Source organism: Pelodiscus sinensis, chromosome 22 (assembly GCF_052426305.1).
Source record: "Pelodiscus sinensis isolate ZL-2025 chromosome 22, ASM5242630v1, whole genome shotgun sequence".
In the NCBI taxonomy this organism is placed as follows: Eukaryota; Metazoa; Chordata; order Testudines; family Trionychidae; genus Pelodiscus; species Pelodiscus sinensis.
Genome location: NC_143073.1, coordinates 6,520,056 through 6,655,615, shown reverse-complemented (window position 1 = coordinate 6,655,615; position 135,560 = coordinate 6,520,056). Strand labels below are relative to the sequence as shown.

Here is a 135,560-nt window from a genome sequence, read left to right as displayed (position 1 = left end):
TGGACTTGCAGGCAGACATGCTCGCAGACAGACAGACACACACTAAAATATATAGAAAGCGAGGAGTCTATTTGCTTTCAGTGAGCCGTAGATGACCCCTGTGTCTGAATCAATGCTTCTTTTCCTGTTTGGTGAGTTACACATTTAGAGAGGTTTACAATACAAACACTCAACCTAACTGTGCACCATGAACCACAGCGATTATAAGTGTAATCAACACATGCAACATCCTACAGGCATTCTGAACTCTAAACACACTCTTATCAACTTACCATCTACCACCTATTTTGATCATGTTAAAACACAAGCAAGTCTGGTTTCCAGCTATGCATTTGTAAGTGTTCGGTGTGGCCTGGAGCCACAGCATGAGCTGGCACTCAGTCTGCTGGCATTACAAGCTGCATGCTCCCAGTGAATTTTGCAAGCTTAGCGGGGAGGGGATGCTTTAAGTATTCAAATAAGAGACTTCCAAGAAGCACATAGGAAGTGGTTCACCACCTCCTTTTTGAGTAACTACTGAACAGATGACCTTGGTGGAGCAAGGTGCTGTGCTGTCGGAGGTACCGTTAATCAGAGGGGATGTAAAACTGAGGTACAAGTCACTTGTGTGGCCTATTGGACGGAGCACTGGACATGGGGCTCATGAGATGAAGGGTCTAGTCCTAGCTCACGCTACTAAGTAACCTTAAGTTAGGCAAGGTACAGCTCTGTGTCTCAGTTTCTCCATCTGTAAAATGGAGCTAAGGATTCTGACTTCTTTGGTAGTGTTGAGATCTATGGATAAAAAAAATCATACAAGAGCTAAATATAATTATTTTGGTCATTAAAACTAAAGATCAGAGGAGGGGGGAAGAGGGAAAAGTGAGGGCATCCAGATTCAGCAATTAAAATCTAGGGAGGGCATGTGAGCTATGTGTATTATTCTAACAGAAAGGACAATGAAAATAGAAATAATAATGGTTTATAGTTGCATCTATACCCATATATAGGCAAGGCTGCAACTAAAAACTAGTAATTTTTTTGTATGCAGAGGCCTCTCATGATCTGAGGCCCTAAACAAGGGTGGGAAATAATTTTTGAAGGGGGAGGGGACCACTTCAAAAATTTCCAAAGTGGTTGCAGGTTGCCCTGGAAAGGGCAAGGCCTTGGGCGAAAGGGTGGGACCTCGGGCGAAAGGGGTGGGGCTTTCAAATAGCAGGAGTTGCCTCCCCTGCGGCTCCCAGGCAATGCGTTAGCGGCAGGGATGGGAGCGGTGAGCCCTTTCAACTCCTGCTATTTAAAGGGCTCGGACTTTAGCAGCTGCCTGGAAGACTGGAGCCCTTTAAATAGAAGCAGTCAAAAGGGCTCACAGGTCACGGCTCCGCCACTACCGCATTGCCTGGCAGCCCTTTAAATAGCCCTTTAAACAGGGGGGGGCTAGCCGGGCAGCTGCCCGGGGCGCCAACCTATGGGGGGCACCTGATTGAAGTGGTAAGGGGTGCCGCATGTGCTGCGCGCCCGGGGTGGGGCCGCACATGCGCCTGCTGCCCGGGGTAGCGCATGCGCCATGCGCCTGCTGCCCAGGGCGAAGTATGGCTTGGTCCAGCACTGCCTTTAAATAGCAGGAGCTGAAAGGGCTCACGCCTCCCCAGCGGCTCCCAAGCAACACGTTAAAGGGCTGGGCCGAGAGCTGCTACGGGCTGGAGGAAAGGGCTAAGTGGGCCAGATCTGGCCCACTGACAGCTTCTTGTCCAGCCCTGCCATAAACTGTAGTTTACTTAGCTTGTACCTAAGTCCTAGGGGCTGCCTCAGCCTTAGCGAGGCCACATGCCTCCAGTAAACAGGAGAGACCAAAACAGACACATGATCCAAGACACCCGCTGCATGGACACATTCCACCGCCCCATCCAGAAAGAGCTTTGTCACTGAAACTCCCTTGCCCCAAATGTACCACAGAGCAACAAACTGGTGGGAAATGCCTCTGGTGCTGGAGACCCTGGCTGCTTTGGACCAACTCCCTTCAGGTACTGACTGCGAACACAGCTAGGTGCACTCCAAATCGTCCCAGAGCTGGGCAAAGACCGGGGACAATAGGACCACATGGAAGCAGAGTCCAAATGGAAAGGAGGAGGGGGGGGGCACACACTTGAACGCTACCTGACGCAGTGTGCACCCCCCGCCCCGTCAGCACCTGGCAGCACCCCGAGGAACTATTTGAGATAAGTGACACCCATCCACCCTGCTTAGGCTGCAGTTTTGGAGCGACAAGCTCTGCGTGGAATGTAAGATATTAGAATGATTCCAGCAGAGACACTAGCCAGGGACTGTCTGGTTGTACTGCACTCAGCTCTAGGGGGTCCTGCTCTGACCGGGGCAGCTGTGCAGGACGAGGACACAAATAATCATTATCTGAATGGCTAATGCATCTGGGGCTTGATTTGCACCTGCACTGGTTATTCACACACTGGCTTCTACTGTGGGGGCTTGGCACATTTCTAATCTGGCTCATATACACAGACACGGCAAGGTGGTTCCGTACTCCCCGCCAATCTTTCCGCCCCATTTGCAGTTTATAGCACAGCCATAGAGACCGTGGCATAGGGCGTTGCCTGGGCATTAACAAACAGCTGGGGTTCCTCCAATGATCCGCACAGCTAACCACCCTCCGGGATACGGCCTGGTCATCTATTGTTATTGCACATGCAGTGCGCCTGTTGTTGCACTCACAGCGGATCCAAACAGCCCCATTGGAAACAGTCCCACTCACCTCAGCACTGAGGAATTTTATCAGTAAACATTCCTGGAGCCAGTGGGGGGAAAATGTGGAAAACAACTTCAAAAAATACCCAAAGTACAGAGCAACTTGAGGCACAGTCTGCCTGGAAAGACAACACCTTAGAAAGAGGTGAGGAAGGGCAACTATTTTTCTTCCCCGCTAATATTCATAAGCTCTAATTGCCTGTTTCTCTTCTGCACCTGTTCATGCTGGGCCTGAACTCAGAGTTGAAAGCCACTGGGAACAGGACCTTGCCACAGGCAGGTCACCACCTGGAGGTGACACCAGCACCAGGTGGGGTGCAGGTCTGAGCAGCAGCTGTTGCTATTGTTTAAAGGGAGTGTTAACTAGGGGCCAGCTAGGGTGTAAATCTACAGCATTCTGGTGAGCTGCATGCTAATTAGCCATGTGGACTAGGGATGTCAACGTGTAGACGACTGCACGATTAACCGATAAGCCTGGGTTTATCGGTTAATCTTGTCGACTATATGCATTCCTCCCCCGTTGCTGCCTCTGTATCAGAGGCAGCAAGGGTGGAAAGGCAGGAGCCAGTGCCCATGGGGAGCGGCCTTAACAGATGGAATATGTCTGCAAAGTAAACTGCCTTAAATAAACACATGCATACAATGTGGGGCATGTCCCTGGGGAGTGCAAATGGACATCTGGGGACGGCAAGTCATGGCCTGGGCCACCCCCACTGCAGAGATGGTGAGGGAACACCACCCTGCCCCACTCCGATCCTAACTCTGCTTCAGTCCTACCAGTCCCCACCACAGCTCAGCCATGGCTCCCATTCCAGCACCTGCCCCATCCCAGCACTGCCCTCTCTAGCTATGGTCCCAGCTCTGCCCACAGCCTCTGCCCCCAGCTGGGGCTCTGCTCCCAGCCCTAGCCCTGTGCCCAGCTGTGGCCCCCTTATTCATGTCTGTGTCCCTCCCACCCTCACCGGAGGTGCAGCCCCAGCCTTGACCCCCTTAATCCTGTCTGTGTTCCCGTCCCTTCCCCTGCTACCCTCCCCCCCGCCAGAGTTGCAGACTCACTCCCGGCACTGTGATGGGGGGGGGGACCCTGAAAAGTTTCCAGTGGTGTAAGGGATGGGGAGAATTAGTGTGTTTTCCTGTGAGACAGGATAAGAGAGAGGGAAGGGCTGTGGCGCAGGGAGGACGGATGTGCTGGGTGTGTGCAGCAGAGAGACTGGAGTGTGTGTGTGTAGGTGTGTCTCTGCCAGTGAACAGACCTTTGTGGTGAGAGGCAGCTGACACATGTGGGGACACAGGAAACATATCGCTTCCTCATCCTGCCCTGGCTGCTGCCTAACAAACCCACTCAGCCCTTTCCTGAGCCGCACTGATCCCTCTAGCTGGGATACCAGGCCCACGCGGCCTGAGGGCTCCACATGGGCGCCCTCTCCTTCCTAGCTGCACAGAAAAGGCCAGGCCTTGGTGGGGTATAAGGGGGGGAGGGGGAGGGAGACAGTGGCAGAGGCAGGAGCCCCTGCAAAGCACCTTGGTCCACATAACAAAGATCATCACCCGCCCGAGAGCAAATCAGGCTCTGGCTACATGCACGCTGCTTCCGATGGCATGTGGAGCACATATACTGCCTGCCCCCTTGCCCAGCATAAGTAGCAGTGTAGACAGGGAGAGTACAGGCACTCCTGAACCATGGGGTATGGACCCTACACAACGCTCTATACTCACAGGGCCTGCCCTTCGACACTGATAACTCTGCAGTGTAGTGTCCCTGCTGCTCCCTGCCCCCCGCTAGTCTTTTCCACTTCTGTGCAGAGTGACAATCGGGTGCAGACAGTCTGTTTTTCACTACGGTGGAGAGCAACACATACCCTGCAAACCATCGGTAGCGTGCAGTGTGGACAAGCCTTCGGGCAGCTGATCCTTGGCCAGTCGTTGCCCTGCATCCACTGGATGAACAGAGGCCCCGTGGGGTCAGTGGGTGCCCCAGCAGTGCTAGGCTGCCCAGACTCTGCTAAGTAGTTCAATGTGCTTTGCCATGGCTCTGCGCGCGCAAGGCTGGGAAATTCAGCTCCCCACCTGCTATAAACAATACGGCATCTCATTCACCTGCAGGGATGACGTCACCTGGGGGGGCGGCCCACAACATTTTGCACCTGAGGCAGGGAGCTCCAATGATGCCTCCATTCCCCCTTGCTTGGGCCAAAACTTTGAAAGGTCTCAATTCTGCCCTCTTCCTGTTCTGCTACCTACATATGCACCAGCAGGAGACACAATTTTCTACACTCTGGGTCCTAGTGGTGCCCCCCCACAGTCTGGCATCTGAAGCGGCTGCCTCAGTTTGCTTCATGGTAAGGCCAGCCCTGGGGGGAGAGGAGGGAGGTGAAAGGAGGCAACTGCCCTAGGGCCTGGTGATTCAAGGGGGTCCAGGGCACTGGACTTTCCTGCTGCAGCAGCAGCAGCACCCACAGCCCCATAAATTGCCACTGGACTGTAGCAGCATGGTGCACTCTGGGTGGCTCTTAGAGCTGCAGGGGGAGCTAGGGAAACCACATCACACACTCCAGGCAGTGCTGGGGGAGGCACAGTAGACCAGGCAGCACAGAAGGCTGACTGCCCTTGGCCCCACCTCTTCCTCTCTAGGCATCATCCCCTTCTGGGAGCACGCAGCTGTCCCCCAACCCACTTTGCCCAGGGGCCTGGCATGGCTGTCCACTCCCCTGCCCCTGGGTTTTACATACACACACACACACTCAAATACACACATCCACTCGCTCCCCTGCCCCTGGGTTTTACATACACACACTCAAATACACACATCCACTCGCTCCCCTGCCCCTGGGTTTTACATACACACACACACACTCAAATACACACATCCACTCGCTCCCCTGCCCCTGGGTTTTACATACACACACTCAAATACACACATCCACTCGCTCCCCTGCCCCTGGGTTTTACATACACACACACTCAAATACACACATCCACATGCTCCCCTGCCCCTGGGTTTTACATACACACACTCAAATACACACATCCACATGCTCCCCTGCCCCTGGGTTTTACACACACACACTCAAATACACACATCCACTAGCTCCCCTGCCCCTGGGTTTTACATACACACACACACACTCAAATACACACATCCACTCGCTCCCCTGCCCCTGGGTTTTACATACACACACACACACTCAAATACACACATCCACACGCTCCCCTGCCCCTGGGTATTACATACACACACACACACACTCAAATACACACACCCACTCGCTCCCCTGCCCCTGGGTTTTACATACACACACAAACTCAAATACACACATCCACACGCTCCCCTGCCCCTGGGTTTTACATACACACACAAACTCAAATACACACATCCACTCGCTCCCCTGCCCCTGGGTTTTACATACACACACTCAAATATACACATCCACACTGGGTACCACTATGATTCTTCTTGATAGCAAGTTTGCTTATTGATGATGAAGCATGAACCATTCCTTCTGTGAACATAACCCAGGAGTCCTGACCTTCAGTCACCTGCTCTAAGTACGAGATCCCGGACACCCTTCCAGAGACAGACATAATACACATGGTACAGGAGCTTTAACTCCCAGTCCCCTGCTCCAACCACTACATCACACTCCCTTTACAGAGCTGGGAACAGAACCCTGCAGTCACCTTGCTCTATCACAGAAGTTCTCAATCCGACAGTGGTGGCCCATACAGGTAGTATATCTACTGTGTGAATGTGGCCCACATAACATACAGAACTGCATATGCAGTCCTCAGTGGTAAATAGGTTGAGAAACACTGCTCTGAAAGCACAGCCTCTTGCTTCTCTTAAGAATAACACTTCACATTCTTACAGCATTTCAGATCTAAGGCGCTCAAAGGACCTGATAATGGTGTGGTGACTTCCAGCTAGCTCATGAATACCACACGGATAATCTTACTTCCCTTATTTCTGCATCCAGACCCAAATGAAACCAGGTACTCCCACGAGAAATTTAAAACAAGTTAAGGGCAACTAAAATGATTAGGGGTTTGGAACAGGTCCCATATGAAGAGAGGTTAAAGCGACTGGGACTTTTCAGTTTAGAAAAGAGGAGACTAAGGGGGGATATGATAGAGGTATATAAAATCATGAGTGATGTGGAGAGGATGAATAAAGAAAAGTTATTTATTAGTTCCCATAATAGAAGAACTAGAGGACACCAAATGAAGTGAATGGGTAGCAAGTTTAAAATTAATATAAGAAAGTTCTTCTTCACACAGCACGTAGTCAACCTGTGGAACTCCTTGCCAGAGGAGGCTGTGAAGGCTAGGACCATAAGGGTATGGCTACACTAGCCACCCTAGTTCGAACTAGGGTGGCTAATGTAGTCATTCAAACTTGCAAATGAAGCCCGGAATTTAAATATCCCGGGCTTCATTTGCATGTTCCCGGGCGCCACCATTTTTAAATGCCCAGTAGCTCGAACTACCTGCCTGCGGCTACACGTGGCACAGGCTAGGTAGTTCAAATTAACACTCTTAATTCGGAGTACCATTACTCCTCATTGCAGCTCGAACTACCTGCTCGCGGCTACATGCGGCACGGGCTAGGTAGTTTGAATTAACACTCTTAATTCGAACTACCGTTACTCCTCATTGCAGGAGGAGTAACAGTAGTTCGAATTAAGAGTGTTAATTCGAACTACCTAGCCTGTGCCGCGTGTAGCCGTGGGCAGGTAGTTCGAGCTACCTGGCATTTAAAAATGGCGGCGCCCGGGAACATGCAAATGAAGCCCGGAATATTTAAATCCCGGGCTTCATTTGCAAGTTCGAATGACTACATTAGCCACCCTAGTTCGAACCCGGGTGGCTAGTGTAGCCATACCCTAACAGAGTTTAAAGAGAAGCTAGATAAATTCATGGAGGTTAGGTCCATAAAAGGCTCCAGGGGACAGAAATGGTGTCTGTGGCCTCTGTTTGTCAGAAGCTGGAGAAGGATGACAGGAGACAAATCGCTTGATCATTGTCTTTGGTCCATCCCTTCTGGGGCACCTGGTGCTGGCCATTGTCGGTAGACAGGCTACTGGATTAGATGGACCTTTGGTTTGACCCAGTATGGCCATTCTTACGTTCTTATATTATGTTCTTACACTAAAAAGGGTTTCCATTTTTTGAAACTGAATTTTGAAGATAAAATTAGAGAGGGGAGTTTTGGTCCAAAAAAGCAGAGTTGATTCTTTTATGATCCAAATTCCTTTGCTCCTCCCCATCCTTCTGGGCCCCACACAACAAGGATTTATATAGTAAACAACCTGTCTATATTTCTCCTCACTCATTGTTCTGTGCCTGCTTGAATCCAAGCCAGGAGCCTTTCAAAATATTCCCTGCTGCCTGATTGAGCTGGTACAGAATAAGTTCTTCTCTGTGTAACTGAAAACAGTGGCCAACAATAAACCTTACCCACACCCACTCACCACAAACTCCCCTTGCTGGTGTGATTCACCCCTACCACCTCCGTTCCAAATGTTTTGCCAAAATACTTAGCGTTGCTGTGGCAACAGGGTTGAAAATCCAGAGTCCTTAGCTTGGTGCGGTGGAAGATTTCTGGCATTGTTTCGCTGTTAGGATCTCGTTTCGAATTGTGAATCACTCCACATGGAGGAAGTGACTCCCCCATAAGCACTGACCCAGCCAGGCACCAGAGTGATAGCAAATAAAATGTGTGTGGCTTCTGACAATATCTTGTACAAAGTAGAAGCTGTTGGGAAGATAATGCAGGAAATAGTTCCCTCACTTTTTACCAGGGTGACATTTCTTATCGGGTTCAGAGGCAAACACAGATGTTCAGATATTAACATAGATATTGAAACTCGCTAATGATGCACAAAATAAAGGTCTCTTTTCAGACAGGCAGCTGCTCACAGTGCACTTATGTAAATTTCAAATATATTGGAGATTACACAGGAAGTCAATGGCAAAGCTAGAAAGAGAACCAAGAAGTCCTGGTTCACTGTTCCCCTATTTTAATCACCACTTTTTGGGTGTGTTTTTAGCCCTTGAACATTATTATTTTTTATTATCTGAGTCATGGTGGTGATTAGTACTCTGGCCTCACTTGTGCAAGATGCTATACAAACACATCATAAAAAGTTGTGGTCCCTGCCCAAAAAAGATTGCACTCCAAGAAAAAGATGAGACACAACAGGTCGATATAACCAGTACTTGTGAGGAGAGCCCAAGAATAGGATGAGATGAGTGATCTATGTGATAAGTGGCAATGACATTAAACCAGCTGTCACTCTGTTGGGACACAAAGGTCTGCCGAATTCTGGGCACTTTTGCAAATGTTGCCATTTAGGTGCCTACATGAGAGCAGAGCTCACTGGAAAATCTGGTCCCAATCATGAAGGCTTTTGAAAGTCAAGATGTAAGTGACATATTCACTAACCAAAGGGGAAAGGGATTTGTTTTTGCGGTCTAGAGTGTGCTGCTCCTACATAAAACAGCATGTACCTTCCTGGCAAGATTCACTTTCTCCAGCCAATTGCACCCCATGTGGCTGAATTGCAGGATGAGGAACCACCAGGTTCAGGTTCAACTCTCAGCTCTGTTACCACAGACCAGGATGCAGCTGAGAAACCCTAAGCCCTGTGAGTTTGTTTTGCCTGAGCATGCGCTAAGGAATTCCAAATAGACAGCAAAATAAATCTGAAATGTATCTGAATAAAATACAGATCTTTGAAATAATTTATTTTATACTGGATGTGAATTATTGTTTTGTTTGGCAACATTTGACAACAAAAGGAAAATTGTAAGGGAGGCCAGGACCTTGGAGGGGAAATTGTCAGCTCTGCAGCTGAGGTACTCCTTGAAATGGGTGTATTATGCATGTAAAATTTGGTCTACTCACTGAAATACGTCCCTCTGGGCTATAAGATTGTGCGTCTGTTGTATATAATGGGAACAACAAGATGAGAGAGAAAAAAAAATTGGAATACAAACTGGAGCTTTCACAGATATATTGGGTGGGCTACTGGCAGAGTTTTGTGTGTTGCTAACATAGTCATCCGAAACGGCTGTTACTGTCTAATAAACTACTCAGTATAGTTTGCTGAACAGCTGTAACCTGGCAACTGATTGCATCTGGTTAAAAAGCAAAGAAAAAAAATTCTTTCCTGTGAATAAGCTCCTGATTCATTCCTGCCAATAAACCACAAAGGGCTGCAGAGATGAAATCATGGCTCCATGCAGACAGCCAAGCTCTGAAGGAGGAGGGGAACTGGGTTTGCTCCAGAGTAGGTGGGGTTTTTGTCAGCCCTGCAGAACAGGGTTCTCTCCCTGATCTTCATCAGAATTGCTAGCCTGCAGGAAATGTAGCCAGATGGACTTTGACATAGTGGGCCAAATCCATCCCTAGAGTAAATCAGTGAAATCAGCAGTGTTACCTCTGTGATTAATCTGGCCCAGAGAACAGCCTTTGGGTGTGGTTGAAATAATTCTACAGCCTCTGCCTTCTCTTCCTCTTTAAGGGTGGATTCAGGCTGGGGCCAAGCAGGGGAGTCCAAAGGCAGATCCCCCTTGTGGATTAAGGCCAAAATACAGAGAGAGATTGGGCCTCTCTAGCTCTGGGAATTGAATTCCAGCCCTGGGTTGGGTGTGTACACTGACAACAAAAGATCGAGCAGGCATGTTCCACTCAAGCAGCTTCATGTTCAATCTCTGGAGCAAACTTTCCACTACTTCCCTGAGAATCCAGGCTACCCTTCCACCCCACCCAGTTTATTTTAGCCAAGTGCTATGCTGGCAGATTAAACGAGGTGTACACTGAAAATTCCAAGCATATTCCTAGATGAAAGTGGAAAAGAGGCAACACTAGGGAATCAGACCCTCTACTTTGGAATCCCAGCTCTCAAGATGGCCAGTCCTGGATACTAATGAAGACTTCCCTCCCCACCAGCCCTTCATGGTCCATTAGATTCATTGTACAGTGTTGTCCCTATGTGATGAAGTGGAAGGGTTCATTCACCTTGCTATGTTGCATGTAATTTCTACTATCTTAGAGTAACCTTGTGTGTGTGCCTCAGTTTCCCTGGGCACCAATACCTAGATGGTGATGGGAATTTCAGGTGTGACACTGTATGCAGTAGTGATTCCCTCTGTAACCTGAGCCCAGGAGGGGGTGCAACAAGGGCTCACCTTTTGCCTGGGGAAGCAGGGCAAAGGCTGGAGGAGGGGCCTGGTCGCAGGGGCTGAGACCAGGAGCTTGGAATGGGGCAGTCTTGGTAGGCAAGGGAAGCATGTGAAGGGTCAGCGACTTAGTTCTGGGGCTCCATCTCCCCAGAATAGATTGTACTGACTGCTTCTGGTTACTGTGCTGACAAGTCTGTATCCCTGTTGACTCATAAACCTTCTGTTCTACCTGCTGGCTCAAAGTCTCCTCTGACTGTGGATGGGGTGCAGGCCCTGGTGACTTTCCCCTACTTCAGTAATATCCTAATAGGGGGATTTTTTCCCTAGCCCCTGGAGATAGAGACCAGTTTATAGTTCTCTGCAGCTGAACATGTGATTTGAATCAATAATTTAGGCCCTGATCCTGCTGCCATGGAAGTCAATGGGAGTTTTTCAACTGACTTCCAAGGGAGATTGACGGAGTCCTTGTGGGTATCATTAGCTGCAAATGAAGTTAGCATAACAAATGTTATTAGTAGGCCATGTATCCGAGGCAGTACAGAAGCAATGAATGCAATAAGCATCCATATTCATTAAATGCATTGCTTCTAGTTTCATTTCCCTGTCCTGAGGGAGTATGGCCTGGCCTTAGGGTTACGGCACAGAATGAGCATCTATTCTTGACTCTGCAGCCCCGCGTGATAGGAGAATGTTCTTTTTATGTGGCAATCAGTCAAACGATCATTTTCTTTGCATTGACATCACTTAACGGTCATTCCGAAAGAAGAGCATATGGGGAAAGGAGGTCTGGGGACTATGAGTGCATAATGGGGAAATCACAAAATGTACAGGTTTTAGAAGAAACTGATATTAACAGAGTAGTGGCTGATTAGGAAGGCATTGTTTCAAAATTATTAAATTCGACTTAAGAACTCCTGATTTAACAAATTCGAACTAGCGTATCCTCACTACGGGGAAGCATCAAAATGAGTCTGAGGCAGGGTCCATTAATGTGGACGTGCTACCTCAGACTTAGAGCCCCAGGAAGCACTTTGGGGAGCTGCAGGAGGCTTCCTGGAAGCCAATCAGTTCGAATTAGCAGCACTGGAGTGTCCACACTAACGTTATTTTTAACGTTATTACTATTTCAGAATTAGTGTTACTCCTTGTGAAAAGCAGGAGTACAGAGTACGAATTCTGCTGCCCATTATTTCAAAATAACAGGCTTGGCAATGTGAATTCACCACCTATAAATTCAAACGGGGGGGAGGGGGCGTTATTTTGAAATACAGTCCTAGTGAAGACCAGGGCTAAAGTGCCACAGGTCTACTCATTACCTTTTTCCTGTTCACAGCTCCATAATCACAGAACTGCAAGTAAATGTCAATAGCAGGATGTTTTAATTATTCATCATCGGTGCATTACTGTATAGTGTTCAGTCATATTTTTAACTAATGGACACAGAGTGTGTTCTTGTCATTAGCAGAGGTAATAGTAACAGACATGATGCCAGAATCTGGATATACAGAGGATGCTGCTGTCTGTTCAGAAACCAAGATGTGTTTTGTCCTGGGACTCCCTCTTGTGTTAAAAAGCTTAACAACCAGAGATAATCCCCGCTCCTCTGCATTTCTATAGCAGTGGTTCCCAACTTTTTCACTAGTGCAGACCCCCAATCACCCCACCAAACCGTTCACAGATCCCCATCAAAGCAATTCTAGCCACTATGTACACTTCATTAAATGAAAAAGGAAACATGACGCATACTTGTTTCCGAAGTCATAACAATTCAATTGAACATCTCATCACAACAAATTACCACGATAGGGCCTACATAGCAACAAATAATAAACTTTTGGCTTACCTAATGATATCCCTGGTGTTGTTTCATTGACTTCAAAGACTGGATGTCAGGTTGGATGGATGACAGTCTCAGTCGTAGGTCTGATTCAACACAAAGCCTACTCCGGTATTTGGTCTTTATTGCCATGAGAGCCAAGAAAGCTGCTTCGCACATATATGTTGTGGCAAAGGGCATCATAAATTGTGTTATTTCAGACAGCTCTGGATACTGGCTACATGAAGCCAGTACTCAGCAAGGAACTTTTGTGAGAAGACCAGCTTGAAAGCGTGGTCACAAGACATTTTGATTAGGCTGTCTTGTTCTTTTGATGTTAAACTAGCAAGGGTGTCACTGTTAATGCATTCAAAGTGATTTCTAATCCAGTCGTTTTTGGTCTCTGGAACTGGAAAGTACTTTTACAGCTGTGTTTACAGGCTTTGCAGATGCTCCCTGATTGTATGTTTAACATCGTTAAGGAGCTGCATTTCTGATGTAATCAAAGAGTCAGAAAGATTGCTAAATGAGTTGCAGTTCGACTGATCGATTCGACTGGACCACAGTTCTAATTTCTTTATCATTGCTTCAATTTTGTCTTAAACTTGAAAATGTGTCTCTGCTTTTCCCTGCGGACTCAGGTTGAGACCATTAAGATGGCCAAAAACATCAGCTAAGTAAGCCAATTTATCCAACCAATTAAAATCATGAAAACAATGGGCAAGCTCAAACTTTTTGTCCATCAGAAAAATTCTCACTTCTCCTCGCAGCTCAAAAATATGCGTCAGGACTTTCCCTCTGGAGAGCTAGCGGACCTCCGTGTGCAGCAGCAGTTGACGGTGATCACTGCCCATCTCATCACATAAAACTGCAAACACTCTTGAATTAAGAGGACGGTCCTGGATATAGATAACAACTGTCACCGATTCATACAATATGCTCTTTAAGTCAACAGGGATTTTCTTCGTAGCTAGGGCCTCTGTGTGAATGCTGGTTGCATATGGAACGACTGATTTAATATGAGTGATAACTCCACAGTGTTGACCAGTCACGGCACAAGCCCCATCTGTGCCAACTCCAACACATTGTTTCCAGTCAATATTATTACCAACAATAAAACAGTTCAGCATATCAAAAATTGCCTCTGCAGTTGTGCATGTGGGTAGTGGTTTGCAAAAAAGTAAGTCCTCGTTTACTTCCCCACTGTGTTCATACCTGACAAAGACAAGAAGTTGTTCCAGGTTTGCGATGTCAGTTGTTTCATCCATTTGTTGTGCATAGAAGTGACTCTGGTGTACTCTATTCATCAACTGTTTCCTCACATTCTCGGCCATTTCCTCAGTTCTATGCTGAACTGTATTATTCGACAGTGGGATCAGATTTATTTGTTTGCATGCCCTCTCTCCAAGCATAGTATTTACAATTGTCTTGGCTGCTGGTAATATTAGCTCCTCACCGATTGCGTGTGGCTTTCCCGTCTTGGTTATTAGTTGAGCTACCCAGTTGGAGGCCTCCATTGCCCTTGTATTGTCACTACCCGTTACCGTCGTCATCATAATCTTTTCACTTTCCTTGAACTCAGTAAGCTTGTTTTGAAAAAAATCAAGAGGCTTGGACTCATATTTGCCATGTTTCTGTGTTAGGTAATGGCAAAAGTTGACTGGTTTTAGGCTTTCATTTGCTAACACCTTGTAGCAGAGACCACACATTGGTCACAGTTCATTCTGACTGCCGGACCAAGTAAATCCAAACTTGAAGTAGTCAGCGGAGTATTTTCTCACTTTTCATTTACTTGGGTCTGTTTGTTTAGACAGTCCACTTGTGGATGATTCACTCTGCACATCAGTCTCCTTTCTCTTCAGCGAGCCTGATTTCAGCCACAGATCCATGTTGAATGTATGGCTAACGTTTGTATGCTTCTAACTGTTGTGATCGTTTCATCACACAAAGGCACCACAACATAGATTTTTCAAACAGCAATAAATAACATTATGGGAAGATATTTAATTTAAAAATAATAATTGTTTGTAACTTTGCAATTTATTTAAAACTGATTTTCTATGATAATTTTTATATATCTTTTATTTTTTTCACGGACTCCCTGCAATATCCTCGTGGACCCCAGGTTGGGAACCACTGTTCTATAGCAGTTCTCTTCCTGAATCACTTATAAAGTTAAGCTGCAGTGAGATTAGACATAGGGAGCATTTTTCCTCTTACTGAGTTGCTTCCTGAGTAAAACATGGCAGCTATCCAACATCACAAAGTAATACCACATTAACATACCAAAACAAAAAAAAGAGGTGTATGTTGTTGAACATCATTTTGAACTGTTAAACAGCTGGGCTATGTCTACACTCGCGGCTTTTTGCGCGAGTAATATGCAAATGAGGCTAAGCATGGAATATTGCTGAGCCTCATTTGCATACCTAATGAGACACCATTTTTTTCAGAAGAGGCTCTTGCGCAAGAAGAAGCATCTACACTGCCCCTTCTTGCGCAAGAAAATCCCTCTTGCGCAATGCCGTTACATCTATTATTTTCAGGAAGAACATCATTGCGCAAGAAGGTTTTTCTTGGGCAAGAAGGGGCAGTGTAGACGCTCCTTCTTGCGCAAGAGCCTCTTCTGAAAAAAATGGTGGCTCATTAGGTATGCAAATGAGGCTCAGCGATATGCCACGCTTAGCCTCATTTGCATATTACTCGCGCAAGAAGCCGTGAGTGTAGACATAGCCCTGCTGAGTTCCAATGTAGAGATGGCTGCACTTCAGGAACACCAATTTGCCTGATGTGGAAATCTTACATTGAACTCAATGTCGGTCAAATTCTGAGACTTATATGTTATATTTAGTCTGTTTCTCCCATTTTTGCACTGATTTTAAGACAGTTTTAAAAATCCCTGGCTCTTGTGAGAGATGATATTTACAGTGTTACATTTCAACGGGGTTTCTTACTTTTCAGACGCCATCCTGCACAAAGTCATGGGAGGCCGTTTCACAGCACTTATGGGATGGCAACATCATCCTGACAAGCACTCTTCTGTGATGCGGTACTCAATAAAACGTCAGGGCAGTCCTGTACATCCTTCTATTTTCTTTGTTTCTTGTCCATGTAAATTGGTGAGAGTAATTACCAGAGCTCGCTTTTCCCCAGACGTTCACAAAGCTGAACCTTTGCTAGGTCTGTATGACCAAAACGTGACTTTCAAAGAAACCCTCCCCTCTCAAAGGAATTAAATAAAAATGCAGGCCTGCCACATAAAGAAAGCTTTGTGAAGTCATTTGGCAACAGTCACGTCATAGTCATAGGATCTCACATTCCTCATTGCTCATCCTATGTCCACTTCTGTGTCAGGACAGAGGTTTCAAGTATACAGTATGTAGGACCTCATCGGCTTTATGTCAGTGAGAGCTAGATGGCATAAAGGTATGGGGCTATGCATGTCAATGAGAGCTATATGAGGCTAGGTGGCTGCTGGGGACCATATAGGGCAACAGATAGCCCAGGGGATGTATAGGGACCAGGAAGGGATGTGTAGGGCTCTATAGGGCCTATATGGGTACATCCACACAGCAGGGCTAAATCCGAAATAAGCTAGGCAACTTGAGCTAGGCTAATTGCGTCGCTTATGTCGAAATGGCTTATTTCGAATTTGGACGCGTCTACACAGCACTTATTTCGAACCCGAGCCCTCTTCCTCCGCCTTCCCTTAACCCCCCTGCAAGGCGGGTTGCAGGCGCCGGAGTAAGACGTCCTCCGGCCGGACGTGGTTTGGGCATGACCAGGGCGCGCTACGAGCTCGCTGGCCCTGAGGGGGCCGTATGGGAGTCGAGGATAGTTATAGGGGCCTGACAGTATAGACTGGGGGAGGGGCTATAAGGTCCTCCACAGAGGCCCAGCCGGGACTGGATGACCCTATAGGAGTGTGGGGGGCTCTGTGGGGGCTATATGGGATCATTCTATAGGGTCTGCCTAAGCCCTGGGGGTGTCTCTTTCTATAGATCTATATAGGACCTATAGCTATAGGCGCGGGAAAACGGTCCCGCTCCAGCCTCCCCAGGTTCCCATGGCAACCGGGGACAGGGCGCCGGAAGGGGCGGGGCGGCAGCGCGCCGACCCTGTCACGTGTCCCGACGCGCGACGTCACTCCGTTGTAACGTCCAAGCCGGCTGCCCCTCCTGACCTGACGTTGGGTCGCCGGGGAAGCTCGGCGGCGGGGGCTGCGGCCGGGACCCACCCGCACCCTGAGCTCGCCTCAGAGGGCGCTGCCGCCTGCACTGGGGTCAAAGGTCAGCGGGAAGCCCCCCCCGCCCCTCCTCCCCCGGTCTGTGGGGGTGTCAGAGGTCAGCCCATAGCCACCCTAGGTCAAAGGTCACCGGGGCGCCCCGCATCCCTGCGGGGGCCAGGAGGTCGTTCCAGGGGTCAGAGGTCACTGTGGGTTCAAGGTCAAAACCCTCCCCCCACACACCGCTCTGGCAGCTGCTGCGGCCTGAGCCCTTGGGGGGGCCCTAAGCCCCCCCCCCTTCAGGTTAGTGACGTAGGCACAAGCCACAGAGCTGGTGCTGGTGTTAGAGCCTGGCTGAGGCTGGTCCGGCCCTTGCTGCGCAGCCCCTGGTCGGAGGGCCGGGGCTGGCCCCAAAATCCCCATCCCGCCTCAGCCTCCACCCAGCTCCGTGGAACCTCCCAAGCTGCCGCTCGCCAGCGACTGTGAAATCAGCCTCCGGTGGGCAGGTCCCCTCTGAAGCCGCTAAAAGCCCGAGCCAAAGTGATTCCCGTTTGTGGGACTAAGCTGCATCATCTGCCTTCTGTGCAACCGGGACAGCGCTGAAGGACTGCCTTGGCAGAGCAAGATTCAGTGTTTGCTGTCTCTGCAGAAGAAGCCATGTGGAGGAATTGTATTAGGCTGGCAAGGGGGCTCGGTCAAAGTGCAGTTCTCCGTCTGGACCCAAAAGTGCCATGCTGTGGTGGTGTTCGAGGGTTAAATCCAGGTGCCCCATGCAGTCCGCTCTGGAACTCTCTGGTGAGTATCAGTTCCCAGTTTGAGGGACAGGGAGCTGGAAGGCAAAAGGTTTTCAGTCTCAACTCATTCTCAGTTTCATTTGTGAGTCTTTAAAGTGTCACCGGACTCCTTGTTTCAATCTCAGCTCTGATGCTAGCTCTGTCAATGGCCTTGGATTTAAGCCTGGTCAAAAGTGGCCACTCGTCTGGGATGATGTGATTTATGGGTGCCCAATTTGGGGTCTGCTTTTCAGGGGTGCTGAACATCTCCCAATGTCTCTGCAGTAGTAGATGTTCAGGACCTATGAAAATTAAGCCACAGTGTCTCAGCTTTTGACTCACTGATGTTGAGGCATCTAAAATGAATAGTCAGTCTCAATTTCTCAACCTGTTTGCCTCCCAGTTTCCCCTCATTAGATGAGGGAGCGAAATCTCTTAGGGTAGGAAAGTTCTCTCTCCACCCCATCGTGAAAGCCTTTATATAATAGCCAAGTAATATTAGTGGGTGGTGACCTTCCTAATTAAATTATTTTCAAAAACAATTAAAAAAAAAAAGCTTTTGCCTTTCTTAAACGTAACAAATCAATGCCATCTGAATTTCATTTGCTATATTAAACTATTTTCTTGAGTATCTCAAAGATGTTCTCAGTGTCATCATGAATTATGCACCATCTTCACTTCTGTTCCTTAAAACAGACACAGAAGACTTTATGCTAATAAGATCACCTGAAGGCATACTTAATCCAATTCCTAGCTTGGAAATATTTCTAGCAGATAGTCCTAATGTGTTAATAATACTACCTGTATTACAAGCAGCAGTCTTATGAATAATAACACGTTATAGTATTTGGGCCAGAACTTGAGGTTTGAAGACCTAAGAGCAATAGAAAAGTTTCACAGGCTTTGGTGTTTTTTCTTCAAATGAAGAGTTATTTTTTAAAGCCAAACTGTGATCTGCTAGGGTTTGTAACCTGGAAGCAGAGATGCTAAAACTGAAATTAATTGTAATCAATTTTAATCAAAAGCAAAACTGACTTTTATTGATGTGAGATGTGGTCAATAAACGCAGCATCAATAATGATTGTAGATTGGTTTTGGAAACTTGTAAGATAAGTTTTAAAAAAAGATGTTTAACTATGTGTCTGTGTTCACAAAGTGATATCTTGCTACCTCATTAAAATATACTCTGCTTACTTGGAAGAAAAATTTATATATGCATACTTGATGCCATTTAGTAAGTGCATTCGGAGCAGGAGGAACTACTGCTTTCCTACCCTGGAAAGGATGTTCAGAATATTTGGCTAATGTTCTGTCTAGAGCTAGTTTCACTAGCTAGCAGTTGGTCAAGGTGGGGACCTAATAAGACTGAGTGCGGACCACATCCGTCTTTAAATATGTGACAGACTGTTATAAAGAGGAGAATGAGCAGTTGTTCTCTATGTCCCCTGAAAGTAGGACAAGAAGTAATTGGCTTAATCTGCAGCAAGGGAGACTTGGGTTAGGTATTGGAAAACCCTGCTGACTATAAGATTTGCTAACCATTGGAGTAAGTTGCCAAGGGAGGTTATGGAATCCCCATCATGGAGTTTTTAAGAATAGGTTAGACAAACTAATACTTAGTCCTGCCTTGGATGCGCAGGGGATTGGACTAGATCACCTCTCAAGGTCCCTTCCAGGCCTATGATTCTATGATTTTTATGAAACGCTTGTCAAGCATGGTGTTGTAAGTTTACTTGGTGGTTCCTCAGTGGACTAGAAGACTTCTCAAAGTCCCTTCAAACTCTACATATGTACCAGTTACACCTCTGTAAACCGGGACTCTTTCATCCGGCAACATCCATGGTCCAATAAGACCATGGATGTTCCAGGATGCGTGAGTTCCGGCACACTGCAGTGAGGGAGGGGCAGCCATGTGCAATGCAGCAGAGCGGGAGGAGAGCTGTGAACCCAGCACCACACGCCAAATGGGCTAACCAAGTCAGGAAGCTGCCAGGGGAGCCAGGAAGCCCAGCTTGTGGCTCATCTGGGTTGTTCTGGGGGCAGGTGCATAGAAGCCTGGTGCGCAGCTCAGCTGGGCTGCCAGAGGGGCTAGGAGTGGGGAAGCCCAGCATGTGGCCTAGCTGGGCTGTACGGGAGAGCAGCTAGTAAGCTGGTGTCAGCAGGGCGAGGGGGAGCAGTGGCAGGGGGACCAGAAATGACCTCCTCTGGTCCCGCAAAATCCCTCCAAATGGCTGGCTGCTAGCCTGTGGCTCTCTACTCCAGGCAGCAGGAGGGGAGGAGGAAGCTTCTCATATACCTCCCCCTCCCCCCAGCAAAATCTCTCCGCTCCCATTGGCTGTCTGGTTTTCATAGTTCTTTGAAGACTCAACATGCTATATGAATGCTCATCAGGGTTATTAGGAAATGGTCACCATCTTCATGGTATTTCAACCATTTCTTTTCAGGCCTGGCTCTCTCAGTCCAAACGGTCAAAGGATTACGCCCTCCCCAACTCCAGCTGGAGCCAGGACATGATGGATTTGTATAGCAGGTTCCTGGAAATGTGTAAAGATGGGACATGGAAAAGGATTCCTTCCTACAGCGATACTGCTGATCATGTACCAGGCAAGGCTTGTGTGCATGTGCGTGTGTGTGTGTGTCTGCCTGTTTGTCTCTGGAATTCTAGATCATCTGTTGTCACTTTTCCTTCTCCCAACTAGAATCGTTGAAGCTAGCAAATGAGAAGGAGCGGAAGGGAACCCGCTTCTTCCCCAGAAACTTAGATACCGAAGGAGTGGGCTTCGAATATGCCATGTTCCTTAACCCGTCTGAGAAGAGAATGGTGTGTTTGTTCCAGCCAGGGCCCTATCTGGAAGGGCATCGCGGGTAAGGATGTCATGTGAATTGTCCTACCTGAGAGTTCTGAGATACTCACCTGCAATTGACTCAGGTGGGGAGCAGCAGCTCTTATGCCTCAAGCGATTGTGTTCAACCATCTCTTATGTTGCCCTCCTCCTCTGCCCTTTAGGTTTGCCCACGGTGGTTCCACTGCAACTATCATTGACAGCACTGTTGGGGGCTGCGCTATATTTGTTGCTGGCCGGGTGATGACTGCTAACCTCAGTATAAACTACAGGAAGTAAGTGATCAAAGGCTTCTCTGTAGCCTCAGGGCTTAGCTGTAAAATCAGGGGGGCTATGACCGTGCAGAAGATTGTAAGCTCTTTGGGGCAGGGCCCATCTCCTGGGTCTGTACTTGTGCAGCATCTAGTGCAGTGGTGGGAAACCGAGGCTAGTGAGAGCACTGAGTAAATGGCCCTCCATCATCTCAATGGCCCACAAGATTGTTGTAACCAAGATGATCTGCCAGGACAGGATGGTTTTGCTAACTGCACTTTGCATACCGAGAATTTGCGGGGTGCCGATGAAACCGTACCAGCGCTTTGATTGGATGCAGGGGGAGCGCACGGCTCTCACAGTCAGTGTTGTGTGCAATCAGAACACCCCTCCCTTCATGTGCCCTTGCTTTACGGGCCTCACTTTAGTAATGCCGGTAGAGAAAAAACGACACAGTCAAAAACCAGCAGAATCCGGCAACCCTGTGCGTGAGCAACAGTGAACAAAATGTTTCGTGGACCATGCGTAAAAACCCCCATGGGCCACAAGTTGCCATGGGGATAAATAATGACTTCAATTGCGTCCTGCTCTGCTGTAATTTGACAACTTGATGCTCTTAGACTTATGGCCCTGTGCACCACTGCCACATCCCGGCAGCCCTTTCCGAAGAGCAGTGGAATTACAACTAAGCCACTGGATCAGTGTTCCCTCTAATTTTTCCCATCCATGTGCGGAATACAAGTTGTTACATGCACCAAGGCCTGTGCTGCTGTTGTGCACCATCAGTAGAAACCAAAAAACCCTAGATTTAATTTATTTTTTTAAAGTTAGCATAGGGATGATTACTCCGGTCAGGACAGGTTAGGCATTTTAGAACTCACTCAAATAATTAAATTTAAGTGCAAGAGAAATAAAAATGTACAGACCCAGCAAAATACTAAAATAACACACTTTGAAAGAATAAAATTACAGAGAATATCTGTGCATTGCAGGAAGTATCAGGTAGTAACAACAACAATAATTCAAGTATGTGTTGGGAGGTGAGTGTGAAAGCAACTGTGGGTGAGTGACATAATATGTGTGACAGACTGTGTGGGTGACACAGGGACAGGGTGTGTGGGTGGGAGAGCGAGACAGAGACAGTATATGTGCAGGCTGCTGCCTGGTACATGTCTAAGAAAGCCCTGTCTATGTAAGCTGTCCTGCTATGTTCCTGAGCCCTGTTGTCTCCCCTTCCCCTGCCCTGCCAAGATGGAAGGGAGGAGAGAAAGAGAGAATGTGAGTCAGAGAGAGACTGTGAGAGCTGCTGCTGGGGAAATCTCAGGTTAAACACTGCACTGCCTCTTCAAGAAAGGCTCTCACCCTTCAGGGTAGACGTCAGACCTCAGTAAGAGGCTCTGTCCCCTCTCTCCTACTCTGAGGAGATGTAGTAAAGGGAGAGAAGGACAGTGTGAGCTGACTGCTGATGAAGGCTCAGAAACAGTGCACTGCCTCTTTAAGAAAGTCAGGCAGTCACTCACTGTTCAGACTGTAGCAACTTAAGAGTTCCCTTGAGCCAGGCTGTGTTTCCCTCTGCTTCTCCATGCTCTGTAGAGATGGGATACAGGGCAAGGAACACCCTGGCATCAGGACTCTCCTCCTACACTCCCCACCCCCTTCCCTGTACAGCTAGTAGGAGGGTCCCTCTCTGGAGCAGCTGCAGGACGGAGCAAGGTGGAGGGAAAGACACCTGAAAACATGCTGTCAGCTATTCACCCTCTGCTAAGCAGCTGGGCAGCATGTGAATCTCTCTTGTGTGGCCGTGCATGCACAAAGCTTACAGGGAACACAGCACTGGCTTGGGATCTGGGTTCAGCCTCCCTTTACAATGTGGGCCTGGCACTGGATCTTTCTGTGCCTCTAGTCCCCATCTGTAAAATGTGGGCTCTCCTTAAGGATCAGCTGTTTTTTCCTTGCAGTCCCATTCCACTGGGTTCGGTGGTCTTGGTGGACAGCAAAGTGGACCAGATCGAGGGAAGAAAAGTGTTTCTGTCCTGTCACGTCAGGAGCATCGATGGCCAAACACTTCATGCCGAGGCAACCGGTAAGGAGCACGCATCTGGCTTTAATAGCTGATGAAGAACCTTTGGATGCTTGGTCTCTGGAGGGTCAGGTAGGGCTGTGGGGGCCTCAGACCTTCTGTCCCAGTCAAGGTAGCTTTGTGCAAGGAACAGAACAGTGTCTGGTACTGTGTCTGCCGTCCCACACTGGTGCCTGGACATGACCACAGCCTCCTCCAGCCACACCACCCAGGGTACTGGTGGCAATTTAAAGGTCCCAGAGCTTCCCCTTGTGACGTAGAGTCCTGTTTGCCTCTTCTTCCATCTCCAAGAACCACCTGTCTCTAGGTGTCCCAGTCTTTCCTTGGGATGATCTGGATGGGTCATCAGTGCGGTCTGAACTCAGGGTGTGGTACTCTGAACGCACTAGGCTCAGTAGCCGCAGGCTCAAAAGTTTGTGAACCAGCCAATAGAGGGCAGCAAAGATCTTGTCTGTTAAAAGGCAGTGTGCAGCACGATCCGCTAGCCCGCCCTGTCCTGTTGAAGTCAGGGCGACTTCTCTGGTGCAAAACTCCTTGCTGGTGGGTGGAGCTGAGAGACTGAGGCCTTGATCTGGTCTCTTCCCTGTGTAAGGTCCATGCTGGCTGAATCCGTAAGGAAATACCCAGCCCTGGTCCTTGCTGCTTGCTTTGCAGAGACGGATTGCAGCTCCAAACCTCTGGCCTTTCTCAGCTTGGGGAGAAGCTGCCGGGCCCCCTACGTGTGCTGCTCAGGAGAGCTGTCAAAAGAGCAGGATCATTAGGCCTTGGTGGCTTGGCAAAGCAGAGCGAGTCAGATTTCTGCAGGAGAGTTGGTGACTTGAGAGCAGCCCTGTGCCAGTGATTGCAGAGCAAAGGGCAGGCGCTGCCTCTCCCTGTGAAGTTCCAGGGCCCGGCATGCATGTGGCTCTCGGGTTGCCATGGCTGTGTTCTGAGCTGACATGTCCATTCTTTCTTCCATCCTGTCTTAGCCCTGTTTATCCAGCTGAATTCCACGAAGTCCCTGCAGCAGCAGGTGAGCTCCCAGTGAGTCATCTTGGCTTGTCGGACAACCAGGCTGCAGCCGAGCCCACCTTGGCCTCTGCTTCTCTCCCTAATTCCCTGCTTTGATCTCTCCTGCACTGAAGAGAGAGCTCTGCCCTAGGGGGTCTCCTGAATAACAGTGATGTGGTGCAGATTTTTCTGCATTCATCGACTTTGGAGGACCTCTCTGGAAGCTACCTCTGTCCGTTGAGCTCCACTGCAGTTGTCATGTCGTCCCACCTTCAGCTGGCCGGTCAGTATCTGATTCACCTCCGAACAAGAACCGATTTGTTGCCTGTTGTGCAGAGAACTGCTGCTGGGAGTTGGTGCAGTCTGTGGATTCCAGAGACAATGAGCTGTGCGTGTGACTTGGTGTTGCAACCTCACATCTTTTATCAAAGAACAAATGCAATTAACCCTTGGTCTGCCGCTTACTGCACTGCAAGCATGTAAATTCTCTGTTCTTACATGTATCTCTTATTGCTCCTTCCATATGTCTGCCAGCCCTCTTGGCTGCTGAAGGAACTTGCTACTTGATAATTCAGCATGCTGTCTGTCCTTTACACCATACGCAGTCTAAATGGGATGGGTAATGGTCCAGATCTAGTTCTGCTTGAGAGTGATCCACACCCATATTGTATCTTATCCGGTTGCTGTGACCCATTCTTCTTTAGCATGGAGAAGTTGCAGGAGGTGGGAGGAGACTTTGGCTTCCGTGCCTAAAAGAGGGTTAAGTAGAACATAATTTGTCCCTTTTGTTGGACTTAGTGGACAAATCAGTTAGTGATGCCCGAGTCAGAAGAGAAACCAGCTCCTGCTCTCCTAAGAGCCAACACAGGAATTAAAAAGCAGATCTGAGTCGTGGGACAGATCTGTGGACTTGGAAGGTGCCGTCGTGAAAGAATCTCCGCAGAGTTTTGCAAAGCCATTTTTAGTGCTGGTTGAAACATTTCCATTCCGTCCTTTTTCTTGAGGGGAAAATCTGGACTTTGATCAAACAGAATTTTTGCAAAAAGTGTCCACTTTCCCCGGAAGGCTGTCTTGATTTCGAGTCAAAAAGCGGAACGTGGGAATGGAAATGATTTTGATTCTGAAATGCAGCTGCACAGTTCAGGTGCCTTTTACTCCTATTCTGTGTGGGGTCAGGGTCCCCAGCCAGATTGTGTCTCTAATGCCCTGCAGTCATGGGACTGCCCTGAAGTGTGACCTGCCTTACAAGGGGACTTGGAAGCACAAGGCACCACCCGCAGCATTTCAGAATTACACTATTTTAGGGTTTGATTTTTAAAACTCCCAAGTTCTCCTTGGAAAATGTAGATGAAAATGAAACTTTTTCATGGCACCCCACCGCTCACTTTCTGGCTACCAGTAGAAAACTTTCCATACCAATAAGCTTTCCCTGGAGCATTATGAAAACTAGCTTAATGGGGAACTGGCTTCTATACGCTTGGTATGAGCGCACAAACCAAAATCTCTAACAACAGATCTTAGTCAGACTGAGCCTCTCTCCCCCTCAACAACTTTGTTCTCTGGATCCTGCACTAAGCTTCGATAGCAGATCTCTGGACATTGAATTTGCTGCATAATTAACAGTTGCCAGCGTACAGTCGTTTTCCTCTTGGGAATAAGTTATCCTTTCAGTCTCCTGGTTTCTCTTCCAAACTCTGCCACTGCCTCAGCTTCCTTACCTGTGAAATAAGGGTTCATGAAACTTGTCTGTCTTGAATTAATCCTCGCTGTTCTTCTCATATCTTGGTCAAGCACTAAGTATTGTAGATCTTTAGATGGATCTGAGAGAGAAAGCAAAGAAAATGTTAATAGAGGTAACAGAAGTAATATATACAATGTTATTTATTTTTGTAGTTAACTCACTGCAATCTTGCTACTTCCATGAGAGCGCAGGATGTTTTGCAGAAGCCTCCTAAGGAGTTTGCCTATAGCTCCCCTTAAAGCTAATCTTGAATGGGACTTTAATTTGCTCACTAACAAGCTGCAGAGATTTTTGCCTGTGTCCAGCACAGAATATTTGTATTTGTGGAACCCAGGGGTTTACACACATTGCTAGGACTGGGACGACTTGAAATATGGGTCGGTCTTACATTCTCAGTGGAAAATGTTTCTTTTAAATGTGTTTCACTTGTGCGAAATTGAACGTCAGCAGTATTGTCCTGGCAGCCTTCCTCTGCAACCCTGCAGCTGCTCCACATCTGCAGTTAGACGGAGCTGATTCGCTGTAGGTGCTCATCCCGGGACTGAGCCGGAGCAATTTCTGTTCCCTGGTCCCAGCAGTTCAAAGACTATTGGATGGGAGCAGGTGCATTTTAAGTTACCAAAATGACTCTACAAATGAGCATTTGTTGCCAGCAGCTAACATGGTCTGTGGGATCACAGTGAGACCCACCAGTGGGAGACCTGCCCACCGCTGGCAGCAAGGACGTACGTATGTATGGGGGCTGTGCCTGTCCACGCTCCGTCTGAACACCAGCATGGTTTAAAACTGCCTGCCCCCAAGCTGTGTCCGTGCCGCTGATGGGGGGAGGACACTTCTCAAAATTCTCCCCATTAGGGATGGAACCAGTTAACCAGCAGACCTGCCTGGGCTGGAGCAGCTCCCCGCCTGTGCTGTTGCTGGGGCAGGGGCAGGGATGTAAAATCCCGTTTAATTGGTTAATCGGTTAAAGGTTAAGTTTGACTGGTTAGCCAATTCAATGGGAGGGTCACTCCAGCCCAGCTGGAACCCCCCCACCCCCACCTGCTGCAAATGGGGGCTGCTCTGGCCAGATTGAAGCACCCTGGGCCTGTGGCAAGCCCCGTGGGGCTAGAGTAGCCTCCTTCCCAGGATGTGCGGGGAGTTGCTCTAGCCCTGATGTAACCAGTAAGCCTCACCCATTTACTGGTTAACCATTAATATCCCTAGGCAGGGCTGGCGTGTCCCCTGGCCCATGGGTTCCTGGGTAAGCGATTAACTGGTTAAATGTTACGTTGAACCAGTTAAACTGATTAAATGGGATTTTACATTCCTAGAGAGACAACCTAGTCCAGAGTGCTCCTCAGGCGCATCAGAGCCTGAAAGTGACCAGGCTAGTCCCACCTTCAGAGCTGCTTGAAGAACAAAAATAACCCCAGGGCAGCAATGCAGCAAATCAGATCAGGTTAGGGAACTGGAATACTTGTTCCGTGCTCAGCCGGTTCCAAGAGTGCTGCTAAGGAAATCTCTCCCAGCCGAGCAAGTCTTTCTGCGAGAGCCTCGATCCGGGGCTGCGGCATGAATGGACTTTTTGTTCTTCACCCACTGCAGAGGGTTTAAATTTGTGCTCTCAAATATCCGAGTGCTGGGTGGGGTGTTCGGTTTAGTTTATCTTCTTTGTCGCTGGTCAGAGCAACGCAGTCCAAAGGGGATTGTTTCTGCAATCTAAAAGGGGCGTGACCAACGAGGAATAAAGAGGTTTATTTCAGAGCAGCTCCACGGTGGTCCTTGAGTTTTTTCCCCCCTCGCATGCAACTGTGGCAGGGCGAATGCTCTGGATAGCATGGTTTTCAGATTGCGCTGTGCTGCAGTAAGCTGCTCTGGGGGGAGGTTGGTTCTCAATAATAATTGAGGGGGTCCTGCTCTCTGCTGTTCTGTTCTTTATTTCAGAAGCATCTAGGCCTCATCAGGGATCAGCTCCCATGGTGCTAGGTGCTTCACAGACACACAACTTGATGATGGTCCCTGCTCGAATGGGCTTAAACTGTAAGACAAGAGCTAGCTGCTGGGCATATATGCACTGCCAGCATTGCCCTCCTTCGTGTAAAACGCTCCGTGACGTCCTCTCTAGGTAACGTCACAACTCTAGGGCAGTGAGGGACAACCTAGGCCACGTGAGTGGCCCTCCTCCATTTCAGGGAGCCACAAGATTGTTGCAACCAAGATGGTCTCCAGGATAAGGGTAGTTTTGCTCCCAGCGCTTGCATCCCTGGAATTTGCAGGATGTGCCGATGGAACCATGGCAGCGCTGTGATTGGCTGCAGAGGGAGCACCCGGCTCTCCCAGTCCATGTGGTGTGCAGTCACCTGCACCTCACTTCACCTGTGTCACTTTAGTAATACAGGTTGGCCCTTCCTGGTCTGTCACCCTCAAGATCTGACTGATCCCGGATGAGGGATTTTGCTGGAGCATGGGAGGTCATTTTTGGACCCCTGCCACCGGCTCCTCACCTGCTGCTCTACCAACACAGTGGGCAGCCCATCGCTGCTGTGGCTGCACTGGACAACCCAGCGCTTGGGCTCTAGGCAGCCATGTGCACCGTGCGCTGGGGCTCTGGACAGCCTCGTGCACTAGGGCACCGTGAGCAGCTGCACGCGCTGAGCTGGGGCTCTGTTATCAGTCCCGTGCACACTGCGAGCCAGGGTTCCCAGCCCCGCTGGGCAGCCCTGCTACTACACGCTGGGTGGCCCTGCCGTCAGCTCCCTGCAGACAACCCGCTGCCCTGCTGGCCCCGCAGGGATCCTTACTGCTGGTCCTACATTGGGATTTTGGTCCTGGAGCGTCCATGCCGGACTATGGATGTTGCTAGACCAGAGACTCCTGGTTGAGAGTTTCAGCCTGTACTGGCAGGAATAAAACTGTGCAGCTGGAAACCAGTGGAATCTGGCAACCCTGCATGTTGGAAAACGGTCGTCTGGGCCACACACAGAACTCTACTGGCCCCCCTGCACGCCGCTGGTTCCCCACTGCTGCCCCAGGGATGCCAAACAGGGACAGACCTGAGCTCCATCTAGCCCAGTGTCCTGTTTCTGACAGGGACCAGCACAAGATCTTCTGAGGAAGGCATCAGATCCCCAAGCAGCAGATACAGGATTAATATCTCATAGACTCGTGAATCCTGAAGCACTTGGTATAATCTCCCCCTCCCCCACACAAAGTGTTTCTTACTGTGAGCTAAGCCAGTGTTTCTCAACCTTTAAAAAAAAAAAAAAAAAAGTACCTGCCGTACTTACATTTTTCAGACACAGACAATTTTTTCTACCATTGCAACACGTTTGTTTAAACAACTTAATCGTAGCCAGGCGAGCGATGAAATTTTTGGGTGTAAAAAGTACAAAAATAATAGTGATATAAAACTTAAAACAAAAATTCAGTTTTCCTCCAATTTCAGTTGTTGCAGTACCTCCTCCCCTCCCCCGACTTCTCTCGAGAACCCCTCAGGGTACTCGTACTGCTGCCTGAGAAACACTGAGCTAGGCTAGCTCTGGTCCACCCTGTTAGCTGTCCTAGTGTGCAGTCTCCCTTTGCAGCAATACAGTTGAAGGTCCGGAAAGGATCATGGCAGTGTAGTCTGCGTTGCACAGGCCAGAGAACTAGTCTTATTGACACACACGGATGCTGGCGCTCCCTGGCTGCCAGTAAGGAGAGGCACTTGGAATGAATGCACTCCACCTTTGTTCTTTTCTTCTTTATCAGAGGCTGCTCCTTGGGAGACAGAACAAACACCTGTAGCCTTGATCAAACACCGGGAAGGGTTGGGCCTCGTTTAAATCCAGGTAAAAAGCTGGTGTAGTGAAGACGAGCCATGTCCAGTTGTTTCCCTGCACACTGTGCTGCTAGGACAGCAGTGCTGCCTAGTGGACAGAGCACCTAGCTGTGGCTCAGGACATCTGAGTTCTTGACCCAGTTCTGGCTTGGCTGGAAGATCTTAGGCAAGTTGCGTCCCCTCTGGAGACGGGATAATGATCCCGATCTGATTTGACAGCTACCGTTGAAAAGGACTGGGGTTTATTACTACTACACCGTTATTACATGCACTAAAGGCCTTGTCTACACTTAAAGTTTTGCAGCATCAGCTGTGCTGGTATAAATAAAGCAGCGGCCCTGCCTTGTGTAGGCAGATCTAAAAGTGCCTCTGCCACGCTTGGTTTGGTGATATGATATAAGCCATGCTGCCCTAAATGCTTTCTAACTGAATTACTGTGTCCATGTGGAGGCTTTTAGCAGCGCAGCTATGTTAGAACAATACCAGAGCCCCTCCCAATGTAATGGAGAACAGGTTTCTGGGAAAAGTTCAGAAAAGGACAACAAATATGATTAGGGGATTGGAACAGCTGCCATGTAGAGAGAGATTAAAAAGACTGGGACTTTTCATCTTAGAAAAAGAGACTAAGGGGGGATAAAATTATGACTGGTGTGGAGAAAGTGAATAAGGAAAAGTTATTTACTTGTTCCCATAAGGATTAGGGGTCACCAGATGAAATGAACAGCAAGTTTAAAACAAACAAAAGGAAGTATTTTTTCACACAATGCACAGTCAACCTGTGGAACTCCTCGCCAGAAGAATTTATGAAGACCAGGACTTTAAAAGAGCTAGATAGATTCATGGAAGATCGGTCCATCAATGGCTATTAGCCAGGATGGGCAGGAATGGTGTCCCTAGCCTCTGTTTGTCAGGGCTGGGAATGGGTGACAAGGGAGGGATCTGATGAGGGATTTGATGATTCCCTGTTCTGTTCATTCCCTCTGGGACACCTGGTATTGACTCCTGTCGGCAGACGGGACGCTGGGCTCGATGGACCTTTGGTCTGACCCAATATGGCCGTTCTTATGTTCAAGCCTTTGGTACTAGCACATGTCCACACTAGGAAAAAAGGTGCTTCCTCACCACATAACACGCAAATCCCCAGCCAAGACAAGGCAGCTTGTTGTCTTCACCTGTGTTGGCAGGTCACGGTGAACAGGGGAGTCTAAGGCTTATTCTCAACCAACTGCTCTGTGTCAGAACGCCAGCTGTCTGGACGCTGCTAGGGCTTTGGGGAGCATGAAGAACTAGCTGAATTCAGTGCTTTTTTTGTTTAAAAAAAAAAAAGTGCCAGTACACCAGGGGAAAAGTTGTTGAGAAAAAAATAAAAGCTGGGGTGAAGCTGGCATTGCCCTTTTAAGAGACACGGACTCTTTAAGACACGAGGCCCAGCCGACTGTCCGACATTTGCATACAGAGGTGCCGATAGGCTCCGTTCTTTCCAGGTAAGCTCTGGCTGGAGGTGCCGGGACTGAGTCCCAGGCAGTACCATCACAAAAAAAGCACTGGATGTATTACTTGCTCTGAATATGGTGTGCAGGATGAGACGTGTACTTGCTATGGCCTTTGATCAAGCGTGGCCGATAGGGGAGCCAAGCAGGAAAGGTCAAACAATGGCCCAAAGAGGGGACCATCCCTGTGGACGCTGGAAGCCGATAGCCGGGATTAGATCCGTGAAGATGTGGCTCCAAGGGAGCGGGATGTGCCCTGGCGATACACCCAGGGAGAACGTGGTCACTTGCGCTTTGCCCGGGCCAAGCTACGTCAGGTCCCAATTGCTGGAGAGAACCCAGCAGTGAAGATGTGCTAGTTGATGGCAGAGATGTTCTCGGGGCTATGCAATACACCACCCTGAATGCAATTCCTGCCAGAGAGCAGAGGGTGCAGGGGGAAGCAGGATTTTATTTGCACGTATTAAGCACCGGCAGCGTCATTTCTAAGCTGGAGCCGAATGAGGAGAGGATGAACAGGGGCCTGAACAGCGCTCAGCATGGGAAAACCATTCTCTCCGTGTCGCGTCCTTTCTGCTATTGGGCCAGTCTCCCAGGGGAGCGGGGGGCTGGTTTTGCCAAGCTGGGAAGAGGAAGCTGGGAAGCTGGGATTGGGTTTGCCTTTAAACCTCCAGGAGCTGAGCCAACGGGCTACGGGGAACAGGCCAGCGGCTGGAAGGCCGCCGGAGTGTGGAGAGGGTCACGTCAGGAGCTGGAGGTTGGGAGTTAGAGGCTGTAGTGTAGGGGGTGGGGTCAAAGCTGACTTGGGTTCGTATGGACTCTCATTAAACGCCCTTTTGCTATCATGCCTATTTTTTAAAACCCCCGCAAGAGTAGCTAAGCAGCTGCTGTGTTGTGAGCATGGCTTTCTAGGCTGGCTAATATTGCCTCGTTGTCGAATATGCCAAGGGGGTGAGGCACCTCTAAAAAAATCTACTGTTCCCGTCTGCCTGACTTGTTCCACTTGCTGTCCTACACACAGAGGCTATGTCTACACGGCAGAGTTTTTGCACAAAAACTTGTGGCACGTCCACACCTCAAGTGTGTTTTTGCGCACTTTTGTGAATCGACAGAACAGAGGGTCTTTGCAGTACAGGTATTCCTCTTTCTACGAGGAATAACTCCTTTTAGTGCAAGAGCTCTTACGCAAAAAGGTGTGTGTGGACAGAAAACGGGGAAAGGGGGATTGTGCAAAAACAGCCTATCAAAAGAAGCACAGGTGCCCTGGTGGCCGTTCTGTGAATGGTCATCAGAGCTTCCTTGCAAGAGAGCATCCATGCAGTCTGGACACTCCCTTGCGCAAAAGCACATGGCTTTACCGATGCGCTTTTGCAGGGTGGATGCGCTCTTGCGCAAGAAGTTTCTGCAGAAGATCTCTGGGTATGTCTAGACCATAGGCTTTTGTCAACAAAGGGCGTCTAGACTACATCCAGTTCTGTCGACAAAGCAAGCCGCTTTGTCAACATGAGAGTGTAGACGCAAAGGACAGTGTAGATGCAATATTGCCTTCTGTCGACAGAAGGCGTTATTCCTCGCAGAATCAGGTTTATGGCTGTCAACAAAACTGCCGAGTTCTGTTGACGTTATGTTGACAGAACTCGGCGGCAGTGTAACGACCGCAGGTATAATTTTGTCGACAAAAGTCCACTTTTGTCAACAAAACCCTGTAGTCTAGACACACCCTTTGACTCAAAGTCAACCCAGATTGCGGGCAGCTGTTCAGAGGCCAAACAAGTCCTGTCTCTTGAGCGGAAGCTCAGCAGATGGGTGTCGCCCATCAAAAACTTCCCCCTGCGACCGGTCCCTTCGTTGCTTGCTGCAGCAGTGATGTCCCGGATTGAGCGAGTGACCGAACTCACTCGGCGTGCTGCAGCAGGGGCTAGGTTTGGGGGGCAGAGAGGCAGCTTGGCCTGCAGCTGCTTGGAGATGATACTGGGTCCTGCCATGAGGGCAGAGGACTGGATTCGATGACCTCTCGAGGTCCCTTCAGGTTCTAGTGTTCTATGATTCTATGAACAGGGCAGGTTCGAGGGCTCTCCAGCAAACCACATAAGCACTACAGGAAATCGGTGTTGCTCTGGGGAGATTGATGGCTCTGTGCTCTGTCGCCTGCTTCTCTTGTGCGTTTGCCAGGCGGCGATCCCGGCCAGGCATGCTCCAAACGAGGCAAACGCTCGTTGCCGAGAGGCCTGAGCCAAATGTGTTCTTTGAAGACATTCGTTTGTGTCTCAGTTCGCCCAGTGAGCTTGGCACAGCCCCTGTCTCCCTTACTGCCTGTGCTGACTGGCTTGTGCGCCTTCCTGTTCCACGTAGCAAAAACACGTCTGTCCCTTGGAGAGAGGACCAAGGGCTGCTGCTGCTCTGAGCGCTGCCAGTTAGAGAATAACTGTGGGGCATGGGGCTGGGGCCGGACTCCAGTTCCCCCTGATCTGTGCCCGTGTTTGCCTGGCGCAATAGGAGGAGGGGAGTTCAGTGGGGGTAGCATTCCCAGGGTTGATTGGACCTGCTCCATTCCCTGCCACTAGCCTGTTCCCTGCACCCACAGGGAAGAATTTGACCTACATTTGCTCGGTGGGGACAGAAATGGCCCGAAGCCACAATCCAGGTGTTCCTCCTCCTCCTTCAGGTCATGATTTTCCAAGTCCCTGCCCACAGCAGGGTGCTGCCAGATTCCTTTAGCAATCCTTGCTGCCAGACTGAAAGGGGACATGGGCGTGGCTTCGTTAGCCTCGTTCACTGATAAGGATGACGTCTGGCATGTAAGATCACTCCTTTGGTCTTGTCTTAACCGTCCTCCTGTTTTGAAAGCATCTTTCCACCGAGCCTGGGACACCATTCCTGATCATCTTGGCTAACACCCGTTGGTAGACCTATCCTCCATGGATTTATCTAGCTTTTTCTTGAATCTTGTCAATGTCCTGAACTTCGCAACATCCTCTGGCAAGGAGTTCCACAGGTTGACAGTGCGCTGCGTGAAGAAAAACTTCCTTTTGTTTGTTTTAAACCTGCGACCTATTAATTTCATTTGGCGAGCTCTGTTTCGTGTGTTCTGAAAAGAGGTGCTATTTACTCCCTTATTTACTTACTCCACACCAGACATGATTTTATAGTCCTTTAACATATCCATCCTTAGTCGTCTCTTTTCTAAACTGAAAAATCCCATCTTCCTAATCCTTCCTCGTATGGAAGCTATTCCATACCCCTAATCATTTTTGCAGCCCTTTTCTGAACCTTTCTAGATATTTTTGGAGATGGAGTGACTGGATTTGCACACAGTATGGCAGGTGTGGGTACACCATGGATTTATCTAGAGGCAATATATTTTCTGTCTTATTCTCTAACCCTTTCTTAATGATTTCAGATAGTTATCGTCTCAGTGATCTTTGCAGAATACTAGGGACTTGAAGGGGGAGGGAGAAGAGAGATGAACTACTTTTTTTTTCTATTCTGTGGAGGTTCTTATATCACATTCATCGCCGTGGTATCTGAGCAAGCAATGTGACTAATATGTCTCTCGTGTGGCTTGATCTCTCATCCTCTCCCCCAGGGGAGCGTCTGGTTTTGGTAGCTCACACGTAGCTCTGTGGTAGGCAAGGCAGGTCTGAGAACTGTCTCTGGCCTTTGGGTGGACCTCCATTCCAGGGGGAGTCAGGCCACAGTCTGGGAGCAGAAAGTGGTACTCCCAGTCAGCTTTGCCCATCCGTGTGTCTGGGGAGTCACGTGATCGCCCACTACCTTCATCCTGCAGAGTTAGGCTCTGTCCTCCTACCCGCGCCCAAGCCATGGGGCACCTTGAAGAGAAGGAGCAAGACCTTGACCTGGATTTGCTAGTCACTGGGGCGCTGGCGGAGCCAGCAGAACCCGCAGCAGCCTGCGTGGCTAAGTGACACATGGCAGAACTAGGGGGAATTTCTGGGGTGCGGACGTCTTTGTGCCAGGTCGGCCACGTTCCTGCAGAGCCAAGAGGTGACCAAGGTACGACTAAGTAAGCCCCGGTCATCCAGCATCAGGGTGGGACACGGTCTCCGCGCAGAGCGAAGATGGCAGAAAGTGCCACTTACTCGATCCATCCCTGTCCCCTCCCATGTTCACTCCCTTCCTCCCCAGGGACCAGGTTTTGACAAGGGGGCTAGTGATTTGAGGTCCTCCGTTTCTGGATCCAGATTCTCAGAGGACGGCTGCAAGGAAAGAGCCCAAAGTCAGCAGGGCCCACTCCAACGCTGCGTCTGACCTGCGCATCCTGGGTCGCCAGACCCTAGCCCGTCACCCTCGGAAGGAGCCCAGCAGCCTGGATTCGGTGGCCGGTCTCGCCGCCGAAGCTGTTGTGGGCAGGAAGTGAGGAGATGAGAGAGGCCTACGGCTTGTGCCACGTGCTGGCAGGGAACGTGCCCCCCCATCCCCACCAGTCGGGCAATTAAAGTGACAATCCAGACGAGCCCCATAAGTAGTTCATTTGAGGCCAGCTGGGCTCGGTAAGATCAGCCGGGCTAACCTGCCTGGCCCAGGCCGGAGATTCCTGTTCCAAGCTCAGAACTCCTGGTTGTGCCAGAAGCTGATCTTTCCAAAGCCATCTACAAGATCCCAAAGATGGCAACTCCTCCCCAGGGATGGCTTGAAAATCTCCTTTCCTTGTCATCCTCTTACAACTCACCACGTCGGACCAACTTCAGACATGCCCCCGCAAGCAGATCTGTCTAAGGCAGGGCGACTCAACTCTGGAAGCCCCGGGGGCCACAATGATACTCAGAGCACAAGGGCTGCAACTTCAGGGTGGTTGCATAGACATGCAAATATATGCAAATAGCTTCTTTCACACTGACGGGTGTGAATACAAAGATTAAGGCAAGACCGCACAACACGCAGGCCCTATCTAAGTCACTTCTGCTGATATTAATCAAATGCAACATTTACCCAATTTCCACCCATAGGACTGCACTTTTAATGAGCAATGACAGTCCAGGAGTTTAATTATTAAAATGCACAGGCCTGGCCAAGCGGCGGCGAGCCCTGATCGCCAGCCGTGCGGAACCGCATGCTGCGCATGTGCAGACCGTGCTGCGCGGCCGCACCAGGCTAAAATCTACTCACCCGTAGCAAGTAGATTGCCTTAATTGTCGAGCCCTGAAAATGCATATCACAGAAGACCATTATATTGACGACTTCTTTACTGCGGCTCCCACCCGTGGGCCAGGTGTTGAGCCCCACGTAAACCCAGACTGTACCGCAGGCTGCGTGTTGAGTAGTACCGGTCTAAGGTTTTTATACAGCCCCCACCCTCCTCTTCTCTGAGCACCTCCCAGTCTCCAGTGTATTTATTTTCATAGCCCCTGCTGTAAAGCAGGGTGGTGTTGAGTCTTATGGTATACATGGGGAAACTGAGGCACAGAGTGACTCGTGACTTTGCCCTGGGGGTCATGCAGGGCGTCTGTGGCAGAGCAGGGAACTGAACCCAAGTTTACCCCAGAGCCCTGTTAGCCTTCCCCGACGCAGCTCGCTCAACTGAGAGTCCCTGGGAAGTTGCTGCCCTGGTCTATCAAAGGCATGGACTAAATTTCTTTGCGTGTCCCTCACTCAGCCACAAAAGCCTCTTTGTCCTGCGTTATTGGACATGACCCAGCTGCATTGGGGCGGCCCTTGGGGAACAAAGCCTAAGCAGGAAGGACATCACATTAGTCAAAGTCTGTCAAGCGTCTGATAAGAGGAAAGATACCAAGTCCCAGGCTTGGCGGGAAGGGTTCCAAGGGATTTCCTGGCTTTGCAGGGGCTGGAGAGGTGGGAGGGGAGGGCAAATCACTCCCTACACTCACTGCTCTAGGGTGGCCAGTCTTGAGGGACCTGTCAGCCCAGAGCCTCTTCCCAGGCTGCCCCGGGGCAGACACAAGGGAGCTTTTCCTGATGTGTCCACCTGCCCATCGCAGCGTGGCCGAGACCCAGCCACTTGTTTCCCTGTGCTGCCACCAGCTGGTAGTGACGGCTGCTCACTGGGCCGGATGTGAACCCAGCCGTCCACGGCTCAGCCCCGTGTCTCGTTACTGAGCCAACAAGCTGGGCTAAGGCGCAGTGTCAGCCTGCCATGCACTAGGTTGGCCGGGGGTCTGCAGCACCCTCCGCGAGGCAGCAACTGGATCCCTGCAAGGAGGAGCCAGGGGGGCGGGGGGAATCATGCTCCGGGAAATGGGGAACTTGCTCTTTGTTCCTCCCTGGAGGCTTTTCCTACTGATGCAGCTAACCACCGGTACTGGGGAGCCCACTCAGGCCTCCACCGGTTGAGCTATGTGGCGATTCCTGGGACTTAGGCTGTCAGGGTTGGGGGGATGTTCACCACTGACATGGGGGTGGGCAGTCATTTTCTCAGGAGAGCCACGTAATGAATTTTGGAACATGCTCATGGGCTGGCTCCACCTCCCAGAGGAGGCGGAGCCTGGGGACTGGCCTCCCCCCAGAATTGTCCGGGGCCAAAGGCTTGGAAGTAGAAACACGGCAAAGGGTTTGCTGTTCCTGGCCCGGCTTCTACTGTGTTGCCTGGCAGCTGCCGGTGTTTGCTGCGGATATTTAAAGGTCTCAGGGCTCCGGCCCCTGCCAGGGTAGCACCATGACTGGGAGCCATAAGGCATTTAAATAGGATCCTCTTATCTGAGCTGCTGCCTGGAAATTCGGTGGCAGGGGCAGCAGGATATAAATAGAAAGCAGCCTGCTGCAGTCTGGATCAAAGTGTTAGGTGGGCTGCATCCGGCCTGCAGACCACATCTTGCCCAGCCCTGACAAACATCCACAAGCTGGGACAAGTGAGTCTACGGGTGTGCAGGTATAGTAGGCTTTTATCCTCGACGTGAGCGTCACCTAACTGAGCCGTGTGCTCCATTCAGAAGAGCTAGCAAGTGGATTCTTCTTGCCCTGTGGGGGGAGTCAAGAACGAGGTGTTAGCCGGGGGCCTCCCCCTTGCAGGAGCAGTGGAACTGCAGCACATCGGGCTTGGAAGCGGGAGATTTGAACCCAGCGCCGGTGTGAGTGCTGCCAGCGGCTACAGCGGGCGGAAGAATTCTCTCCTGGTATCTCTCTTGCCAGCCATGTGGCCCAAGGCCCCCTTCCCTGCGTGACCAGGGGTGACCAAGGTGAAGCCGCCAGGACCAGACACAGCAAAGGCAACTTGCCTTGTTCCAGTGGCATCTGGGCTGACCCAGATGGTAGCCAGAGGGCTGCTTCCTGCCTGCCCCCGTCCAGGCGTCCTTCTAAATATCCGTGGCCGGTCCTGGCGCTTACACTTTCTGGAGGAGCCCCCTGCTGGGAAGTCACTCTGCAAGCACTAGACTCCTTGTCTCCCTTCCCGGCCGCCGGCTGGCTCAGTGTGACGTGGAGAGCCGAGCGCTATAACTCCCCCCGGCAAAGGCTGGTGGGTCCCAGCTGCTGCGGCAAAGCCGGGAGCGTGACGCCGAGATCCCTGGGGAGGGGCACGCTGAAAGCAGGTAAGGACGGGGGCTGCGGTTCTGGACCATGCCAGGGTCCCACCTCCAAGAGGGAGCTGTTTACATGAGCAAACTTTTCCAGCCTGACTCCTGCAGGGGATGGGGGGGGGGAGTGGAAACCCGCCAGGCTGCAGCGAGGGGCTGTGGGCAGGTGATTCGAGCTCGGGGCTGCACGGGAGATGGCAAAGGGGGTGCAGTTTCTAAGCAGAGCAGTTGGCCTCTTGCCCTATTGACACGTTGGCAAGTTACCCTTTGGTGAATCAGGTCCGGTAGCTTCCCAAGCCCTGGCATGCGGGGTGGGGAGGCACATGGCCTCAGAGCAGTGCCCCCCCCTGCTCAGCTGTGCCTCTCCCTGGGGGTTTGGGTTGGCTCTGCAGATGTGACCCCCTGGCCCTGCAGAGGGGAGGGAGGCAGGAAGGGGGGCTTAAGGGCTTTTAGAAATTTCTCTGTGCTATGAGCAAGAACTACTCCAGTGTTTTAAAATCAGCGCTGCCTCGGGGCTAAGTGGGGGCTGGGCGTTAGGACTCCTGGGTTCTATGCCGAGCTCTGAGACAAGAGTGGGGTTTGGTGGGGTGCAGCCAGGTACCAAGGTGCCTGTGGTAGGGAGGCAGTGCTGCCTAGTACTTCCAGTCCTGCAGACCTAGGTTCTAGTCTCCCTGGGTCCCCTTGTGAGAATCCTGTCTTGGCCTCAGTTACCCCATCAGTAAAATGGGCACCCTAAGTTTAACCCACATTTAAATAAATTAATGGAGATTGCCTATCTCCGGAAGGGACCTTGAGATCGCCTATCTCCGGAAGGGACCTTGAAAGGTCATTGAGTCCAGTCCTCTGCCTTCACAGCAGGGCCAAGTACCATCCCTGACAAATTTTTGCCCCAAATGGCCTCTGCAAAGATTGAACTCACCACCCTGGGTTTAGCAGGCCAATGCTCAAACCACAGAGCTATCCCTTCCCCAAACCATTTTCACATCTCCCCATCGGGGAATTGAATCCCAGTCTCCCACGTGACAGGCGGGGATACTTACCACTATACTAACAAGGAGCTGCTTAGTATTTGAGACCTTCCAGTCCCAGGGCTACACCAGCACAACGTGTTGGCTGGTCCTACTTGGGCAACGGGGCAGATTCTGCCAGCTCTGAAATGCTGGGAGCCCCTCCGGCTATGGAGCTATGCGCCCGCACAGCAGGGCCCTCGCCTTTCACTCTAGACCCTTAGCACGGCTCTGCCCTGTCCTGAGAAGCTAGTGCCAACATAGGGACATTGGCGGCTAAGCAGCCAGAGGGGTTTCAGCAGAGGAAAACACCCTACTCACAAGGGAGCTGCAGGAGATGTTTGCTGGCCCAGGGGCAGCCTCCGATATGAGACAGGGCCTGGTTCCTTTCTCCAGCTGGGCAGCATCTGTCCGGTCTCCCCAGCTCCTTGCTGTAGAAGCAGCTCTGGGGAGAAGTCAATGGTCCAGCCCCTGGCAGCCTCCAAGGCTTTGACTTGCTGCTTCTGGTTCTTCTTAGGAGGCTTTTGACCCCAGGCCCTGGATCGGGGTTTCCATTGGAGGGGGCAGCAGCCTAGCGACCTGCTCCCCCGACTCCACCGAGATGTTTCTCTCCAGAGAGAGGGCCACGAAGAAGCCGGGCCCGCCGCCTGCCTGCCCCAACATCCTCACCCCCGACCGCATCCCCCAGTTTTTCATCCCCCCCCAACTCTCCACCCTGCAGAACAGAGCCCCAGGCAGGAATCCCAGTTCCCAGCAGGGCCCCCAGGGGCCCAGGAGCCCTGAAACATCCAGGGACCTGATGGGCACCGCCAACCGGCACGTCATCCACATACCCAGCCTGGACCAGACGGGCGAGGCCAGCCAGCAGCTCTGCCCTGCCCACCTTGCCAGCCCAGGGGGCTTCCCCATCCTGCCCGAGAGCCCCCACACACGCCGCAGGGAGTCCCTCTTTCACACCCCCTGCCTGCCCCAGTGCGTCTCCCTCGACCTCTCCCTGGTGCTGCAGCCTGTCTCCCCGCCCGGTGATTGGGACAGCGACACGGCCTCCTCTACGAGTTCCTCCCCCTTCGGCTCCCCACTGCTGGTGCGCTCCCCACCCTGCCAGGCCCACGGGGGCTGGCCCCTCTGTCGCTGCACCCTGCATGCCCAGGCAGGGGGCCGGGCTAGCTCGCTCTCCACGGAGGACGCCAGCTCAGCGGACAACAGCCCCTGCATCCCACGCCGTGCGGCCGAGCCCAGCTGGGGGTCAGCAGCCAGGTTGGCCCCACCTCTCTTCTTCCCCCTGGACTTCATCTGCCGCCCCGTGCGGGTGGCCCAGGAGAACACGGTGGCGCTGAGCCGAGGCGGGCGCCTGCGCCTCTCCTCCGAGTACATCCCGGCCAGCAGGCGCCTGCACGTCCGGCTGGTCAGCGCCGAGGGCCTGTACCCGCAGTCCTGCCCCCCCCGGCACGTCAGCTGCTGCGTGTCCCTGCAGCTGCGGCCCGGCCAGGCGCAGAAGCAGCGCACCGCTGTGGTCCAGAGGAGCCGGAGCCCCATCTTCAACGAGGACTTCTTCTTCGAGGGCCTCGCGCCCCACGAGCTGCCCGGCCGCAGCCTCCGGCTCAAGGCCCTCAGCAAGGGCTGCGGTGTGAGGCGGGACACTGTGCTGGGCGAGGCCGAGGTCCCGCTGCCCGCCCTGCTGCCCAGCTAGGTCCCAGCACACCCTGAGGCCTGGTGCTTGTCCCCGGTGGGGACCGGGGAGGCGGGACATGCGGGAGGGAAAGGGACTTGGCCAAGCATTGGGGGGCTGGAGGGAATGTGACGACTGCCCAGAAGCTCTGTCCTTTGGCTGGAGCCCCACACTGCACCCTTGTCCCTTCCTTCTGCCCCCTCGAGCTCTTTCCTCCTGCCCCCCGAAATGACAGCTCCCCCAACCCCGGCCTGGCCCACCAGGAATGGGGTGCAGCCCCTAGGCTCTCGGGGGGGGGGGCACTGGCTGCCCGAACTCTTTGGGTTTCGATAATAAAAAGAATCCTCTTTTGCGTGGGATCCGGGCCGTGGCTGCACGTGGCGGGGGCAGGCTGAGATGGGGGCCCGGGGTACCAATGGCAGCAGAGGGAGGTCCAGGGCTGCATGGAGAACATGTGTTATGATCCCCCCCCTTCCCGTGCCCTGCTCCCTTACTGCCCACCCCCTCCCTCTCCCTCCCCTCCACTCCCCTCCCCACCCCACTCCAGCTCCAGCAGCTGCTCTCCACCTGGCAGTGGGGGGAGGTGTCTCGCTCTACCCACAGCGTGATCCGGTTCCTGCTGCTGGGGGGCGGGGGAGGGAGCAGAAGAGACGGGCCAGCCACGTTTGCAAACAGCCGAGAAAGCTGCCAGCCACCCGTCCCGGGCGGTGGGCTTAGCTCCTGGCAGGTACTCAGGTCTCGTGGAATCCCAAGGTGCGTGTTTGGAGGGAGCCAGGCCAGCAGACCCCTTCCTGTCTCACCCTCTCCCCACCGGTCCCACTGTGGCTCCCCCTGGCTCTGATCCAGCCCCTTGTGCTCCCCCCTTCCCGCAGCCCCCTTGCCGCAGCTCAGCACTGTCGAGCTTTGCAACTGGGAGCCGCAGGGTGGCTGGCCAGGGCGCTGCTCTGCAAACAGCAGGATGGTACCGCTGCCCACCCCACAGAGCCCACCCAGAGCCACCCCCACCCCCACTTTATTCCCATCTGCAGTCTGGAGGAGGGGGGAGATCATGGGGGAGGCCCGGTTAGCCCTGGGCTGGAGGGGATCCGAACCAGGGGGGAGGGGGGAGGCATGGCCATTCCTTCTGGGGTGAGGTCCTAAGCAGGGCACGACCGCAGCATTCAGGCGGGTCTCTGGGGACAAGTGACATGGACAAGGCCCTAAATCCACCCCCACAGTGGGGCAGGGTGTTGAACGGGCAGGATGCCAACGGGCTGGGAAGGCCGGGGGTCGGGGCGCTCGTCACCCCAGACCACCTGTAGCGTGGGAGCAGCCAGCTCCTGCACGAGGGCTGCTGGTCTGGGGAGAGGGGGTCCTGTGTGCCCAGCCCCCATCAAATGCAAAAGAGCCTTCGGTAGGAAGCCCAGCAGAGGGCACTGCTGGGCAAAGGATCAGCCTGGCTGCCTCCCCCTGTCCTCCACAGCCTGCCTCGCCCCAGCAAAGGGGAGTGGGGTGGGAGGCAGGGGTGTCTGGTGGTTAGAACGGTGGGGCACGGGGAGTGCAGGACTCCGAGGTACCATTCCCTGCTCTGCAACTGTGTAGTACTATGGGTGGGGGGAAGGAAAATGACTCTCCGGGCCTCAGTTTCTCCCATAGGAATTTAGGAGCCAAGACAGGCCCCTTGTTCTGGGTGGGAAAGGAGGGGCTAGGGGTTCTTGCAGGCGACATGGAATCAGGATTCCCATTCTTAGCTCCGCCACTGACTCACTCTGTGACCTTGGACAAGTTGCTTCCCCTCTCTGCGCCTCGATTTCCCATCCTCAGGTGGCAGGTTGATACGGCTGAATTAATGAATGAAACCCACTGGCAAAGACAAAGAATTGATTGTCTGGTGCTCTTTGGAATTGGGCCCCAGGAATTCCCGGAATAAACACAAGGAAAGCTGGGGGAACGTTCCCTAGCCACAGCGCTAGAGCTATTGTGCAATGAGAGACGAGAAATCAAGGGGAAGGATTTTTCATATCCACGTGTTACATCTTGTCTCAGCTTGTTTGTGACTTCTTTGGGGCAGGGACTGTCTCTCAGGCTGTCTGGGCAGCACCTGGCCTGACAGAGCCTCACTCTCAGTCACCGTGGGTGCATCTAGACTGGCAAGATTTTGCGCAAAAGCAAGTGCTTTTGCGCAAAAACTTGCCAGCTGTCTACACTGGCCGCTTGAATTTGCGCAAGAACACTGACTTTGTAATGTAAAAAATCAGTGCTTCTTGTGCAAATACTTTCACGCTCCCGCTCAGGGATAAGCCCTCTTGTGCAAGAACACTCGCGCAAGAGGGCCAGTGTAGACAGGCACCTTAATTTTTTTGTGCAAGAAAGCCTGATGGCTAAAATGGCCATCGAAGCTTTCTTGCGCCAAAGCGCATCTAGATTGGCACTTTTCCATTAAAAGTATTTCTGCAAAATCATGCCAGTCTAGACGTAGCCCATGTGTCTGGGCAGCACCCCGTATGCCAGGGCCCTGGTCTCGGTTACTCTGTGCCTGGGCAGTGCCTGGTAGAGGAGGGTTCCCTGATCTCTGGTGGGACATCTCAGTGCTGCCCCAGCACAAAGGGCTGGTCATACAGAATTGGCTGAAAGATCTTGCTTGATACAGCAGTGCCCTAGAGACATACGCTCTGCCCCTACCAGTGGCTCAGAGAGGGGGAGAGGGGTCCAGCCCAGCCCCACAACATGAGCAGAGCCTGGCTGTGCTGCCTGTTCTGTTGGGCGAGGCGCCAGGCTCTCAGGAGTTCCCACGGGACATGGATTGGGAAGACACGGGAATGAGGGATGGGAAGGAAACGGGGCTGCCCTGACAAGCCAAATCTGTCGGCACAGGGGCTGGGAAGGCGCCTCCCTGCCCAAGGGCCCCAGGGAGCCCTGCTGCCTCCCCGTCGTTCCTGCAGAGCCTGGAGGACACACGCATCGACGGGTGCACCCGGCTAGGAGACCGTTTCCAAGAAACTCCAAACTCCAGCGCGGTGCAGACACAGGCCCTGGGCTCCGGGAAGGGAGGCTGCACCGGGTGAGCCCAGGAGCAGAAAGATGCTTCAGGAGTTGCAGGGACCACCTGGAGGGCCTGACCCTGTGGGGCCACTCATGGTGCCAGGCTCTGTCCAGATCAGGGCTGCTCATGCAATCCCCTGCCCACTCATAATCCTGGCCCACGTATTTCCATCCTCCCTTGTTTACTTGCCCCATGGCTTGGTGGCCTGCCTCCTCCAACTGGCCCTTTAACGTCCCGCACGAGGATGGCCAGTGCAGGGACTCTGGGGCTGACCAAGCTGCCTAGGCAGAGGGAGGGGCAGGGATCCCTCACCCCATGCCAGCACCTGATTAGCCACTGGCCCCTTAGACCTTTCCCAGTGAGGAGACCCTGGTCAGGGCAGCCAGGGCTGGAGGCCAATGGGAACACAGGGAGCCGGTTTCTAAAGGAGGGTCTGCCCAGCCCCCTGCGACCAGGCACTGCCCCCCACCCCCGGGGGAATGGACGAGATCTGCAGAGCAGCGCAGCTGGGCACATCTGGCTCCCACATGCTGCTGGGTGAATTCTAGAATGCTGGCCGAATTCTAGAATGCTGGCCGAATTCTAGAATGCTGGCCACAGCTGGAACGCCCCTCTGGACGGGGGGGAGGCCCACGCCTGGCGGGTGCGCAGGGAATCCCGTTGCCAGGGAGGAAGAGAGATGCTTGAGACTGGCTGCTGGAGTTGCCCTGCCAGGCAGGAACAGGGACGTTGGGCGATGCCCTCAGGGTCACCTCAGGAGCCGGTGGCCCTGCTGGACACTGAACCCAGAGCTCCTGGAGCCCAGCCCAGGATGGACCCGTTAGCAAAGGAGAAAAATCAGGGTTGGGGGGAGGGGAAGAGGCTCCTATGTAAGTAAAAGCCCCAAATATCAAGACTGTCCCTACAAAATCAGGCCGTGGTCACCTTACCTGGCTCCCAGATCCACCCTTCTCAGCTCCCACTCCCCCCAGTGCCCCAGCTTGAGGAACGAGGGGGACCCAGCCCCCCAGGAGGCTGGGGAAGGGGCCTTTGGCGGCGTCTCCCTTCAAGTGGTGGCTGTGGTTTCCTGTGAGCAGGGCACATGAGCCAGACAGGAGCTTTGCTGAGTGGCCGGGCCGAGATGCCAGAGGCAGATAAAGGTCCAAGGCGGTTCCTGTAACCCCGTGCGTGCCTAGCACCGTGTGGGAAGCACTTACCGTCAGCTCTTATCGCAGCTCTCCCATGACACGCCAGAGTCTGGGGCAAAGCAGGCCCCGGAGCTCACTGTGCTTCTCTGGATCTGGGGGGGGGGGGTATTTGCGTTTGGTGATGCCTCACTGTCCTGCCCCCCAGCCCCCTGCTATTCTGGCCCTGGGGCTCCTGAAGGTGTGGGGCTGTGGGTCAGGAGCAAGGGGTGCCAGGAAATCTATGTGAATGAGTGGGGGAAACCCAGGGCTGGGACAGCAGGGGACTGCAGGTCGGGATTGAGAGGCACGGGCAGAGCTGGGGGGGGGGGGTGATGCCCAGGGCTCAGATAGCAGGGGCCATGGGCCTGGATTGAAGGACACACACCTCTGGGCACGCCCCCCAGAGCAGAGCTGGCTTGTGGGCTATTGAAGGGTAACCAACGGGATATATAGGCTGGAATCTCGGCTTCACGTCCAACTACAGGTTCTCAGCCCCCCTTGGGAGCATAAACACCAGGATGGGACTCCCTCCACAGCCCCCAGCCCTCGCTCTGCCCCTGCCAGCTGCCCTCAGCCTGCCCCAAACCCAGCCCCCTGCCTGTGCCAGTCTGGCAGCTGGGGCGGGCACTGGAGCATAGTAAATCAAGCACCCACCACTTGGACATCTCGTTCCCTGCCCCTTCCAGGCCAGGTTCTGGGGCCATGCTGCCCTTCGCTTCTCTGCTGGCAGCACCAGCCAGGAGCAATCCCTGCCTGAGTTAGCAGCCCTGTAACTCTGCACAGGGACAGCTCCCCGCAGTGCCAAAAAGCAGCCACCTCTGGGGGCCAGCCTGGCAGCTGGTTCAAGCCCACACTACATGCAGCACCTGGCGAGGGATCCTGGGGCAGCGTCCCACCCCAGAGCGGCCGCGTGTCAGAGCTGAGTGATTCCTGCAGACGGCGCCATGCCAGTGGGAGGTACGGACCTGTGGGCGGCTTCTTAAGGGAAAGGATCCGTCAGGAGCAGCCGTGACCTGGGCTCTTTCCACAAGAGGCCAGGCTGGGTGCAGCCAAGCGTCCTGGCAGTTTCCAAGCCCCAGGGTGAGGGGGGCTGGCGCATCCCACTGTTGCCCTTTCCTAGCCTGGTGCAAGAGGCAAATAGGCTCAAGGGAGAGCAAGACAGCAGAAGACGCTGGGTCCCGTTGCCAGCAGCCCTAGGCCAGGGGCTGCTGAGCTGCTAGGAGCCCCTGTCATAGGCCCATCGCTGTACTCAGCCAGCTGGCTCCCCTGTGACATCGCAGGGCCGGGCAGGAGGTGACTGAGCCCCTCCCTGCTGTGGGCCCGGAGCCGTTCCCTACAGGGCAGCCACCGGCACCTTTGGAGACAGGGCCCTGCAAGAGCACCCAGGCAAGCAGGAGCGGGGCACAGACCCCGGGGGATTCTGGGTAAGGGAGGACAAGCCACCGGAGCGGAGCAGAGGATGTTGTCTTTGCTCTGCTCTACCCCACGGCTCTTGCAGAGCCGGCCCCGTCTGCTAGCTCCTCGGAGGCACGCCCAGCACGAGCCTGCCGGGCCGCTCTGTGCCAACAGCCAAACCAGTTCACCCGCTGCACGGATGGCACCGTGCCAGAGACGAGAACCTCCATGAAGCATCCTACAAGGATAAGTCATAAACCCACCCTCGGCCACACCCACCGAGCACAGCCCTCACAACCCCACCTGAATCACACCCCCAATCACCCCCAAACCCACCCCCGGCTACACCCACCGAGCACAGCCCTCACAACCCCACCCGAATCACATCCCCAATCACCCCCAAACCCACCCCCGGCTACACCCACCGAGCACAGCCCTCACAACCCCACCCGAATCACACCCCCAATCACCCCCAAACCCACCCCCGGCTACACCCACCGAGCACAGCCCTCACAACCCCACCCGAATCACACCCCCAATCACCCCCAAACCCACCCCCGGCTACACCCACCGAGCACAGCCCTCACATTCCCACCGGAATCACATCCCCAATCACCCCCAAACCCACCCCCGGCTACACCCACCGAGCACAGCCCTCACATTCCCACCGGAATCACATCCCCAATCACCCCCAAACCCACCCCCGGCTACACCCACCGAGCACAGCCCTCACAACCCCACCTGAATCACATCCCCAATCACCCCGAAACCCACCCCCGGCTACACCTACCGAGCACAGCCCTCACATTCCCACCGGAATCACATCCCCAATCACCCCGAAACGCACCCCCGGCTACCCCCACCGAGCACAGCCCTCACATCCCCACCTGAATCACATCCCCAATCACCCCCAAACCCACCCCCGGCTACACCCACCGAGCACAGCCCTCACAACCCCACCTGAATCACATCCCCAATCACCCCCAAACCCACCCCCGGCCACACCCACCGAGCACAGCCCTCACAACCCCACCCGAATCACACCCCCAATCACCCCAAAACCCACCCCCGGCTACACCCAGCGAGCACAGCCCTCACAACCCCACCTGAATCACATCCCCAATCACCCCAAAACCCACCCCCGGCTACACCTACCGAACACAGCCCTCACAACCCCAATCACCCCAAAACCCACCCCCGGCTACACCCAGCAAGCACAGCCCTCACAACCCCACCCGAATCACACCCCCAATCACCCCCAGCTACACCCACCGAGCACAGCCCTCACAATCCCACCCGAATCACACCCCCAATTACCCTGAAGCCCACCCCCGGCTACACCCACCGAGCACAGCCCTCACAACCCCACCCGAATCACACCCCCAATCACCCCCAAACACACCCACTGAGCACAGCCCTCACAACCCCACCCGAATCACACCCCCAATCACCCCCAAACACACCCCCAGCTATACCCACTGAGCACAGCCCTCACAACCCCACCCAAATTACACCCCCAAACCCACCCCCAGCTACACCCACTGAGCACAGCCCTCACAACCCCACCCGAATCACACTCCCAATCCCACCCCCAGCTACACCCACTGAGCACAGCCCTCACAACCCCACCCAAATCACACCCCCAATAACCCCCAATCCCACCCTCAGCTATACCCACTGAGCACAGCCCTCACAACTCCACCCGAATCACACCCTCAGTCACCCCCAAATCCACCCCAACCACACCCACCAAGCACAGCCCTCACAACCCCTCTGCCAGCCCTTCCAATCACCCCCAAACTCACCCCTAGCCACACCCACCGAGCACAGCCCAAATCATACCCCCATCACCCCAAACCTACCCCAGCCACACCCACCAAGCACAACCCACACATCCCCCACCAGCTCCTTCAACCATACCCCATTTAAATTACAGTCCTCACAATCCCTGCCCCCTCCACTCACAATCCCCTAAAATCAGCCCTATCAATCACACCCCAAACCACAGCACTCGCTCCCTCCCTCCCCCAACCAGTGCTTCCAATTACTTCCCCTAATATCAGCCCACATAAACCTCAAAACCACCCCTGATCCTATCCACCAATCACAGCCCTCACAAACCCACTCCCCAGCCACACCCAATCACCTCCCACACCAATCACAGCCCTCACAAACCCATTCCCAACTATATCCCCACCAATCACAGCCCCACACAAACCCACCCCTGGCCAGACCCACTCATCACACCCCCACAAGCCCAACCCCTGTTCACCCCCCCGTCAGACCCCATTCAAGCCCACCCCTGTTCCTAGCCACCAATCAAACCTCACAAGCCCACCCCCTGCCACACACACCAATCACCCCCAACACACACAAGCCCCCTCCATCACACACAGCCATGATGCCTTGTAGCTGGGGCTGCTACAGCTTGAGCCAAACAGCCACAGCCCAGAAGGGGACCCCTCACGCACACTCCCCAGTCAGTGACACCCCCACACTACACACCCCTGTGTGACCCCACCCGGCCTGCCACAAAGACACACGTAGGCCCAGCTGCAGCCTGACACACCTCCCTATCCCACCCACAGCCTGGGCAGGGGGGCCCTTTCCCTCCTGCTCCATGCAGCTCAGCTGGCTCAGCACCCCGCTGGGTGCCAGCTGCGTCCCTCAGTGGGCGTAGCTCTCTAGCCAGCAACTCGCCTGACCAGAACAGGGAGACTTGCCCTGATGTCACCTGGCTGGCCCATCCCGTCCCGTCCCTGGCTGGCTTGACCTGGGAAGGGGGATTCGTGGAGGGGTCCAATTCAGCTCCTGCTTATGCAAACAGTGGGGGCCGGCGGGGGGGGGGGAGGGGCTGGGCTCTTCCTTAGGGAGAATGTTCCCCGGGGACCCTCTTTCCCACTCTGGGGAAGCAGCTGTGTTTTGTCCAAGTTTGGACTTGGAAACCAGCAGTAGCAGGGAGCCAGAGAGAACCCAGGGTCTGTCTGCGTCCGGCTGCCTCAGTCCAGGATCCCCTTTCGGATCCAGCCCAGTGCTGGCTGTTCAGTAGGGTGAGGCACATTTACATGCGGAGGGAGGCAAATGGGGAGTGAGGATTAGCACAGGGCTGCAGGGAAGCCAAGCACAGGAATAGCGGGGGAGTGGGTGCTGCAGAGGAGCGCTGGAAGAGCATTGGGATGGGCTGGGGGCAGTGCTGGGATAGCCAGGTAGGATGGGGAGGGGGTATTGCTCAGGACTGAGTCTCCTGAACAGGCAGGTGATTCTGAGTATTCCAAGCTGGGGCGGGGTAGGACCTGCTTGCCATCTTGCCCCATGTTACACCGGATGCTCTTTGAGGTTGCTGAGACACAGCAAAGGGCCATGTGCACTTCACAGGGCCAGGTAATTATCTGGGGCGAGGCAGGATGCCTGGGTTCTATTCCCAGCCCTGCACCACCTGGGGCAAATGGCTCAAGCTACATGTCCATCTGGGAGGGCGGAAGCAGGGTCCTTTCCCCTGCAGTTTCAACCCAAATTTTACCCCCAGGAAGAACCAATTACAACCCAAATAGCAGAGCCAGATTTACCTGTGGGGTAACTTCTGCAGCCCCCTCCTAGATATCAACCCTGTTCTGTTACCCTAGTGTAAACAGAATGTAACTCAATGGAAGTGAATGGAGGCACATGGCGTAAATAAGGAGCAGCTCCCTGAAAATGAATGGATAGCTCCACGAAAGTCAATTGAAGGATGCGGTGTAAATCCGGGGTACCCTATGGCAGGCAACAGAGGAAGTGGAGTAAATGTGGAGCAGCCCATGCAAGGCAATGGGGGAGGTGGTGTATATTTGGCATAACTCACGGGAGACAATGGGGAGATAGGGTGTAAATCTGGAGTAGCCCATGGCAGGCAATAGAAAGGGGTGTAAATCCGGAGTAGCTCATGCAAGGCAATGGAGGCAGAGGGGACGATGTGTAAATCCGGAGTAGCCCATGGCAGGCAATAGAAAGGAGTGTAAATCCGGAGTAGTCCATGCAAGGCAATGAGGGGGGGTGTAAATGCGGAGTAGCCCACGGCAGGCAATAGAAAGGAGTGTAAATCCGGAGTAGTCCATGCAAGGCAATGGGGGAGGGTGTAAATCCGGAGTAGCCCACGGCAGGCAATAGAAAGGAGTGTAAATCTGGAGTAGTCCATGCAAGGCAATGGGGGAAGGTGTAAATCCGGAGTAGCCCACGGCAGGCAATAGAAAGGAGTGTAAATCCGGAGTAGTCCATGCAAGGCAATGGGGGGGGGGGCGGTGTGTAAATCCGGAGTAGTCCATGCAAGGCAATGGGAGGGGGGGGGCGGTGTGTAAATCCGGAGTAGCCCCTGCCCACGCTGCCCGCACGTGCCGCCCGGGGGCGTGTCCTGGCTGGGCCGGGCGGTCACGCGGCGGCGGCGTGGCGGGGGGAGGAGCAGGCAGCTCGGGCCGGTCCAGCCTCCTGCACCGGCGCTGGTTGTGTAACGCGGGCGCCCAGGCCCGGCTAATCGAGTGCTGCTCCCGGGAGCCACGCGTGGAAAACTACTGGTCCCCGGGGAGGCTCCCGGGGTGCGGAGAGGCTGTGGGTGCCCAGCCCCTCCGAAAATCAGGGGTGCTGGGGGCACCTCGGGCCGTAGGGGGCTGGAAAGGGGCAGCCAGAGACATTAACCCCCAGACCCTCTCTAGCCCGGTACTTTGCAAACACCCAGTAGCTTCCCCTCCCCCCCATGGGATGATACTGCCCCCCATGTGGGAAACTGAGGCACCGCCAAAGCAAAGTGGCTTGCCCCAGACCACACTGCCTGTTCACGGCTGGGCTAGGAAGGGAATCCAGAAGTCCTGCCCTGCGGCCCCTCTAGCCTGGCCCTTTCTCACAGGGGCATGGGGAGTTTGGGATGGACAAGCCCTGCTGGGAGAGGGGGGTTCCCTTGGGGATGAAGGCCTCCATGCTTCTCCCCTTAGCTCTGCCCTCGGCTGGCTTACAGTCCCCTAGGCCCTCTCCCCCGGCCTCTGGGACCTGATGAACCTCTGCCACCCGTCACCCCCCAATGGAGGGGCTTTTGCTGTTTTGCCCCAGAAACATCTGCTGGAGGGGGCCTGGGTTCCCTCTTTGGCATGTTCTAGGGCCCCTGTCTAGGGCTGGGTGCAGGCATAGACAAAGGAGGGCAACATCTGGGGTGGGAGGGTTTCCCTATGAGGAGAGTTATGGGGCAAAGGGGCAAGGGCGAAACAGAGCTGGGGTGAAGCCCTACCCCTGGGGGCATTTGCACACAGCTTGGCCAATGCCGGGGAAGAGGAGATTGCATAGGCAGGAGGAGGGCAGCCCCACAACTACACTCACAGTTTCATGCCTGTCCCTTCTGTGGGAGAAGGGGCTGAGAGGGTGTGCGTGAGGGGAGGGGGGCTCTTTAGGAGGCTTGTCCCACCTCTCAGGGCCATGAGTCTGGGAGCTGCCTGCAGCATAGGGGCCCCAGACGCGGTGCCCAGCCCTAGAGGCTGAGACCGGGGTGCCTGGCACAGGAAGATAATCCGCAAAGCCTGGCCATGCTTTGCCATTCCCCAGCCACTCCGCAAGAGGTTCTAGGCAGCAATGTTTCCATGGGACAGAGGGGGGGAAACTGAGGCACAGAACCAGGGTTTCTGCCAAGGTCACATGGAGAGGAAGGAATAGAACCCAGGGGTCCTGACAGCCATCCCCCTTCCTCCCACCACTAGACTCTACTCTCTTTCGACAGCTTGGCTTAAAGCCCAAGCATCGTGGGGACCAGAAACCCTGACTTCCCTTGGAAGCTTAGGCAAACCATAGAGACTTCCCCAAGGGAGAAGAATCTGTTCCCAGCATGGACATCTCTTGCAGCTTTATATCTAGGGAGCAAAGAAATTCGGGGGGAGGAGAGAATGGGCCCCCCCCACGGAAAATCTGAGTGGGGGTGGGCAGGAGCCTTTCTTGGGAGAGGTTCTTGGGTCATGCTCCCCCTCTGCCCAGATTCTGTGTTGGACCCACTGACCTAGCCTCAAGGTGCCTGGGTACCAACTGGGATGCGATGGGAGGATGCCAGATTGGGGGATACAGAGGTTGTGAAGGGATGAGAGGGGGTAGGGGGTGCAGGGCTGCAATGGAGACAGCAGGGCTGGGGCTGCGAGGAGGGAGCTGAGCTGGGGGACTGGCTGCGGGAGGGGGCGGACGGGGGGATGCTGGGATGGGAGGATTGGGGGAGAACTGGAGGGGGGGGGGGGTCCGGTCCTGGGAGACATTGGGCTGGGGAGAGGGGAGGGATGCAGGGACAGGGATGCTGAGAAAGGATGGAAACCTCTCCTAGCGGGGGGAACGGCAGCGCCACTCGCACCCCTAGTCCCAGCGCCTACGTGCAGGGCTGCAGCGGGGGGATGGGGGGATGGGGGTGAGGGCCCAGAGGTGGGGGGCTCAGGGCGGGGGAGACGCGGGTCTGGGAGGATGCTGGGGGGCGGGGGGCGAGGCAGGAGCGGGGGCTGCAGAGCTGAGGTGCTGGGGGAGGAATGAGGGGGACGCTGGGGGGCGGGGGGCGAGGCAGGAGCGGGGGCTGCAGAGCTGAGGTGCTGGGGAAGGAATGAGGGGGACGCTGGGGGGCGGGGGGCGAGGCAGGAGCGGGGGCTGCAGAGCTGAGGTGCTGGGGAAGGAATGAGGGGGACGCTGGGGGGTGCAGGGGTGCGGGGCGGGGGGGCTGCAGAGCTGAGGTGCTGGGGGAGGAATGAGGGGGACGCTGGGGGGGTGCAGGGGTGCGGGGCGGGGAGGTTGCAGAGCTGAGGTGCTGGGGAATGAATGAGGGGGACGCTGGGGGGGTGCAGGGGTGCGGGGCGGGGGGGCTGCAGAGCTGAGGTGCTGGGGGAGGAATGAGGGGGACGCTGGGGGGGTGCAGGGGTGCGGGGCGGGGGGCTGCAGAGCTGAGGTGCTGGGGGAGGAATGAGGGGGACGCTGGGGGGGTGCAGGGGTGCGGAGCGGGGGGGGGGGGCTGCAGAGCTGAGGTGCTGGGGGAGGAATGAGGGGGACGCTGGGGGGGTGCAGGGGTGCGGGGCGGGGGGGCTGCAGAGCTGAGGTGCTGGGGGAGGAATGAGGGGGACGCTGGGGGGGGTGCGGGGGTGCAGGGCGGGGGGGCTGCAGAGCTGAGGTGCTGGGGGAGGAATGAGGGGGACGCTGGGGGGGTGCAGGGGTGCGGGGCGGGGGGGCTGCAGAGCTGAGGTGCTGGGGGAGGAATGAGGGGGACGCTGGGGGGGTGCAGGGGTGCGGGGCGGGGGGGCTGCAGAGCTGAGGTGCTGGGGAAGGAATGAGGGGGACGCTGGGGGTGCAGGGGTGCGGGGCGGGGGGGCTGCAGAGCTGAGGTGCTGGGGAAGGAATGAGGGGGACGCTGGGGGGGTGCAGGGGTGCGGGGCGGGGGGGCTGCAGAGCTGAGGTACTGGGGAAGGAATGAGGGGGACGCTGGGGGGGTGCAGGGGTGCGGGGCGGGGGGGCTGCAGAGCTGAGGTGCTGGGGAAGGAATGAGGGGGACGCTGGGGGGTGCAGGGGTGCGGGGCGGGGGGGCTGCAGAGCTGAGGTGCTGGGGAAGGAATGAGGGGGACGCTGGGGGGGTGCAGGGGTGCGGGGCGGGGGGGCTGCAGAGCTGAGGTGCTGGGGGAGGAATGAGGGGGACGCTGGGGGGTGCAGGGGTGCGGGGCGGGGGGGCAGGGCTGGGGGCGGGGCGCCTCTGCAGCCCGCCCGTCGCTATTGCAGCCACCGCTCCTCGGGGAGCGACTCCTCTCCCCTGCCCAGCGCGTCCCTCCCTCCCCAGCGGCGGCTGCACCCGGCTGCCCGGGCAGAGGCGACGAGGGTCCGGCCGCTCGCGGAGCGCAGCCCATGGAGGCCGGCGGCGGCAAGAGGCAGCGGGACGGAGCCGGCAGAGGTGGGGCTGGGCTTAGCGTGGCACCGCGGCCGGAGCAGGAGGCGATCGGAGCAGCTGGTGGGAGCGCGGGGGGACACTGGGGTAGTTGATGTGGGAGCAGAGGGGATACTGGGGAAACTGGCGTGGGAGCAGGGGGGATACTGGGGAAACTGGCATGGGAGCAGAGGGGATACTGGGGAAACTGGCGTGGGAGCAGGGGGGATACTGGGGAAACTGGCGCGGGAGCAGGGGGGATACTGGGGAAACTGGCGTGGGAGCAGGGGGGATACTGGGGAAACTGGCATGGGAGCAGAGGGGATACTGGGGAAACTGGCGTGGGAGCAGGGGGGATACTGGGGAAACTGGCATGGGAGCAGAGGGGATACTGGGGAAACTGGCGTGGGAGCAGGGGGGATACTGGGGAAACTGGCGCGGGAGCAGGGGGGATACTGGGGAAACTGGCGCGGGAGCAGAGGGGATACTGGGGAAACTGATGCGGGAGCAGGGGGGATACTGGGGAAACTGGCGTGGGAGCAGGGGGGATACTGGGGAAACTGATGCGGGAGCAGGGGGGATACTGGGGAAACTGGCGTGGGAGCAGAGGGGATACTGGAGAAACTGGCATGGGAGCAGAGGGGATACTGGGGAAACTGGCGCGGGAGCAGAGGGGATACTGGGGAAACTGGCGTGGGAGCAGGGGGGATACTGGGGAAACTGGCATGGGAGCAGAGGGGATACTGGGGAAACTGGCGCGGGAGCAGAGGGGATACTGGGGAAACTGGTGCGGGAGCAGAGGGGATACTGGGGAAACTGGCGTGGGAGCAGAGGGGATACTGGGGAAACTGGCGCGGGAGCAGGGGGGATACTGGGGAAACTGGCGTGGGAGCAGGGGGGATACTGGGGAAACTGGCGTGGGAGCAGAGGGGATACTGGGGAAACTGGCACGGGAGCAGAGGGGATACTGGGGAAACTGGCGTGGGAGCAGCGGGGATACTGGAGAAGCTGGCGCGGGAGCAGAGGGGATACTGGGGAAACTGGCGTGGGAGCAGCAGGGATACTGGGGAAACTGGCGGGGCAGCAGGGGGGATACTGGGGAAACTGGCGCGGGAGCAGGGGGGATACTGGAGAAGCTGGCGTGGGAGCAGGGGGATACTGGGGAAACTGGCGCGGGAGCAGAGGGGATACTGGAGAAGCTGGCACGGGCGCAGAGGGGATACTGGAGAAGCTGGCGCGGGAGTAGAGGGGATACTGGGGAAGCTGGCGCGGGAGCAGAGGGGATACTGGGGAAGCTGGCGCGGGAGCAGGGTTATACTGGAGAAGCTGGCGCGGGAGCAGAGGGGATACTGGGGAAGCTGGCGCGGGAGCAGGGTTATACTGGAGAAGCTGGCGCGGGAGCAGGGTTATACTGGAGAAGCTGGCGCGGGAGCAGAGGGGATACTGGGGAAGCTGGCGCGGGAGCAGGGTTATACTGGAGAAGCTGGCGCGGGATCAGAGGGGATACTGGGCGCAGAAGAGGAACGGGGGTGGTAAGTGGGAATGGCTGGAGAGGAGAGCGAGTGGAGAAGAGCAGTTGGCAAGGGGGATCCGTGGGCATCGTGCCGGCTGGCAGGGTGGCAGGGGAAGCCCTGGCAGGGGCAGGACAGAGCCCTGTGGGCATCGTGGCAGCCAGCAGGCACCAGGAGGACACTGGGCATTAGTGGCAGCTGCTCCAGGAGGAGGGCAGAGGAGAACTGCAGGCATCATGGTGGGTGTGTAGATGGGGGGAGGGGGAGACGGGAAAACCTGAAAGGAGACTGGGACTGAGTCTGGCCAGGATCGTCCTGCGAGCGCTTCCCAGCATGGCCAGGCACTTGGCAACAGGCTGATTCCGCCACTGGGGGCGCCTCCAAGGGTGGGAGAAGTTTCTACCCTCTTGCTACTTTGTGCTGTCCCATTTCGCTGATTTGGCCAGGGGTTCCTACCCCCATGGTGTTTATTCCATGTGCCCCGGCTTGGTTTTGCTTTATTCCCATGCCCCTGTCTTCCTGCCTGGAGCTGTGCCGGCCTGAATTGTTCCCCTGGTGCTGTGGAGAATGTGCTCATATATGACGTTGCCAGGACTGTGCAACTGCGTGTCATGCACCCTGTACTGCTCGGCCAGAAGGGAGAGTCTCCTTTAGTTGGGTGGTAGCAAGGCTCTGTGTCCTACCCCCCTGCCTAGGAAGGGAGGATGAACTAGGGGATAATACTCTCTCACAGCAGCAGGCTTTAGTGCTATTTCTTTATCTTTCTAGGCCTCAGTTTCCCTATGTTCTCAGCAAGGACAATGACACTGTCTATGTTTGGACTTTTTACACTGTGAGCTCTTTGAGGCAGGGATCGTCTCTCAAAGGGCACCTGATCTCAGCTGAGACCCTTCCAGGCACCACCACCACCTAAGCTCCCCTCCTGAGAGGTGTAAAGTGCCTGTGAATATTTTTTTGAACAGTTCAGGCCTCTCCAGTTTGGGATGTTCCCTCCCTCCTCCTTTTCCCCCTGCGTTCGTTGTAAACAAAATCAGCTGCTTGGGTCCAGAACCTTCAGTAAGTGATTTGCACGGTAGCGGCGGTGCAGCATTAAACCAGGGAGCATCTGACCTAACCGTGGGCTCGTTTCTGCGCCAGGAAAATACAGATCTGGCGGCGGCCTGCCCGGGGTCCGAGATATTGTGCTTTCCTTCCTGGTGCCTCTCCTCTTGAAACCGGGCCCCTTAAACACCTTCCCCCTGGTGTCCTTACAGAGGGAGTCCAGCCGCTGGGGGATCTGGGAGGGTGGGGAGGGGGATCGGCTTGCAGAACTTCGCCTGACACTTGCAAATGCCTTGCTGCATGCACCTGGGCTAGTACCCTGGCAGCGGAGACAACGGATGCTTCCCCAGTGCAGGGGATAGACAGAGCAAGGGCTAGCATGGGCAAGGCTCCCGCAAGGTGTTTTCCTTGGTAGCCAGGGCTATTGCTTGGCTCTGTGGCGTCCTTAGCACGAGCGGTGAGGAGAGACCGCAGGTCCCAGGCCGGTTTTACAGGCAACACCGCCCTGATCCCAGAATCCTGCTCCGGCGCTGGGAAAGGCTGGGATAGAGGGACATGGCTTGCTGGGCCCAGGAGACCAACCCCCACCTGGTTCTTAGTGAAATGCTGGGGAGGCAGGAATGCCTAGTGGTTAGGGCCCTGGCCTATCATGTGGGAGACCTGGGCTAATTTCTCTGCTAGGAAAGAAACTTAGCACAGGGGTTCTCGGCTGTTTTCTTCCCGAGCGCCCCTCCCCCAACGTGCTTCAAAATCTCCACGCCCCACCTGTGCCACAACAACGGCTTTTCTGCATCTAAAAGGCAGGGCCACTGTGAGGGTGTAGCAAGAGGGGGCCTCACAAAGCTAAGTGGCTTGAGCTTTCGCCCCTCGTGGCGGGGCTCGGAGCCCTGGGGGGCAGCCCTGCACGATGCTGCTTTGGCTTTCTACCCTGGGCCCTTGGCAGCCCTCCTTCTCCAAAACCTGCTCGTCGCCCTGGACCCCTGGTTGGGAACCACTGACTTAGCCTCCGGACCTCAGTTTCCCCACTGAGCAGAGCACACATGGCTCAAGTGTGCCTTTACTCCCGCATCCCCTTATGGACCTGCTTTATGTGCTGGCAGCAGTGTGGTCTAGTGGCTAGATCTAGGGATGTGACACTAGAGCTGTGCAACCCTTTCCCAGAACAGAGAAGGGGGAGTGTGATCCACGGGCTGCGAGCTGGGACCCTTGGGCGCTAGGCTCCTTTCACCGCCTGGGCAGGGAGGGCGGTCTAGTGGTTGGAGCAGCAGAGTGGGTTCGCGGAACCCTTGGTTCTGTTCTGCGTGTTGGGATGGGGAGTATGTGCTGGTGATTTGTGTGTTAGGGTTCCTAGGTTCTGGGCCGGGGGATTGCTCCAGTGGATAGAAGGGGGTGGGGACTGGAAGTCAGGACCAGGAATGTTAAATATTGATTAATTGAATAGTCGAGTAACTGAATAAATTCTTATCGGTTAGTCGATTATTCTGTAGTCCCCGGGGGCGGGGCCGGCAGCCGGTGCGCTCTGGCCTCACTCCCGAGGAGCCTCCTGTCACTCCATGCTGCTGCCTCTGTATCAGAGGCAGCAGCTGGTCCGGGAGGGAAGCCAATTTAAAAACCAGCTCCCCTCGCGGACCGGCTGCCTGTCACCCTGCGCTGCTGCTTCTGATAAAGAGGCAGCAGCCTCTGTTGGGGGGGGGGGGTCTGAGCTCCTGGATCCGGTGTGAGCTGGAACTGAGCCAGGCTGCTTACCCACCTGGCTCCTAATACAGTTTAAATGCAGAGCCGCAGCGGGGGTAGGGCCCAGACCCGTCATAAGCCAGCATTGAGCCAGCCTGCTAAAAATATTTACTGGCGGAGGGGGAGCGGGAAATACATGTAGTCTGTAGCATTAACCTATAAGCTTTTGCTTACCAGTTCATCCACTACACTATTCCATCCCTAGTCAGGACTCCTGGGTTCTCTGAGAAGGGGTGGCCTCATGGACAGAGCAAAGGGGAAACGGGAGAGTCTGGAGTCCTGGCTTCTTTCCCCCTAACTCTTCCACTCTCTACGGGCTTGAGTGAGTGCTCTGTGCCTCAGTTTACCTGCTCCCTTTGTCACTGTCCTGGGAGGGAGGAGGGGTGTGTTGTGACTTGTGAGGCTCAGGTAATGCTTGTGATGTGCCCAAGGGTCTGGGAAGGCAGCAGTAGCAGAGGATCAAGGGTTATGGTCCATGTGTGAGCTGCATGGCCCCGGGGCGTTGGCTAACGCTGCCATGTGAGAGCAGCAGGTGGGTAGTGGTGGATGCACGGGGAGGCGCTGGGGTTACTGGCAGCGGCTGGTGTTGCCTAACGTGGGGCGAGTTGCTGTCATGCAGACGAGGCTGTTGTTGTCCCTTTGGGTGTGTGTGCGCCTCCTTGGGCAGGGCCAGCACTGGCAGTGGAGGTGGTCCCGCTTGGACCTGGACTGGGGTGGTCCTGCTTGGCACCGGACTGGGGTGGAAGCTGGGGGACTGAACCCCAACTGGGCTATGTAACTGGAGGGGCAGGATGGCCTGGTGGTTAGCGCACTAGCCTAGGACTTGGTGTGAGTCCGCTGACTCCCTGTGGGACCTGGGGCTCGTCACAGCGTTGCACCGTGCCTCAGTTTCCCTATCTGTGAAGTGAGGAGAATACCTCTGCCTCTCGTGGGCGTGCTGCAGAGAAATATAGAGATTGCGGGACCCCCGATAGCTCCAGGCCTATAGGAGATTCAAGTAACCCTGAAGGCCTGAACCGAACGCCTCTCTTGTCCACTTCCCTCTGGAGGGTTTGGACTCAGCTCTACCGGGGGAAGTGGGAAAGCCTGCATTGCACCCCCTTTCGTGGCTGGCCTGCTAAGGCATAATAGCCTACTCCTGCTGCCAGGGGATGGAGTTCCTCCTGCGGCCCTAGGGACAGAGGGGCCTGGGAGGCTGAGTTGGAGACCCCGGGTTCAAGCTGCAGTGGGGTGGGGTGGCAGGGAGGTGGTTATAAAAGCATCAGGCGGCAAAGCCCCTTTCCCGTTGGGAGAACAGAGTGCCCAGGGCATGCGGATCTTGGGACAAGAGACCTTGGAGTAGGGAAGTCTTAAGCCCTTGGGTCTAAGGGTCTGGCTGCCAAGCAACACGAAACAAAACCCACTGCAAGAGGCTCCCTTGAGAGAGGTCTCAAAGGATCCCGGATACTTTCCTGGGGGAGTATCTGCAGCGCCGGAGAAATTAGCATTCGCCTCACTTGGATCTAAGGCTGGGAGGCACAGTGATTACATGGGAAGGCCTGGGAGTCTAGCCTGCTGGGTCCTCGTCTCAGCTCCGGGAGAGGAGTGGGGTCTAGTGGTTAGAACAGGGTGGGGTTGGAGAGTCAGGACTCCTGGTTTCCATTCCCAGCCCTTGGCTTGCTATAAGATGCTGGCACCGTGCCTCAGTTTCCCCATTTATAGCAAGGGCCGAGCAATACTGGCCAACCTTTACAAGCCGCATAAGGCGCCTGGATGAAAGGTGCTGTAGCCACCTATTACTAACGCCGTGTTATATAAAGAGCTAATTGATGTTATTAGGAGCAGCGTGGACGGGTCAGCTGGCCGAGAGCATGTGTCAGGTGTGGTTAGCGGGGAGGGCGTCTGTAACCGCCTCTGGGATACACAGTGGTGCATACCATCGGGGAGGTGTCTGTGTTTCTTCTCCCATGCAATACTCAGGGTGGGGTCACCCCAGCGCTGATGCCTGGGCAGCTCCCTCCCCCGGGATCCCCATTTCCTCATGGCTGTGTTTCGGCAGCGATTCCCAGCATTGTCTGAGCCCCAGTGACCGCTGTGTGCCACATCCCTCACCTCTGTAGCTCCGCTCCCAGGGTCACCCTGGGAGGGACAGAGGATCCTGCTTTGGGCTGTGCCACAAACTTTGCAAAAGAGCCGGCGTGGCTGATGCCAGCACAACCCAGTAGCTGGGGCACTGACGGGGGCACGCGGATTCTTTTCCCCGCATAGACAAGTTACTTCCTCGTGCCTCCATTTCCCCTCCCGCTCTCTGGCCAGGTATGCCGTCTTTGGGACTGTCTCTTGCTCAGGCAGTGTACAGATGCAGGTCGGGGGGGACGGGACGACTCTCTGCTGGTGCTAGCAGGAATGAAAAATCCCATTTAATCAGTTAACTGCGGGGGGGGAGGGGGGGCTGCTCCAGGCTGCTGGTTAACCAGTAACTGGTAAGCATCACCTGATAAGGGTGATGCTTCTGGGTTAACCATGGACATCCTTAGGTGCTACCGTAATGCAACTAATAAAGCCCAGGTGGAAACCAAGGGGTACCAGGCTGATTTTGATGGCTTGCTTCTCAGAGGGGCCCAGCAAGAGCGGCAGTGCCCCTGCAGACTGCACATACTTGCGCATTCCCCCCGCCCGCCCCCATCCCATCCACTTTTATTTTTAACCAGAGGGACGTAAGCTAATTCTGTTAATGCGCTGGCCGTGGCGTGGGGCAAAGCCGGCTCATGGTGCGCGACGCTGCCTGTTGCATAATCCCGTGGTAATCCCCACCGGGGCTCGCCCCTTTCAGCAGCTGGGGCCTGGCTGCTGTGGGAGGCCCGATCCTGCCCGGTGCAGCGCTCCCTCCAACAATGGAGGACACTTGGCAGGATCGGGCTCCTCTGCACAGTTCCCCCTTTGCCAGGAGAGAGCTGGACGAGATGCGCCCTCTCTCTGCCCCTGCCTCGCCGGCCCTTCGGCCTCCTCCTGCTGCCATGTATCTACATCCTAGCCGCCCCCGGTCCCTTCTAACCAATTAAGAGTCAGCCAGTGCTGCTAGCCCTCACTAGCCCTGCCAGGGTAATGTCGGCCCTGTTGTCCAAGGCGCCCCGGGCTAGGGGATATGAGTGCTGTGTACAGATGTGGTCTCCTCATCTCAAAAAAGATATTGGAAAAGGTTCCGAAAAGGGCAACAAAATGATGAGGGCTTTGGAACGGGTGCCATATGAGGAGAGATTAAGAAGACGGGGAATTTTCAGCTTAGAAAAGAGGAGACTAAGGAGGGGATCCGATAGAGGTCTATAAAGTCATGGAGAAAGTGAATAAGGAACAGTTATTTACTTGTTCCCATCACATAAGAACTAAGGGCCACCAAATGAAATTAATAGGCAGCAGGTTCAAAACAAACAAAAAGAAGTTTTTCTTCATGCAGCGCACAGTCAACCTGTGGAACTCCTTGCTGGAGGAGGTTGGGAAGACCAGGATTTTAACAGGGTTCAAAAAAGAGCTAGATACATTCATGGAGGACAGGTCCATCGATAGCTATTAGGCAGGATGGTGTCCCTTACTCTGTTTGTCAGAGGCTGGAGATGGATGACAGGGGGAGGGATCACTTGATGATTCCCTGCTCTGTTCATTCCCTCTGGGGCATCTGGCACTGACTACTGTCCGCAGACAGGATGGACCTGTGGTCGGACTCAATATGGCCGTTCTTATGGATGAGCTATGTGCCCAGCCCGTGTCTCCTTTGAAGCGCCTCTTCCCCCTTTCTAGGCTTCACACCTTCTTCCTGTTGCAATCAGCCTGTGGACGCCTCTGGCAGACGCAGCTCTTTGTTTAGCGCCATGCGAGGGGATGTCCTCCCCTGGCATTTCCAGCGCCCTGTCTGCAGGGGCAAGGGGTGTCTGTATTAGCCCAGGCTGGGCTTTGGCATCAGACTGAGGATGTTTGGAAAGGGCAGATTGCTCCTTCCATCTTTCCGGTGCAGCAACCCCCTTGTCCCACAGAGAGGGGAGACGCAAATAACCCGGCACCGCGGGGGCCGTGATGGAGAGAGGGCGTCCCCTGGCGTGAGTGGCTGCAGTTCCTGGCGGAAAACTCTAGGGGGTGTTGAGGGCAGGTGGCCGGAATGGGGTAGCGGCTCATAAGCTAAACTAAAAAATGTGGGGAGATGGAAGCTCTTCTTTGCTTGAGGAGGGGGCAGGGGATCTCCCAGCCTGCGGTCCCAGCGTGGAAGGAGCTTGAGTGCTTGTTGCCGTCGTGCCTGGAGATCTTGCTGCGCTTTGATAACCGGCCGTGATCTCGGGAGATGCTGCTTTGGCTGCTCCTAGTACGGGAGGCCGATGCTTTGCTTCTCGCTCATTTAGCCATGACTCGATCACTCGGTTATCACACGAGGGGCTGTACCGCCATGGACAACGGCCGTCCCTCCGTCAGATCTAGGTCCCCAGGTGAACCCGTCTGGTGGGAGTCACTCTTGCTGCGGCTGGATGAGGTGGATTCAGTGGCATTTCTGCCCCCTTCAGCGGCATTTCTGCCCCCTTGCCTATGCAGTCACCTCCCCAAACCTGTCCCCCAGCCCTTTTCCTGTAGGGCTAGTGAATAGCAGCCTAAGGGGAGAATTCGCACGTTACAGGGTCTCAGAGCAACGTGGGGTTTTGGAGATGGATGTGGAGGAGAAGGCTCTTGCGCCCTGCAGTAACAGGCTGGCATGGGGGGGGGGGCAGAGAGGGGGACTGGCAGGGTGCTTGGGATCTGGATCCTGCAGTGTTGAGGGCAGCAGGTGGGTGGTTGCTGCGCTTGGCACAGGAGTGTGGAGTGGTTGGGGTGGGGGTTGTGCTCGGTGAGGATTTCTGGCTATGGCACGGGCTTGGTGTAGGAACATGGTGATTGCCACATGTGCTAAGCTGTGCTGGGCACGGGTTGATGGGTAAGTGCCATGGGGGCACCAGCACTGGTACGTGGGGGCTACTGGCGGGGGGGGCTGAGCATGGCACAGGTGCTGCACTGTTGCATGGGGTGTGGGTTGGGGCTGTATGGGGTGGCAGGTGCTGTGGGGGACCTGGCGAAGTCGCTGTGGGGGGGCAGGGCTGGTGAACATAAGGACGGCCGCAGTGGGTCAGACCAAAGGTCCATCTAGCTCAGCGTCCTGTCTTCTGAGCATGGCCAATGCCAGGGGCTTCAGAGGGAATGAACAGAAGAGGGCAATTATTGGGTGATCCATCTCCTGTCGCCCAGTCCCTGCTTGTGGCCATCAGAGAGTTAGGAATCCCCAGAGCATGGAGTTCCATCCCTGACCAGCTTGGCTAATAGCCTTTGTTGGACCTCATCTTCAGGAACGCCTCTGCTGCTTTTTTGCACCCGGTTGTACTTTTGGCTTTCTCAACATCCCCCGGCAGTGAGTTCCGCAGGTTGATCGCATTGCGTGAAGAAGCGCTTCCGAATGTTTTTTTCAACCTGCTGCCCATTAATAAAATTGTCTGACCTTGGGCTCTTTTGTTATGTGGAGGGGTAACTAGCAGTCCTCTAGTCACTTCCTCTGCACCGGTCATGATTTTATAGTCCTCTGTCATAGCTCCACTTTGGTCGTCTCTTTCTCATCTCTTCTCTTACGGATGCTCTTTCGTCCCCTTCGCCGTTGTTGTTGCCTTTCTTTGCACCTTTCCCAACCCGAATAGATCTTTTTGGAGGGGAGCGGGTGACCAGAACAGCCCACAGTCTTGCAGGTGTGGGTGGACTGTGCCATCGGATGGCGGCGGTATGATCTTCTGTGCCTTGGCACAGTGCGGTACGGGAGGTGAGCTGGCAGGCGGGCGCTGCATGAGGGCAGGCTGGTGCCATGTGGAAGGCAAACCCTGCGCAGAGGCACTGTGGGGTGCGGTGTAGCCCGATGGGGAGGGGCTGGTAACGGGTGTGGTCCTGGCAAGTCGAGGGGCCCCCATGGCGCCAGGGAGCCCAGGGAGACCCACTGAAATCGGAGTCTTCCTGCAGCTGGATGAGAGAGCGTTGCCAGCAGGCTGGTGGGGGGTGCAGCTGCTGGCTGGGAAGTTGTACTCTGGAGGTCACGCTGTCCTCTCCTGCTGTGCTGTCACTGCTCCCTCCCGCCCCTCAGCTCGGCATGGCTCCCCCATCCCACCCTCGCCTGCTCCCACAATGCCCTTTGCCATCCCCCTCGCACGCTGGGGCCATTCCCCACTCTCAGGTCCAGCTGTTCTGGGCCTCCTGGTGAGTTCAGTTGCATTGCCTAGCATGTCGTTTAAGCAGGGGCATGGTCCCTAGTGGTTAGTGTGAGGGGGAAGGTGGAGCCAGGGCTGGGGCTGAGAGTCAGGATTCTTGGGCCCTCAGCACTAAGAGGGGGTTAGGGTCTAATGCAGGGGTGTCCAAACTTTTTTCAAAGAGGGCCAGATTTGATGAAGTGAACATGCGTGAGGGCCGACCATTTTGCCTGACATTCTTTGAACCATTAAAATTAAATGCAAATTAACTATTTTATGCAAAGTTTATTGCAAACGGCATACTTTTCATTTCGTCACATGGATGACAAATCTAAACAGGTGTTAAATCACTCTGCCTTTCATATCTGAAGGCCAGATGACAAAAAAAGGAAGCTGAAATATATGTCAGGAACATTGTAAAGTACATTACATATTATTGGTAATAAAGGTTGTCTGTCAACTTTTAAGTCCAAAAAATATGAACAGGAACATAACACCAAGTATGTATGTTGTGTCCAAATATATTTATAACTGATTTAGACCAACTGACATTAACTGAGATTTTACAATGTATTCATCTCAATACATATGGATTCGTTGGGGGCCATAAAAGATAGATATTGCCAAATTACCTGGGGGGCCGTATTAAACCGGAACACGGGCCGCAATTGGCCCGCGGGCCGGACTTTGGACATGCCTGGTCTAATGGTTAGAGGAGGGAAGGCTCTTGGGACCCATTCTCACCTCTTGGAGAGTATATGGTCAAGGGGTTAGGGCAGAGGGGATGGAAGCCAGGACGCCTGGATCCTATTCCCAGCCCGGCCACTTATTTGCAGTGTAATACAGGGGAGGGCCCGTCGCTCCGTGCCTCAGTTTCCCCTCCGCAGAACCCGCTCTGGGCTTAGCTTACGCTCGTGGATTCCGGGGGACTTGGAGTTGTGCCCGTCTCGTCTGGTCTCCTGGATGATGACAGGCCCGAGAATGGCCCTGAATTCATTCCTCTTTGAACTGTTAGAAAAGCAGCCAGTTCGGCTCTAAAGCCAGGGGACCCTGGTGGGTTAATTTCTCTCTGTAAAGGGTTGGTTAAACTGTTGGCTGCATAGCAATTGGGCATCCTCCCCTCCCACGCCCCCCGGGCAGCAGATACCTGTGTGTCTGAGTGTGGGGAGAGGGGCAGCTTGTAACCCCCTGTGTGGGGCCGCTCCAGCCCTGTTTGCTTTGCTCTTGGTGCCAGCCCTAAAGGCAGAGGGTGCTGTTACTTCATCCTGCTGGAATAGCAGCCAGCTTTGGGGTGGGACGCGGTCGCTCTTTAACAGCACACAGCAACAGGCCGGAGGAGCAGCGATCCGGTCAGACCAGCAGGGGTGGCTTTGGGAATGAGGGTGTGCTGGCTTGGGAGAGTCACTCAGCGCGGGTGCTGGCCATTTGGAGACCTGGGAGGCTGTGATGTTCCAAGGCAGAAGCAGCCATGTCAGCACTGTGGGATTCTGGGAAGGCTGCCATGGAAACGCTGGCTGTAAAAGCCCAGGCGGGCCGTGGCAGCACCTCTGCAGGAGCACCTCTCTCCGGAGCCACGCCACTCCGCCCTCCCCAGGCACCTGCTCCTCAGGAATCGTCAGCGCTGGCTAACGTTAGGGATTGTGGCTGCCGAGGAGATGGGACCACGCTTTAATACCCATTTCACAGAAGAGAAAACTGAGAAGCAGGGGTGGAGTTAAGAATAGAACCCAGAAGTTCAGGCTCCCAGTGCCCTGCTGTACCATTAGGCCTCGCTCCCCAACCAGATCTCAGAAGAGAAGCCAGGCGTTCTGACGCCTGGACCTGTCTACTGGGATCTGGGAATCCCCCTGGATTTTGTCTGCAGTCCAGGGATGAAGCAAGACCAGGCCTCAGGCAACAGGACCGGGAATCAAGGCGCATGTGTTCTAGCCCTGCCTCTTCCATTCAAGTCATGCTTTCGTTCTGTGCCTTGGTTTCCCCATCTGTGCCTCGGTTTCCCCATCTGTGTTGGTCTGGGGCTGTTTTCCCGTATTGCCGGGTCCCCTTTGCAGAGCTGTTCTGCGCTATCATTCCAATCCGTTTCTTTACGTAGACCAGCCCTTTGCCCTCAGCAGGGAGTGTCTCCTACCCTGACTGGGTGTGCTGGCAGCCTGCGCTTTCCTAGCTTTGTAAATCAAACCAGCCATCTCCCCCAGCCTCCTTTGCAACCTGGCCCCATCGCCTTTAGCCGCCTTGCTCGCCCGCGTCCTGAGCTGCCCGGCTTGGGGAGAAAGGGGAGCTATTTGTAAAGGGGTTTTTGCCGCGAGCGGCTTTGTGACACCCAGCGAAAACCTTTCCACTTCCGTCTCTCTCACTTGGCAGCCGTGATCTGGCTCAGAGAAAGGAACGGAGTTTACTGGGTGGATAAGTGTTCTCCCCTCCCTCCGCATCCCCTCCGGCAGGTGGGAGATTATTCTATTGACGTAACTGAGGCAGGAGGTTAATGATGGTTAATCAGTGTCATTTCCCATGTCGCCTGCCAGTCTCCGGAGCCCCAATCGAAGCGCATCGGAGCTGCGCTCGTGTCCTCAGTGGCGGCAGAATTGGCTGCCAAAGGATGAGAGCGTCCGGTGGGGTCATCTCCCCAGGAGGGTGGGGTCCCCAGAAACGTTTGCTGGCTGGGCTTGAGGAAGGGGGCGCTGCTCCCCAGGACGGGTGGGGCACGGTGGTGCTGAGAAGACCCTGTCGTGAAGAGCTCACTCTCCAAGCAGAAGGATCACGATCCCCTTGTTACAGATGGGGAAACTGAGGCTCGGGGGGAGGGCTGAAGTGATGGGTCAAAGGGAGTGTTCAGCAGTGTTAGGAATTAAAGCTGGATCCCCCCAATCCCACCCCAGAGCGGTAACGCCAACCCCACACTTCCCTTGCTGCCAGCAATACACATGGGCTGCGGGGGCCGAGCCTCCATTCCAACATCTCCTGCCAAAGTGGGCTGCAGAGCAGATCATTCACCCTCTGCAGCCTAGTCGTGCCTCCCCCCCCCCCCCGGAGGATAATGCCCCCGAGACCTTGTTGACCCTCTCTGGAGCTCAGGGGCCCTGGGCAAAGCAGCTGTGGCCCATATGGGCGGCGTCATTGCAAACATCTGGGCCAGCAGCCTGCCCTAGGAAGCCAGACACCAGCCTTTGGCCGTGGGGTGGCGGGCGGGCTGGGGGCAGGGTGTTGTCACGCAGCTCCCCAGCGATTTCACTAGAGGGCTTTTAATGCGTTTTTTCCTCCTTAACAAATTCGCGGCGGAGGCCGGTGAGGGGTTGGGCTGGAGGAGGCTTCGTCTGGGCCACCGCAGCGGGCTCCCTTGGGGATCAAACCTACAGACCCGTAGCACATGTCGAATGACTGAAGACCCTCCACCTGCTATCCTAGCCTGGGGCTCCTTCAGCCCCTTGGAATTGCAGCCATGGGACCCCACCCCCCAGCTTTGCCAGTGCTCCTCAGTCATGACCCTCAGCCCTCCTGCTGTTCCAGGCCTGCCCATGCACCCTAGTCTGACCCCTGTGCCCCTCTGCTGTTCTGCCCCCCTCGCAGTTCGGCTCCCGCTCCTGTTGTGCTAACCTGGGAGGGAAGCAGCCCCTAGTGGTTAGAGCGGAGAGGGGTTGGTGGCAGGACTCCTAGGGTCTGTTTCCCACCCTGGCACTGACTCTGTCCTCCTGGCCAAGGCACTTGGCTCTGCCCACCCGCAGTTCACACTAGAAAAGCTCCCCCTTATTTTTCAGCTCACTGGTGGCCCCCCCTTTGCTGGATGGGGTCTGTGCTGTGGTCACACAGAGCTTGGCAGCGTGACCTCCCCCCCATCCATTCCACTGTCCCCTCCTGCCCCGTTCAGGCTTCGGTCTCCAAGGTTGAAAACTCTGATCTTTCCTTGGTCTGGCTTGTCTGCTCAGGCTGCGAGGGAGGGACCGTTTGTGCGTCTGTGCAGCACCAGAGCCCTGATCTCAGCCGGAGCAGGGATTGTCTCTTGCTGTGCATCTGAGCGGTACCCACATGGGAGCTGCTTGGGAATGTTTTGACAAAAATACTTTTTTTCTGGGAAATGCAAATTTCGTTGACACGGAAACTTTTGGCTGCAATGTACCAGCTTGAATGAAACTTTTGCCGAGCGGGTTTCTCAGCGCTGGGGTGGAATTTCAGGAGAGGGAGAGACTCCAGACTAGCCAGTGACCTAGTGGTTAGAGCACTCCCGTAGTGCATAGAAGATGGCTTCAAATCCCATCTCTGCCTGCTTCCGAGCAGGGATTGGACCTTGTACGCCCCATAACCACAAGGGTAGGGGGTGTTCTGAGCTCTCTCCCTGGGGTTCCATAGAAGAGTTTCAGAGACTGTTCTCCCCCGCCCCCTCCCGGCCTGTTGTGGAATCAAACCGAATGAGACTCATTTGGAGGTTTGGATTAAAGGCATTTCTCGTTTTCTGGTCACCCTGTAGCCTTGCTCTCAGCTGGGACGTTTCTCTGCCTCCATCACACACCCAGGTAGCACCGGGCATAATCCAGACCCGCTTGGATCTGAACCCAGGAGCGTCCTGGCTGCTTTTGGCTAAGGGAACTCTGGTGTCTTCATCCCACCCTGCCCCACCTCCAGCTGTCTCTGCTGCTGCAGCATCAGAACCTGCTCCTTGGGGATCCTCTTCCCGCCCGGGGAGAGGTCCGATCCCCGTGCCAGCAAAGCAGTGGGAGCCAGCAGGGCGTGGCATGTGTTGGCTGTTATGTAATAGCTGCCAAGCGAGGGCGTGTTGTTTGCCTAGGTGTGAGGTTATACAAGAGCTGTGCGTTCTGGATACTCCCTGCGTGGCTCGCCGGAGCCCTGAGTGCCGACCATTACGTCACAGGTGGAGAGAGCGGAGCCGGCTGCTGGCCTGGGCTTCTGGAGAGATGGGCTTGAATACTGACTTCTTGTATGAGCCCTGGCAAGTCCCTGCCCCTCACAGGCCTCAGTTTCCCTACCTGTGCAATGGGGAGAAATCTGCCTGCCTTTGTCTAGTACACTGTGAATTCTGTGGGGGCAAGGACGGTCTTGACTTGTGCCCAGTGTGGCAGGGCCCTGATCTCCACTGGGACAGGGACTCTGTCTCGCCGTGTGTCAAGGCAGCACCTGGCACAATGGGCTCCTGCTCTCTGCTGACTCTTCCATCATAGAAATTACCGTCACCTGGGACATGGTTCTCTCTGGGCTTCTGTAGCTGCCTCAGCCCCTGGCTCCTCACTGGTTTACCCTTTGCAGCGTGGGCCAGGCCTTGGGCTCCCAGCAGGGAGCAATATCCTACCAGGAAGAACCTGGAGCCTTCTGTGGGACAAGCATCTTTGATCCCCTGGAGCCACAGGGGCATCACTGCTAGCTGGTAGCTATAGCAGACTCTTATCCTCTTAGAGCAGCTCCGGGCGGGGGGCAGAACCCCAGATTCCCTAGAAAGGCCTGCACTCAGCCCCAAGCAGGGGCCAGACCCCCGGTACAGACCCAGACAGAGACGGTCCCTGCCCCCAAGGGACTGATGGCCTAAGAAGAGGGATCTATCCTGGGTCAGCTCTTGGTCTGGGGCAGGCTGGGAGGAGCAGGCAGTGGCCACGTGGTAGGGGGGCTGCAGGGCATTGTGGGGCAGGATTTGCCAGGCCCCTCAGCAGTGCTGGCATGGCCACAGCAGCCTCTGGCAGCTCCAGCTCAGACTCTCAAGCCCCCAGCAGCGCTGCCGGCCAAGAGCAAACCCTCGGGCGCTCCCCTGGAGGAGCCGGCGCTGCCAGCCAGCTCCCGGAGAATGGCTGGGCGGCAGGGCTGCTCAGTGAGCAAACGGGGGGCGTCAGCCCTGAGCAATGGCCGCGGGTACCTGGCTGGGGTGGGCTGGGAGCTGACAAGCCAAGGGGAAACAGGGGGTCTGTCTGGCCCTGCCAGCCTCCTTGGAGCGATACCCTCTGGGCTCCTTCAGTGCGGGTGAAATTGACATCCCTGTCGGTCGGCCAGAGGGGAGCCCGGTGCTGTCCCCTCGCCCTGAGCTGCTGTGCAGCATTGCCGTGAGACTGCACAGCAGCCCTGTTCCTCACCCCAGAGGTGGCTGCATGTCTGCTGTATGCACAGCTCCAGCACTCCACCCCAGAGGCGGCTGCATCTCAGTGCTGTACGAACAGCTCCAGCACTCCACCCCAGAGGCAGCTGCATCTCAGTGCTGTATGATCAGCTCCAGCACTCCACCCCAGAGGTGGCTGCATCTCAGTGCTGTATGCACAGCTCCAGCACTCCACCCCAGAGGCGGCTGCATCTCAGTGCTGTATGCACAGCTCCAGCACTCCACCCCAGAGGCAGCTCCATCTCAGTGCTGTATGATCAGCTCCAGCACTCCACCCCAGAGGCGGCTGCATCTCAGTGCTGTATGATCAGCTCCAGCACTCCACCCCAGAGGTGGCTGCATCTCAGTGCTGTATGCACAGCTCCAGCACTCCACCCCAGAGGCGGCTGCATCTCAGTGCTGTATGATCAGCTCCAGCACTCCACCCCAGAGGTGGCTGCATCTCAGTGCTGTATGCACAGCTCCAGCACTCCACCCCAGAGCGGCTGCATGTCTGCTGTATGCACAGCTCCAGCGCTCCACCCCAGAGGTGGCTGCATGTCTGCTGTATGCACAGCTCCAGCGCTCCACCCCAGAGGCGGCTGCATCTCAGTGCTGTATGATCAGCTCCAGCACTCCACCCCAGAGGCGGCTGCATCTCAGTGCTGTATGATCAGCTCCAGCGCTCCACCCCAGAGGTGGCTGCATCTCAGTGCTGTATGATCAGCTCCAGCACTCCACCCCAGAGGTGGCTGCATCTCAGTGCTGTATGATCAGCTCCAGCACTCCACCCCAGAGGTGGCTGCATCTCAGTGCTGTACGAACAGCCCCGGCGCCCCGCCCCAGAGGGGGCTGCAGCTGCACTGGGATAAGGGAGGCAGTGTGGCTGCTGGGCTGGGCAGGCGATGGCTGCGCGGGGTCCCAGTCCCGTCTATTCAGGTGCCTCCCTGCGCTGTGACTCAGACACATGTGGCTGGCCAGCAGCCAAGGCCCAAGAGCTGGGTTATGTAAGCAGAGAGTTCAGGCGAGGCCAGTGTGGGGGGCTGGGCCGCACTCCCCCACCCTGCCTGGCTTCCCCTTATTCAAAGCCCACGGGGCAGCTGAGTGGGCACGGGAGGCCCATGGGGTCAGACCTAGGCCCCTGGCTGTGTGGGGATCGGGACCCCAGGTCAGGCTGATGGTGCGGGTGTGCCCAGGGACTCCGTCTGAGATGGGTGGGCAATAATTTTTTGCCAAGGGCCACTTGGGAGATTTTTTAAGTGGCCGCGGGCCGCACGGGAAGGGGCGGGACATCGAGCAGAAGGGGCGTAGGCAAGATATTTCTGGGTTCCCCAGACCATGATTGGTCTGGGGGTGAGGGAGGCTTTTGCCGCCACCCCACGTTCCCCCAAGGTGCCCATGCCCCTGGCGTGGGAGGAGACTTCCCTCGCTCCCCTGTCCCTAGGCCAATTAGAAGCACGCGAAGCCTCCTCTGCTCCCTCCCCGCCCGCGAGCAGCGCGCTGCGCTTCAAAGCACCACGTGCTCCTGGCAGGGCGGGAGGAGGCTTCGTGCACTCCCCAGACCCTAATCGGCCTGGGGGCGGGGGAGCAGCAGGGCCTCCATTGGCCGGATCCAGCCCGCGGAGGCCCTTTTGCCCATGACTGGTCTGAGATCACAGTGCTGGGTGCTGTACCGTGGCCGAAATTGGAGGCCCGTGTGCTAGGTGCTGCTCAGACCACAGGCATGGGCTACAGAGGGAGCCAGGGCCCATATGGGCCTGGGACTGAGCCATATGGGCCCCAGGGCTGAGATCGGGCTCCCGTGGGGAGCCAGGAGCTGGAGGGCCAAGATCAGGGGCCCCACAGTGGCCAGATTCCTGGTTGGGCGGGAGCCCTGCAGTCCCTGCTGCGAAGCCCCCATGCACCCACCGCGAAAGGCCCCTGGGCCCTGGCTTAAACGGGGCCAGCTCTGCCTCAGCTTGAAAAAGGGAAATGGGCCAGTATCGGTAGCATGGACTCTGGGATTCTCTGCCCTTGGGTGGGGAGCCCGTCCTAGACGGGGAGGGCTGTGAATCAGGGTATGAGCAGGTCCCCCCTTGGCGTGCTGCCCCGTAGGGAGCCGTTTGGCACAGCCGGGACGGGTCCCCAGCTGTGTGGGGGAGAAAGGGCCAGGCCGGAGGTCAGATCCGCTTCCCCTCCGACTCCCCCGGTTGCCTTGGGAACATACAAGGCCCTGAGTGCATGGTGCAGCCCCAACAGCCTGGGTGGTGCCTCCCACGGGTGCTCCTCCCGCTCGGCCTGTCCCAGGGAACCGGGCTCCAGCCCTGCAGGGAGATGGCCCTGGAGCCCCGGGGGTTAAGGCGCGGAACAAAAATAGCAAAGCTGCTTAGGAGGGTGGCGTGGTGAACGTGCGGCTTTCTCCAGGCCCCGCGGGGACACTCAGCTAATCAGATTGATTTTCCCTTTCGGGGGGTGGGTGTGGAAGTGCAATTAACCCCTAGACTGCGGGGCAGGACTGAGGGGCACTGGCAGAGCTGGGGGGCAGGACTGAGGGGCACTGGCAGAGCTGTGCGGGGGGGGGGGGGGCAGGGCTGGGCTACCAGGGGGCTCTGCAGGTTGGGAGTGAGGGTTGCCCGCAGAGCTAGGGGGCAGGGCTGGGCTAGCAGGGGGCTGTGGGGCAGGACCGAGGGGCACTGGCAGAGCTATGGAGGGGATAGGACTGGGCTAGCAGGGGGCTGTGGGGCAGGACCGAGGGGCACTGGCAGAGCTATGGGGGGGATAGGACTGGGCTAGCAGGGGGCTGTGGGGCAGGACCGAGGGGCACTGGCAGAGCTGTGGGGGTGGGGCAGGCCTGGAATAACCGTTACAGGTGGGATTAAGATGTTTTTCCTGCTATCCCAGCTGGGGCTCTCTAGGTCTGCCAATTGCCCCTTGATCCCAGCTCCCCACCCCTCCAGTTCTGGGCTGTCCCTTGGTTCCTGCGGGGCGGGGGAGTAGACACTCTGTCAGTGAATTGGCAAGGCCAAAGGAGGGGAGGGGAGTGGGTGCTGGGGGCGGCAGAGGGGGGGTTGCTGTGTTTCCATGGGGAGGTACTAGGTACCAGGTTTCGTGCTGCCTGAGCCCGGGTGCTGTGAGGTGCAGGCAGGCTGGGCTGGGCTCTGCGGCCCCTGGATGTTAGCAGCTTGGGAGCCCCCCTCCGTTCCCCAGCAGACCCGAGCTGGCAGATCCTTGCTGGAGCCCAGGCAGAGTCCAGTGACCCTGGACATGTCACATTCCACATTCTGTAGCGTGCTCGGAGCACCCCCCAGTGAGATACGCGAGACCAGGGGGTGCCTCCGCCACCATCTATCAGGCGCCCCCAAAGTCTGTCTGATCCTGCACAGAGACACAGGGCATGGCTGGGGTGCCTGGCCAGGGGTCTGGCAGATGGGGCAGCAGGATTTGTGCCCCACACAATTCCCTCCCTCAGTGCGGCTGCTGGTGAGGAGCACGAGGCCTTTCTGGGACAGCCCTGCAGAGGCAACCCACGGGGAGACTGGCCGGCCCAGCACGTTGTCCCAGGCCAGTTTAGGGATGTAAGCAACCAGTCGACTATCCGATAAGCATACGCTAGGAGATAGGCAGCAAGCGGGGGAGGACAGACGCTGGTGCTGGGTGGGACCCGGCTTAAAAGCCGGTTTCCCCCAGCACTGTCTCCGAGATGCCACCTGCTTCCCCCCCTTCCTGCCTCTATCAGTCCTGGCTCGTGCTGATCGCTGCATCTCTGCATGTTAAATGTAGGAAGAGCCCGGAGGCTCTTCCTACATTTAAAATGCAGAGCCACCATACAGGTGGCTCCTGGAGCCGGCACCAGCTGGGACTGAGCAGCTGGAGCCAGCTCCTGGACTCTCCTGGTCCTATCGACTCATCGTGTCATCGATACAAACCGTATCGGCCAGACGATTAGCCTGATCACCGCATTTTAACATCCTTCGCCCGGTTCCGTCTCCCTCTGCCTTAGGGATGTGAGCGTGTAGTCGAGTCCACAATTAATCGATGAGCCTGTATCAGAGGCAGCAAGCCGGGAGTGGGGCGGGGGAGTCGGTGTGTGTGGGGAGGTCCAGCTCCCCGTGCATGCTGGCTCTCACAGAGACACCTGTCCCTCTCCCCCTCTCTCCCCGGTTCCTCCCAGAGAGGCAGCAGAGGAGGGTGGGAAAGGCAGGAGCTATGGAGCCAGCTTTGAACCTGGCTCTCCCCTCACACCAGCTCCTGCCGAGCTCACTACCCCCTCACCTCCGATACAGAGGCAGCGGGGGAGGGGGAGGAAATGGAAGTTGGGTTAAGTTGAATCCCCGTGAGCACCAGCTCCCGCCTCCCCACCCCCCAGTGTAAACGCGTATTAGCAGGTGCACGGTGGCACAAGTCAACGCTGTGTAACGTCCCTAGTCTGCCCAGCCGTAAGAGAAAAGGAGCCAAAGCCCGTAGCTGACATAAAAGGGGGCTGGAGAGGGAAGTTTGCAGAAGTTGGACCTGGTGCGGATTGTCCCCACTAGGGGTCAGTAGTCTCTGCTCTGGGGCACAGAGCAAGTCCAGCAACCCAATTGCATACAGCCTGTCTGTCCGTCTGTCCCCATACAGCCCCCTCTATCCACCCCCCCTGCATCCCATCTGTCTCCCCATCTATACCCATAACCCCAGCAGTCTGTCCATCCACCCCATGCATCCCCATCTATCTAAAGCTCTACCTTAGTAACCAAGTGCTATACTAGCTTTATCTTCATAGCTCCCTGGGAAGCAGGGAAGTACTGTTGTTCTCTTGGTACAGGGGGAAACTGAGGAAACTGAGCCAAAGGGAAGCTAAGTGAGTTGCCCAAGGCCATGCAGGAAGTCTGTGGCAGAGCAGAGATTTGACACTCCCTCCTCCCCCGGTCTCCCAAATCCCATGCTTGCCCCCAACCGACTGTGTGAATGCTGAGGGGTTCATTGATCCACTACCATCCTGCCTCCAACAGCGTGTCCTGATTGTATAATTGAATTAATTATTAACCAGGCTGATAATGCCGATCCAATAACAGTTATTAATCAGAGCAGCGGCCAGGGTTTATGGGCACAGATCAATCAATAAGCAAAGGCTCCCAGTAAACAATGAAAAGCTCCGGTCTTTCCCCTCGGCTCACTCCAGCCCTCGGTGTCTTTCAGTCCCCCTGCTGTCTCCATCTCCTCTCTGGCTTCGGCACAAGCAGGCTGCCACAAGCCTCCTCCTCCAACCATGGGGCTTTTGCCCATCTCAGCCCCATTCTGCTTCTGTCCGTGAGCTGCTCTGGCTGCCCCAGGCTTCTTGGCTCCCAGCTGCTTCCCTCCCATCCTGTATGCGCTTCCCGCTTGGCTCAGTCTGTGGTCCCCGCTTCCAGTGCCCACCTGGTCTGTTCTTACCCCAGCCCCCGGCGTTTCTCCCGTGCTGCCCCGGGTGCTCGGGAAGATCTCTCTGCGAACGTCCTCAAAACAAACTCCTCTCCTCCCACGTGGCTCACCTGACACCTTCTGAACTCCTACAACCGGGACTGGCCTGCCGCCATGCTGCCAGCCTGGCCCCCCAACCTGAACAGGGGATGAGCGGGGCTCGCTGCGCTCCCGCAGCTGGCCGGGTCCAGCTGGTCTCGTGTTTAGATTCTCTGCTGTTTGGGAGGGATCCTTTCTGTTCTGGGTTTGCGCAGCACCTAGCGCACCAGGGGGCTGGTTTGTGATGGGGGGCTGCCAGCCACTAGCATAATATGCTTAATCAGTAATGTACAGCGCCTAGCACTGTGGGGGCCCGGTTCACAAAGGAGGCACCTCAGCCCTACCCCAGTGTGCGAACAGCCACGCTGAGCGTGTGTGTGGGTCATTCTCACACACTCCAACTGGTCCCTGCTGTAAGGTCCTCAGTAGGGCATAGCCTCATGGGCATTAGTGCAGGAGTCGCTTGGCTCAAAGAGGGAAATGCTGGATACATGGGGGTGGGGGTTGGGAATAGGACGGGTGCTTTTTCCTCAAGGGTCTAGTGGTTAGAGCAGGGGGCTAGGAGCCAGGAATGGGGGCTAGTGGTTAGTTGAGTGTAATTGGAGGTTGGGGAGGGTTGGGGGGGCTGCTAATCAGGACTCCTGGGGGCTGATGGGGAGGGGCTGGGAGTGCTTCTTGGTGCCTCAGTTTCCCATGTAGCTCCAGTCGTGGTCTTGGAGGGTGTCAGGCTCTGGGGGGGATGCCTGCTGCTGCTGTCTCACCCCGTCTCTCTCTTGGTTGCAGGCCCAGTCGCCATGAAGAAGACACACACTTGTGAGTACCGTTCCCGCCAACAGGCCTCTCCCTCTCTGGGCTGTGCCAGGCATCCTGCCGCAGTGGGGATCTCAGACACTGCCCCTAATTCTGAGATAATTGGCTGGATAACCGTAGTCAGAGAGTTGTTGTTAACGGTGCTAAATCCTGCTGGAAAGGGATAACAAGTGGCGTTCCGCAAGGGTCTGTTTTGGGACCCGTACTGTTCAATATCTTCATCAATGATGTAGATATTGGGATAGAGAGTACGCTTATTAAGTTTGCAGATGATACCAAACTGGGTGGGGTTGCGACTTCTTTGGAGGATAGGGACATAATTCAAAATGACCGTAGCAAGTTAGAGAAATGGTCAGAGGCAAACAGGATGAGGTTTAATAAAGAGAAATGCAAAGTGCTCCACTTAGGAAGGACCAATCAGTTCCATACATACAAGATGGGAAGCGACTGTCTAGGAAGGAGCATGGCGGAAAGGGATCTAGGGGTCATAGTGGACCACAAGTTGAATATGAGTCAACAGTGTGATGCTGTTGCAAAAAAAGCAAATATGATTCTAGGTTGTATCAACAGGTGTGTTGTAAGCAAAACTCGTGAAGTCATTCTGCCGCTCTACTCTGCACTAGTTAGGCCTCAGCTGGAGTACTGTGTCCAGTTCTGGGCGCCACATTTCAAGAAAGATGTGGAGAAATTGGAAAGGGTACAGAGAAGAGCGACAAGAATGATTAAAGGTCTAGAGAACATGACCTATGAAGCCAGGCTTCATGAACTGGGCTTGTTTAGTTTGGAAAAAAGAAGATTAAGGGGGGACATGATAGCGGTTTTCAAATATCTAAAAGGGTGTCACAAGGAGGAAGGAGAAAATTTGTTCCTCTTGGTTTCTGAGGACAGGACAAGGAGTAATGGGCTTAAAGTGCAGCAGGGGAAGTTTAGATTGGACATTAGGAAAAAATTCCTAACTGTCAGGGTGGTCAAATATTGGAATAAATTGCCAAGGGAGGTGGTGGAATCTCCCTCTCTGGAGATATTTAAGAACAGGTTAGATAGACATCTGTCAGGGATGGTGTAGACGGAGCTTGGTCCTGCCTTGAGGGCGGGGGGCTGGACTTGATGACCTCTCAAGGTCCCTTCCAGTCCTATTATTCTATGATTCTATGATTCTCCATGGGGCACAGGGGAGACCTGCAAAGCCCAGCACAGCCCAGACCATCTCGACTCAGGTGGGGGAAGGACAAGGGCCTCCCAGCCCAGATCGGCTCCCACGGACCCAGGCCTGGGGGAAATGGGGTTCCTGACGCTGTTTCCCCACAGTTCTGGGTCTGCCTCTTGGCTGTGATGACATCCAGGGGTCAGAATGGCCCAGGACTTCCCCACCCCCATGGGTTTCAAGCGGAGGGAGGTTTGGCTTTGCAGATTCGTCCAAGTTTATAAAGCCTGTAGCAGAGACAGCGTGGCCTAGTGGGCTGAGCAAGGGGACTAGGATCCCCACATGCTGCTGAAACCAGGCCAAGCACCGCACCGTGCCTCAGTTTCCCTTGTCGACAGTGGAGACCGTGATACTTGGCCAACTCTCAGGAGTTGTTTCTTGTGACGCTCTTCTCAGGAGTTGGGCAGTTCTTTGCACATTTCTACAGCTTGTTTATAAAGGGCTAATAAGCAAGGGAGAGGTTGGTTAATTAATTATAGAGTCTTGAGAATCTGCCCAGGAACTCAATAACTGGTTGATATGAGTCTGTGACCCCTTCTCACCTTGTAGATGCAGCAAGCTCATGCACGAAACAGGCTTATGGCATATGTTCACCCTTTGCTACAGCTGGGTGGGAGGTTGTTACCACTGAAATTTGACTAGGAATGTCAACGAGTAGTGGACTAGATAATTAACTGATGCGCCTAGGCCCAGGTGGACCAATTCCCATCTGGCACCCTGTGCTGCTGCCTCTGATACAGAGGCAGCAGCGCACGGTGTCAGGGGATCCCTAGGAGTGGGGCCAGAGCGCACCGGCTGTCATTCGGGCACTATAGAATAGTCGAGTAACCGCTAAGAATTCATGCGATTACTCAGCTGTTCTGTTACCCGCTATCTAACATCCCTAAACTTGATTACCACTTAGTAGCTGGCTTTGTCTCAGGGCTCTAAAATCTAGTTGCTGGCTTGGATCGCGGTGGAAATCACGGGGCCTTGTTAGAGTGGGGTTGCTGGTCCGAAGTTGGTGCTAATTAAACAAGGAGTTCTTGAGATAACAGCCTCCTGAAAACTCATGGACAGCCAAATGTCAGGGGTCTTGAAAGAGGTGATGGGGGGCAAAGAGCCTTTAATCGGGGGGGAAGGGGACATGAGGGAGGAGGGGAGAGTGGGGTGCAGGACATGGGAGGAAGGTGCAGGGAGCACATCTGACCTCTGCGCCTGCCAGCCCCTGCAGCAGCAGCTCCCGCAAGGTGCCGCACCGAAAGGTGATGCCGCCCTCCGATTCCTTCCTGACCCTTAAGCATGGGAGTTGCCATTGATGACTATGGGCTAGTGTGCTCTGTCTCCCTCTGGTGGCTGGATTATGCAACGGGATTGAATCTGCAGCTGCCTTTGGGCTGGCAGATGTGCTCCAGCTGAGACTGGTGCTTTCCGAACGATGGGGCTGTGGGTTCAGTGCCCGCTCAGGGGCATCGTGGCATTAGTTGGCAAAGTGGCAGATGGGAGGGGGTCTCGACCACCGGGAGGGGGATTAAGGGCACCATCAGCTGTGGGATCTTAATGCACCCAGCCATGGGGTCTTAGTGTCAATGGCTGTGTCGCCCCCTAGTGGCAGGCTCTGGTGATTGCAATGGCCTGTCGCCCCCTAGTGGCAGGCTCTGGTGATTGCAATGGCCTGTCGCCCCCTAGTGGCAGGCTCTGGTGATTGCAATGGCCTGTCACCCCCTAGTGGCAGGCTCTGGTGATTGCAACAGCCTGCCCCAGAAGACTGAAGACCCTATTCTGTCCCCATTCCTGGCCTTGCCCCTGCTCAGAGCCAGCCCTTCCTTGGCAAGAGCCAGGTCTGGCTGCCCGCCTGTTTGCAGCAGCGTATCCCGGAGGTGCACGCTGCCCCTGCCTTTCCTTTTCTCAGAGGGCTGCCCCGTTTAACCCCCAGCTGGCTGGGGCTGGCTAGGCCTCACGGCGCTTTGCAGCATTGTTTTTGGAAGCCCCCGGAGGCCCCAGCCCACGTCAGGGCCCGGTGAAGCTCGACGCAGCATGAGAGATGGAGAGCTCACAGTCGCAGTAGACTAAGGGAAACTGAGGCACAAAGAGGGGTCACTTCCTTAGCTGCTCTGCTGGCAGACCCAGGGATAGAACCCAAGTGGCCTTAAGCCCAGTGCAGTGCCCTGACCAGTAGGCAGCACTGTTGGCCACATGAGACAGTCGGTAGCGAAGCCCCAGTCAGGGATCAGGGCTCCATTATGCTAGGTCAGGGCTGGCCAACATGCATGTGTCTCTTCCCCGCTTCAAGTGCAGCTCGCGAAGCCTCCCCCATGGCTCACGAAGCCACCTCTGTGCCCCTAAAAATGGCCCATAGCCCCCGTTTCCCTGTGCTCATCGGTCGGCAAAGCAAAGCAAAATGGCACCAGCAAGATGGTGCTGGCCAACGGGAGCCTGATGTGGTCAAAAAGCGCAGTGTCCTTTTTTTTTTTTTTTGGCTTGCCAACTTTTTTTCCCCCGGCTCTTTGCGCTGCATCTCCCACTATTGTGGCTCTTTGCCTTTAACGGGTTGGCCATCCCTGTGCTAGGTGCTGTACATCCATATAATACCCAGACAGCCCAGCCCCCTCACCCTCTGCCCTGGCGTGGGGGAGCATGTGCCAGCAGGGGAGGAGGGGGGCCCATTTCTCTCTGGCTCTGCCTGGGGCTCCGTCTCGGCCAGAGCCCCTGCCGTGCGCAGGGAGGGGGCAGGGGGCGAGGCAGAGGCAGGCGCTGTGGTGAGCGGCAGGTTTGGTTTTCACAGCACTGCGGTTAACTCGTCCCGAGGTGTGAACGCTCCGGGGGGGGGGGGGGGAGAAAGAAGCCCGTGGGAGGGGGGTGTTCTCTGCCTAGCCCACCTGCCACAGAGGCTGGTCCCCCTCCCCCACCTGGCCACGGGGTGAGAACCAAAGCACAGCTGCCCCCAGGGTTAAGCTGGGGGGGAGGCAGGGCAGGGAGAGGGCTCAGGTCACTTCCCTAGGGGTGGGGGGTGGGGACCATGCAAAGGCGGTGGGGATTGCAACAGCCAAGCCCTTCCCAGCTGGCCGTGCGGCTCCATTGGTGTCTGCATTGCGCCTGGAAGGCGGTAGGTGAAGGAGGGTTCAGCGGGCAGCACTGCAGGGGACTGGAGAACCCGGTGCCTCCCCAGTTCCAGCCCAGCTGGGGCCAGGTCCGGCTCCTGGGGGCATCTTTCCCTGCCCCTGCCCCAGGACGAGGTCCCTGAGTGGAGAAACCTCAGGACTTGGTAAGCCACGGCAACCCATCTCGCCCCCTGCATGCCTGGGCATCTCTGAAGGAGGCCTGTACTGCCGTGGGGTGCCCCTCAGCCAGGGCCTGCTTGACTGCTCTTCGGCGACAGCAAGCATCTGTGCCCCCCCCCGAGCAGCGCCCCCCTCCCCTCCCGAAATGCGTCAGGCCCCCGGCGCCGGGGATGGGAACCGGCCGGAAACCTTTGTGTGCAGGTGCAGGGTGAACCACAAAGGTTTCCACGGCAGGTGTGCATGCGTCCTTCCCTGTCCTTCTCCCGCAGCCAGAGCAGAGCTGGGAAGAGGCCAGTCAGGAGAAGGCAGTGCTGCCCAGTGGTCAGCTGAAGGGGGAAGGGCACCAGGGTTCTACTCCTGGTCCTAGGAAGGGAGTGAAGTGTAGAGCGGTGGTTTTCAATAGGGATGTTAGACAGCGGGTAATAGAATATCGAATCACCGCGTGAATTCTTATCAGGGACTCGACTGTTCTATAGACCCCAGGGGTGGGACCAGCAGCCAGTGCGCTCCGGTCCCACTACTGGGGAGCCCCCTGCATCCCACGCTGCTGCCTCTGTATCAGAGGAGGCAGCAGTGCAGGGTAGCTGCACCCCCTGTCTGTAGGGAACCCAGCTCCCCACGAACTGAGGCTGCTGTTGGGGGGTGGCTGTCATGAAGCAGCCCCTGTCTGGGGAGTCCCAACAGCCCACGGACAAAGGCTGCTCCAGCGTCTGTCATGGGAGCTCAGATCCGCTGCAGACAGAGGCTGCTGCCAGGGACCAGCCTCTGTCCACGGTGGGCCCAAGCTCACCACAGGCAGAGGCTGCTCAGTGGGATGTGGAACAGCCTCTGTCCACGGGGAGTTCAGACCCCTCGCGGACTGAGGTTGCTGCCTTAAAGCAGCCGCGGCGGGCCCAGGCTCGCCGCAAGCAGAGGCTGCTTCGTGGCAGTCTCCCCTGCTGCCCTCCCCCCCCCCAATCTGCTGCCTCTGATACAGCCTAGGCTTATCAGTTAATTGTCTCCAGGTGACCCCCGACTTACGACCGCCCGACTTACGACCCCCTGCATTTACGACTGCCCTGCTCTGGCTGCTGCCTCCACCCGGCACAGCCCCGGCTGGCTCTGCGAGCAGCTCGCGCTGAGTCACCTCCACCTGGCACAGCCCCCGGCCCGCTGGGGACTACAACTCCCAGGAGGCAAAGCGGGCCAGGAACGGAACCCTCATTTAATCTTTGCACCTATGGGAAATAAGGGTTCGACTTACGACGGCTCGACTCAGGACGGTTCTCCCGGAACTAATTAGGTCGTAAGTGCGGGGGTCTCCTGTACTCGACTACTCGTTTACATCCCTCGTTTTCAAACCGGGGTCACATTCCAGGACGGGGGGTGGAATGTCGGGCCCTGGGTCTCGTTGCTGCAGGAGGATCAGGTGAGCAGTGCGGGGGCTAAGCCTGGCTCTGCAGACTGCGCTGCGCCCCAGAAGTGGCCGGCAGAAAGCCCGGCTCAGGTCGGGGGAGGAGAGAGCGCACAGGGCTCCACGCACTGCCCCTGCCCCGAGCGCTAGCTCCGCACTCCCATTGGCTGGGAAGCTGCCGCTGGCTGCTTCTGTGGGCAGCATGGTCTGCGGTGCCAGGAGAGGCAGGATGCTGCCCTAGCTCCCCCCCCCCCCCCCCCCCGCTGCACTGCTGACCGGGAGCTACTCAAGGTAAGCTCCTCCTGCCCCAGCCCTGCTCCCCGCAAAGCCGGAGCCCCCTCCTACGCCCCAAAGCTCCCATCCTGAGCCCCACCCCGGAGCCCACACACTAGTCACATGCTGTTGGGTCGCGGCATCAGCGATTTTCTTCAATTGGGTCATGAGAAAAATGGTTTGAAAACCACTAGACTCAGGTGGTTATAGCAAAGCGTATGATGAATCAGTCCTGTTCCCGGATCCTCGCTGCATCGCCTTGGGTCAATCCCTTTCCGTCTGTCTGAGGCTCCATTTCCCCACCTGTAAAATACGCCTCCCAGCAGTTGACGGCACTAATGCGTCTCAGGTCTTCAAGGGGCCTTGGATGGACCTTGCTAGAGCAGAGCAAAGACTCTTGCCATGGGTTAGCCTGGGGTCTACCGTCTCCCTGCCACCCCCTTCTGGCAGCTCTGGGGCCACGCGGCATCTCCTCTCGTTCTGAGTGCGCCGGGGACATGGGCTGAGCCTGGTTTTGTTGAAAAGGATGCGGTGTTTCCCGTGTCTCCGGTGCTCTGGGTTTCAGTGTACTGAGCTGAAACCTGCCCTGTGCCATGGTCCTATCAGGCTGGGTGTGCTGAGTGTGCCACGTGGCATTGCTGTGGAAGTGTGAGAAGCACAGAGAGGATCGGTATATAAGGAGCGGTGGGTCTATGTATAAGGAACTCCATATAATTCACTAGGAGAGAAATGGGTCTTAAAGGGCCAGGCTCATATTTAGGTTTTTTTTTTCTTCATGTACCCTATTTGGATGAATAGGGGATTAGATGTGCCTGGTGCCCAGTAAAACCCAGATTAAGGGCTCTCGGGTACCTTCTCCCCATCTACAAAACCCTAGTTTGTTCCATTTGGATTTGCTAATATTCTCTTGGATACAGAATTCTCCATTCCCTTGTCCTGCCTTGTTGTGCTAAACGGCTGCCACGTTCCACACCAGAGATGGCCGCATTGTAGCACCCCCACAAGCCCAGAGATCCTGAAATGCTCTGGGCTGCAGGGTGCCGAAGCCAGGGCAGATACAGTGCTGCCGTTCATTTTGGGAGGGGTGGTTTTCCTTGTTTCCCTGAGGCTTGCACAGTTGTTGTGTCTCCGGCCCTTGGCTCGATCCACACGTTGATTACGTTTTACTCTCCTGACGAAAGAGAGACGGCACACAAACGGTGCAGTGTGGCTCCGCTGGTCTCCACATCCTCCCATGCTGCCGATTGGCATAGTGGCATCAAGCCTGATGCAGCCAACACCTCACCGCGTGGCCAGGCCAGGGCCCTGGGAGCAAAAGTGATGATTCTGCCCTGTGGGCACGGGCTGGAGGGAAAAGCATGTCACGGGGAGGGCAGTGCTGCCTAATGGTTACAGCATGCTGCCAGGCACCAGAACTCTTGGGTTCTCTTCTCAGCCCTGGAAGAGAAATGGTTAAAATAAGATGGCTGGGAACCAGAACTCCTGAATTAGTCTCTTGCTGGCTGTGGGTGGAGAGGGGGGGTCTAGTGGGATCAAACCAGAGAGCATGGGAGCCAGGACTCTGAGATTCTGAGCTCAGGGCTAAGTGCATACCACCAGGCATGTGGATTCAGGACTCCTGAATCCTCTCCCCTGCTCTGGAGGAGGGGTGTAGTCTAGAGGCTATCGGAAGACCGGAACACCTGACCTCTGATGGTAGCTTGGCCCCTGTGCATGCTTTGTGGACTGCCTCGGTTTCCCTGGCTGTGAAATGGGGCCAGTGCTTAATTTGTGTCAGGGCTGAGCCCCGGCACGGCTGGGCTTGCTGCATCAGTTAAGGAGGCAAGGCGCTTGCTTGAGGCCTGACACCCCTTTCCTTACAAACCAAGCGCTGCTGTGTGCCGGCCCTCCGCCTGGGGGGCTGTGAGTATGTGGGCAAACAGCCCTGTGCAGGGACCGTGCTGGAAAAGGGGACGGAGGTTTTAATGCAGGAGAGAATCCTGTGGATCAGCAGACTGGCTGGGTCCAAAGCTCGACCCCCACAGCCGGGCCACCGCCTCTCCCCCCAGCCCTTCGCACTCAGCGATGGAAACTATGCTCCGTGTATCTTCTTGCTCTCTTGTGGCTTTGGAACTTTCCAGTCAGCTGTCATTGGTTAGCCTCAGTGCACGGAGGGGGCCGTGATTGGCCAGGGGGGATGCCTGTCAACCGGTCTTGCTGAGCCACCTGTGCGGGCCAGGCTGCTTTCAAATGCAAGCAGCGCTGGGCAGAGCATGGCACCCCGGGCCCTGCGCTGAGCTCCCCAGCTGGCAGCCAGAGACAGGTGCTGCTGGTGCCCTCCCCAGCCAAAGCCGCCACGCAGAGCCGCTCGGCACCATGAGAGGTGGGTGGTTTTGGGGGGAGATGGGAGATAAAGGGCCAGCTGGAGGGCTCGCCCCGGTGTGTGATGCCAATGCAGCCCCATCTGCCTGCCTGTGGTGGAGAGGGGCGGTTACAGCACAGGGCGGGCGGGCTGGCTCCTCACGTTGGGCTTTAGCAGAGTGGGGTCTAGTGGTTAGAGCCAGGGGATTGGCAGTCAGAGAGCAGGGTCTAGTACTTAGAGCTGGAATGTGGGAATCAGGACTCCTGCGTTCTCGTGCTCTGCTCTGGCAGGAAGCAGGGTCTAGTGGTTAGAGCCAGGCGATCGGCAGTCAGAGAGCAGGGTCTAGTACTTAGAGCTGGAATGTGGGAATCAGGACTCCTGCGTTCCCGCGCTCTGCTCTGGCAGGGAGCAGGGTCTAGTGGTTAGAGCCAGGCGATCGGCAGTCAGAGAGCAGGGTCTAGTACTTAGAGCTGGAATGTGGGAATCAGGACTCCTGCGTTCCTGCGCTCTGCTCTGGCAGGGAGCAGGGTCTAGTGATTAGAGCGGGGGGGGGGGGGCGGTGCTGGCAGTCAGGGAACAAGATGGAGTACATAGAGCTGGGACATGGAAGTTAGGGCTTAAGGATTGTCTTGCCCCTCTCTAGGAGGGTGTCGCATGAAGCAGACGGGTGGCTGTCAAGATTTCTGAGCCAAGATTGTCAAAACGGGCTAGTGATTTTGGGAGCCTGACTTGAGACACTGTGATGGGGCTGGCTGGACTCAGCACATGTGCCCTGTGTAAGTCAGGCTCCCTTAAGGGGCTCCCCGGATCAGTAATTGCTTTTGGCCCCTGGGTCTGTTCCTTGCTCTGGGAGGGGAGTGGGGTTTAGTGCTTGAAACAGAGTGGGGATGAGGAGTCAGGACTGTTGGATTTTGCTGCTCACTCACTGTGGGGCCTTGAGCAAAGGGCACCCGCTCGCCACGCCTCAGTTTCCCCTGCAGCAAGGCGATTGTTGTTATGAGGGGGGTTGTTATGAGGCGGGGTCGTGTGCAGGCCGGTTTCCACCGGTGCTATGTACGATTCCCATCCAAAATATTCCTTCATTTGGGGAAGGCTTGGCTAGGAGTGACACGAGGGCTGAACTCCAGCTTTTACCAGCCATGGCCCATCTGAATGCAGCTAGGGGGTTGTACTGCTGATTGGATGGCAGGCCCTAGCCAGATATCGAGGGGCATAAGGGTCACTAGCATCCCGGAGGGGGCAAGGTCCAGATGGACCACGGAGACTGGGCTCTCCATCGTGTCTGGGACTGAGGTGGAAATTTGCTCAGCTCCTACTTGTTATGTGCACAGGTACAAGTCTTGGCAGCTACCGATTCCACGCCTTTGCCCCCTTCCAGCTGGCTGTTTGACAAGCCCCATGTCTGTCATTGCGACCGCATCCCTCAGGGCCTGATTTCCCTGCCACACCCCGCAAACCGGATTCTGATCGCAGTCATCCCTCTGTGGTGTAAATGATCTGGACCTCAGCGGGGTCACTCCGGATTAATGCAGAGAACAGGGTCCAGACCGATGGGTTCTGAACTTGATGTTTGGAAGCTGGAATGTAAATAGTTCCCCAAACTGGGACATTCTGCGTCCCAGGCCATGTGCGTTCTAGAGGAAATCCCATGACAGTGAGGTCTGGAACCTCTTTAGGGTTTTCCGAAGTTTGGAGTAGCTTATTTGCGGGACTGGGACTGTGTGTTAGCAAAGGGAGTCTGCTTTTGGGGGGGGGGTTATGTGAGTGTGTGTTTGTGTTTTGATTTGTGTGCCTAGATTAATCTTGTGTGTGTGCTTGTATGTGTCTCTTCATTTGTGTGTGTGTGTGTGTCTTGATTAATTGCTTTGCTTTTGTGTATGTCTAGAGTTTGCCACATAACAGGCCTGTCTGTCTTTTTTTAATATGCATGTGGTCCTTGTGTGTGTGGATCTGTTCTGATCCACACCATGCATGTCTTTTGTGTGTGTGTGTGTGTTTATTGGCGTGTCATTGCTTGTGTGTGTGTGTGTGTGCGTGTGTCTAGGTTTTGAGATAGCATGTCTTTGGTTTCATGTGTGTGTCTATGTCTTTATAGTGGGGTTCCCACTGTATCTGTACACCCCTCCTTTCCCCTTTTCTTTTCAACGCAAATTGGCTTCTCATCCTATTCCTTCCCCCACCTCCTCAAGTGTGAGGAGCCTGTTTCCGGCAGCGGGGGGGACACAGGGGGAGCCAGGCCCAGCCAAAGAGTTTGTGGGGACCAAGGCGACACGCTTGGCTGGCTGCGCTGCCGGCCGGGCGGCTACCCGACAGGGCAGGCAGGCAGGCACCGGGGCTCTGAAGGTGCAGGGCCCAAGGCAAACACCTTGCCCTAAGGCTGGGCCTGTGGGAGCCATGGGGTGGTGCAGGTACAAGGAACTGGTGTCAGCGATGGGAGAGGTGGCCATGTGGGAAGCTGAGGGGGCCCAGGCATGAGGATCTGGCAAGGAGGGGGAAGTTGGGGGTGGGGTGCAGAGAGAGGACCCAGGGCTGGGAAGGTGAGGCGCCAGGGTCAGAAGAAGGCTGTGGGAAGTTGAGGGGGTGGGCACAGGTGCTTGGGGAGATGAGAGACCTGAGGAAGGGGTATGAGGAGCCAGTGTCGGTGGGAGATGGGAGGGGGGAGCACGTGCGAGAGCTTCGCATTGGGGAGGTGGAAAGCTGGCCGGGGACCACGTCTCCGGGAAGCTGTGGGGGCAGCATGTGTCAACCTGGTGGGCAGGATATGTGAGGACCCAGCACGAGGGGACCGAGTGGGAAGCTGTGGGGGGGGGGGGAGCACAGACATGAGGACCCAGTGGGGGGGGGGGGAGCTGTGTGGGAAACTGGTAGACCACAGATGTGAGGACCCTGCCTGAGGGGCCGTGTGAGAAGTGTGTGTGTGGGAGCACAGACGTGAGGACTCAGCATTGGGAGGGGTGTGGGGGAAGCACTGGAGGGGGGGAAAAGTGAGGACCTGTGAGGGGCCGTGTGGGAAGAAGCAGGGCATGAGGACCCAGACGTAATGGAGCCATGTGGGAATCAGGGGAGGGGCACAGAAGTGAGGACCCAGCTGGGGGGTGCATATTGGATGGGGGTGCAGCAGCACATGAAGGACTTGGCATGGGGGCGGGTGAAGTGGGGGAGAGGGTGCTGACATGACCCAGCATAGGTGTGTGTGAGAGAAGGGGGGGGGGTGCTGACGTGAGGACCCAGCATGGGGGGTGGGAGGGTGTGAAGCAGCGGGGGTGAGGTGCTAGCGTGAGGGCCATGCATAGCGGGACCGTGGCAGGGGTGCCAATGTAAGGACCTGGGGTGGGAAGTGGGGGTTGCCGACATGAGGACCCGGCGTATGGAGGCGTGTGGGAAGGACAGGGGGTGCAGAGGTGAGGACCGGTGAGGGGCCCTGTGGGAAGAGGGGTGAGTGCAGGCGTGGGGGGAAGGTGGAAAGCCTGGGGGGCGCGGGGGCGAGACCGAGGCCAACATTTCCAGCATTCAGGTGCCTGACTTGACAGGCCTCAAAGGGCACCAATTTCCAGGGGGTGGTGGCAGGGGGGCAGTGCTGTCTGAAAATCAGCCCTCCTTTGAGACAGTCACCCGGGGAGATAACCGAGGTAACCGAGACTTGGGCCTCAGCTCCCCCCAGGCCCAGAACAGCTCCTAACCCCTGGCCCGTCCTGCCTCTCCGTTGAATTGCTCCAGGAGTTAGGCAGCTCCTTTTGCAAATCCTAATCTTAGAATCCAGCTAGTTCCCTCTCTCCCCTGCTTGGAGTCACTCCAGGGATTTCACCCAGAAGTAACCCATAGAGAAGAGAGACACAGGGAGCTTGGCTGCTGTGAATCGGCAGCACCGTTGATTTGATTAGCGGGATCTGCCTCACTGGTGTCAATGGGGCCACGCAAATTGATACCAGTCAGAGGACTGGCCCGTTGACGTCAGTGGAGCTGTGCTGTTTTTCTCCCGCTAAGGATCTGTTTCCATTGCACAAGCTGGGGGTACGACCCACTGATGTCAAAGGAACTGCATCCATTTACACCAGCAGGGGTTCTGGCTCGGCATGTTGCTCCGTTTTCGCCCCTGTGCGATCGGAACAAACGGGCTAATTTAAACCCCTGGTGAAACTGCATTGTGGGTGCTTAAGGTCGCGCCTTTCTCCCAGGCATAGAATCAGCAAGGTAAAACGAAAATCTACAAAAAGAAACGAAGGATCTTTGTCTAGAAGAGATAAAAGAATGGCCCCTAGGATAGAGCACAGTCCTATTCTGCCGGCTGTTGCCTGAGCTCAGAAACACCTGACACTACCGTCCCCCCCGGCAGGGATCTGTTGCACAAGTCCAGGCCCAGGGAAATCTACACAGAGGAACCCTTCCAGCCACATGGCTCAGGCCCGTGTTTGTGATCTCACTTGCTCGGTAATTTGTGACGTGCATTTCCCTGCAAGCTATTTCTTGTGCGTGATGGGTGGAAATCTTACAGCTGGCGTTCATAAAGGCAGAGAAAATTTTTGGGGTTTGGAACAACTGAACTCCTTTAGGGGCGGGCAAAGATCTTTGTTTCTCTTTGCAGCACATATGCAGCGTTGACCTCTCTTCATGCTGCAAATGCTCTGTAGACCGCATTGGTTCTGGGAAACCTGTAACCTCGTCTCTCTCCCCCACTTTTCCATGGTGATTGTAGCATCTCAAGGCCCTAGCCGAGATTTGGGGCCTGTCGTGGTAGGGGCTGCATAAACACTCAGGCTGCGTCTACTTGGCCCCTTTTCCGGAAGGGGCATGTTAATTTCAGCGATCGTAATAGGGAAATCCGCGGGGGATTTAAATATCCCCCGCGGCATTTAAATAAAAATGTCCGCCGCTTTTTTCCGGCTTTTAGAAAAGCCGGAAAAGAGCGTCTACACTGGCCCCGATCCTCCGGAAAAAGCGCCCTTTTCCGGAGGATCTTATTCCTACTTCAAAGTAGGGGGCAGAACCCAGGAGTCCTGGCTTCCAGGGAGTTTTGTTTTAAACAACTTTTGGAGCAGTTCTTTTTCAAAGAGCCCACCCCAGCCAGCCACCACCAGCCTTCCAGTCCCTTGTAGAAGTGGGGCTGGGCTTTCTCTTATCTCCGGCTCCCATCTCTCTGATTCAGCTCAGTCCTTGGAGATCCCCTTGCAGCTACTGCCTGTGAAGGGGCTGCGGCGTTTGTGCCCCGGCAGCCAGGGAAACGGAACCTCGGGGCCAGAGGGGAGGCTGTGGGTTTTCTGTGTTCGATGCCACACATACAGGTTAGCGCTGAAGAGATGGAGGGAAAAGTGCTGATTAAAGTGGTTTTGATCTTCAGAGGGACTCTGTGGTGTGGCTATCCCTTCACCACCCCTTCGCTCAGCTCATGCTCTGCTCCCAGGCCGGGACGGCCAGATGCGGTGTCAGCGCCTTTCACTGCTGTGGCTAGCAAAGGCAAAGCAAGAGCTGCAGAAATCTCTTCTTATGAGCCCAACGGGCTCCTTCCATGCTGGGTTTGTGGCTAGTGAGGCTTGGCAGTCAGTAGCCAGATTCTCCTTTGCAGGATGGTGGAGTTTCTTCTAAGGCAGGGGAGCTCTGTGGATTTGAACCTGCGCCCCCCGAAAACTGAGGCAAAGCTAGGGCCAGATCCCCAGCCCCCGTAGCTGAGATAATTTTGTTTTAGCTACCCCAGCTGAAATCGGCTGAATGTCTGAGCTGGTTTTGCTAGTGCAGAATCAGAGCCCTGTTCACCAACATAATCTTCCTCCCGGCTGCTGTTGTGGAAATCTCCTGCGTCCCTTTGCCACTTGCTGTCAAAACCGGTTCCACACCCGCCCTCGCGCCGTGCCGTTCCTTTGATGACATAACTCACCCTGTTGCACCCATGGGTCTGTGGGTGGCAAGAGATGGTTTCCTGAAGCCGTCGGAAGCAGCAGTTCTAAGCAGAAAGCACCTTCATTACCCGTGGGCAGCTTTTCTGACCCTGCTCCTCTGGGACCAGCTTACCCTTGCGTTCTCAGGACGAGGGAATCTCGTCTCCTTTGGAAAAAGGACAGGAATGGACATGTGCTTGGAAGGAACTCACTTCTCTGTGTCTGTGGGCCCCCAAGGCCAGACAGGGGAGTAGGGGAGCTGCAGTGGGAATAGCAGGTTCTGTTTCTGGGCCCGCTGCTCTCTGGCTTTGAGACAGTGGCGAGGTGGCTTTCCTGCGGCCATTTCACCACCGAAGTGACACCAGGCTTCCCAGGGACAAGCGGGGAGGGGGCGCCTTACCCAATATTATTCAGGGGCCTTGCCTCCAAATTGCAGCGTGTGGATCCAGGCCCTGTGAGGGGGCGGGTACCCCCCATTAAGCTGTATCCTTCCATCTGCGGAGGCTCTTCACCAGCTGCTATCTATTCTGATTTGTGCCTGGCCTTCCCGTGACCACCCGCTCCTCAGGTGAGCAGCCCGAAGCCGGAGCCTGCTGGGGGTCAAAGGTGGGGAGCACCCCAACGAGCATCCTGCAGTTGACTCTCTCTGGGGCTTTGGCCAATCCCTTCCTCAGACTTCCAGGCTTTTAGACGTTCCCAGCAATTTCCAAGAGCTTGACCCCCAGCAGCTTCCAAGGAGAATGCCAGAAGCTGAGGTGCACTGGGCAAAGGGGCGGCCAGAAAAACGGCCTTAATGTTCCGATTTTTTCTTCCCCCTAATCTTCTGGTGTGTGCTGTGTACCCCTTGGCAAAGCGCATGTGCCGGTGTCCTAGAATCAGAACAGCAGAACTGGAAGGGGCCTTGAGAGGTCATCACGGCAGGGCCAAGCACCATCTAGAACAGAGCCCCGGGCCTTATGTTCCCCACCCTAGATCTAGAATGATCATCCCTGATAGATGCCTATCTAACCTGCTCTTTCATATTTGCAGTGATGGAGAGTCTACAACCTCCCTAGGCAATTTAGGTTTTTTCCACAACCCGTCAGTTTGCAACTTCCCTTGCTGCAGTTTAAGCCCATTGCTTCTTACCCTAGGGGTCAAGGAGAACAATTTTTCTCCCTCCTCCTTCTAACACCCTTTTAGGTACTTGAAAACTGCTCTCATGTCCCCCCTCTCAGTCTTCTCTTTTCCATACTAAACAAACCCAATTCTTTCAGTCTTCCCTCATAGCTCATGTTTTCTAGACCTTTCATTATTTTCGTTGCTCTGCACTGGACCTTCTCCAGTTTTTCCACATCTTTCTTGAAATGCGGTGCCCGGAACGGGACACAATACTCCAAGTGAGGCCTAATCAGCTCAGAGTAGAGCGGAAGAATGACTTCTCGTGTCTTACTCACAACACTCCTGTGAATGCCTCCCAGCATCATGTTTGCTTTTTTTGTAAGAGTCTCACATTGTTGACTCAGAACCATAGACATAAAATCAACCCACCAAGCAAATGGATCGAAATGTTTATTCGGTGTCTCGACAGCACCTCACATGATGTGATCCTGTTCTGTGGGTAGGTCTCTGAGATGCTACTGTAATACACCTAAGAAATAATAATGTGCCACACTGAGCACAATGAGACCCTGGTCTATAATTGGGGTTCCCAAGAGCTACCAGAGTACAGATATGAGAAAAACTAGCTTGTCAGTTTCTGCCAGAGTTGTTGACTCGAGTCGCATGACTTGAACTCGAGTCCGACTTACGTCGCATAGGTGACTCGACTTGAGACTAGACTCGGGTTCATTGTTTATGACTTGAGACTCAACTTGAGACTTGCTAATTTTGTTAAATTGACTTGGTGAAAAAATTGTCCGAAAATGCCGATATTGATGGCTTGTACAAAAGTGACTTGACATTTTTTTAAATTAAGACTCGAGACTCGACTTGAGACTTGAACTGTAGTGACTTGAGACTCGACTTGGACTTGATAATGACAATTTGAAGACAACACTGGTTTCTGCTCCCTTCTATTTACCACTCCATCCTATTACTCACCCGGTATGTCTACTGGGCTTTCAGACAGTTCTATGCACCACTTCACTCTTCTTTAAAAACAGCTCCAATTATTAACTGTCGGATCTAGTATTCTGTGTGTGTTTTTAGAGCTGATGAATTGAAAAATAAAAAGGTCCAAATCCCACTCTTCAGTTACAGACCTGGATTTGGTTTTCCCTAGCTGCAATGGTTTTCATGAGCTCTGTGAATTTGCAATAGGAAATTTCAGGCCCTTTTTTCTTTCTAAGAAAGAGCTTTTTGAGAAACGGAGGGCCAAATCCTTAGCTGGAGTAGGTCAGTGCAATCCATTGGAATCAAGGTAACAACCCACTTTATACACACGGAGGATTGGACCCAAACCCTTTGCTTCAAAATGTGTTGGGGTTTTTTTTTAATTCATATTTTGTGTTACCGAGGGGAAAAAAGATTATTGCGACTCATAATATTGTGTACTGGGTACTTGTATAGTTTCAATAGACTCGCTTTGAAGTTTTACTTGTTGCATGTGTAGAAAATGAGGAGACACAGAAACGATTTAAATCACCACTTTAATCACAATTTAAATCAGCAAATAGGAAACCTCATCTTCAATCATTTGGTTTGATTGTGCTTTGCGTTTGTCCTTTTCAGTTACTTTATAAAAAAAAGATTCTCATTGGTTAGTAGCAATTAAAACATATTGCTTTGCAACTAAATATGGGCTTTGCACTAAATGTAGTGCTCCTTTTAGCTAACCAGGAAGCTGCGATCTATCTAAACACATTTAAGCAATTTATAGCATTTATTTTTCAGATTCTTAATTTCTCATTTTGTTAGAAAATGGTGAAAGATGCATTTCTCATTTACGAAATATATTTAATTTTTTTTATTTGTGATTTGTGTCAAGGTGTATTTGGATGGAATTTGCAATTCAAACAAAAATACATAAAAACAGCGTTTTTAATTTTTTTAATTAGTTGAATAAAAATATCTTAAATATGCTGTATTCATAAGAAACAAAAATAAATGAATCAAAACATGTTTTGTATTTAATACTAACTGATTTTCCTGGAAGATTTTAGAACTAATAGAGTTCATCCTCTCACATCTAGTTTTTATTCATAGATTGGAAAAGAGGAAACAAGTTTTCCCCCTTTGTCAGCTGCCAGTTGGTTTCTTAATTTTGAATGAACTGAACATGGAATTAGTTGAATAAATTGAATTGATTAAAGTATTCCCTCTGCCTATGTGGAACGCATGGTTGCTGACCAAAACTAGTTTAGAACTACTTGAAACTCTGGTTTCAAGTGCTTAGTTGGTGACTTCCACAAGTTCAGTGGTTTGACTTTAATATCTGGCAGCAAACATGCTGCCTACTGCTTAATGTTATTTTTTGCATTTCATTTAAATGATGTTAATAGATTATAATGAGCACAGGTATTAACATAGGTTGTCCATGTCAAATTTATTTTAAAATAATTTACTTTTAAAAAATATACGTGACTTTAATTTCGGTTAAAAAAAAATTTTTTTTTTAAGTCATTGATTTTTTTTCCAGCCTGAGAGGCATGTAGAACTGGAAATCTGTACCTTTCGGCTCTGATTCTGCCTAACACCGAGTGCCTTTAACTGCCACTGAAGACATTTTACAATCTTTATAATTATGTGATGGCACAAACCCAAGTCCCATTGTCCTAAATGCTCTACCGAGACAGAACACAAAGATGTTATGAGTTTTGAGGAACCCGTCATGCTGTGAGGCCTTGCCACACATTTTCTACCAGGGTATTGTAGTGTTTGTGGTGTGGTTTAGTGTGCGTGTAACCCAAGAAGTAGATACAAATATTGGCTTCCCGCAGCTGAATTCTGTCTTAGCTCTATTAGAATTTCCACTGATCTAAGAATTCAACGCTGCTAGGATAACCAGTTCCCAGACTGTATCTTCTTTGTGGTGGTGTTTTCTCTTAATGTTATGAATCCTAGTGCAATACAGAGATGTGATTAAACTAGTTTGCCGTGCCCGGAATCAGAGTGTTCTGTAGTGAAAGCAACTGTAATGATGTTGTTTGAAGTGATTTGCGAAAGTGATTTCATCTCCTGTGATCAGTTAACGCAAATCTATTCCATTCTTGGGCAAAATATAGTTTCCTTGTCAGTGATACTCAAGGCTCTTATTTCAGTCATTCAGAATATACAGAAAGTGTATTCACCGGGAGAGAGTTTTGAAGGGAAGCAATAAACGAATACATACAAAGAAAAGAATAAAGGGTTGGTAGCAAGGGCTGAGGTTTCGGAGGGTATATTGACGTGTTGCATTCTTAAATCCGAAACTGTTTTGTAAAATACATCTCTCTTCCTTTCTCACATTTCAATTAGTGGTGCTGTATTCAGATAAATAATGGCCCTTCCGAAAGCCTTTCAGTTTTCGGAGTGGGACAAAAAGGAGGGGGTTCGTAGCAGTAAGTGGAATTTTATTGTCTCTTTAATCTAAGAGCATTTTTGGGGGTAAAATTTCATCTCCAACTTCGTGTATATTTCTAATAAGATCCAGAGGGACTCCATTTTACCGTAGAAACCCGGTTCGAATCAGACAAGGTATGAATGGGATGAATTTGGGCTACGGAAGATTTTGCAAGGAACAGTTCTGCAAGCTGTCTGTCTGTCTATCTGTCACAGTGATTGGGGCCTGCCTCTCGGCTAAAACAGGACAGTTCCACACCAGAATCTAAATGTGCTTTGGGCTTGCAGCCAAATTTATTTTTGATGCATGATGTTTGCCTCTGCATACTGAGAATAGTGATACTCTCCCCTGCTTTCTAAAATGCTTTGAGAGCTAGGTAAGAGTAAGGGATTAGTTATTTCTATGTTACACGGAGAAGACATGATGTAACTTGTGGAATCCACTGGGATCTAGTGAAACAATTGAAGGTCAGGTGATCAAGTGATTTTGAAGATTGGTTAGATCTGGTGATTTAGAAGGGGAAGTAAAATCCCCGGTTGCTGCCAGGGTTATAGTGTAAGAATAATGAGTAGAGCTACAAGAATGGTTTGAACTCTGGAAAACTTGCCTTCGAGAGAGAGCAGTGTTCCCTGTAAGCGAAGTGCTTGGGCAGCCACCCAGGATAGATTCAAAAGCCACTTAGCCGATTAGCAGAGCATTCACAGCTGGCAGCATGTGTTTCTACTCATGGCGAACATTTGCCATTCCTCAGTGCACAGGACAAAATTTATTCCTCACATGGATGGAAAAAATTAGAGGGAACATTAAGAGAAAGAGACGAAAGAAGCTCAGTCTTATTTCATTTATCCAAAGGAAAGCTAACAGGTATCTTGATCACAGCCAACCTGGGGAAGCGATTACTAATTGTATGTGATCCTTTAATTTAGCAGAATGAAATCCAGTGTCTGGAAACTGAAGCTAGACCAAATTCAAACTAGAAATGAACGTACGTTTTTAGCAGGGAGGGTGACTTAACCGGTGAGACAATTTACCAAGGGTTGTGGTGGATTCTTTATCTGGTGAAAATTCTCACATTGAGAACTGGACGCATTTCTCAAAGATAAGCTCCAACTCACCCAGAAGTGGTGCAAAAGCTCAGATTAGAATAGATGATCAAAATGGTCCTTTTTGACCATAAATCTATGAAGGTTAGCTTCCGCAACCTGATCTATGACTGGGGGAATCTGCATGGCCAGGATCTCTGGCAGAATTATAGTTTTCAATGATGGTGGAAGGATGGAAGGTTAAGGGGTTTGAGCATAGATTGTTGATGCTTATGAATTCTGTTCGGCAACCTGGGGACCTGATCCTGAGAGGGTCTGAGCTTCCTAATCCCAATTATAGGTACTCAGACGCTCTAGTGATTGCTCACTCCAAGTAACTAGAAAGCGAGAGAGAACAAATCAAGTCATTGATTAATAAAAGAGACAAATTAACTTTCTTTGATTGAGATGGGTTCTGGAGAATGCTGCATTCTTACCCTGATTTCTCTGCCTAGCCATTGGTAATTTACTTATTTTGAAATTGACGAAGGCCAGAATTTTTCAAAAGACCTCCCCCCCTTTCCCCTCTGCCGCATGTAATTATTATTATTTATTTCAATTTAAACCACAATTTTAAAAAAGTACCCAGGCAAAATGGCTCTACAATTAATTAGTCACAGCTGCAAATGATTCCCACCTCGAAGCAAAATAAAACAAGCTTCAGGCACCAAAAATATTTAGACAGCAAACTAAGTGAATAGATCTTCAAACAAGGTCACAGCGGCGGGTACTGAGCTCATGAAAATCTGGTTTTGTATGTCATAACTTTTTGGGTTTCTTTTTTTAGCATCTGATTCAATCCATTACTGAAATAAACCTCTGATCTTGGTCAATTCATCTCTTGCTTTAACTGACTGAAAATGTTTGTGTGTGTTAAAAATCCCAAAATTAATAAGATGGAACAAATAAGACTTACAATCTTTTCGCTTCTTTCCAAGAAGTATTTCGAAACTGTCTCAGTTGGAAACTTTTGGGACAATACAATTAGGTTTTGGACAGTACAAAAATATCCCGAATGTATATCTCACTCTCTTGCCATTTAATAGCACAACAGAATGCAAAAAGTTGCCTTTGTTAATAAAAACCAATTGGAATGTTGCTGTTTCACAAAATATTTGAGAGTCTGTTAGTGGGGAGAGTGGTGCTTTATAAAGAATAATTAAGTCCTACTCAAATCCAGCTGGTATCAATGCTAAACATCTTTTTAATTAGTGTAGTGCTTAATGTAAATTTTAAAAAAATGTTTGCGATGCAAAATAAAAGGAAATACCCAGAGAAAATTAGATCCCTAAATATGCAGGTAATTTAACAGTAGTGATGCATTTTTGTGTGAATTAGAATATGTTGATTATTTAAAACTTTAAGAATTAAGCAGATTCTTATCCTGTGCACAGTTATGAAGCAATTGCTTTAGTTAGCATAAAATGACTTCTTAAATCGAATGAATTTGACTTGATAGCATCATTTTCGTGTGTTAATTAAACACCATATCATGGTGGTTTAGCAAGATATACATCTGTCGGCTTTTTGGTCCTCCGTTGTGTTCAAACATCGGTTTACTTAACATCAATCGCTTTTTGATTATACAAGATTATGAACTGTTTGATAATGAAGTTTCAGAGTCAAACTGAAGCGATTCTTAGACCCTTTGAGCAACGGCTGTGGAAAAACAACACGATCTATCAATTATTATGAGTTATATAAATCTTTCTTGCGTATATGGTCGTTTTAAAACTTCTTAAGGCCACGTTCTTAGCTGATGTGATTTCAGCCTCGCTTTAGTGACTCCGGGATCTAGGGTTCCCAGATGGTTTCAACAAAAATACTGAGCACACTTGACATCACATCACAATCTACATTACATCTTATTTAGAAAATACCAGACATTTATATTTTCTCATTTATATTTTCTCAATTTGTTTCCCGAACAGAAAGCTCAAATATTGGACTGTCCAGTTCAAAACTGGACACCTAGCAACCCTATCAGGATCTGGCTCTTAATTTCTAGTTTGTATGGAATTTAGAGTCAGATTTTCAACAGACATGAACTCCTAGAGGTGCTGATTCTGGAAAATTGAGTCTTTATTTGGTTGCCTGAATGAGAGCTGAGGTCTTTTGGGGGAAGTCTTTCCTCTATTGTTGGTGCAGACCAAATGAGCATCTCCCCCAAAATAAATTCATGACCCTGCAGCGTTGAAACTTGAATTTAGTAAGAAAAACAGCATTATTCTACAATGCTTTTATTTGAAATAAGTAAAACATCTTCAGGTGCAAAGGTACAACCGAGACTTTTGTCAAAGTGTAATAACTATGCTGCTTCCTTTGCATGTCAAAAGAACAGAAAGGAATGGTTAAACTTTAGAGCAAGATGCTGGATTGATCAGACACACCCTAGATATATAAAAATTTCTCTGTGTCTTATATACAACAGAAAGAAAACACCGTTGGGTGCACTAATTTGCCATCTATGTTAAAAGCAGAAGCTTAAAATGTCTAATTAGCATGCTGCTTCCCTCTTTGGCAAGGTCTGTTCTTCAAAATTGTCCGAGTATAGTTGGTTGGTTTGAAGTGTGATTGATTGATTGATTTTTACTTGCGTAATACAACCCCTCGTGTGGATGCAGTTATACTATGATAAAGGCACCTTATACCAGAATCGTTTCTTCCCCCAGGTGATACAACTTTTTAGTGTGGACAAACCTTTGATATGTCATCATTTGTGTGTGACTGATATAACTATATATATAAAGAGAGAGAGAAAAAAAAAACTTGCATTGCCTGGACAAAACTGAGATAGACAACAATGGACCTATAGGTAGTATTTAGTTGATGGATGAGGAATTTTTTTTTCTGGGAGGTAATAAACAACCTGATTTTTTTTTCTACACTAGCCCAGTTTATAGAGCGGGGCAGTTGTCTCCTTAGTTGAAAATAATGACACATTAATATTCACTGTCATATGGTGCCCAATCTCCCTGTGCCCCATTATTTATCATTTCTCTGGGCTCACTATACCTCTGATGTTTGTTTTAATCTCTGTCCACCTGTCTTATCTACCTTATCTATCTGTCAGTCTCCCTACCAGTTTTAGCCTACCCCTCGTGGCCATGGAATCTGCCTGCCTTTCACCCAGCATCCATCACATATAGCTGGGTCTCCTGGTCATTTCTCCATTTTTTATCGTCGACGTTCTGCTGGTGGCTGGGTTTGGAGGGGCGGGGGGGGGGTTGGTTTTTTTTTTTATTTCAACTTTTCATGTCACAACAGTTTTATTTCAAAAGTGTCAGCCACAAAGACTTTCCAAAATAATAATGGTGATAGCTAGGCCCTCAAGGGCATCACCTATTTTAAACCAGTTCAGCCCCCATGTAGAGTCAATGTTCCCTCTAATCTTTTCCATCCATAAGAACGGCCAGAATGGGTCAGACCAGAGGATCCTGTCTGTCTTGACAGTGGCCAATGCCAGGTGCCCCAGAGGGAGAGAACAGAACAGAGAATCAAGTAAACTGCCCCCTGTTGCTCATTCCCAGCTTCTGCCAAACAGAAGCTAGGGACACCATTTCTGCCTCTCCTGGCTGATAGCTATTGATGGACCTAACCTCCATGAATGTATCTAGCTCTTTTCTGAACCCTGTTGAAGTCCTGGTCTTCAAAACATCCTCTGGCGAGGAGTTCCACAGGTTGACTGTGCGTTGCGTGAAGAAATATTTCCTTTTGTTTGTTTTAAACCCGCTACCTGTTAATTTCATTGGTTGACCCCCTAGTTCTTGTGTTATGAGAACAAGTAAATAACTTTGCCTTATTTACTTTCTCCACACCAGTCATGATTTTATAGACCTCTATCATATCCCCCCTTAGTTGTCTCTTTTCCAAGCTGAAAAGTCCCAGTCTCCAGTGGCGGTCCATCCACAGGCACGAACGAAGCAGTCGCCTAGGGCGCCAAATTAAACGGTCGTTGAGGGGTTTGGAGGTGGGGGTGCCGATCGCGCATTTTGCCTAGGACGCCAGCTGCCGGCAGCTCATCTAGGGCCGCTCCTGCCAGTCTCGTTAATCTCTCCTCATATGGCAGTTGTTCCATATCCCTAATCCTGTGCAGAATACATTTTTCTCTGTGCACCAAGGCGCGTGTGAATGTGTACCACTAGCAGAAACAAAAACCTAGCTGTAGGCATCCGGCTTAAAGACCAAAATAACAGGCTAGATTTCAGAAGCTCTCAGTACATTGGGTTTGGAAAACCTAGCTGTAAGCAGATCAGTGAGAACCGCTGGCAGCTTGTGGTTTCTCGGTCTGAATGGGAGCTGCTGTGCTTTTTGGGGGACCCCACCCCTGGGTAAGACAGGGGAAGAGGCTGCGCACAGACAAACCCACTTAATTTACTCTGGGGTTTGGGCTTAGGGATCTACTCTAAGGGTGCGTCTACACAGCATCCTAAACTCGAAATAAGATACACAATTTGCACTACACCAATTGCATATCTTATTTCGATTCTATTCGTTTTGAAATTTGGCGCATCTACACAGTGCCAAGTTTCGCAATAACACACCATTTTGAGATGTCCCTTAACCCTCGTGGAACAAGGGTTACAGGGATGGCGAAATAGCGTGCCGTTATTTCGAAAAACATTTCGAGATAACGGGCGGCTTGTGAAGACGTGGGGTAGCCATTTTGGGATCCCTCCCTTCGGCATCCCGAAATAGCCGGGCAGCATACACGTACCCTAACAGAAGCTGTTCGCTCCCCCAGTCTTTGATCTGTGGTGGTTTGAACTACAAGCGTCAGACGGAGGTAGGATTAGAACTCTGTCCCCTGATCTAACAACTTGGACCTGTAGTTTGTCCCAGAGTGAGGGACAGACCCTGGGAATCCTGACGCTCAGTCTCTCTCCACCCCACACAACCACCCTACTTTATTTTCTGTTCAAGAGTCCAAATCTGAGAGGTTCTGAGCATTCCCCAATCTTGTGGATCTGGCCCTAAACTTTTTTGCACCATGTGAGATTCCTTCCCCTATAAAGTATGTGGAGGGTGGCTATTTGGCTTTCTTTTGCTGCCCATTTTGTCTGCCTTCTTTGGCACCCAGACTCCACTTGTCTGAGATGCTGTCTCACTCTTCAAGCCTAATTAAAAAAAAAATAAAATAAAAAAATCTTTTCTAAGCTGGGGCAGGGGGTGAGAACCCAGCCCGAGACACCGCCCCCATGTCTAGACCCTGTGGGTTTGTTTTTGAAGCTGGGGCCCCCAGGCCTCAGGATCGGCTTTGTTCTGCAGACACCCAGAAAGCTGAGTAACGCCTTGGGGGCGTGAAGTGTGCCTTGACATCGGGCAAGTTCATAATCGGGTGTTTTCAGTTTGATTAATGTGGGGAAAGTGTTAACTACTCACCGTGCCCTTGTGGAGGCTCAAACCCATTCCAAAAAGACACTTTTACTCAAATAGCCCCGCTCAGGCCACACACTGAGTTATGGTTTGCCGAGCCCGAGAAGTGAAATGCCTTCTGGTGCTTCCTCAAAGGCACCTGCGAGCAATTTTGCCTTTCTGTCCGTCCTGAGAGCAGATGGAGCAGGGCAGCTACACCAGAGGAGAGATCCGCCTGAGGATTTCTAAAGCCAGTGGCCAGCGGTGCCTCGTTAGGTCACAGACAATATTCCCTCTAATTTGTTTCAACCCATGTGCGGAATAAATTTTGTGATGTGCACCAAGGCATGTGCGGATGTGCTGCTGGTGGTGGGCGCTCTGCTAATCAGCTGGGCAGCACCTGAATCTCTCCTGGGTGGCCGTGCAAGTGCTCAGCTTACAGGGAATATTAGTCACAGCCTGTCTTTTTTTTTTTTTTCTTCTGATTTCAGGGAGAAAACAGACATGATCCCTCACCCCATGCTCTGTGCTAAATAGGAGTTCTCCTGGGGAGAGCTTTTCACCAGCACATCTTAAACCTCTTTCCAAAGGAGATGAGGATCATTATCCCCTTGTTACAGATGAGGAAACTGAGGCACGAGGCAAGCAACTAGCTCACACAAGGTCACCCAGCAGTAGAGCTATGAATAGTCCCTAGATCTCCTGAACCTCAAAGTCTGTCTCTGCTGCAGTCATGCCTCTGACTACAGCACGCACAGGAACTCGTGTAGGCATAACCCCGCCAGCTGTGAGGTAGCAGGCTCCAGTGCCAACAGCAGGGAAGCTGCACGAGGCGGCGGGTGATCATGGGGGCACCCTTGAGCAGCTAGCTTATGCATCCAGGGCTTCACGGCTGCTGATTTCTGAGCTAGCTAGATCAAAGCATCCCCCGGGCTTCCTCCGCGTGCCGTGGTCGCAGCTGTGTGCGTAACGTAGCTGGCGCCTCAGTCCAGGGCTCTATCCGCTAGGCCATGCTGCCTTCCTGCTGCAGTCTCTGCACCACGCTGCAAAACGGGCTCCAGCCAGCTCTCGTTGGCATTCTCTGCCCCAGCCTCCAAGAGTTCAGTCCCCCAGGGGGTCTGGCCAGGGAGGCAGTGTGCCAGGCTGCGAGTTCCCCATGCCAGGAGGGGCACCCAAGACCTAAACCTTCCAGTGTCAGCTCACACCAGGCAGGTCGCCGCATCCTGCCTCGCATCCGGTGCTAGCACTGACTTGGGCCCTTCCCTGGTGAGTGCCCAGGCTGGTCAGGGGCGTGGTAGGTGCTTTGGCCTGTCTCCTAGCAGGGCGAGGGGGCTGCTGGCCCACCCTGGCTCCGTGCCCCAGGGGCAGCAGGCAGGGAGCCGGCCAGGGCAACAGAGGGGCGCCTGCCTTCTCTGAACTTAGCCAGGTTCTGCATTGAGGAGGCAGCCAACCGCGTCGGAGTCACCTGGCGCTCAGGCTGGCAGCTTGTTCGCGCTGGGGAGGGAGATGGAACAGGGGGTAGCTGGGGAAGAGATGGGTGTAGTGGTTAAAGCCAGGGACTGAGAGGAGAGGCAAGAGTCCTGGATCCTGACTCTCCTTCGGGGCCCTGTCTGAAGATTCTGTGCCAAGAGTGGGGAGGGGCATCTGCTGGCATAGAGGTTCACCCCCCCCCCCCGGTTCTCCCCTGGTTTTCCTCCAGGGCTGGCGAGTTCTGCTCCGTTCCGGTTTTGACGCATCTGCCTTGGCCCTGGCTCTGCGCTTTTGGTTCGTGCCGAGCGGTCGCCTGGTGTTAGCTGAGCCTCGTGTCATGCTCCCCACTGCCCCGTGCCCATGCCTCCCATGCAGCCGGGCACCCTCGGTGCCAACATTGCTAAGGCGGCGCCGCTGGAGGTGGTTGTCGTCCCGTTCCAGATTGGGGAAACTGAGGCACACGCCACCGCAGCAACTGATGCGAAGTTACGTAGCTAGTCAGGGGCAGCGCTAGGGAGAGAGCCCAGGAGACCTGAGCCCTGTAACCGTGAGACTTTTCTCCCAGTCCGGGCGGTAGAACCCAGAAGTTCTTGCTCCCAGTCCCCCTTGCTATAATCACTAGGCGCCACTACCCAATTTGTGAAAGGAACCCAGGCGCCCCGGCCCTGCCCCTTCTGCCTGATTTTGCTCTGGGCCGAGGCCAGTATTTCCACTCTTCGCACCCGACTCGTGCGGTTCACAGAGGTGTGGTTTGCAGAGGTGCTGAGCTGGGACGTCTGTGGCCTGCTTCAGCAAAGCAGGTCGCTTGGGCACCTACCACTGGGGTCTAGGAGGCTAACTTTAGCTTCCACGTGTGAAGGTGACTCTTGGTTTCCAGCAGTTAAATGTGTTCTTGACGCCATCAGCTTCTGACCTTAAATATGCCGCAGGGTCACGTAGACCAGCCGACGGGCAGTCAGGTCTCCTGGGTTCCCTTCCCAGCCCAGGGAGGGATATCGGGATCTCGAGCAGGGCCTGGGCATCTGGACTCCTGTTTTGTCGAGATGTGGCAAGTCCCTGCCATGCTCCGTGCCTCAGTTTCCCCACTGGCGCCATTCCCTCCTTTTGCCAAGTGCAGCGAGCTGAGCAGAGCCAGGGGGGCGAGAGGTTTTTTGCTGGCCCTGGCTTTGCCAGTAGGTCACTAAAGCCCCCAGAGTTCTGCCCACCACCTGAACCGTGGCCCAGCGGGGTGGAGAAGGGAAGCATGTCGCCAAAGCAGCCCTGTGATCTTATCAGACCTCCCCCTGGCGGCTTCTGCACTGACGGTTTTCTATTAATATGCAAATACACTTCTCTTTCCTGGAACTCAGTGCGGGGATCACCACAAGCCAGCCCCCCCGGCTCCAGCCACGACAGGGGTTTGGAAAGTGGGCTGGGGGGGGGGTGCGTGCTGGGGGAGGGAGGGTTGTATCAACCACCAGCTGAAGCCTGGATCCACTGGGTTCTTGTGCAGTTGATTTAAAAGCCTTGGTGGGGGTGGTTTGGAGGGGGGGGGCAGGGCAAGGAAATGGGGGCTGCTCGAAATCAGACAGAACAGGAGAGACCTGGGATCTCAAAGCCCTTTGACTGTGAGTCTCATGATGCCCATTTTACAGGCTGGGAAGCAGAGGCACAGGGAGTGGGGGAAGCGGCTTGCCCTGTGATTTGACAGGCAATCAAACCCAGGGCTCCTGAGTCCCCCTCTCCCACGGCCCCGCGCTAGCTCCTGGACTCGGCTGCGTTTCACAGCTGAGAAAAGAACCCGGGAGTCCCGGTTCCCTGTCTCCTGATCTAACCGCTGAACTGCGCTTCTCCCAGAGCTGGGATGGGAACCCTGGAGTCCCAGCGCTAACCGTGCATCTCCCTCCTCCCGCTTTGCGTGGAGGGTTCTGCAGGGGACGTGCGCCATTCAGTCCGTTACTGCGGTACCTCCAGCATAAAACTGGGGCTCCTTTGGGCAGGTGCCATCCCCTCACGGCGCCTCGCACCCCGGTGGCAATCGGGTGCCGAAAGGGCCGCGACCAGGTCAGCAGACTACAAGAGGGGAGGAAGGACACGGAGAAATCCCTCCCTCTTGGCTCATCCCCATAGTGCCGGGGTGGGGACCCTTTTGGGGAGCTGGCGGCTGCAGCCCCACAGAAAAATCAGGCAGGGGAAGGGGGACCACGCAAGTGAAAAAAATCCCAACCCCCCCTGACTGAGGAGGAGAAAAACACTCGCCACGTTCCCCTCGCACGCCAGAGCCTGGGGGAGCCCGGCTAGCAGATTCCGTGCGCTCCAGCCCACGGCAGGATGGCGGCGGGGGGCTGGGATGCCAACACAGGCTCCCCAGTGCTGGGGGGGAACCGCGAGCCTCAGGGGCCAGATCCAGGCGAGGGGCCATAGGTTCCCCACCCCTGCCGTGGCGTCCGGGCTCCCTTCCCTCTCGAGTGCCGGCGGCTCGCAGACGGGGAACTGAGCCGCGGCGGGCACGGGACTTGCCCGAGATCACCGAGGGAGCGTGCGGTCAAGCCCGACTCACGCCTGGCTCAGTTCCCTAACCACTGGGCCATCCTCCTCCTGTGGGCTGAGTGGGGACGTTTCTGACTTCGCTAGGCGCCCGCTCTGCAGGGCATAGGCTCCGTAGCCGCGCTGAGCCAGCCGAAGCTTTCTCTTCTCCCGAGCCAGGCCTGGGCGGTTCTCAGCAGGGCACAAGCCCCTTGGACAGACAGAAGGAGCCAGGGTCAGCAGCAGCGTGCAGGCTAGCTCAGCCTGGCTCCCGGGGAGGCCGTGCCGCGGTCGCGCTGCCCGGGCCAGGGGTTCGGCCTGTCGCGGCCGTGAGGGGCCAGCGAAGCTCAGGAGGGACCAAATGGCATCACAGCAGATCAGAGGGACGTGGGCCGGGTTCTCCACGGTCTGTGGGCTCCTCAGAGCCACCGGCGGGGCCCTGTGGCCCTGTGAGGGGGTGGGCCTGGGAGCCTCGGCCTGCCAGCCAGGCTAAAACTGGGGCTTGTCGACATGGAAGAGGCAGGTCCGGGCATGTGACAGGACCCCGTTGGGATTTGGCGTAGCAGCTCAGGCTGAGTAGCCGGAGCGGCAAGGGCTCCTGCCTTTGGTTTTGGAAGTCCCTGGAACTGGCCTCCTATCACCCGCGCACCTCCTGGGTTAATCAAGGCTGTGATTTCGCCTCATTGGCCGCATGAACCTGCTCTTAATCCGTGCAACTAAGGCCGGTCTCACCTGGGCCAAGAGCAGCCCACGGGCCTCCCAGGGCCTGCTTTCCTGCCCCAGGCTGCCTCGGCTTCCCTGCGTTTCATGACTTAGCATGTTTTCCCTGCCCCATTCCCACGTGACCCCCATTTCGGAAAGTTCCATGTGCCCGACCCCACCCCAGCCATGTGGAACTTTCCATGACGCCACGGGAAGCGTGACACGGACCCACCCCACAAGGCCCCTCAGTGATTAAAGTCAGGAACATTGGCTGGGGCTAGTTCCTGACCAGATTACGCTGCACTTTTTTGGTGTCAAAGGATTTTTTTTTTTTGGTTGTTGTTGCTTCCTCCCCTCCGAAGTCTTGGCTTCATCCTCTTACTCAGCCACCCGCGGGCATCACACATCGATCGTGGGGCGGCAGGGGAATTCGCCTGAGACCTCGTTGACCTTTCTCAGGTCGAATTTACTGGCATCAGCCATCACCTGAAAGTGAGAGTTACTGGCAGCTTGCTCTCTGGCTTTTGAGATTTTGACTAATTCAGGCTCTGGGTTCCTGTGTCTGAGTCAGACCCCAAGCCCATTCCCACAGATTTGATTTGATATAGATAGATTGAAAAGACAAAAAAAAATCATCATTGTGTTGTGAGCTTAGGAGCGCATCAATTGAAGCCTGTGGTTTTTTCTTCTCGTTGGGTCTGAGTGGTGAGTGGTTGCAGAGAGGAAATGGAATGCGTAGGATAGAGGACGATTCTTATCAGACAAACTTACCAGCCCCCGTGTTGTTTAAGGAAATACAGGAATGTACCAGCACGCAAAAGCCAGCACTGGCTGCATTCGGTGAACCGGAGAGAATTCCCTTCCTGGCCCCAGCATTGGCTGATGCCGGCTCTCCTGTGTCAGGACATCCCTTCTAGTGCTTACTGTTGTAACTCGGGCTGTTTTCATTATCCACCACAGGGTCCAGCTGCTACTGCATTTGCTGTGGAGCTGTTGGCTTCCGGGAGATCTTGTCTCTGTGAGTTCCGCAGGCTAATGGTGCATTACAGGTTGGGGAGGGTTGCGAGTGGGCAGATACGGGTACACCAAACGTGCATGTGCAGTGTGTAATGGAAGCACAAAGCAGCAGTCTGGGGACAAACGAACCCTGGTGTAACTGCCCAGAAGTGACTGGATTAGGGCTAGTTCTCGGCTCTTTTTTAATAACTTGCAGAGAACATAATAAGAACATAAGAACGGCCGTACTGGGTCAGACCAAAGGTCCATCTAGCTCAGTGTCCTCTCTGCCGACAGTGGCCAGCACCAGGTGCCCCAGATAGGGTGGACCGAAGACAATGATCAAGCGATTTGTCTCCTGCCATCCCTCTCCAGCCTCTGACAAACAGAGGCCAAGGACACCATTTTATCCCCTGGCTAATAGCCTTGTATGGACCTAACCTCCATGAAATTATCTAGCTTCTCTTTAAACTCTATTATAGTCCTAGCCTTCACAGCCTCCTCTGGCAAGGAGTTCCACAGGTTGACTACACGCTGTATAGAGCCCTGGTGTTTTCGCTGGGATGCTGTAGATCATCTGAGTGTACTTGGTCCTGCTGAATGATGCCCCCAGCTTGCCCTCCTCTTCCACAGGCAGCAATAGGGTGAGGGGTCATGCACATGGTATCCCCTGCCCGCCTGCCTCCCCCTAGAGAGGGAGGGAGGGAAAGTTGTTCTCCATCCTGACTCTGACCCATGGGAGTTAGGCACCTGAATCCCTTTGAGGGTCAGAGCCAGTGGCAAACATTCACAAACGTTCTCCTTTCTTGTGTCAGTCTCCTCGGAACAGCTGCTGCTATCTGGGTCGTGCCTTGCCAATGTCATTAATAAATCCTTCCCAAGAGGGCTAACCAGTTAATATTGCTCTCGCTCTAACGAGCCACTGCCTAGCAGGGGGTGTGAGCTCTAGAACGGCTGCAGGGCAAAAGGAATAGGAATAGTTCCTACTCATTATTTAACTGTGGCAGCATCGGGAGACAGACTGAGATCAGGGTGTCTACGCAGAAAAGGCCGATGAAGCAGGGGGGTGGGAAACCGAGGCACGGTGCCGGGAAACGAGTTGTTCCCGGGGGCAGCCCAAATCCATGGCAGAGCTGGGAACAGAGCCCAGCTCCCCATGGTGTTTTCACCTCTCTGTTTCCTAAGATGGCCGTGAGCCACTGTATCAAATTGGGCATCCCCACCCATGGAGAGCCATGAAATCCTGCCCAAAGGATTCTGGGTACCTTGGAGTCACAAGTAGCTGGTCGCAGCAGGCTGGGAGTTCCGGCTTTTTATCTGTGTAGCAGCTTGTGCCAGACCCAGGGGAAGGGCACGGGACAAGCAAGGGTCAGCCCTTCTCAATGCAGCCCCCCCAGGACATCTGTGTCCTGTCCGGCCTGCTCTCTCAGGACCCGCCTTGCCCTGACCCCCAGCTGAGTCCCACCACTGAAGGCCAAGGGGTGTGGACTAGACAGGCTCCATCTAAGCCAGGATCTGGTCCTGTTCGCAGCCCCCTGGTTCCCACTCATCCTGTATCTTGCTTTGGCCAGAGGCTAGAAGAGAAGCAACTCGGTGGCTCTCTACCTCCCTTCCTGACCCCGGCCCAGGCAAGGGCCCTGAAGCCTGCGATTTGCTACCCTCTTTCCCTTATTCTCATGGGGCCTGTAAAGCCCCGTATCAGCATCTCTGGGCTGATGGAACATCACAGACCTTACTCCGCCCCATGGCCCCGTTAGCTCGCTCCTGCTGGCGGGGGACCGGGGGAGAAGCGGGGATCAGGGGTTGTTTACTGGTACCTGCCTGAGAGCGGCAGGTAGGGGTTTTCACCTGCTGGTGTGTGGTGAGCCGTGGAGGAGCGGCTGTGAGATTTCTGTGCCCTGGAGAAGTTTCTGCCTTGCTGAGCGGTGGGAGATGTGTCCCAGTTGTGGGTTAGTGTCAGGCGATCTGCTGCCTGCTGAGGTTTCAAAGGTGATGGGGGGACGAGGGAGCCGAGTTCTCGGTCCTTATTTAGCGCGCCGATCGCCTGGGTTCATTACACGGCCGGGGCGGGGGAGCATCGGTAAGGGAAGCTCTAGAGAGGAAGAGCAAACCAAATGGGCGCCTGGCGTATCGCAGAGCAAACCAGCGCAGGAGCTGGGCCGGTGCCAGGCGGCTGCCCGGGTGGGGGCAGGGAGGAGGTGCTGGAGAAGGCAGCCGTTGGGCCTGGACGGTGCGGGATGTGGTTACGCGTGGCTCTTCGCAAGGGGCTTGCAGCTGAGGGGCGTGGAGCACGTCGGTGCTTGCGGCTCCCTGCAGCCAGAGGCGGGAGGACACAGAACCCACTGGCCTGCCCCGCCGGATCAGCCCCGTCACAGCTCGGCATGGATCCCAGGAGTCCCGGTGTCCCAGCGCCCTGCCCTAACCACTAGACATCACGTCCCCTCCCAGAGTTGCAAGCCTGGCAGTCCTGACTTCCAGCTCCTGCTGCTCTAACCATTAAAACAGCACTTCCCCCAGAGCCGGGAATAAAACTCAAGAGTCCTGGCTCCCAAACCCCCTTCTCTAACCCTCCAGCCCCTGCGCTCCCCTCCCCAAGCCAGGGAGAGAATATGGGAGTTCTAGTTCCCAACCCCCTGCTCTAACCACTAGACTCTGCTTCCCTCCCAGAGCTGGGTTTAGAACCCAGGAGTCCTGGCTCTCAAAACCCCCCTGCTCTAACCACTAGGGCCTACTCCCGTCCCACAGCTGGGCAACCCAGATTCCCAGTCTCCTGCCTCACAAACCCTCTCTCTCCCCCTTTCCAGTTTAATTCTCAGCATCATATTTCCCCCTCCACCCGGCAACAGGGAGCTTACTGCGCCAGTCCTGGCAAACCCCTCATTAGCCACGGAGCCCTCAGCTCCCTGCTTCGCCCCTGGGCCTCAGCCCTTGGGGACAGCTGGACGTGCTGCTAAAGTCTCCCCGTCTGACCTCGGGGGTGGGCGCACAAACAGGGCGCTGTTCCCAAGCTGCTTCGTGCTGTTTGTTCACAGTCCAAACCCTCCTTAACAATCGTGCGCTGACACACACACACCCCTGGCTGTGCCGGGCATGGGGCTGTTATTGCAGGAGTTAGCTGAGTGGTAGATTTGCTTGCCCTCCTAGGGCAAGTTTACGTCACACCAGGATCCGTGAACAGCCGTCTGGGGCCTGACACATGCTTGGCCATCGTCCTGTCCCAAATGGTGGCCCCTCCCCTCCTTGCGCCACCAGTAGGTTTCAGAGTCCACAGGAACAAGGCTGTGCACAGCTCTCAGAGCTGTTGGTGCTGCTCTCAGCAGACTCAGACAGGCACAGGTTGTGCTCTGGGCCCGTTGTCAAGCTTTGCTGTGCATCCGTGAGGAATAAATTGTCTTTTTTAAATGACACCCCCTGATTCCAGCAGCTCACCCCCTGATTCCAGCAGCTGGGGCATTAGAACAGATTTATTCTAGCCTTGATCCCCCAGGGTACACCCCTGATATTATGCAAGTTCCTAGGTGTCTCACTGTCTTCTGAGACAATTAGTCTCTGTCCTGGGTATTTCTCAGCAATGATTATGGGGAGGCTCGGCACCAGGACTTCTGGGTTCTGTGACCAGTATTGGGAGGGGAGTGGGGCCTAGTAGTTAGAGCAGGGAACCAGGCTTCCTGGGTTTTATTCCTAGTAAAGGGAAGGGAGTGGTGTTTCGTGGATAGAGCAGTGGGAGTCAGGAGCCGTGACTCCTGGGTTCTGTGCCCAGCTCTGGGAGGGCAGTGGTACCTAGTGGTTAGAGCAGGTGGTTGGGTTGCAGGACTCCGAGGTTCTATTCCCAGCACTGGTAAGGAAGTGATGCCTAGCGGTTAGAGCAGGGAGGGGAAGTCAGGAGCCAGGACTCCTGGGTTCTGTTTCCAGCACTCAGTGGGGAGTAAGGCCTAGTAGTTAAAGTAGAGGGCTTGTGGACCAGGCCTTCTGGGTTCTATCCCGGCTCTGGGAGGGGCATGTTCATGCGGATGTAAACCCACGGCGGCCAGTCCTGATCCCTAATGAAAACCTGCCAGGGAGCAAAGTGCCTGGGCAGCCGCTGCCTGCGAAGGGGTTAAACAGAGCCTCTTGGGCCTGGCTTTGGCTGTCCCTCGGTGTGGGATTCTGAGATGATCTCTGGGTTATGTAACTGGCCATGTGACGATAATCTCCGGGGGGTGCTGATCAGCGTGGAACAGCTTTACTCTGGCTGGGTAAATAAGCCCCAGTAAGTAAAAACCACTGGGCTGCGCCAGAGGGCAGTGGGGGGCGGCCTGGCTCCAGGGGGCAGGCCCGGCACTGGGGAGTACGCCTCCAGGGCAGCTCCCTGTGCTGGAGCAAAGGGGTGGGTGCCAGCCTGCAACTCGCCAGGGCACGTTGCTGCCCTTCCAGAGGGGTGTCCCGCCTGTTGGTGCAGGATGTGGCACCCTGGCCCATCCAGAGCTCCGGCCATGTGGTGTTCTCCCCGGCGGGTAGGGTCAGGATCCTAGTGTGGTGGCTCCTGGCCCCAGCAAGTGATCCCCTGGCAGCCCAGCCCCGTGCCTGGGACACGCTCCTCAGAGTTGGGGCTCTCTTGTGAGTGACCGGGCTTTCCCTGCCCTGCGGCCGGGCTGTGCCCTTAGCTAGACCAGCCAGCGCTTGCCCCTCACCTTCTTTTGGTCACTAGACCGCAGCCTGAGGCCTTGGCGCCACAGCCCAGCTCCGGGAAGGCTTGGTTGGGCAGAGGGATGTGCCACAGAGCCATTGCTGCCTAGTGGTTAGAGCGCTGGGCTGGGTTAGGAGGAGAGTGGGAGGTTAGGATGTCCGGATCCCGGCAGGCTTCCGTTGCTGATGCTCAGCGGGATGGGAGCCAGCACTCCTGCCCCTTCCTGGCTCTGTGCTTCAGCGCGTCCTTGCCCCTGCCTTGTGCCTCAATTTCCCCATCTGAGAAATTGACCCCATTCCATCTCCTTCCCTCCCAATTCTGCCTGGTGGGGGGCTGGGCTCTGCTCCTTTCTCCCTGCCGAACTTGCCAGGTGATTAGCAGATGTGCGCTGTCCGAGTGACTGCTGCAGCAGCCAGTGGCTGGCTGGGTTACCGCGGTGTGCTACCTGCAAATTGGTGTCCAGCTGGGTGAGTGCCCTGCACCCTGGCCAGTGCCCGGCCCTCTGGGCATCGGTGGAAACGTGAGACGAAGGCGCCCCTGTGTGGGCAAACTCTGCAACATGCTGCACTTTCCTGGGGAGTTGGCAAGATAAATCCCTCCTCTCTGTGGGCACCAGCCTCCAGCAGAGCTGGTTAATTGGCTCCACCCACCCTGCTGGTGGCTGTTAAAGCCATTTAGGGATCAGCTCTTCTCGCCTATTGAGATTGTATGTGCAGTAGAACCCAGGAGACCTGACTCTCAGCCTTGTGCCCCCCTCCACTCTAACCACTGGACCCTACTTCCCTCCCAGAGCTGGGAATGGAACCCAGGAGTCCTGATTCCTGGCACCCCCCACCACATCTTGCTCGCCGTAAGAGCCAAGCCAGCATACGCAGGGAGCAGCGTGTTCCCTCCCGTGCTCACGAGTTCTCTCTCTCTCCCCAGCACAAATAGAAGTGATCCCATGTAAGATCTGTGGGGACAAATCATCAGGGATCCACTATGGAGTCATCACCTGTGAAGGCTGCAAGGTGAGCCGTGCCCCAAATCCGCACACCTGTGACATCTCCCCGCAGCAGCTTGCCTGTTCTCGGTCACCAGGGGGCGCCCCGGGTGTGGGGGTTTCTTCCCAGTTCTCTTGGCGCCCCCTAGAGGGGGCCATGGATCAGCACTGGCAGCAGATGCCCCCCCGGGTCTGCCTGCAGGGCTGTGTGTGGGTTCCGGCCCTGATTCACACCTGCCCAGCAGCCAAGCAGACGTGCCCTCCTGACGTTCAGCCACTGTGTTGACTTTATACCACAGCTGCTCCGCCCCCAGGCATTGGCACCCCCAGCTGGCTTCACACAGAAGCCACCGAGCCACCGTGGTCAGTTTGTCTCTCTGTCTCTCCCCCCGACCCTGTTGTTTCAGGGTTTTTTCCGCAGAAGCCAGCAGGGCAACGTGACATATTCCTGCACCCGCCAGCAGAACTGCCAGATCGACCGGACCAGCCGCAACCGCTGCCAGCATTGCAGGCTACAGAAATGCCTCAGCTTGGGGATGTCCCGAGATGGTAAGAGATTTGAAACAGCTGCCACGCCTCACCCCAGAAGTGGTTGCATTTCAGTGCTAGGTGAGGGGCCCCTGTTAAAACAGCTGTTGTCTTCTACCCCAGAGACTCATTTCTGGTGCCTGGAATTTAAAATTACTTGGTGCTGGCTTTAAAAATATGCACGTTTCTTTTGCTTCAGCCTTCTACTCCAACTCACTCAATCTCTCCTCTGACAAGTGGCTGGTTTCTGGGCTTTTCAGCAGAAGACGAAAAGCTGTTTTTAAAATGTGGTTTTCAGTTAAAAAAAAAACAAACAACCACCACCACAATTTTTTGTTGCTGGTAAAACATTTTAATTGGAAATGTTCAGGTTTTGGCTTGAAAACATTGAAAAATGGCACCAGGAAAAGAATGTTTTTCTGCAGAAACGTGTCTTTGGCCACGAGCCGTTTACCCTGAAAGCCCCAGGATGATGGAAAAACAGCAGCTGGCTCCTGTCACCAGCCCACTGGTTCCCAAGTTTTCCTGCTTGAGAGAGACTCACCCAGGGAGCTAAGCCCCGCCCTTGGCAGGTGCAGATTTGAACCTGCATCCCAGCCGGAATGTAGACACAGGGACCATCCTTGGCCTTCTCTGCTGCTCTGTGGGTTGAGACCACCCCCTACTCCTCCAAGGGAACTTGCCTAGCAGGGCTCTACGTCTGTGCTATTATCCCTGTTGTGCAGATGGGGGAAACTGAGGCATGGAGCCTCGCGAGCCACAGGTTACCCCAAACCAAGGGGGCCAAGCTATCTCTAAATAATAACACCCCTTCCTCAGAGCTTCCTACGGTGTGTGTTCCAGCCGAGTTAGCTCCGGCACTACCCCTAGCGCGGCCCCTAAGCCAGGACTTGGAGTGCGGCCGGGGTTTGCAGACGACAGCCAGGGGCAGCCCGACGCAGTGCAGGAGCAAGTGGAATTCTCGCTCAGCTGGGGCATGAGCAGGGAGGGGCGGGTACCACGCTGCTTTCCAGCCCGGCATTCCCTTCCGCCCTCCGGACGTAAAAAGGTTTGGTTCTGGAGGCAACACCAGGCCCCTCAGCAAAGCAGGAGTCCTCTGGCTGGGGGTTATTAGAGGAGCTAGAAAAGCTACAAGCAAAGGCCAAAGGACATGAGAGAAAGGGGCAATTAACCAGGGCAGTGCTGGTTAGGTAGCACCACCAGCTCACAGCCCTGAGCCAGGCGGGGCAAATGAGGGGGGTTAAACCAACCAGGAGGAGAGTGAAAGTGACACACACACACAAGCCCACACACGCACACACCCCCCAAGCCCATCCAAAGAGGATGGAAAAAGTAGCTCAGGTCTTCACACTGGTGCCTCTCGGTGGTGAGTATGTAGGTCGCTGGAGAGAGCCAGCGAGCCGGACCACGTGGCACATGCGATCAGCCTCCCGCTGCAACCGCGGTTCCTCTCTGCAGCTGGGTAGATCAGGCTCCTGCTCAGGCACACGACCACATACAGACCCACACGACCGCATGCTGAGCACGCGCCGCTGTCCCTGCTCCCAGGCGAGTGCACCGAGATCCTGAGATAGCCACCCCCACCCCAGGGCCGCAGTCGGAGCCTGTGCGCTTGCCTAGCGTGAGGGGCTCGAGGTCAGGCCTCCTGCCTTCCCCAGACTGCTGGAGGGGAGGGAGCACCTAGCAAAATGGGGAGCAGGGGAAGGAGGGGAGACTGCATGGCGCTGCTCTGGGGCCTTTCATCTCCAAGGATCCCCAAGCATTTTACAACTCCCATGACTTCTCAAATGCAGCCACCTCTGGGGTGGGCCACAGGAGCTGTTCAAACAGCCGACTAGGGAAAGGCACAAAAGGGACTGGAACTGCAGGGCAGAGTGTAAATGACCCAAATTGGGGTCAGGCCAGCAGCCCTGCTCCAGAGAAAACGCTCAGGGCTCGCTAGTGTCCCATCCACTTGGTGTGCTTCACTGCAAGAGGGGAGAGATGAACGTAAGAACGGCCACACTGGGTCAGACCAAAGGTCCATCTAACCCAGTGTCTGGTCTGCCAACAGCAGCCAATGCCAGGTGCCCCAAAGGGAGGGATCACAACAGGTAATCCGCACGTGATTCCTCCCCTGTCACCCACCTCCAGAGAAACAGAGACTAGGGACACCATTGCTACCCACCGTGGTGAGTAGCCATTGATGGACCTAACCTCATGAATCTATCTGGGGGTTCATTATTGATTTGTTGGGGGGAAAAGCCCCCCTTCTAGGTAGTCACCCCTGCTGCACCACCCCGCATGTCCCCCCTTCCTGCTCGGGCCCCCCACGTAACCGTCTTTCAATTAAGGCAAACCTAATAGGTCTTGATGGGCGCAAAGAGGCAGCCGCCACCGCTGCCAATGCCCCCATGGCACCCCAAACCGTCACTCGGCAGCTGCTGCTGCCCTTTCCATCTCAGGCTGGCTCCTTCTGGGACTCACGGCCTGGTTACATCTCCTGGATCCCCCCCAGGAGATGGAGGCCAACGTTCAGGATCTCTGGAAGCCGGGGGGCTGAGCGGCTCCGGCCGCAGACACAGGGTTGGTCTCAGCCCCCTGCCTTCCCCCTGCCTCGACTTGTCCTGACGCTACCACCCTGCCCTTTCGTTCTCCAGCCGTCAAGTTCGGCCGCATGTCCAAGAAGCAGCGCGACAGCCTCCACGCCGAGGTGCAGAAGCAGCTGCAGCAGCAGCAGCAGCAGCAGGGTGGCGAGGGGGTGGCCCCGGCCTACTCCCTGGGCCTGGCTAACGGGCAGCTCAAGCTGGCCCCCTCCCCGGACCTGCTGGAGTCCTCGGCCTGCTCCACGGCCCTCCTGAGCGGACAGGCGCGGCTGAGCCAGTCTCCAGACGAGACGGCGGCTCTGGCCTATCCCACCGGACTGGCCAAGGGTCACAGCCGGCTGAGCGACAACCTGCGCGGCCCCTTCACCCGGGAGTACAGCCCCGAGCGGATCAAGATGGAGAGCCGGGCCAGCGTCTTCTACACGCTGGAGATGCAGGCGTCGCCGGACCTCGCCCGGCTGGACATTGGTGGGGGCAAGCGGGGCCAGGCCGGGGGCGACGTCGGGGAGGCTGTCGACTTCTACACCAGTCCCAACTTCACCAGCATCCTGGAGTCACCCAACTCCTCGGTGACGGAGATCGGTGAGTCGCCCAGGGCAGGGGTCTCCAGCCTTTTTAAGCACAAGTTCACTTTTTCAATTGAAGTGCAATGTAAGATCTACCTCCAACCCAAATCTCCTGGCCCCGCCTCCTTCGTGTCCCTTCTCCGAGGCCCCGCCCCTGCTCACTCCGTCCTCCCTCCCTTTCACCGGGCAGGGGCAGATGGTTGGGGTGCAGGCTCTGGTCTTGGGCTAAGGGACTTGGAGGGTGGGAGGGGCTCTGAGCTGAGCCTGGGGCAGGGAGTTGGGGTCCAGGAGGGGGTGCAGGCTTTGGGAGGGAGTTTAGGGTCGGGGGGCTCAGGGTTGGGGCAAGAGGTGCAGGAGGGAGTTCATGACTGGGGTAGGGTTTTGGGATGTGAGCTCCAGCTGGACACTGCTCACCTCAGGTGGCTCCTGGGTGGCGGGGCAGTGGGGCTAAGACAGGCTCACCCCTGCACCACTCCCAAAAGCAGCCAGCAAACTCCATCCCAAGCCCTGTTGTGCCCCCTGTTGTGCCTCCATTCTGTGGAGAGAGAATACAGGGTGGGAGGGGGCACCTGACATCAGCACCCCCTCCTCTCCCTTCCCTTCTCTGTACCGCAAGCAGGAGGCTCGGGGGGGGGGGGCGGGAGGGACACAGCTCCAAGGCAAAGGGCAGGAGATGAGCAGCAATGCAGGGAGGGGCAGATGAAGTGCTGTGCTTGAGAGCCTCTTGGCCAAACCAGTCAGGATCCCCTGTCAGAGGCGCCAAGATCTACCGGTAGATCCCGATCGACTGCTTGGTGACCACTGGCCTAAGGATTCCCCACTCGGAGCATGTTACCGAGGGGGGCTCATCACCCACTGAGGGATTACGGGGCTTCTCCATCTGCCAGCCACAAGCTCAGTCGAGCGGCTCTTGTGTCGTTGGCTCTGGGTCCGGTCCACGGTGGCGACTCCGTTGACAGCTCTTAGACTCAGCTCCGTGCTAACATCCTGGCGCTGGGGCTGGTCCATCTCCGAGGATAACAGCCTACTGCCGCTGCCGGCAAATGGAGTTTTCCCCCCCGCTGCCATGGTTTTAACGCGGCAGGTTCCAACCCTGCTCAGTGCCGTGCCGTGGGGGGTGGAGTCAGGTTGTTACACACACGGGCCTGCGTGCCAAGGCTGGGAGCGCGGCGCATTAGAGTCAGGAAACCACAAAAGAAACTGAAGGGAGAATGAGGGCAGCAGGCCAAGAACAGGCCCAGCCGTTCCCCGCGTCCCCCCTCTGAGCCTCACTGCCTGCTGTCCACAGAGCACCTGACCCAGAACGTCCTCAAGTCCTACCGGGAGACCTGCCAGCTGCGCCTGGAAGACTTGCAGCTTCTGAGGCTGGAGACGTTCTCGTGGGAGGAGGTCCGGAGCTACCAGAAGAAGGTGAGAAGGGGGGCAAGGGGCGTGGCTTGGACCGGGGCTGGGGGTGATGGAGACTCTTGCCACGGCCAGTGCTGTGACTTCAATGCTGGCCTGACACCCCGCACGGGATAAGCCAGTAGCCGGTTCACCTGGGAAGCCAGCTCACGAGGCGTGAGACTAGCACAAACATCCCCCTCCCCGCTAGCTAGGGGATCCGCAGGGAACGGAGGCAAAGCAGCAGATCCCTCCCCGGTGCACTTCAGTTTGAGACTGTGACTGGGCAGGCGGCAGCGCTCCCTAGCGGTTAGGCCAAGAGACGCCACTGAAGTTCTGATCCCTGCTGATTGACTCTGGCATTCAGGCAAGTCCCTCCTGGCCCAGCTGGTTTCCAAAGGGAATCAGTTTTACCAGGAGCAGAATCAGACTGTCCACCTGGAAGTAGCCTGGCGGAGTTACATCCAAGAAGGGGAGGCTGCATCTCCCACAGACCAGCCTCCAGGGTTTTCTAGCAAGGATATTCAATTCTATAGAGCTGGCTTAAATACTCTGTCCAGAGGATAATCACCTCAGTTGAGGTCTGTCAAGACCAGCGTTCCCTGCAGGGGCGAAAGTAACGTAAATGGCTTACAGGTGTTGTCCTATCACAACCCCCCTTTGGGGTTGGAGTTAGGGGACGGGGGTTGCAATAGGAACCTGTAAGAAATTTAAATGCAGGATGGATGGGGGGGGGCTCACGGCTGAACGGGAGTAGAGGAACTGAGGGCAGAGGACTTGAGGGTGTGGGGAGAGCAGGAGCCAAGGCAGGGGATTGGGATGGGGTGGGCAATAATTTTTTACCAGGGACCATTTCAGAAATTTTTGGAGTGGCCCTGGGCCGCTCCGGAAGGGGCGTGGCCTCAGGCGGGAGGGGCGGGGCCAGGATATTTCCCTGCGTCGCCACCAACGGACCATGACTGGTCTGGCGGTGGGGGAGTGGGTGAAGTCTTTGCCTCCCCTCCAAGAGGTTCCTCCTAGGCACCCATGCCCCTGGTGGTGGGAGTAGACTTCGCACGCTCCCCCTTCTGCCCCCACGCCAATCAGGGTTTGGGGGCAGGGGAGTGCTCCAAGTCTCCTCCTGCCCTGCCAGGAGCACGTGGCACTTCTAAGCACCACATGCTCCTTGCAGGGCAGGGGCAGGGTGGAGGAAATGTTGTGCACTTCCCCCCACCCCCAGACCTGATTGGCCTGGGGGCAGGGGAGCAGCAGGGCCTCCACGGGCCGGATCAACCCGTTTGGTGGGCCAGATCTAGCCCTTGGATTAGGGACTCAGGGTAGGAGGTGCAGGAGTCAGGGCAGGAGGTTGTGGGGCTTGGGGTTAGGGGTGCATCGCCCAGCTCCCGGGGACGGCGGAGATCACACTGCCGGAGCACTGGGGCTGGAGCCTGTGTGCTGACAGCATCTAGATCCACTCCCCCAGCTGACCACCCTCTCACTGGTGCCCCACATCAGCTTATTTTCACCTTTGATTCCTTGTACACTGGGCTTTTGTGCAGCTGCTCAGGAGAGATTCCGGTGCCGCACAGCTGGGTTTGTGTTTCTCCTGGTGGTGCACCTCCACACATGCCTCAGTGCATGTAACAACATTATTCTGCACATGAATGGAAAAAATCTTCACGTAGATGGAAAAGTTTAGAGACGGTTGATCAGGACCTTATTAAATGTTGGAGGACTTCTGCCTAGAGACTGCCTGTCAACTGCCTTCATAAATAACACCAGTTCCTCCTCTTCTGTTTCCTCTTGTACCAGGGGGGAAGAGGCTATAGCAAAGGATTCTTAGCTGGCATGAAGCCCTAGTGAGTTTGCAGTCAGGGTAAACTCAGCATGGGCGACTGAATGACCCAGTGTGCAGCGTGTCTGGCCTTTTGCCACACTTTTGGGTTTAACATCAGCGGCATAGACTTGATGCTGCTCTTCTATTGTTTGTCATGGCCTCGGCTCGTAGGGGGTTTGTGTGAGTCACCGCTCGCTCGGCTGGGTTCAGATGAGGACTTTGCAGAAAAATCAAGAGATGGGATGGAGGGAAGAAAATGAGCTTGTCTGATTCAGCAGCTAATTAACTAAATGGGAACCTCTGTCTGGTTTGCTAAATGATTCATCAGCTTTCCAGGCGAGGCCGAGTCATTTCGGAGCACTTTGTAATGGCCCTGCCGTAGGAACATTGGGATCAATACCGACTCCAGCTTTGGGCCCGGTGCAAGCAGGAAAGGAAAGTGGCGAATGTCTGAGCAATCGCTGGGCTTCCGTACCCTGTGGAGGAGTTGAAAGGGTTAACGGCCCTGGCAGGACTCAGGAGGTGCAAAGTGCAGTAAAAGGGGCTGAGAAAACCCAGGAGGAACTGGGGAGAGTTGGTCAAAACCACTCCCTTGTAACTGGTTTGGGACAGAAACTTGGATTTTCGACTCAGTGAAATATTGCAAGGAAAATGCCCCCTTCCCACGGGAAATTTTCCGTTTTTCTTCACCCCTCCCCCCCCCCCCGAAAATTCCTGAATGTTCCAAAATGGAAAATGTTGGTTCAGATTCGCCCCTGCGTTGACTCATACCCCTGTTCTCCTCCCGGGGCTAGGCTTCTCAGACGGACTTCATCCCCTACATTCCACCAGGGTTAGGGACACCCAAGGGGGAGACCACAGTGCATCATGGGAGTTGTAGTCTAACCGGGGATCCCAGCCATTTGTGTAGAACGGGAGCATGAGATACCCAGACCACAACTCCCATGGGGCAAATGGAGTGTCTGGAGCAGGCATGGCACGCGGCCATGGGGCTGCCACGCCGCGTGGCCTGGGGCCCGTGGAATTTGGGGGCAGCCACACCAGGCATGGTGGTGGGATAAGGAGCAGCCACCCGTCATGAGTCATGGCCCATGGGCCAGCCGGACAGAGTGGTGCAGCCGTGGGCTTGTCTCTTTCAGTCCATGGAGGAGATGTGGGAACGCTGTGCCTGCCGCATCACAGAAGCCATCCAGTACGTGGTGGAGTTTGCCAAGCGGATGGTAGGCTTCATGGAGCTGTGCCAAAACGACCAGATCGTGCTTCTAAAAGCAGGTACGTGGCTGGGACTGCGACTGCCAGAGCCCCAGAGAGAAGCCCCTGGCCTCCCCTCCCCCGGGATCCCTCGTGTGCCCGGTGTGAACAGCCTCCCTGGGAAACCGCCCTGTATGCGGCGGTGCAGCGCCTGGCCTGCAGGGGCTGTTGGTGCTTGCGTCTGTGTTCTGGCCTTTAACCCTGCTGCAAGACGCCATCGTGAAACCGGGGCTGGTCCCCAAACCACCAGCTCCCTTTAGTGGGAGCCGCCCGCTCGGCCCACGTCCTGCTCGCCCGCCACCTCTGGGGTGGATCGTTCCCTGCTAATTTCCCAGCCGCTCTGAACGGGACAGAGTGGCCGAGGCCAGGTTTTGTGTGAATGTCAGCGAGAGAGCAGTGAAGCCCTCCCTGCTATGTGCTTGCCTTGCCAGCCATGTCCGGGCCACCGCCTTGCCACTGCTGTAGTTAGCCAGGCTAGCACAGGTGAACCTAGCTCACTACTTGACTAGCTAGGGTGCCCGCCTGGTGGCCATGTCGGCAAGCTGCAAAGGCTGTGGCTGTCAGCTCCTACCCCCAGCCGGGGGTGAGATACCAGGCCTGTGGCTGGCTTGATTCCCCTGCTTTCCTGCCTCAAGGCAGCGACCTTGGGACCTCCGCGGAATCTCATTTCTGCTTATCTTTGCAACTCCTTCACTCCTTCCGCCCCCTGTACCCCGGCTCTGTTTTTGCAGGTGCCATGGAAGTGGTTCTGGTGCGAATGTGCCGTGCCTTTAATTCGGAGAACAGGACGGTCTTCTTCGAGGGCAAATACGCGGGCCCAGAGCTCTTCAAATCGCTCGGTATGATACCCGCGGTATTACGGTGCAGCTCAGCAACTGAGCCCAGGGCCCCCGCTGTACACTAACACATAGAAAAAGACAGTCTCTGCCCCAGAGAGCTTCGCAGACTAAAGAGTCTGGAGCAGTGTTTCTTAAACTTTTTAAGACCGAGGAACACCAAACAATCATTTTTTTAATGAGGCACACCAAGGATTTTTTTGTTGAACAAAAAAAAACCCAAAAAGGGTCGGGGGGAAAGTTATTGAGAGGAAAAAAAAAAGAGGTCGCCTGCCCCTTTAAGGGTGGCCATTTTGAATTCTGTTCTCCACGGCATGCCTCCGACTGCCTGGTCACACTGGTCTGGAGTGATGACCAACCTCCTTTTACAAATGGGGAAACTGAGGCCCAGAAAGGGAGACCAAGATTTTCAGGCGGGGGTCAGCTCCTGTTTAGGTAGAGAAGTGAAGCAGCCAGGTGTTTTTAGGAGCCACAGTTCTCCCTTTGCTCCCATGCTGGGTTGCTGAGCGTATTTGAAACACCTTGCCCAGTGTCAGCAACTGAGTCACGACTTCAAGTCCAAGTCCAGTGTCGTAACCACAAGACTGGCCTTGATCTCTTGCTTACATGGGACCCCACTGCCCCTTTATTACCCTGCTGTCGGGAAACCACCTTCCCATTGTAAAGGACCCTGCTGAGTTCAGGATTTTGACTGCTCTGCGTCTCTTTGTGCCTTGGGTGAGAAATTCCTCTCAAGGAAAGCCAGTGCTAATGTCTCTGTAGAGATAATCTCGGGGGGAGGAGGGCGATGGATCCTTCCAGACAGAGCAGCCAGCGCTGCCTACTGAGGTACTGAAGAAGGCGACTGGGTTGAGTCATGCCTTGTGTTCGCTCTCATTTTCCCCCCCATTCTGGTGTGGAATGAATTTTGTTATGTGCACCAAGGCATGTGTGGATGTGCACCACCAGTAGAAACACCTGCTGCCAGCTGTGGGCGCTCTGTGAATCAGCTGGGCAGTACCTGACTCTCTCCTGGGTGGCTGCCTAAGTTCTCCGCACACACGGAACACTGGCTCTGTCTAGTGTGAACCTCTGCTCTGTTAGATCCGGAACGGTGACTTTGATTTGCGCCCAGCTGATAGCTGAGGGGCTGGCTGGCAACCAGTTGTGAAACTGGTTTCTTTTCTAGGTCCCTGGTTCAAATCTAGCTTGTGGCACTAAGGCCCAACTAGATTCCCAACCAATGGCTGCTTAGACTGTAGGCTCCTTGAGCCCAGCAGACATCATGTCCCGTGTGCCTGGGCAGTTACTAGTGCAGTGGGGTTTGACTGGGCTGAAGCTTCTGGAATATTAAATAATGTTTCCCGGGCCTCTTCCTGGTTCCCGGTAGCGAGGGGCTTGCAGCCCAGATGAGCCTGTTGTGGCTAATCTCAGAAGAGACGCAGAGGGTAATATGAGCCCAGGAGACTGGATTTCCCCCCCAGACCCAGGGGGTGTGGAGGGCTTGTCCCGTGAGGTTCCCCAAATGGTTTGGATCCCAGAGGCAGATGGGACAGTGGCCGGGTGGTCGGCGATGCCTATTGGCCCTGCTGGAGTCTGGCTAGACAGGAGGGCTAATCCGGCCTAGGGATGGCACTGGAGAGGAGGTGGGGTCGTCTGGGAGGAAGCGGAAGGTGGCTGACGGCTCTGCTCCGCTTCCCAGGGTGCAACGAGCTGATCAACTCCATCTTCGACTTCGCTCACAGCCTGTGCTCGCTGCACTTCTCCGAGAACGAGATCGCACTCTTCACCGCCCTGGTGCTCATCAACTCAAGTACGTGTCCGCCTCTGCTGCAGCGCCTCACTCCCAGGGCTGTGGCCTCCATCGTGGGGGGTGGGGGACAGCTGAGGTTAATTGACAGCCGCACGAGTAGAACCGGTCAGAAAATGGGGGGAGGGGGTTTCCGTGGGAAATATTGACTTTTTGATGATCCCCCCCTGCACCCACCTCAGAAATATTTCACTTCATAACGGCACTGCAGTGCCTCTTGGGAGTTGTAGTTTGAGTGCCTCATGCTCCCATTCTCTACCATACGGCAGGCTCTCTGGCGGGACTACAACTCCCATGATACACCACGTTCTCTCTTGGTGAAGGGAGGTATCCTGGGAAATGTAGTCCAACCAGAGAACCTGGAGATATCACAGAAGATATCTTGAAACCATCACCCCCAAGTGGCATTATGGCAGCCTTGTAAATTGAAATATTTCAGGCTTTGGCTGGAAAATGTTTGGTTTTCAAGTGGTCAGTGTGATCAATGGAATATCAAAACCGGAACGACAAAATTCCTGTAATCACAACCCCCTTGCTGTCCATTAAACACCAATGGAATCAGCCCCAACTCAGCCCTTTCCTTTCTGAATCCGGTATCCTCTCCTCCCCAGCCAGCAGAGAGGGGCAAGCGGCTGGGTTTCACCCCAAGGTGCCCGTTTCCAAGTCAGCGCTGAGGGTGTACCCTTCCTCCCCCAGTCTGGTCCTTGCACGTGGAACCAGGGAGAGACTGATGGGGCTTTAGAATCACCCTTTCTTGTCCTACTGCATCTGGCAGGCCATGCACCCCCAACTCCTGTGCTCAGTGGCCCAGGCTTGGATCGTGGAAGGAGGCGAGATGTCACTCCAATCCCATTGACTAGCATTTGACCAGGGTTGAAACTGCAGGACAGGCAAAAGTGCTCTGTTGCCACGGTGTCCGTGGCTGGACAGACTCTTTCACAATCCTCAGCCCCAGCGGAAGGTCATCCAGACACCCCAAAGCACTTGGCCAGCTCAGTCTGACTGCATTGGGCTGAGCTCCATCCATCCTGTGCCTTAAGCTGTCACACAGCAGCACGACGGGCTCTGGGCAGCGTTGCTCACCCTCCTTCGCTCAGGAAGCACCGGCCCATGAGGACAGGTGGGCGCGGGCCGAGAGGGAGACACCCTCCCCCCGACAGCTGGGCCTGGTCAGGGCTCACCGTTGCCTTCTCCCGTCTCGGTGCAGGTCGGCCGTGGCTGCAGGAGAAGGACAAGGTGGAGAGGCTTCAGAACAACCTGGAACTGGCCTTTAAGCACATGCTACGGAAAACCCACCGGGAAAGCATCCTGGCCAAGGTAAGTGCACGGCCACACGGGCTCCGCCTCCTGTGTCGCAGCCCACGGGCGCGCCCGACGTAGGGCCCCTCTTGAATGCTGCTGAGAGCAAGAGTGTGGGGGCGCCCTGCCTCTCAGTGCCACCCCGATGCCTCATCTTTGTGCTACCCATTCCTCCAGAGGCCTCACTCCAGCACCACCCGTTCCCCCAAGACCCACCCTCTGCCCCACCTCTTTCCCTCTCAGATCCCCCCCACAGCTTGCTCTTAGCACCCCCCACCCCCATTCACCCTTATGGCCAGTAAAAAGTGGGAGGGCTAAGCCTTCCCCTCTTTTAAAAGTGGGGGGGCTCTCGCCCCCTCTATTCAGACACCCCTGCTTGAGGGCCTGTGTTTGGGTCTCTTTACTGGGTCCCATCTCTGGGGTAGTGAGCTCCCAATGCTTCTGTGCTGGAAGGAGAAACTCAGAAGCAAAGCCTTGTGCTTTCATCACATGGCTCTTATTAACGCTGGGGGGGTGGGGCTGTAGCTGGATACACATGCCCAGTGCATATCGAGAGCTGGGTCACCAAGGCAGGAAATGTGCACCAAGCAGACAGTACTCTCAGGTTGGACAGTCGGGACTTTCCCTAGAGGATTCTGGGTAATTATGCAAACATTCCTTAGAAGACCGGTAGGTGGAGGGTTCCGAAAGTGGGCTCATGCTCACAGACCATCAGGGGGCAGCAGAGTGCGCCCGCATATACACGCGTGTGTGTGCACACGCACCCTCAGACGTGTTCGGCATCATCACAAGAGCTCACAGACGCCTTGGGCCTTGTCAGACCCGTTACTGCCCTGATCCAGCTGCGACCTTCTGCACTCATTTCCCCCACCGAGCAGCTCTGGGCCCCCGAGGCCCTTGGCTGGCTGTGGAGCTGGTTTGCCCTGTGGGGCGGCGGGGGGGGGCAGTCTGTGCCTAGAGATCAGTGTTTACACCGCACGCCTCTCTCCCCTCTAGCTGCCGCCCAAAGGGAAACTGCGCAGTCTGTGTTACCAGCACATGGAGAAGCTGCGGTCCTTCCGGCAGATGTACCCCATCATCGTCCACGCCGTGTTCCCCCCGCTCTACAAAGAGCTCTTCAGCTCCGAGTGCGAGCTCCAGGGAGCAGCGGCAGAATGATCCCCACGGGCGGCTGGCGCCCAGAGACCGTTTGCCGCCTCGCCCCGGTCTGTCACATCTCCTGCTCCCTGAGGGGAGGTCACGGGGAGGGTTGGACCTCATTGGAACCCGCCCCCTTCCTCCTCTTTCCCATGTAGCACGGTGGAGGGATGTGGCCGGCGCATCAGAGCAAACAGCTGGGAGCCAGGACTCCGTGCTTGTCTAGACCACCAACTTGAGCAGCACTGCTCCTTTCTCTGGGCCTGCTTCCTCTCGCGGCAGTGCAGGGGGAGGGAGACACCACCCCCACTCCCTAAGGGTGGCGTGATGCTTAAATAACCCGGTGAAGCATTTTGAGAGTCTCCACTGGCAGGTGCTACAGATGCGCAAAGTATTATTGGGGAGGTGCCCCGAGACCCCAGGGCGATGGAGACCATGGGGATCACTAGCTTTTGCTGTAATATATTCAGGGCCGAGGAAAACATGCTGCCCACCGTATTACTCCAGTGACTAGACTCTAGCGCCGGGCCCGGGTAGTTCAAATACCTCATTTTTTTATTTCTCTTTTTTGGTCACCTTACAGATTTGTGGCAGGAGAATTTTTAACCAAGCTGTTTCAAAATAATAGTTGTACATAACATAGAAGTCTATTTTTAAACGTCTGCCTTTACATCTGTCCTGCAGCACCACACACACACACACACGTCCCTGGCCCAAGTTCTTGTATTCCTTATTAACGTCCAGGAATCGACAAGAAATTGTGACTTGGTCGAAAAGTAGTGGGTGTGCACTCTGCTGCCCCCTGCTGGGAAGAATCCACCTTCCCATAAAATTCTCAGGGTTTTAAACCCAACATGTTTTTACTCACAGTAAAATATATATATATTGTATAAAGTTAATATAATAAAAGGCTGGTTTTACCGTTGAGGCTATTTTTGGAAAGCAACAAATTCTAATTTTCTTAAGTACGGAGCTTTTAGTGAGCAGGAGCTGACAGTTGTTTACAAGGGGAATGATTTTCTAAATCTCCTTTTTCTAAAAGAGCTGTTGCCCCTCCCCGGGGGGGGTATAAAGCAATTTGGGTTGAACTAGCTGGGGGTTTGCACGGCTGGATTCAGAAGCACAGTCACCATGATGGGCGCCCATCCGTTGGCTTCAGCCGTCTTTGGATCAAGCAAGTAGATCATGCAAGCCCCCGTGTCACTTCAAGGCCCCAGGAGGTCCTGGTGATATCACGGCAATGGGATTGCTCTGTAAAGTGAAGCATTGGTGAGTGTTTGCAGGATCAAACCCCATGCTCCTTGTCTAAGCTTGTCCGTGGCACACGAATGCTGTGAGGCAGCACCCATGGAAGGACCTTGGCGTTGGGCCCCTCCGACAAAGGGCAGCAAAGACTCAGGCTCAAGGGACCGGCTGGCAGAGGATCGGGCCCTTCGTTGCCCCACAGCACTTAGTCCCACTGCCATTTGTGGTCAGCCTGGAACGTCTTTTATAAACTTTTTGACAGGCTGAACGTTTTTGGCTTTGGTCCAACCCGAAATGGATTCTCTATTTCCACTTTCCAAACGGAAAAGTCCCTTTATATTCCCCCCTCCCCTGGTCTAATTCCCTGTCTCTGCCGTCTCCAGACACCCATCCAGCAGCTGTCTTACTAAACAGAACACCCCACATTTCTTTCATCTCTGCAGTAAGTAAGCCAGCGAGCGCCGCCTGGGGCTAGTGCGGATGCTCACACCAACTCCAGGAAGCGTCTTCCTACCATGACCTGGCCCTGCTCATGCTGGTCAGCTTCAGCCACACCTGCCTTTGGCTTTTTTACGTCCTTCAGGGCACGTCTACACTAGGAAATGATTTGGAAATAACAACTGCCCAAATACAATCGAAATAGCCTGTCCCCACTGTGGGGAAGCCTCAAAATTAGTCCGAGGCAGGCTCCCTTGTTATGGCCGCGCTACCTCAGACGTAGAACCCCAGGAAGCAATGGGGAGTAATTACTTCGAATGACTCTGGGGAGTCGTTATTTTGAAAGAGCAGCAGCAGAGCGTCCACACTCCCGCTATTTTGAAATATCTATTTCAAAATGAGCGTTATTCCCTGAGGCAAGCAGGTGTGCAGATTTCGAAATAACCGGCCCCTTATTTAAAAAAATAACGGGTTTGGTAGTGTGGACGCTCCGCTTATTATTTCGAAATAACTCCCTGGTGTAGACCAGAAACTGAGTTAATCTCGGCATAGCTGCCTGTTCCTCTCCAGTTTGCCACCCCAGCATCTGCCCTATTCATGTGACTCCTTTGTCCTGTTCGAAGCGCTTTGCCCATCTAGAAAAGTGAAAGACGGGAAAAGATTTGCTGGGTCCCATCTTCGCCCATGGTGGGGCTGTGCTCTTAAATTGATGTACGGCCGGCATTAATGCCGCGCCTCTCTCCGTCCTGCCGAAGGGCTGGATCAGTGGTGGCCAGCCTGCAGCCTGAGAGCCGCATGTCGCCCATCGGGGTTCTGTGTGTACAGGGTTTCCAGCCACGTAGGGTGTTTTCCTACTGGTGTAATTAAAGTGACACACTGTGACGTAGTGGGGGTACCTGGCTGGTTTCTATGCTGCTGGCTCTGGGGTAACCCCCACTGGCTGCTGTGGGTACCACGACCCAGCAAAACAGGATGAGTCACTATGCAAACCAGTATGGCCAGACACCCCCCATGGAGAGGAACAAAGGAAGGTGGAATGCTGCCCTGGCTGGGGGGCAGGGCTGGAAGAGTGTTGGTTAGTGGCAGGCTGGGAGCATGGAGGAGACAGCCTAGGGAAAGGGGCTGGAGTTTAGGGGCCCAGTCTCCCCCATCTCAAGGGGGCCTGAGGCAGCCTAGCCCAGCTCTGGGACCAGATTCCATCTGTGCTGTGCTGTATCCTGGAGAGGCAATAAACTTCCTCTATTTCACCGGCTGGTGCAGTCTGTTTGTGCCATTTCGGGGTGCAGGAGACGGGGGACCCCCAACACGCCGTCACACACACACACACGTAAAACCAGGTGCAGGGAGGGGCGGGCAGATTGCACCCAGCACTGACTGTGAGAGCCAGGCGCTCCCTCTGCAGCCAATCAAAGCGCGGCTACAGTTCCATCGGCACCTCCTGCAAATTCTAGGTCCGCAAGCACTGGGAGCAAAACCATTCTGTCCAGGGAGACTGTCTCGGTTCCGACAATCTTACAGCCCACTGAGATGGAGGAGGCCTATGCCTTAGTCGTGGTTGCCCATTGCTGGGCTAGATACTTATGAGATTGCAGCAGCCTGGCCGTTCTGGAGCGTGTATTCTTCAGTTTAGGCAATGGAGGGACTTTGGCGGTCAGATCCAGAGCGGCTCCATTCAGCCCCCAACTCCAATAACCCAGCTGTGTCACATGTAACAGGCCTGAAATGTTTGTTAAGCAAAGAGCTAAGTGTCCCTAGCAATTGATCTCACTCCCCCTCCCCCTCCCGTCCCCCCAGCCTGACAGATCTGTCCTCAGCCTTTTTCCCTTTATTTCATCTTATCTCCTACCTCCTGGCCATGGGCTGGCTCTTTACATTTACCTGGCCGGCATTTGCTGCTGTTTGAGCCGATGTGGCACCATCTTGCATGAAAATCCAAGGAGAAGGAAGGACATCGCTTTAGCAGGTACAGAATTCTTTGCTGGGCTCCAGTCCCAAAACAATTGGCTTAATGAGCCGTCTCTTCTCAACTGCTCTTTCACGATTATTCAGCGAGAGCTTTAGGAAGGAAGGTGGCACTTAGTTTGTCACTAGACCAGGTGCGAGTCTAACAAAGGCCGAATTAACGATGGGGAACTTGCACGGGCTCCGGGTTGTGTGACTTGTTCTGTGGGGGAGTGCTCGGTTGTGTCAAAGATACAGATTTCACGGCGGAAATGCTGATGCTTGCCGCCAAATTAGAGCTGCCTGAAAAATGCCAGTTGTTTATTGTGGGAAATTGGTGGCAGCCGCAGAAAATCTCCCCCCTTCTCTCCAAAGTTTCTGATCAAAATGTGTCCATTTTTTGGCAGAAAAACCAGCCCCGCTCTAACTGAAAAACACCCATAAATGTGTCTGTTAAAAATTATCTGTTTTCAACAACACAAAAAGGGAAAATGTTGATTTTTTTTTTAGGCAAATCGCTGACATTTTTTGACCAAAATGGAAACCATTTATATTGGCCAAAAGCCATTTTGTTTTATTTTAAAAATTGGCCTGGTTTTAAGTGAAGCTAGTGCCCAGCCGCACCGTGTTACTGTCTAACGTCTAACCTCTTTGCCAAATGGATTTGGTTTTGAATCGGCTCTGAGATCAATTGACAATTACAGCATTCGCCTCGTGAAGGGTAGAAGACACAACCCCATCCGCTGCCGGGAAGTGAGGCGTTCTGGGTTCGAATCCTGCCTCTTTCCCATTTGCAGCCATTGCACATCTGCTGTGGTACATCCTGCCTGTCTGCTCTTGTCAGGCAGCCTCTGCAGGGCACCTGGTCTAATGACAAACTAAGTAGGGTTTGGGAAGCCCATCCCCTGTTGCCGCCCGCAGGTTTTTGACCTAGGGTTGGGCCTGAGGGTAGCCATGCTGCTGAAGGCCTAATTTCCAGAAGATCCTGAGCATCCATTGGAAGCTGAAAGGCACCTAACTCCCTTTGAAACCAACAGGAGTTTGGCACCTAGAATATCTTTTAAATTCTAAAGCCTGAGTCTTTAAGGGCAATTCACCCCCGATTTGTAACAAACACCCCAATTTCCTAAGCACTTTTGAACCTTGCACTGTCTGGATTCCAGAGGAATTAAATTGATTGACCCTCAAAACCATCTGCCTCTTTAGAAGCATCACTCGGACAATCCCGTTTCCAGCACATAACAGACAATCAGACCTTTTGTCACCTTAGGGCCTAACTGAACATCTGCTAGCTTGATCCATAGCTGACTCTTAGCCCAGTAACCCAGCATATCTGCTTTGCTGATCCGGAAACCTCTTTGCATTCATGTCTAGGTTACCGTTGGTTTTCGGTTACATTATTTTAGTTTAAAAAAAAAAGTATAATCCAGTAAATGTAACCTGCAATACTGTCATTTTGTAAAACGGTTTTAAATATTTAAATATTTTGTCAAGACAGGTTTGTAAATATTTAAAAGTTGTAATTTTTTTAATAGCGTGATCATTCTTTAAAAAAAAAGAGGAGGTTTTAGGTTTCTTTTAATTTAATTAAAACTTATGGTGCGTTTTTGTTTTGTTTGTTGTATCTGTTTACTTGCCAGAGTTTAAAAATATGATGCAGAATGCACATTGTAATGAAAAATTTATTGAAAAGTATTCAGTTTTATCTGCTATTTTCAATAAACTAGGTTGCCAAGCAATGGTGCCAGGCTGCTTATTTATGGCTCCGCAGTTATTCAGAGTGGTGCAAACCCTTGTGACTTTATCCCGAATCCAGTGCTGTTTTGTTACTCACTAATTTTCCCCTTCCTCTGGGGCATGGAGCTTGGTTGCCTTCGGGGTGTAGCTCACCAAACCAATTCCATGCCACTGCAAGCACCTTGTGCATGTGTCACAGCTCAATTCCCCACTCTGACACTCTGAGTGCAGAGAGCCAGCTAGTAGAATAAACTCTGTACAATCTGTCTCTGTGACTAGACACTATTGACCTCCTGTGGTCCAGCAAATCCTCTGGTTCGGCACCAGCCACATCCCAAGGTGCTGGACTAGGGAGGTTCGACTGTACTATGTTAGGAGCTGAGAGTGACAGAACAGAGTCCCGCAGTGCTAGGCGCTGTACAGACATAGCCAGACCCCTGCCCCAAAGACCTAGGTGCTGTATAAAAAAAGAAAAAGGGAACAGTCCCTGCCCCAGAGAACTCCCAATCAAGGGTGATGATGTGGCATAACAGCTGGCCGGAACTAGATCAGGGGGCCAGAGGGGCAGCAAGAAGCCACAAGGTGGGAAATAGCCCAGGCAAAACTGCAGCCCCCAGGTAAAGGGGCTGAGCTAGTTGTTACGGGCAGAGCCGGAGAGTAGCAGGGAGCTGGGTTTCCCTCTCAGCCAGAGGGAACGGGGCTGCAGGCTGGCCCTAGACCTGTGCTGCCATCCCACAAGCTCCTGGTCACGGATCCTCCTGGTTTGTTGCCAAAGGAGAGTCAGACCAGCCCAGGGCAGGGAATTCCCACCAGGGCGGGAGGCAGCCAGCAATCCTTGGGCAGCCGGAGAGGCCTTCCCTGGAATCCCATGAAGGAACTAAGGGCTAATGCATTGTTGCCAAGCAACAAGACTTCTCCACTTGTTGGGGGTCAGCCTTTGCCCTGCCAGGCCTGGGGCTCTGCCTTGGCAGTGTAGGAGGAAGCTGACTGGGAGCCGCTCAAGGGAAGCCCCTCCTGCCCCAGACCTGCCCCCGCAAAGCCAGAGCCCCCTCCTACAGCCCAAAGCTCCCATCCTCAGCCCCGCCCTGAAGCCCACACTCCAGTCAAATTATTTTGGGTCGTGGCATCAATGATTTTCTTCAACTGGGTGATGAGAAGAAAAGTTTGAAACCCGCTGTCCTAGGGGACAGTTTCCACAGCTTATGATCTACCAGTGAAGGGTGGAAGAAACTTTCATTATCCCCATTTCACAGATGGGGAACTGTGACGCAGCGACACCCCCAGCTCTCTCCAGTGCGTCACTAGCAGAGCAAAGGGCTGACACCAGATCTTCTGCACCTTGGTGGGACCCCGAGACCCTCTTTTCTCTCTCCACGTCCAGGAACTCAAACAAAGGAATATTTGCCACATTGCCACATGCATCCACTGCTTTGGAATGAGACCAAATATTAAATCAGCCCAGAGGGTATTTTTCATTACAATGGTTGAAAGGTTTATCATTTGCAGTCCTTTCTCATCTTAACTGCAAGCCCCAGCATAAAGCTGCTATATGCATCCAGACCCTGGTCTTGCTCTGTTCTGAACTTTGGCACAGTGTTCCTATGCACTGTTAGACAGCTGCTGTGTTCCAGCCCTGAGGTGGCTGCATGCATGGGGAAGTGATTCCCCTGCAGAAAGCACTCAAGCTGAAAGGCCCTGTAGAATCATGATCCTGTTATTGACATGTTTTTAACATCACCCTTTCCGAATGTGGCAGACTGACCCGATCCCACCCTTCATACCCTGGCAGATGCAACATGAGTCATGGCAACATTCATAGACTTTCGCTGTTCTAATATTCAGAGCTTAATTTAGAATGAAAGGGGCTGGACTCAAGCAATTTTTTTACATTCATAACTAACGCAGCAAACCCAGAAGTGTTGGGTCCCTGAGCTTCCACGTCCAGAGGTGCTGGCCTCTGAGCTGCCAGGCCCAAAGGTGCTGGGCTTTGAACTGCCAGGTCTTGAGGTGCTGAGCTCTGAACTGCCAGGCCCAGAGGTACTGGACCCAGAAGTGCTGGGACCCAGAAGTGCCAGGCCCAGAGGTGCCGGGCTTTGAACTGCCAGGCCCAGAGGTGCCGGGCCCAGAAGTGCCGGGCTTTGAACTGCCAGGCCCAGAGGTGCCGGGCCCAGAAGTGCCGGGCTTTGAACTGCCAGGCCCAGAGGTGCCGGGCCCAGAAGTGCCGGGCTCTGAACTTCCAGGCCCTGAGGTGCTGGGGCTCTGAACTAGGGTTGCCAGATGGTTTAACCAAAAATACCGAACACCCTCCTCCCCCCACCCCCCAAAAAAAAACACCAGGGAAAAAGTTCTGTTGAGAAAAAAAAAGAGGAGACCAAAGTTGTTGAGCAAAAACCATAAAAGAAAAAAAACCCAGCATGGCCCCTTTAAAAAATGCTTTTGAGGCTTTTTGGCTCTAACAGGCTGCTGGTGGCTGTCCGCCATCTGGTTTTCCTGCGCCGGGCCAGACAGCTCCCCTGCGGAACCAGGTAAGCACCCGAGATTTTCGCCTCCTGGCCGGGAAAAAAATCAGAAAATATCGGACATTTTAGGACATTTCAGGTGTCCGGTATTTTCTGAATTTTTTTACTGGACAGGAGGCAAAAATACCAGACTGTCCAGGTCAATACCAGACACCTGGCAACCCTACTGTGAACGGCCAGGCCCAGAGAGGTGCCGGGTTCTGAGCTGCCAGGCCCAGAGGTGCCAGGTTCTGAGCTGCCAGGCCCAGAGGTGCCAGGTTCTGAGCTGCCAGGCCCAGAGGTGCCGGGTTCTGAGCTGCCAGGTTCTGAGCTACCAGGCCCAGAGGTGCCGGGCCCAGGGTATGTCTACACTACCCCGCTAGTTTGAACTAGCGGGGTAATGTATGCATACCGCACTTGCTAATGAAGCCCGGGATTTGAATTTCCCGGGCTTCATTAGCATAAGCGGGGAGCCGCCATTTTTAAATCCCC

At 54.5% G+C, this 135,560-nt stretch overlaps 4 protein-coding genes across 6 annotated transcripts; 3 read left to right on the top strand and 1 right to left on the bottom strand.

The window, feature by feature from the left end:
- Window positions 1-13,545: 13,545 nt before the first annotated feature.
- On the bottom strand, window positions 13,546-14,448 carry LOC149521806 (zinc finger BED domain-containing protein 5-like). Its single transcript, XM_089772710.1, has one exon. The coding sequence runs from the start codon at window positions 14,446-14,448 to the stop codon at window positions 13,546-13,548; it is 903 nt and encodes a 300-aa protein (XP_089628836.1).
- Window positions 14,449-16,882: 2,434 nt separating this feature from the next.
- On the top strand, window positions 16,883-27,392 carry THEM4 (thioesterase superfamily member 4). The gene is made up of 7 exons (XM_025182769.3): window positions 16,883-17,028; window positions 17,614-17,759; window positions 20,182-20,341; window positions 20,437-20,602; window positions 20,745-20,855; window positions 22,791-22,915; window positions 23,881-27,392. The coding sequence occupies exons 2-7, from the start codon at window positions 17,622-17,624 to the stop codon at window positions 23,937-23,939; spliced, it is 759 nt and encodes a 252-aa protein (XP_025038554.2). The 5' UTR covers window positions 16,883-17,028; window positions 17,614-17,621; the 3' UTR covers window positions 23,940-27,392.
- A 9,728-nt stretch (window positions 27,393-37,120) lies between these two features.
- On the top strand, window positions 37,121-43,284 carry C2CD4D (C2 calcium dependent domain containing 4D). The gene is made up of 2 exons (XM_006119422.5): window positions 37,121-38,437; window positions 39,947-43,284. Exon 2 carries the CDS (start codon window positions 40,031-40,033, stop codon window positions 41,117-41,119), a length of 1,089 nt encoding a protein of 362 aa, XP_006119484.3. The 5' UTR covers window positions 37,121-38,437; window positions 39,947-40,030; the 3' UTR covers window positions 41,120-43,284.
- Window positions 43,285-54,433: 11,149 nt separating this feature from the next.
- Window positions 54,434-132,589, top strand: RORC (RAR related orphan receptor C). Of its 3 annotated transcripts, XM_075907070.2 has the most exons (11): window positions 54,434-54,590; window positions 77,372-77,401; window positions 113,962-114,047; window positions 114,427-114,568; window positions 117,187-117,714; window positions 118,987-119,108; window positions 122,037-122,169; window positions 122,880-122,987; window positions 124,666-124,776; window positions 125,981-126,090; window positions 127,069-132,589. In XM_075907070.2, exons 1-11 carry the CDS (start codon window positions 54,545-54,547, stop codon window positions 127,228-127,230), a joined length of 1,578 nt encoding a protein of 525 aa, XP_075763185.2. In that variant the 5' UTR covers window positions 54,434-54,544; the 3' UTR covers window positions 127,231-132,589. The 3 variants fall into 3 exon arrangements, with proteins under 3 accessions (XP_075763185.2, XP_075763184.2, XP_075763186.2); XM_075907069.2 differs by lacking the exons at window positions 54,434-54,590; window positions 77,372-77,401 and adding an exon at window positions 85,670-85,890; XM_075907071.2 differs by lacking the exons at window positions 54,434-54,590; window positions 77,372-77,401 and adding an exon at window positions 106,676-108,393.
- Window positions 132,590-135,560: the final 2,971 nt, after the last annotated feature.

Coding starts and splice junctions, on each gene's coding strand:
- LOC149521806 (XM_089772710.1), bottom strand. CDS start 14,448: ATGTGTGGTCTCTGCTACAAGGTGTTAGCAAATGAAAGCCTAAAACCA.
- THEM4 (XM_025182769.3), top strand. CDS start 17,622: ATGTGGAGGAATTGTATTAGGCTGGCAAGGGGGCTCGGTCAAAGTGCA. Junction 20,342..20,436: donor TACTGCTGATCATGTACCAG/GCAAGGCTTGTG, acceptor TCTCCCAACTAG/AATCGTTGAAGCTAGCAAAT. Junction 20,603..20,744: donor TATCTGGAAGGGCATCGCGG/GTAAGGATGTCA, acceptor TCTGCCCTTTAG/GTTTGCCCACGGTGGTTCCA.
- C2CD4D (XM_006119422.5), top strand. CDS start 40,031: ATGTTTCTCTCCAGAGAGAGGGCCACGAAGAAGCCGGGCCCGCCGCCT.
- RORC (XM_075907071.2), top strand. CDS start 108,258: ATGCCGGCTCTCCTGTGTCAGGACATCCCTTCTAGTGCTTACTGTTGT. Junction 114,569..117,186: donor CTTGGGGATGTCCCGAGATG/GTAAGAGATTTG, acceptor TTCGTTCTCCAG/CCGTCAAGTTCGGCCGCATG. Junction 117,715..118,986: donor CTCCTCGGTGACGGAGATCG/GTGAGTCGCCCA, acceptor TGCTGTCCACAG/AGCACCTGACCCAGAACGTC.